This window comes from Bubalus kerabau, chromosome 11 (assembly GCF_029407905.1).
Source record: "Bubalus kerabau isolate K-KA32 ecotype Philippines breed swamp buffalo chromosome 11, PCC_UOA_SB_1v2, whole genome shotgun sequence".
Taxonomy (NCBI): Eukaryota; Metazoa; Chordata; class Mammalia; order Artiodactyla; family Bovidae; genus Bubalus; species Bubalus kerabau.
This window is the reverse complement of record NC_073634.1, coordinates 71470089-71600418: the sequence shown is the minus strand read 5'-3', so window position 1 is coordinate 71600418 and position 130330 is coordinate 71470089. Positions and strand designations below refer to the sequence as shown.

Below are 130330 nucleotides of genomic sequence, written 5' to 3'. Positions count from 1 at the left end.
AGTGTCACCTCTAGGTCTGCCTGGAAATGTTAAAGATGGTTTGTCATTCCAATGCTTTGGTCTTATAGATGACTCAGACAGGAGAAACAAAGCCATGGGAAATAGAACCTCACCAGTATTGCTGAGGAAAAGTGATTCCAATTCTGACAAGACACCAAGCAGGGAATTAAAAAGATTTTTCCACTCACACATTGTCGCTGGTCAGTGGCTCACAGCTCCACATCAGTGGGCTCCAACCATTATAGAAAATCAGGATCACCTGGAAAACTTGTTTTACTAGTCATTTTATTAAAAATACTCTCAAACATATAGGAAGTTAGACTAAGAATCTACTCAACAGCCAGGCACAGAACACACTTACCACCAAGACTCAAATATTAATATTTGACCATATGTGTGTATACACACACAAGCCTGCATCTATAATTGCTAAACCATTAAAAAGTAAATTACAGACATGCTATGTAACACCTAAATAATAACTCAGAAACACTTTGTCACACAGTCCTCCAAATTAATGACATCCTGGCCATAACTACAACATTGTGATCACACCTAACTGATTTAAAATTGTGGCACTGGAGAAGACTCTTGAGAGTCCCTTGGATGTCAAGGACATCAAACTAGTCAGTCCTAAAGGAAATCAACCCTGAATATTCATTGGAAGAACTGATGCTGAAGCTCCAATACTTTGGCCACCTGATGTGAAGGGCAAACTCTTTGGAAAAGATCCTGATGCTGGAAAAGATTGAGGGCAGGAGGAGCAGGGGGCAACAGAGGATGAGATGGTTGGATGGTATCACCAACTCAATGGACATGAGTTTGAGCAAACTCTGGGAGATAGTGCAAGACAGGGAAGCCTGGTGTGCTGCAGTCCATGGGTTCACAAAGAGTCGGACATGACTTAGGGACTGAACAACAACTGAATTAAAAATAATTTCCTAAGGACATACAACACTTAGTTCATAACCATGTTCCTAGGAAACTTAAAAACAAACTGAAAAGCAAACCTTTCTGATCAGATTCCCAAAAAAGTTTATTCAGGTAGGTGATGATTTTTGATTGAATGATGAAGAAGCTTGTCTTGCCAATAACCGAAATGCAGTTCACTTTTTGTACTTGAAAATTGCTTGGTGATTTGCAAGGCACCTAGTCATTATTTCATGACGTTCTTAGCAGTGGTTCTTATCTAAGGTAGATAGGAGTGACGAGGCAACTGGGACCAAGAACTGTCATGACGTGCCCAGGTCCTGCAGGTGGATCTCAGTGACAGCTTGGACTCTGACTCTGAGGCAGTAGACACAGCACTGACCTGAGAGCCTGGAATTGGGAATCCTGGTTCTCCTACTGCTTCTAACCCTGCCTGCGGAACTTGGAGGGTTAGGCCAAACTTCCCCGGCCTTCAGTGTCTTCACCTGTAAAGTGAGGCACTAAGTTAATGGTCTCTAAGATTCTTTCCACTTCAACCTCTCTTTGATTCAGTGCCCTTCTGGCCCCTCCTCCTAAACCTTTGGCTTATCTCCATTTGGTTCTGCAGCAAATGTGAAAAGGGGTAAATTGAGTCACAGGGAAATACTCATTAATAAAACGTTGATGAGAAGAGATGTACTTGATGAAAGTCTTCCTGCTTGCCACGGCCAAGTAAGTCCAGGTCCTTTAAACTAAAGGAGGGTATGAACCAATATCACAAAACTCCTTCAGTAAGTCAGACGGGACAGAGGATGTGTGAGGAAGATTCTTCTTCTTCTGTCTGAGCCGGGAAGGCAGCCCCCTGGAGAGAAGCCATCGGGCCGAGATGCTGAGCAGTGGCCTCTGATGCCAACTGCCTTAAAGCACCATGTGTTAGAGAAGAGAGTGAATCTCTATACAGGAGCAGGGGCCCACACATCCTCTTCCTCACTCCTTGAAAAGAAAACTGCAAAAACCTAAAAGAATATTCCTGGCAGAGTCCACAGCTTCTAAACAGAAAGGGTAGGTTCAACTAGAGACCCCCCCACTTTATTAACCAGTGACCCCAGCTTCCCCACCCTTCCCTGTATAACAAGGGCTCCATGCTGCTTTAACCCCCTTCCTGGTCCTCCCACATCCCCTGGAACTGGTCCACGGCAAACCTGTTGTCTGACAGGTGAGGACCAGAGCTATTTAAAATTCTTCACTTGAAGGAGATGTTAATTTTATATGTATCATGTGAATTTTTTACAACCAGAACATATTCATGCATTGCTTATGTAATTAAAAATAAATAATTAAAATCTTTGATGGCTGATGGGTTTTTCTCTTTGGCCTCTCAAAGACAAAGCAATCCCCAGGGTGCAGCAAATAGCTCTGAGGTTTTCACGGGTGGTGTGTATGTGTGTGAGAGAGAGACAGAGAGAGAGAGATGAAAGGGGAGAAGGTGGTATAGGCTCACATTTACAGGAACTGCATAGAAATGATCCAGTAATGCTCACACAACAACTATAAACATATTTAAGCACTTGCATACAGACCATGGGTACATTAAGCAGCAAGATGAAAACAAGGCTACATCACTACGGTGGAAGCTGGACCAGTGATGGGAGGTGGGAGAGAAAGGTGTAAAGAACCAACTCCTCTAATTCGGTCTGTTTTCCCCCCAACCTCTCTCAGACTATCCTCTCCTTTTTGCCCTCAATGCTCCCAGACCTGTCCAGTTGGAAGGCATGTCCTCATAATGTCACTCACAAAACATCTCCCACCAAGGCTCTGAGCATGCTCTTTCTGCAGGAGTCCTTTTTCCTCATTAGGAAATTAATCACCACCAGCAGCCTGTCCTGGCCACCTCAACCTCTGAAGATGCCCCCTCCACCGTGGGAGTCTGATTTGGTCCCATCCCGCTCGAGCATTCTGGCCACTAGCCCCAAATGTTGAATTGCCATCGGTTTGCGATGACTTCTATACTTAAGCTTTACAATTTGTGTGTATATGTTAATAGTTGGTATGAATACAGCAACTTTTTGTTTTTTAAAGAAAGCAGTCTGTCCCTGTCCTTTATGGAAAGAGCTCACCAGTGGTTAGGGTGACTGCCCTCAGATGACAGCATCCTGCCATCTCACAGAGGGGAGGTAATATCGAGAGCTTCTCTCCTGAAGGAGTCACACAGGCTAGAGTGAGCCCTCCTGATGGAAAGTCAAACGGGAAATGACCTCCATGCTCAGCTGCTCGATGTCCTGCTTCTCACTTAGCCTGTCCTCAGAGGGTCTCTGGTGATCTGGTTTTAATGACACACCGCATCTCCTGAAATCACCTGAGGTGGACAGCATCCCTCAAAAACATGGGACTGGAAAGGACAAGTTCTAAACCTCAAGGCTGAATAAAAGGCCTTCAGAACAACAAATGCAAAGAGGGGGCAGGCAGGCCAGCCTACACCTGGCATGACATGATGTCAAGCCAGTCTGACTTAGCGGCTAAGCACACAGGGACCAGAGTCAGAGCCCTGGGTTCTAATCCCACCTCTGCCATCGGCTGCAGACTTTTGTCAAGCTACTGAATCCTTCTGGCCCCCAGTATCCCCAGGTCAGAGTTGGCCAGACAGAACTCTGCTTGTAGTCTAGGATTTGCTGCTTCTTAATTGTGTAATGTGGGCGTGTTATGGAGCCTTTCTGAGCGCCATGTCATCATCTGAAAAAAAAGGCATTACAAATAGCTCCTTGCAGGGTTGTTGTCAGGATTTAGAGACAACAGATCCAAAGCACCTGGTGCAGAAGGCAATCAATACACTAGTCATCCATCATCACCACTCACCACCATGTGATGACCGCTCGACAAGCTATCACCCTGAGGGCAAGGACCGTGTCTTCTGACCTTGGCTCCCCTCCCCCACCACTTAGCGACATGATGAAAATACTCAATACTCCATTTGTTTGATGAATTTTTAAAAGCCAGCATCTCCTTCCATTGTATTGACAGAAAGGACGACTCTGGAAAGAGATGCCAATTCCCCAGTGGCACCAGACATGATATATTGGCAGCTCTGGAGGGTACATGACTCTGTTTGGCTGCCTACACCTGAACCGCGTTCTATTTAGGGGGAATTCCCTCCCTGATAAGGAACTGAAACAGCCTCTCTCAAAAGAGTTGAGGAATACCAGCACATCCTTTCCTAGCCTCCCTTGCAGCTAAAACCCAGATTTATGCTCTCCTGCTCAGACCGCTTGGCCAAATTTTTACATGGGAGCTGATGAGACAAAAGAGAAAGAACAAAGGGGTGTGGGAGTCACGACAGCTGAAGTGCTGAATCTCTGGCACAGAAGAGGCCTGGTACTCACAGCAGCAGAAGCTGAGTACCTGTACAAAAATGGCAGTGGTGTGAATCTGGTATCTACTTGTCTGCTCATCAGACCAGAGCAACTGGAGGCAAACCTCTCAAAGCTTAGCCCTGGTTCTCTGTGAGCTTCCCAAATTCCTTTTAATATTCTGCTTCCATCCACCAGAGTAATCTTCTGGAGCTCGCAACCCAGAATTTGATCCGGCAACATGCTTAATCTCAGGAGTTGCTTCCCCATCTTTACAATAAGGTTAATTCCTTAGGGATAGAAAAAGATGGCCTATGTTCAGTGCCTGGCATCAGAGAACTCAAGAAATACCGTTTCCCTTAAACACAAGTCCAACAGCAGTCAGAGCCTCAAGCTACACTGTTTTTTATGTTCCTTTTTGACATTGGGGTATCTGTGGGATCTTGGGGATCCACAGAGTTCTAGAGAGATCCCATCTTGTTGGTTGATTCTCTAGCTAGACTGAGATCAAAAGGCCAGGAATGAACTGTACCCCAGGTTTACATGTAGAATCACTCAGAGCCATCCAGAGCGATGGGACCAGACTCCAAGACAGGACCAGCTATTGCCCTCAGTTCAAAGAAATCACAACTAATCTAAGTTCCCTGGAATCCTCCAGATGAAACGGGTGGATCCCAGCATGAATAAATAGCCTTTTAATGCTTTCAAGATTTTAATTCCTTCCATTTTCAAAATTCGCTAAAACTGGGATAAGAAACAATTGCGTTTCTCTTTTGCTCACAGACTGGTTTCTGTCCCTTTGTTAAGGCACCTGCACCTCAAGGGAGCCGGCACCAGGTGGCGATAGAGAGCCATGTGTTCCGACTAAGGCGCCTTGACAGAAATTCTAGGGTGACTTGTAAAAGCTTTAGACTCACCTTGTGGATTTGTAGATGACTTTGAAATCCGATAACTGCAAGAAAATGAAAGCCACTCAAACTGGCTTAAGCAAAAAGGGGTAATTCACTAGATGTACAGCAGGGGATCTCACAAAACCCAAGGAGAGTAAGGACAGCCAGATCTCAAAAGAATCCCTCTCTCCTTTTCTGTGGCCAGAGGAAACCTTGTCCCTAATCCTCCCAGCCACCCCCTTCACTCTTTCCTCCTAGGTCGCTACCTTTATAGTTCCCTTGTTTCGCCTTTCCTGTCCTCTTTATCTAAAATAGCAGCCTCTCAATTCCATCTATCTCTCTGGTCCTAGTGACTTTTCTTTTCTTCATAGTGTTTACTACTGCCAGAGCATGTAGTGTACGTTTATTTGTTTTATGTTTCCCTTTTGCCCCACTAGAACATAGACTCTATGAGGAAGTGGACTGTGTTTTACTTATTGCTGCCTCACCTGTGTCCTGAGGAGGGTATAGTGCATAGAAGTAACCCAGTGAATAGCTCTGAATGAGTGAAGAATGAATGGGTGGGTGAATGAATAAGTGAATAACCCTTGCCCCTTCTGCTGCCCGAGTGCTTTCTCTGTGTCTGGGTGCTCGTGCCGACATGGCTGCCTAGCACAGGTGACCGTGTCCTGCCCTCCCCAAACAGGCTCCTGACTAGCAACTAATTCAGTTTTTTAGTGCAATTCTTGAAGATAGAATCTGATTGGTTGTGCCCAACCTATAAATGAGTTCCTTAGGAGTCCACCCTAATTCCAAAGACCTTTGGTTGCATAATGGGGTTCAGAGCACCAAAAGGCAGCCAGGACTATGGGCAGAAATGATTTGTATCCCTATGTCAAAAACCATTATGGGCATGTGCTAAGTCGTGTCTGACTCTTTGTGACCCCATGGACTGTAGCCTGCCAGGCTCCTCTGTCCAAGGATTCCCCAGGCAAGAATCCTGGAGTGGGCTACCATGCCCTCCTCCCGGGGGATCTTCCTGACCCAGGGATCAAACCCCCATCTCTTATGTCTCCTGCATTGCAGGCAGGTTCTTTACCACAAGCGCCCCCTGGGAAGCCCATTATGGGCACAGTCTTTGTTTAATTGTGTGTGTGTGTGTGTGTGTGTATGTGATCACAAAAACCAAAGAGTGATTGCCCCAGATAATCCATGAGGAACTTGAACAGTCACTCCTTGCTTTCTGTGATGACATACACACACACAAAATTAAACAAAATCCACATGGGCGTGTCTTTCTTCATGAATTCCCAACTGTTTCTACAAAAGGCCTTCTAAGTGATCTTCTCAGGAGCCCTGATTGGAAGGCTAACCTTTGTATGAAACCTGGACCCCAGCTCAACCCCAGAGCAATTAAGCTTTGCCCTTGATAGACCCTTAGTGCTGTGGTTTCCTTCTGTCCTAAGAAACCCTCAACCATTTCTCTGCTGAACATCCACATGATTATGAGCTGAACTCCTTTTGTCTGTAACTCTCTGCAACATCAGTTCTCTCCGTGTCTGGTCCCAGTTGGCCTTAAACTGAGACAAAGCCTCTACTGTGAAACTCCTTGTTTCTCTCCCTCCCACCCCTCACAGAGGATGAAAACATCCCAGCCAGCTTCCTTCTCTAGAAGCTAGAATAGGGTGCGATCACTGCAATGTTAATTAACTAACAGACTCTTGGTCTGGTTGCCCTGGCAATGCTCGCCCAAGTGTCAGAACCCTTCCAAAACAGCACGTCCAGCGGGCAATTAACAGTTTTCTTCACACATATAAGCCAAATGCAAGAGCGCCTGGTACAGAGATGGGCACCCGGGGACTCTCCATAAGCACCTGCTGACCAGGTGACAGTGCCTTGGCCAACGAGGACAGTGCAGGGTCTGCTGGCTTGAACATCTGAAGGCGTTTAGAGCTGGTGGCTGAGACACCATCCAAGGGGACTAGCAGCCAGTGTGATTTTACAAGAGCATCGGCGTGGTGCTAACACCTTAGAAATAACCTAAAGATCAGGGGAAATTCTGTATAAGCCCTTTGCCAGGCCAGGCTGCCCTTGTACTGGAAGAGGGAAGAGCTAGGTCGATTCCTTCTGTGCCTGTCAATTCCACAACCATCTCCCGAGGCAGCAGAAAAGACTTTCCACACTGAACCTCAGTCTCAGCAGTTCCCCCATAGCAGGCTATGAGCCCAAGTTGTGCTGGGTCAGATATCCAGTCAGGAAAGTCTCCCTCACCCAGCTGTGAGTAATAGAGAATGTTGACTTTATACATAAACACAGGAACTGGCTTTCAGCTTAGCTACAGACAAGCATGATATTTCCAGCCTGCTTCTTCTGAAGCTGTGTTTGTGGCTCTCGTCTTTAAGAAAGGTGAGTACACCCAAGTTCATCTCAAATTCAAATGTAAACTGTTTGCTCCATGACATGCCCAATTGCTTCTCACATTTCTTTTTGAAGATAAAGAATGAATGAGACCCACTCAAGCTAGCCTACTTAAAGGAGAGTTTATTGAAAAGATATAGAACTCACAGTCACCCGACTCAGTCAAAGAAGAAGCTAATGTCATAAACACAAGCAAGATGATGGAGCTGGGACTGAGCCAACTGTGGTCCAGATGGGAAAGGGGGGTGGGTCTGGAAACCACTGAGAGCGTGCGGTTTGCTGAGAGAGACAATGAATATACATAACCTGTGTGAGTTAAATTATCTTACATGATATGCAGAAGCTGGTTGGAGAGAAGGGCAATGTTAACTCTAACCAGAGAGGGAGTCATAGAGAACACAGCTTGGAACTGGGGCTTATGGAAAGGTGGATAGCTGTAGACCTGCAGGAATGGAGGGGAATGGGGACTCAAATGTTGCCTAGGATATGTTTCAGGCTTGAGGATGAGTGGTCACACTAGTGTACTTTATACACAGCCTTCTGATTGCCCAGTGAGGAGTAAAACTTGAAAAAATAAATCAGGTAATATGGAAAGTGCATGGAGGTACTCACTGAACTTTGACCAGTGTGCGTCGGGCGTCTCGTCTGTGACGGACACTGTGATTCACCACAAACTGGCAGCACACAGCTCTGCCCTGAGGATGCTCAAGGTGCAAGCTCGCCGTCTTTACAGCCCACGGAACAGCCTCTAAAAGCACAGTCTGAAGAACACCCGAGTCAGTGTCACCTGGGCAGCTTTGGGAATCCAAACACAGATTCCCAGGCTTCTCCTGGGACAAACCAAATCGACTCTCTCAACTAGAACCCCAGAATCCTTCTGTAAAGCAAATCCACCAGAGAGCATGTATGCATCTCAAGCACGAGAATGGAGTGAGGGGGCAGAGGAGACAATAAGTACTTAACAAGTGACTGTACGCCAGGTGTGACGAGCATTTTGCATCGTAATTCATGTACTCCTCCCAGTGACACTACAGTGTTTATATTACCACCTTCATTGATGAAGGAACCAAGATGGAGAGAGGTTAAATGTTTTACCTAATGATAAAACATGTACGTTATAAAATAGAGGTTCCACAGGTAAAATCTCCCCTTTCACAAAAGAAAATTTTTTTAAGTTCAGTATAACAGCTAAAAAATCAAGGCAGACCACCATGTTTTAGCGCACCCACAGAATGCCATCGGTCCTTTAGATGAAAATGCCAGATGAAGATTTACAGATGATTTTCCCAACAGAGACAAGGAGGCATAGTTCTTATGGGCAGCTCCAGGACAAGAGAAATAGTCAGGAAGAAAAGGAGTAGCAGGAAAAGGGAGAATCAGGAAAGAAGAAAATCGACTTGCAAATTGGAAAACTGAGTCAGGTAAATCCAAAGATCACCACGAAAGGGCCACTGGAGGACTTCACGTGCTATCACTTGGTAAAGTCATTCACCAGCAGATAAAACTGCCTCCCTAGCACTGAGACTCTCTGAGAATTCACTGGCCCAGAAGTACAGACCCTGCAGAGTCACTTCTAATAGGGAGAAACAGTGAGCAAAACTATCAACACCCTTTCTTTCCCCTGCACTGCCATTTCAATATAACTTCCTGGGTCAGGCAATCCCTGATCCTTCCTGGATTGCAGGCCATACCCACCAAAGCAGACACAAACCCAGAGAACCAAATCTGCAATGAAGCCACTGAGAGTTATAAGGAGAGAATTGCCAGGTAGAATGAGCAGGCTTGAGACTGCAGTAGACAACAGAGGAGGTTTAATTTCATCATGCAGGGGAAGATTGGCAAGTGCTGGGAGCCGGCACATTGCATATTGAGTGAGGATCTGGAATAGCTCAACTGGAATTCTATCACTTCCGGGAGCCAGCGTGAGGCACTCCGCCCATGACAAAGGTCATGAGGAAGGAGGCTCGGCATACGCAAAGGCGGGATCGAGCCTCAGGAGTCCCCCTGGAAATTCTCGAGCATCTACCCCCAAAACCAGAGTCTGCCTACTTTCTGCTTTGTGCTTTCACCTACACCTCTGACTTTACGGGGGGCTGTCCCCCACTACCTCTCTCTGAAAAAAGAGTTAGCTCACAGCTCCAGTTAATAATTCCTGGGTGTGACAGTGTTTAACCTACAAACTCCTTTGGAAATCCTCTAGCCTGCCTGAATGGGTTTTTCCGGCCACATGTGATTGTTCAGAGCCTCCCAACTGTGAGAGGCAGGAGATGTTCTAAACTGCCTAAACACAGATTCCTTTGAGTAGTTAAAAGATTGATTAGAAAATGTATTGGTGAAGGGTTTTTCACTTGTTGGGCCAATGTTTGCTGCTAAGTCTCCATACTCCTACTGTGTCCTTGGCAGTGTATTGATTGATATAATGGGTGTATAGAAATGTAAAATGCAGCTTTGTTCAATGCTTTTTGGAAGGCTGGCGCCTGACTTTGGAATAATCACCTTTAGAGAAAGATAAGTTTCTTAAAATGTTAACAGGCCTCCGGGCCAGAAGATGATGTCTATCACCTGAACTTTTGCATATGATAAGTTTACAGGAAAAAAGCCTGGCTTGCTGCATGACTCTACCCCTTCCCCCATTATCCTCTATGCATAACTTAAGGTATAAAAACTACTTTGGAAAATAAAGTGCGGGCCTTGTTCACTGAAACTTGGTCTCCCCATGTCATTCTTCCCTTTAACTTCTGGCTGAGCGTCCATCTGGAGCGTGGATGTCCTCTGCGACCATTTATTTGCCTGGGCTTCTAAGACCCACTCGAGAAGGTGTCTAAGGTGGGGCACCTTCCGCTATTCGAGAGGGCGCCTGCGGCCTCCGTGGTCAGAGCTAACCTGGTGTCACGGGTTATATTGATTTTCCGCGTAAACCAAGCCACTCAGCTTCTTTTCTCCACTGAATTTTCTTACTGAGCTATCCTTATTTCAGCCGCTTTTCTCCACTGAATTTCCTCACTGAGCTATCCTTATTCTATTACTCTTTGTATCCTTAATTAAAGTGTAATTAAGCAGTTATTCCCTGACCCTCGCCTAGCCGTCTCTCCTTCGAATACCCTGGATCAGCCGGGGCTGGTCCCCGGCAGGTGGCGCCCGAGACAGGATTTTCGAAGGTAAGCTCCCTGCAATTAGGGTCATCAGCTCTATTTGCTCCCCGTTCTCGGAACAACTGGGTCATCAGCTCTCTTGTTCCCCCACGGAACAGTTTGGGTCATCAGCTCTACTGCTCCCCCCTCGGAACAGTTTGGGTCATCAGCCTTCTGTTTCCCCCCCGGGACAATCTGGGTCACCAGCCCTATTGTCCTTCCAGTGTTCGGGACGGCTAGGACCCCACTCAAGGGTGCCGCGGACCCCCCTGTAGGATAGACAGGGCTGAGGAGTGGAAAGTGTTGAAAGTGTTGAAGACTTAGAGAAAACGGTTTCTGAAGTTAAAAGGCCAAAGAAAGGCCTGATCTTTTGATAGCTAAAAGCAAAATCCTCTATTATACTTAATTTTCTGACATGGGTAACACTGAATCAAATGAAAGACAGCTCTTTATAGGAGTAGTTTTACAGTTATTAAATAAAAGAGGAATCAAAGTTAAAAAATCTACCATTCAATCATTTTTTTCCTTTGTACAAGAACACTGTCCCTGGTTTCCAGACGAAGGCTCTGTTAACTTAGATGTCTGGGAAAAAGTAGGAAAACAGCTAAAAACTTACCATGCCGAACATGGCTCAGAAAAGGTGCCTAATGACGCCTTTTCCTTATGGAATATCATTAGAGATGTCTTAGACCCTGCCCCGGATTCAGAAAAAGTACATCTTAAAAGGGATAGTGAAGAAAATGCTGTAGCTAAACCTGCCCCTGATTCTAAAAGAGTAACCCTTAAAGAGGAAAGTGAGGTCGAAACTGTAGTTAAACCTGAGGAAAATGAGAAAAACGAAGACCCACCTGACTATCGGCAACTAAGAAAAATGTTAGCAGCCATGACTACTCAGGAACAACTTAAAGATAGGGATGAGAAACAAGATCAGCCTTCCCCAAAAGGAAAAGAAAATTTAGACGAGATAACAACTAAATATCACTCCGATGAAGATTGGCATCTCTTAAACAAAGATGCCCCAAAAAGCCTAAGAGAAACTTCCCCTATCAGGCCATCTGCTCCAAGGAACCTAAGGGAAATGTCTCCCATTAGGCCATATACCCCTAGGGATTTCCAAGAGACCTTCCCAGTTACTCCATATGTAACCTCTGGATACCAAACAGTTCAAAGAGCTCCAGAGTACAGAGCAGAAAATATGGAACCCATGCCTTTGCCACCACCTCCCATACCAAGCCGTACAGGTCCTATTAAACCCGCATTATTGCCGCCACCTCCCTATCGAAGTGGGAGAGCTCCAATATCGATCCCACGGAGACGGGCCTTCTCTGTCCCTGGCGAGAAATTCGATCCCCAACTTCAGGCTTGTTTCCCTTTAATTTTTGACAATGATGAAAGAGAACAAAAGGCTATCGACTGGGAGCCTGTTTCCTTTCAATTGGTCAAAGAACTTAAAAATGCATGTATTTCATATGGGCCTAAAGCCCCATATACGATGCAGCTAGTAGAAAATTTAACAGGCCAATGGTTAACACCTCGAGAGTGGAAAACAATTGCTAAGGCCTGCCTGTCCGGAGGACATTTCATACTTTGGAAATCTGAATATGATGATCTCGCTCGTATATATGCTTTTTCTAACCAAAATACTGACCTTAAACATATCACTGAACCTATATTACTTGGACAGACCGACTACCCCTCGTATGACGAACAGATGAAATTAGATAGGACTGCTATACAACAGGTGGCTGATTGTGCCTTTACTGCCTGGCGCTCATTGCCCGATGGTAAGGCATCTGGTACTGCTCTATCTGATATTAAACAAAAGTCAGAAGAGCCATTTGAAGACTTTGTCTCACGACTCTCAGAAGCTGTCCAGAGAATAATTTCCGATTCCGAGGGAGCTAAATTATTAACAAAACACTTGGCCTTTGAAAATGCTAATTCCACCTGCCAGGCTATATTGCGCCCTATTAGAAGAACTGGATCCTTAATTGATTATATGAAACAGTGTGCAGATGTAGGACCGTCAATGCTACAGGGTGTTGCTATAGCTGCAGCAATAAAAGGAAATTCTTATCAGCAGACAGTCCAAACTTTTTTTACTAACAAGAATAAGCCATCACAAGGCGATCCCAATAACCAAGGCAGGAATGCATTCCCTAAAACTTGTTTTTCCTGTGGCCAGGAGGGACACACTTTTCGTGAGTGCCCTCAAAGAACACCCGGTTCTTATCTGCCTAATCCGGCCCAACCGGCTGCGTCTGCTCCGCAAAACCCTGGCCCCCTGCCCATTAATCCTAGGTCTCTTTGCCCTCGCTGCCAGAGAGGATATCATTGGGCAAGGGACTGTAGGTCACGATTCCATAGAAATGGAGTCTTTTTAGGCCCCGACCAGCAGTCGGGAAACGGGTTGAGGGGCCAGCCCCAGGCCCCGACAACGATTGGGGCAGCCTCACTGAACCCATTCATTCCCTTCGTTCCGTCGCAGAGCTCATCAGAGCAACCCCAGGCAGTGCAGGACTGGACCTCAGTTCCACCACCTCAACAATATTAACACCAGATAGCCCCACTATAAAAATCCCTACAGGAGTTAAAGGCCCGTTACCAATAGGCCTGGTAAGAATTATACTAGGCAGAGGTTCCCTAGCTATACAAGGTCTTACAATTATTCCTGGAGTAATTGACTCAGATTATACAGGAGAAATTCAGATAATGATTTCACCCCCGACTAAAACTTTCCAAATATATCAGGGACAGAGAATAGCCCAACTTTTACTTTTGCCTTATCATACTGCAATTGGGCAAACAGCCACCCAAAATGAAAGGCAGGACAAAAGATTTGGATCTAGTGACATGGCTTTTTGGGTAACAGAAATTACTAAGAAGCGTCCTATGAAATCTATTCTCGTTAGTGGCAAGTCTATTGAAGGACTATTAGATACAGGGGCAGACGTTTCTTGTATTTCTGGGAAAGACTGGCCCAGTTCCTGGCCCACACATACGACTGAAAATGATTTGGTGGGCATAGAAAGAGCTCCTGCAGTAGCTAAAAGTGCAAAAATTTTAGATTGGCAATTTGAGAATACCCGTGGAACATTCCAACCGTATGTAATTCCTTCACTCCCCTTTTCCCTGTGGGGGAGAGATGTGCTGTCTCAAATGGGCATGTTACTTTTTAGCCCTGATGATAAAGTAACTTTTCAAATGCTACAAATGGGCTATGACCCCTCAAAAGGGTTAGGTAAACAGCAGACAGGAATAATTGAGCCAATTTGCCCGGCTCCTCGAAAGTTCCGTACTGGATTAGGGTATCCAAATTTTTGATGGAGGCCATTGTTTTTGCTGCCGACCCCATTACGTAGAAATCTCAAGACCCGGTGTGGGTAGAACAATGGCCTCTGACTAAAGAAAAACTACTGGCAGCCAAAGCGTTAATTTCTGAACAACTAGGATTGGGACATATTGAGCCCTCCAATAGCCCCTGGAATACTCCTATTTTTGTTATTAAGAAAAAATCTGGCAAGTGGCGACTTTTACAAGATTTGAGAGCTATTAATGCCACTATGGAAGATATGGGGGCCTTACAACCTGGGCTTCCTTCCCCAGTAGCCATCCCAGAAGGATATAATATTATTGTAATTGATTTGCAAGACTGTTTTTTCACCATCCCCTTAAATGCTGAGGATAAAAAGCGATTTGCCTTTAGTTTACCAGCAGAAAATTTTAAACAGCCTCATTTAAGGTTTCAATGGAAAGTGTTGCCCCAGGGAATGAAAAATAGCCCTACTCTATGTCAAAAATTTGTTAATGCTGCTTTAAAAGATGTTAGAGCTAAATATGAACAGGTCTATATGATTCACTATATGGATGATATTTTAATAGCTCATCCTGATAGAGCTCATTTACAAACTGTCCTCCAGGATCTGACCCAGGCATTAACAGACAGAGGCTTAAAAATTGCCCCAGAGAAAATTCAAGTCAATCCGCCCATAACTTACTTAGGACGGGTTATCAATTCAGAAACTGTGACTCATGCCCCATTAAAATTGAGAAAAGATCATCTTATTACTTTAAATGATTATCAAAAACTTTTAGGCGACATTAATTGGATCAGACCTTATTTAAAATTAACCACTGCTGAATTAAAACCTCTTTTTAACATTTTACGCGGGGATCCTGATCCAACTTCTAAGAGACAATTAACTACTGAGGCTCAGGAGGCCTTAGAAAAGGTGGAAGCAGCTTTATCCGATAGCTATGTAAAAAGAGTTAATTTACAAACAAATTGGCAATTCCTCTGCCTAGCTACTCCAACAGCACCTACAGGAGTTTTATGGCAAAATGGCCCCCTAGAATGGGTCCATCTCCCCGCCCAGGCTAAAAAAGTAGTGGCCTCTTATCCAGGACTGATAGCTACGTTGATATTGAAAGGGAGAAAACGTAGCATTGAATTATTTGGTAAAGAACCAGCAAAAATTGTGATTCCATATAATAAAGAACAACTCGATGCTCTTCTAATGTTTGATGAGAATTGGCAGATTGCTATAGGAAATTATTTTGGCCAAATTCTGCATCATTTACCTTCACATGTTTTGCTAAATTTTATGTCTAAACACCCGGTTATTTTTCCTGTTAGATGTAAATACTCTCCCATCTCAGATGCTCAAATGGTTTTTACTGACGGATCTGCTAATGGCAGAGCTTCTATAGTTACAAAAGATCAGCGTAAAGTTTTACACACGCAGGAGACTTCGGCCCAGAGAGCTGAACTCACAGCTGTTATAGAGGCCTTTGTTACGTTTGCAGAGGAGGAATTTAATCTTTACTCTGATTCTCAGTATGTGGTCAGGCTGTTTCCACATATTGAGACTGCGGTCCTGCCCGAGAACAAAACTGCAATATTTCACTTGTTAACTAAATTGCAGCAGCAAATTTGGAAACGAAGCCGAGCATATTTTATTGGACACATTCGGGCTCATTCCGGATTGCCCGGCCCTTTAAATGCCTTTAATGATTTGGCTGACTTGTTAACTAGAAGTACAGTGGCTACTGTGATTGAGGAGGCCAGAGCCTCTCATTCACTCCACCATCAAAATGCTACTGCACTAAGATATCAATTTCAGATTCCTCGAGAATCTGCTCGGGAGATTGTTCGTTCCTGTTCTCATTGTCCCACTACTGTAAATAGTTTACCTATGGGAGTTAATCCTCGCGGTCTTAAACCTAATGCACTCTGGCAGATGGATGTAACTCATGTCTCTTCATTTGGAAAATTGTCTTTTGTTCATGTAACTGTAGATACTTTTTCTCATGTTATTATTGCAACTGCTCGCACAGGGGAAGCAGTTAAAGATGTAATACAACATCTCTTTACTTGTTTCTCATATATGGGTCTGCCAAAAGCCTTGAAAACTGATAATGCTCCTGCTTACACATCTAAGTCTTTTCAGGAATTTTGTCTAAAGTTTCAAATTAAACATAATACAGGCATTCCTTATAATCCCCAGGGACAAGCCATTGTGGAAAGAGCACACCAAACATTAAAAATCCAAATTCAAAAATTAAAAGAAGGGGAGTTTAAGTATAGCTCTCCCCATCAAATCTTGCAACATGCTCTTTTCGTAATAAATATTTTAAATGCCGATTCGGCCGGAATTACTGCAATGCTTCGCCATTGGTGCCCTGAGCAGCTGAATGCAAAACCATTAGTTAAATGGAAGGACCTCCTTTCCGGACAATGGAAAGGTCCCGACCCATTGTTAACCAGTGGTCGAGGATATGCTTGCATTTTTCCACAGGACGCAGATTCTCCAATTTGGGTTCCAGACAGATTGATTCGCCATGTCTCAGCCCCTCGGATACCGGATTCCCCAGCTGCCGCGACCCCGAAAAAGGAAGGGACCTCCTCTGCCTTCACTCCCCCCGCCAGCACGGGAAACGCCGCCGGCGTCGGGACAACTGACATCGGAGATCCCGGATGAGCAAGGAACGGATCCACCCACCAAGCAGATGTCTCAACTTCATATACAGGATATTGCTCCTCCCGATCCTTTGCCTCACAAAAGGGTGTCAGGCCGCCTGACTCAGGCGACCCGGAATGCCTCCATACCTACTTGGGGACAAATAAAAACACTCTGCCACCAGGCACGGGGAATAGCTTCCTTACAGGGATCTCCAGCTTCTCCTGAGAAACTGTTTATTGCCATGCTTGCTTTGCTTTCCTGTCAGGTAAGCGCCTCCCCTATTCCAACCAAATATTGGGCGTATCTCCCAGATCCTCCAACTTTCCAAGTTGTTACTTGGGATAATGAGCCTATACGGGTCAACACAGACCAACCCCAGCTCTTGGGAGGATCCTATACTTCTTACACTAGAGATAAATATCCTATTAACTTCAACTATACCTTCAGGGGATTAACAGGTGATTTCCCTGTTTGCTTTAACTTCCCCAATGACCTTAGAAGCTTTATTACCCCCACCAAAGAAGGATGTGTTGGGGCCTCTAAAAAAATAATTATAACAGATTCCTGGTCTTTACGTCATCGATCAGCTTGGGTATTATTGGCTCGTATGCCCGGGATTCTTGACCCCTATGTAACCCTGCATTCCAAATCTCCACCAAAATATCCGAATTGTTATAAGGTTGCTCCTTCAGAGAAAGTATGGAACACCATAGACAGTCGTACAGGGTATCCGACTTGGACATCTTGTACTTATGATTCAAGGATTGATTATAGGATACCAGGAGGTGGAGATTATACTATTCAGGACTGGAGCAACCCGAATCCAGGTGAGGATCCATTGGCCAATGATACATTTGAGGGCAGATTCGAGAATTGGGATAGGATTCCTCTTCCTTGGCCAACACATGCCACTAGAAGGCATCGTAATCAATTTGTTCCTCCCATGCTGTCTTATACAACGAAGAAACAGACCTATTGGCAACCTGATATTTGGAGAGCCCTTGCTGCTACTGCTCCTGTCTCCTTGTACCGCCCAGATAGCAATTCTACTTATTCTGTTTTAGCTTGTCTACCCTCCCCTTATGTTTTTCTTTTTACTAATGACTCCAAGAAGCTTAATGTACGCATGAATTATTCAGGTGGACCTAATATAGTAACTTGTGAACAATGTATGCTTTCATCTTGTTTGACCCCTCAATATAATGTTTGCTCTTTTGTGGTGTTACAACGCCCACCCTATCTCATGATACCTGTGACAGTGACTACCCACTGGTATGACAATTACGGCCTTGCCGTGTTACAACAACTACGAGATTTAATGCGACAACGGCGATTTGTGGGCTTACTTATTTTAGGAATATCGGCTTTGATAGCAGCAATTACTTCTGTTACTGCGGCAGCAATATCATTGAGTCAACAAGTGCATACTGCCCAATATGTTGATACCATGTCTAAAAATGTCTCTTTAACTCTAGCAACACAGGAAGTTATAGATAGAAAATTGGAGATGAGAGTAGATGCCTTAGAAGAGGCAATAATGCATATTGGGACTGAGTTACAGGCGTTAAAAGTGAAAATGGCTCTGTCTTGCCACGCTGATTACCGGTGGATATGCGTGACATCTTTGAAGGTAAATGAGACAGATTATGAATGGGAAAAAATCAAAAATCATATCTCAGGTGTTTGGAACAGCTCTGACATTGGCCTGGACTTAGGGAAACTTCATAATCAAATACAGACCCTGGAACACTCTCGACTGGATTTTACTGCCGCTGGGGCAGCTAATGACTTTTTTCACACTTTCTCTAACTTCATTTCAGGAAAAAACATTCTGTCTAATATCCTTGGGTACATCGCTGCTGGTGCTTTAGTTTTGCTTCTCATATTCATTCTTCCTTGTATTGTCAGGATTCTTCGGCAGAACATTCAGAAGCTCGCGACTGAGCTGCATCTGGCTGTTTTAAGAAATAAAAAAGGGGGAGATGCTGGGAGCCGGCACATTGCATATTGAGTGAGGATCTGGAATAGCTCAACTGGAATTCTATCACTTCCGGGAGCCAGCGTGAGGCACTCCGCCCATGACAAAGGTCATGAGGAAGGAGGCTCGGCATACGCAAAGGCGGGATCGAGCCTCAGGAGTCCCCCTGGAAATTCTCGAGCATCTACCCCCAAAACCAGAGTCTGCCTACTTTCTGCTTTGTGCTTTCACCTACACCTCTGACTTTACGGGGGGCTGTCCCCCACTACCTCTCTCTGAAAAAAGAGTTAGCTCACAGCTCCAGTTAATAATTCCTGGGTGTGACAGTGTTTAACCTACAAACTCCTTTGGAAATCCTCTAGCCTGCCTGAATGGGTTTTTCCGGCCACATGTGATTGTTCAGAGCCTCCCAACTGTGAGAGGCAGGAGATGTTCTAAACTGCCTAAACACAGATTCCTTTGAGTAGTTAAAAGATTGATTAGAAAATGTATTGGTGAAGGGTTTTTCACTTGTTGGGCCAATGTTTGCTGCTAAGTCTCCATACTCCTACTGTGTCCTTGGCAGTGTATTGATTGATATAATGGGTGTATAGAAATGTAAAATGCAGCTTTGTTCAATGCTTTTTGGAAGGCTGGCGCCTGACTTTGGAATAATCACCTTTAGAGAAAGATAAGTTTCTTAAAATGTTAACAGGCCTCCGGGCCAGAAGATGATGTCTATCACCTGAACTTTTGCATATGATAAGTTTACAGGAAAAAAGCCTGGCTTGCTGCATGACTCTACCCCTTCCCCCATTATCCTCTATGCATAACTTAAGGTATAAAAACTACTTTGGAAAATAAAGTGCGGGCCTTGTTCACTGAAACTTGGTCTCCCCATGTCATTCTTCCCTTTAACTTCTGGCTGAGCGTCCATCTGGAGCGTGGATGTCCTCTGCGACCATTTATTTGCCTGGGCTTCTAAGACCCACTCGAGAAGGTGTCTAAGGTGGGGCACCTTCCGCTATTCGAGAGGGCGCCTGCGGCCTCCGTGGTCAGAGCTAACCTGGTGTCACGGGTTATATTGATTTTCCGCGTAAACCAAGCCACTCAGCTTCTTTTCTCCACTGAATTTTCTTACTGAGCTATCCTTATTTCAGCCGCTTTTCTCCACTGAATTTCCTCACTGAGCTATCCTTATTCTATTACTCTTTGTATCCTTAATTAAAGTGTAATTAAGCAGTTATTCCCTGACCCTCGCCTAGCCGTCTCTCCTTCGAATACCCTGGATCAGCCGGGGCTGGTCCCCGGCAGGCAAGCATGTCCCAACCGGCACGGATTATTGCAGTGGAGGTGAAATATTTCATAGGATATTTTCAGATGGAGATGCATGCAGAGGAAACTGTTCCAAATATATATATTTTAAAATATCTTTGCAGTAACAAGCTAGGTAGGAGCATGTGGGTAATTGATACATATGCATGAGAGCATAATTAAGAACTATAAGACCTGGAAGATTTTCAAGCTCTATGGCAATTATAAACTATGAAAAAAAATACCCTTCCTTGGGGTGTAAGGCTATTATTCAAGCATCTCGCCTCATTATCGTCGCTGAAACTTACATAGCACTGCACAGAAATGGAATAAACAAGGGGTGCGTTGTCATAAACTAATAATGACTCCTGGCTTTGTGTTTTTCTGAGAGTCTTCCCACACAAGATCTTATTGGATCCCTACATGTATTAGTTTTCTATTGCTGCTGTAACAAATTACTACACATAGAGAGGCTTAAAATAACCTTTTTTTCTCTTAAAGCTCTGAAAGTCAGAAATTCAAAACGAGTTTTGCAGGGCTGCTTCAAAGTGTCAGAGGGGTTAGGGAGGGTTTTCCTTATGAAGGCTCTGGGATAATCTGTTTCTTCCCTCTTCCAACTTGTAGTCCTTGGTCTGGGGCCCCTTCTTGCACCTTCAAGGCCAGTCACACAACATCTCCTGGTCTCTCTTTCCTTTGTGACCACATCACCTTCTGTCCCTCTGATTCTCTGCCTCTTCCTTACAAAGACCCCTGCAATTACACCAGACCCATCTGCATAATCCAAGATAATCTCCCCCTCTCAAGGTTTAATTACATTCAAATTACAAAATTTAATTACATCTGCAAAGTCCCCTTTGCCATATATGGTCACACAGGTACAGGTTCCAAGGATGTGAAAATCTTGGGGGAGAGGGGGGCATTGCTCAGGTAACCACACTCTAAAATCCTATGAAGCAGGCACACCTGAATCCCATTTTTCAGAGGAACAAACTGAGATCCAGAAGGCTTCTTGACTTGCTTTTGTTGGATAAATTCATTCACGTGTCCCAACATTTACTGAGTGTCTTCTGTGTGGCAGACAGTTATATACACAGCAGAGGAAAATCTACCTTGAGGAGCTTACAACTGGTAGGAACAATAAACAGTTAAAGACTCACATAGATACAAATGGGCTTCCTAGGTGGCACCAGTGGTAAAGAAGCTGCCAACGCAGGAGGTGCCGAAGACATGGGTTCGATCCCTGGGTCAGGAAGATCCCCTGGAAGAGGGCATAGCAACCCACCCCAGTATTCTTGCCTGGAGAATCCCATGGACAGAGGAGCCTGGTGGGCTATAGTCCATAGGGTTGCAAAGAGTCAGACACAACTGAAGCAACTTAGCACACACGCAGGCTCATAGATACACATATATTGTGTTGTAAAGGAATGGGAATGTAGGAAAGAAAAGCGCCAGAGAAATCATCATTTAGATTTGTGGGGAGTAAGGCCAGGGGAAGCCTCCCTGAGAAAACAGTGTTTATGCGAAGACCTGAAGATGTACGGGAGGAGATAGCCAAAAAGAGGGGGGAACAGCATTTAATTTTGAGGGAACAGAGAATGAAAATTCCCTGGTGTTTGGAGGAATCTGTAACAGCAGGACAGACCTGCATAGTAAGAAAACGTCACCTCTGCCTGGAAGCATTTCCTGATCCTGGATTATGGATCCCCCCTGGACTTACATGACCCCTTGCACTGACCCCCTTACCAGAACACCATGCTGACTTCTCTTTAACCAGACTGTGAATGATGGAGAACAAGACTGGGTCTGTTCATCTCTAAATACCTAGCCTGGCAAAGCTCTTGGCATGAAGTAGGTGCTCAATAAACACTCCTAGGATAAATGTACAAGTAAGTAATGTATGGCATTTGGATCCTTCTCTGTCTCAGGACCTGCAAACTCAGACCACAGGCCCACAAAGGCAGAGCCCCCCCAGCCCTTCCAGATACACAGGCTCCCATGGCAGCTGGAGGCCTCCCCCAAATGGAGAAGGTGGTAGGAAAGCTGATTTGCCCATAAGTAAATAACTGTTGTAATTATGGAACATTATTCTCAACAGACCAGCAGACGGAAACCAATTTGCATAACAGACACAGTTATTCATGGAAATGTTTGTGATTTATCTACCAAAGCAGATGAAGACCCTAAAATGAACGTGTACATGCCAGCACCAGGAAGCTAAATGCTCACTTCGTCCTCTTCTCAGAAAGGTACCCACACACTGCCAACAGGTCACATTAGGCATCTTCAGATCTCTTTACATTGGGGAGCTCTGGAGAAAGTGCAGATATAAGAGGGATAAGAGGAAGGATACAGAAATGTACACCGCCCAGCATTCTCCTTTATGCCAAGAGGTAAGTGCTACCAGTGCCCAACTTATGGGTACCTTATATGACTCTGGTGTGTTCTGGAAACCTATCTCTGGAGCGCATCTTGGAAAGAAACAGGGAACAAATGAAATCTGGCAAAGCAAAGTCAGTTCTGAATAACATCAGAACCTTGCATACATCAGAATCATTTTAGTGATTTTTTGTGTGTGTGAAAACTTGGACTTTCATATCTTGGCCCCAGATTTCAGATTTAAGTGGTGAATGAAGGTGCCTCCCTGCATTCCCTGAGAATCGACCATTCTGAAGTTCAACCAAGAGAAAATCATCTATAAGCTGGGAGAACATGCCATGCCCTGAAAGTGCCACATGTTAAAATGAAGAGGGGGATCTATGGGCCCCTGAAAGCTGTGCAATTAAAAGCCCCAGGTAATCTGATATAAGGTCACACTGGTCAGACACACTGAAGAGGTAACCAGGTCCTCTGAAAACGAAAGGGAAACTTGCCCAGTAACGTCCAGCTCTTTGGGACCCCAGGGACTAGAGCCTGCCAGGCTCCTCTGTCCATTGAATTTTCCAGGCAAGAATACTGGAGTGGGTTGCCATTTCCTTCTCCACAGCATGTCAGTTACCCAAATCCCAGAGTCCACTTGTCTAAACCAAGCAAACAATCAAGAACCTCAGTTCTGAAGCAAAACTGAGCTCCTTTAAAGACCACTTCCCTTACGAATGGGAGTGAATAGTGAGAGCTCTTACAAACCATTAGGAAACCAAGCTGCAGGTGACAAGTAGGTACTCCCCAAATGGAACTTCAAAAATGTGGGAGTCTGAGGGAGAAACTCACACTTGAAGATAAAGACCTGGGGTTGAACTTTAAGGTCTTTGTTTCTTCTAAAAAATTAATTTCTAAATGCCTATTCACAAGATTGAATTGCTTGCCTTATTAAAAAAAAAAAATTATTTTTGAGGAGTGGAAAAGCTTTCTGTTTCAAAATCCCAAACTCTTAACTCAAAGACTGGCCTTCCTTAAGGCCCCTGCACACTTTCTATTGTTTTTAGCTTAAAGGATATTTATGTAAGCTCCCATGGGCTGCCAGCAACATTAAAGGCAGCAGTTATTAGTGAAATAAACCAACACTCATGGTGCTTTAAGGGTAGGACAGATCACAGAGAATTTCTTTGATCAAAACTAATGGGAATCTACACTCCTGATGGGGATTAACTGTCTAAAAGGAAATCTTTCCTGGAGTAAGTCGGGCTGGGGCAGTGACTGAGAGTTTGCCCTGGTGAATTACAGGCCCTCCCCACAGGCTCAGGGAAGCAGCCACTCAAAAACGCAATCAATGTATAATGATCTGTAAACTTAGCGCGGCCTGCGACAGACGCTCCATGTGTTCAGATGGAGATGATGTCATACAAGCGCCAGCAGATGGATGGAAGTAACTGACAGCTGATGGGGGCGCAGCGGGAAGGCAGAGCCCGCCGGTTGTGGAGCGCTGTCCAGGGAGACGATGGGAGTGCGCATCTGGCAGCACAAATATTTAATCACTCGGAAGGCCTGTGCAGCAGTGGCACAGGCTTGTCTCACTCCCTGGGCTTTAAGTCTGTTTAGCCATTTAATGATCTGTTTGCTTTTCCAGGTTCCCAGAGGTGGTGCTTCTTAGAGGGTGGGCATGAGCATTTGGTCACCCTAAAGGAGCCTCCTCTGGGTGGATGCGTTTCCAGAATGCATTACAAGGACATGAGCAGGCACTGGGGACCCATTGTCCAGAGACTGGTCACTTCCGGGTGACCCGGGGTTTCTGACCTGCTGCATCTTGAGCTGTGAAAGTCCCACTACCGTACAGCCCCTCAGAGGCCCAGACAGGAGCTGATCTCTTCTCTTCCTCAACCTCCCACTGCTTCTTAATACAGGGACTTCCAATCATGGCTCACACAGTAAAGAAACTTCCTGCCATGAAGGAGACACAGGTTTGATCTCTGGGTTAGGAAGATTCCCTTGGAGAAGGAAATGGCAACCCACTCCAGTATTCTTGCCTGGAGAGTCCCATGGACAGAGGAGGCTAGCAGGCTACAGTCCATGGGGTCGCACAGAGATGGACATGACTGAAGCAACTCAGCAACAGCAGCAGCACAGTAAGTAAAATAAAATAAAGAACTACCTGCCTTGTTTGTACTTGGGGTTATTGAATAAACATCACCTGTTGTAAGTGCAAGGTCAGGCATCGTTTTACTAATGAGGAAACTGAGGCCCAGAGTTTAGGTGACTCATGTACATCTCACAGCGAGTACGTGACCGAGGCAGGACACTGACCCAGTTTTCTTTGCTCTCTGACACGTAGTCTCTTCAGGATGACGTTCAGAAGAGTCTGCAGGAAGGCGATGGTAAGGAAGTTGAAACACTGGCCAGGCCAATAAGGAGAGCAGGAAATTCTGTCAGGTAGTTGCTGAAGTCACTTGACTTTCTGTCCTTCTAGGACAAGGGGAGAAGGGTGGCAGGATCCCTGGGGTGCTGTCCACAGTGTATTCTTGGGCATCATTCAGCACTCTGCGTGCGAGCTGACCCACCTGACCGGGGGTGCAGGGGAGTCCTGAGGGACCCCTCCACCCACCACACATGCAGACACAGCACCCGCATCTCAGCAGCTGGGCTAGAGAGTTGGAAGCACGCAGTCCTCCCACCCCCAGCGCCCAGTCCCCGCTTCTGGCCCCAGGTGTCGTGGGGGGATTACCTTGCTGCAAGGATAGCAGCCAACTCCACTGCCAACAGATCACCAAGCCGAAGGGCTCGCAGACCAAAGCAAGAGCCGCAGCTCAAGTGGGTGACTGGATCAATTTAAAACAGCGAACACAAGCTGGGGAGAGATACTCAGGGTATTGTGAAAAGACCACACCACCGAATCCTGGGTGTTCCGTCCTGGCTGCCACATCAGCCCTTCCTGCTGTTGGTGTGATCACAAGCAACAGAGCTGAGGCTTTGAGTAAAAGACAGAAGGTTCTGGGCCCAGCCACACAGGTGCTCTATCAGTGAGCCTCAGGCAGGGACAGCGGGGCACAGCTGCAGATCATCAATTTAGTCAGCTGAAAGCCAAGGTGCTTATCTGTGTTTCTAGGGGTTAGAATGGGACCAGATGGGCGTCACCAATGGGCAGCTGATTGAAGATCGAGTGTCTCATGGGTCTCGTGTACGTTTGGCGTAGCCTGAATATTTGATGCTTCACGTGCCTCATGTATATTTAGTGCGAATCATGAATATTCAGAGCCCACTCTTCTCCATCCCTTCCTATCTGCATTCACGCTGTGGTTCACTCTCTTTATCTACTTCTAATTGGTCTTTCAAGCCATTTGCTTCTATACTAATTTTTATCTATCCTCCTTATTTGTTTGGTTCCCTTATTTTCTAGAGTAGAATCAAATATTCTCAAATAATCCAGCAAACACACATGACTCCAGGTCTATGCATTAGAATAGTAGCTCCCACTTTACAATTTGCAATTCTCTCTTACACTCACAATCTTACGTAATCTTTGCCACCATCCAGGGAGGAAGGAGTCACCATCCCAAATCAGAAGATGACTATACCGATTCTCAGAGAGGTCAGATACTTTCCTAAGGCTACCAACCTCACCTCCAGTTGCTGGCAGAAGGGACGTAAGCTCACATCATCTGGCTTCTGGTCAGGTGTGTTGCGCTTTTACTAGCCCACTCCTGAGTCATTCTTACTCCCTTAAGGACCCAACTTTCACAGCAGAACTTGAAGGATTCAGAATTCCTTTCAGTTCCTGAGCCTCCAGCCCTGCATACCCTGATCTGAAGAAACCATCGATTCTGGGAGCCTGGGCGTTAGACACACATGCACCCGAGCAGCAATGAGCAGCCCTGAGCAACAGTCTCTCAGGCCCCTTTCCAGGTATCACCTACAAACCAAACTGCAAACACACAACCTCCAGAGTCCCCAGGACTGCTCCCTGTAACTCCCTCCTCCAGGCGCCCTGCCCGCACCCAGAGGCAGGGGTCCTTCCAGCATAAAAGTCCTGGCCAAGGCCCTCTAACAATCTCTGACTCCTCTGATTCCTGGCCAACGACCAGGAAAAGAATGTTCTATGTCTGTCAACCACCCAAGCTGTACCCAGAGAACCCTGGACCATGCAAAATGGGAGTCAGCCCTGCTGTGGGGCCTGAACAAGTCCACTTCCCTGGGTGTGTGTGTGAAACCGAGGGTGAGAGAGCAGAGGGGCTGGCCCAGGGCTGCAGGCTGGTCTGCTCTCTCTGCCTGAGCAAGGCTGCTGTGGCCACTGTGTGGCCTTGGCTGGGCTGCCTCTCCTGTTACTGCTCAAGAGCAATTTGGCCATTAATTGAATGAGTGGACAGTCAAGCTCGATGACACTCCCTCTTGGGGGTGATTTGATGTGAAGTCAATAGGAAGTCAAAACAAAAAGATCATTTTGATCCTTTCATTCAGCCAAAAGGAAAATGAATCTGGGGAACATTCTTTGTATCAAAGCTCTGAAAGCCATGTTTTCCAAGCAGAACTGAAGCTTGGGTTTCAGGCATCAGAGCCCTGAGGCCTCTGGTTTGCCCTGGTTCAGAAACCACTTGGCTTCATGCCTGGGGGAATCCTGGGGCCACTGCAGAGTGGAGACGGCCCCTCCTGTGGGTCCACGGTAAACCATAGCAGAGGCCTGGCTTGGTGTTAAGCAGCTCACCATCCTAACCACACATGACACGTGATCCACACCATCCTGCAGACCACAGAAACATTGGCGACTTGCCAAAGGTAACTTACGCCAGTAAATGGTGGAGCCAGACTCAGGCAGGCTTTTGTTGTTGTTGTTCAAGCCCAGCCTGTGCTCTTGGCAAATTTATCTCCAGCCAGAGGCAGATTTAGAAGTTACACAGTCCAGCCTCCTCCAACTGCACACATAACTCTTGTAAATAGTTGAATTGAGAAGTTAGGAAATGCGTCTAAGGCCCCATGGAGAGCTTTCCAGGAGAACAAAAAACACCCAGACTCCCCACTTAGGTGAGCCTTGTTCCTTCCACCTCCTCTCCCTGCCTGTATTGGGCCGCGCGACTGCTGGCCTCATATACTTCTGCCAGCAGGGGGAGCTGTTGAGGCTTCAGATCAGATCAGTCGCTCAATCGTGTCCGACTCTGCGACCCCATGCATGTCTCAACAACCAGGACCCGCTCCCTCCCACTGCCCACAGAGCTGCCACTGCCACCCTGAAAGCAAAAGTCTCTGGAACTTTCCCCAATTGGTTAATACCACTGAATTCTGAATATGTAGGGGAAAATGATGCCTGAGTCCCCGGAATGTCAAGATGTGGAAAATGTTTTCAGATAGAGCTTGATAACGCTTTTCACAGGTGGTCCGAATTGTCCCCTTGGTCGGCAAATTGCGCTCAGCATCAGCATGCAACCAAACCTTATACAACATCTGAGGGACCTTTCAGAGGAAAGTCGTTTGTCCCTAGGCAACCTTTATGTACTAATATTTTCAGCTAGAAACTTGAATAGATGCTGGCTTTTTAAATGACAGGATTCACCTGAATTGTTTCAAAAGTCATCCATTCATTCAATAAAAACCAAACGTGAGTTAGGCACTAAGGCAGGCCCTGAGGTCCAAGGGTGAGAGAACTGGGTGCATCATCAGAGATGCATTTGAAACAAGGGCTTAGAAGCACAGCCTGCTTTTTCCCCCAGAAACGAAGAAGCTGTATAAAATGAAGTGCAGTGCAACAATTAGAACCTAAGCAGAAAAAGGAGACAAGAAAAAGGGAGTGAACCCACGTGGGGCTGAAAGTGGCTTTTTGAGCTGAGTCAGGTGTCAGGACTCTAAATCAGCCAGGGTTTCCCAGGCTAGGGGCTGAAGCTGTTAGCGGCAGTCCAGCTCCCAGGAAGGAGCCCTAGCATGGGAACAGGGCGCCATCTAGTGTCTATACAGCCTCAGTACATGCCACAGATGGCTGAGCCCCCCACCCCCGCCCCCGGCCCCATCTGAGAAATCAGGTTGAGCTCACATCTTTTTTAAAAAACTTTTTATTTTGTATTGAGATACAGACAGTTAACAATGTTGTCATGGCTTCAGGTGAACAGCGAAGGGGCCCAGCCATGCATGTGTGTGTGTGTGCAGTTACTGTCAGGCCTGACTCTTTGTGACCCCAAGGACTGTAGCCCCTGCCAGTCTCCTCGGTCCATAGGATTTTTCCAAGGCAAAAATACTGGAGTGAGTTGCCATTTCCTCCTCCAGGGGATTTTCCTGACCCAGGGATCAAACCTGCATCTCCTGCATGGGCAGGTGAATTCTTTAACCCCGAGCCACCTGGGAAGCCAGCCATACATATACATGTATCCATTCTCCCCCAAACTCCCCTCTCATCTAGGCTGCCACATAGCATTGAGCAGAGTTCCATGTGCTGTACAGTAGGTCCTTGTTGGTTATCCGTTTTGAATATAGCAGTGTGTACATTTCCATTCCAAACTGCCTACCTATCCCTTCCCCCTCATCCTTCCCCTCGGCAACCATAAGTCCATTCCCTAAGTCTGTGAGCTTGTATTTTTCAAGTGCTGGAACAACTGCTGGTCAGCATGGTTTCCAGAAATTGCTTGGTCTGTGGTCCAGAAAACCCCTCGCTGACAACCTGGGGTTCTGATGAGTAAACCTTCTCCTGCTTCTGAAGTTCAAGGGGAGCAGAAGGCAGCACCTGCGTCTGTTTGACTTGAGAGGAGCTCTCATTACAAGAGGGCCCCTTTCTCAGAGGTGCCTGGAGTTGGACCCCTGGCATTGGAGACTGGGCTGGACCTCCTGAGACCACACTTCAAGGAAGGAGTAACACATTCAGGAGACCCGGGTTCGATCTCTGGGTTGAGAAGCTCCCCTGGAGAAGGGAATGGCAACCCACTCCAGTATTCTTGCCTGGAGAATTCCATGAACAGAGGAGCCTGGCAGGCTACAAGCAGTCCATGGGATGGCAAAGAGTCGGACACTACTGGGTGACTAACAGTCAAAATCATAATCACAATCAACACATTCAGAGAGGAGATGTAGAGGAAGAGGAAAGTAAAGATGGAGAGTGAGACCTTGGGCGTTTCAGGAGAGTGGTGGTTATAAGTGACCATGTCTTAAAAACATAAGACATGTTTTTTTTTGTTTTATATATTTTTTATATTTAATAAATACATTATTTATTTTAAAAAATAAATAATAGTTGTAAGAAAAAATCTGCACTGCCTAAGAAAAAAAAAAGGAGTTTCATTTACTGAGTGCGGATAGCATACCGGCATTATTTAGTCTTCATAATCACCCAGTAATGTAGACATTTTGGGCTCCATTTTACAAATGGTAACCTGAGGTCCAAGGTCGTAGAGCTAGACTCTTCCTGCCCAACCCCTCCCCATTTTCATTGCTGTTGAACTTTGTACCCCTCAATCTTCAGAACCCTTGGAGACAGGGTAACTCACGCACTATGGCCAGCAACATGACCCCAAAGGGCCGTCTTACCAGAACTCCCGAAGAGCTGGACACACAGCCTGCTCACCCACAAGCCAGGCAGAGCTGGCCTCCTCTTACCTACCTAGGGCCCACGGAACTCATTTTTGCCTTTTTTTCCTAAATATAAAAACATATATTCCATTGGGAAAACATCAGCTTGGAAATCCTAGAGGCTAAAATCATTTCTCTCATCCAGAGTTCCAACAGTAGGAAAGCAGTACTCTCTACAGTTGGCAACTGACTGCCCTGCTCTGGGCCTTAACTGGAATCTGGAAGGTTCTCTGTGGTGACTGAATTTTTTTTTAATTGGTCATTAGAGGATAATTGCTTTATAATATTATGCTGATTTCTGCCGTGCATCAACATGAATCAGCCACAAGTATATATATATCTCCTCCCTCTTGGACCTCCCTCCCGTCTCCCACCCCATCCCATCCCTCTAGGCTGTCACAGAGCATTGGGTTGAGCTCCCAGTCAGCAACTGAACCTTTATACAAACCATGAGAGAAAGGAGAAAAGAAAAACCAGAATAAAGAAATAAACAGGGCAGGTACTTAGTCCCTTTTCTTTTATCAATAAGAATCCTTTTTTCCCCCTGAGATATGAAAGCTTAGGACAGGCTCCCTTGGCATGCTCTGCCTACTTGGGCTGGTCTTCTGGACAACCCAACCCTTTGGACTCCTGCCCTCACCTAACACCTCAGGACTGGTTCCTTGCTCCCTCGTCGCTGGACTTCTGGATTGCACACTTTCCACCTCATGACAAGCTTAGGCTTTTGACTTCTGGAAATCACTGACGTCCAGCACTCAGATCTTCAGCGTGACTTCATCCTGACCTTCAGTAGTCTATCCTGCCCTGGAGCTTTACTTGCTCCCACGCCCTGGGTAACAGCAGATGGGAGGGGTTATGTGGGTAGGGACATGGCTTTGCCCCTCATTTCCAGTACTCAGCTTTGGGGGGCGCAGAGGGAATCATCAGGGGTGGAGGTCAGCAGGCCCAGGGCATCTGTGAGTCACCACAGCACACAGTGATATGTAAACTCAGGGGAGTGGAGGTTATACATGAGTGACAGGAGGCCCTCTCAGACCACCACCAAGGAGCAGAAAGAGGGACTATCGGAATTCATTTCAGCGTTGATTCCATCCGCACCAGCAAAACCATCACTCTGCAATCCACATGTCATGAAACCTTCCCCCAAAATCTGAAAAATTGCCTTCATGGTGCAAAGCAATAACAATTTAATTAAACAAAATATTTACAATGGCAGAATCCAAAGATAGAGATATTGATAAATAAACAGACATAAAACTCTTTAAAAGAATATAAATACAGGATCACAATTTATAAAATCAGTAATACCTCAAGTAGTAGTATACAGGGCAGTTTATGACAAACCGTTGTATTTTTCATCATTTGGAATAAATAAAGGTTTTTCTAAATAAAATGCTTTTCTACTCCCTGAGCCATGCTTTGAAAGTGCTCCCTCCTTCTCCCATCTACCAGGCTGTCAAATTTCCTTTAGTTCTGCCAAAAGACACCCTTTGATCCCCCGCTTTCAGTCTCCTCCTCTAGTCTGCTATGGGCCCGGAAACCAAGCAGTCACATTGGTTAGAACAGTTTGTAAATGAATAATAAATAGAATTTTAACAAATGGCTGTAGGTTTCTAACTTATAAATAGAATGTATGGCCTTGGAAAATGGCCAATGCTCTGGTTTTCCATCTGGGTTCTGGGTTGGTAGGGATCCCATGAAAATGAGGTATGAACATAGTTTTAAAAAAAAAAAAAAAAACAGATATACTGACCATTTACTGATTAATTCTATGATGTAGCATGGATTTGTTATTTTTCTTTGAAGTAGACCTGATAGCCCATAGGTCAGGTAAACAGACTGACACCCATCATATGCAGGAAGCCCTTTAAGAAGCTGGGTGTTTCAAATCCACTGTTGCTGCTGCTGCTGCTGCTAAGTCGCTTCAGTCATGTCCGACTCTGTGCGACCCGAGACGGCAGCCCACCAAATCTACTGGTACACACCAAATCCAACGATCCGGAGATATTGTTAGCAGAAGATCACTCAGTGACCTCAGAAGCCAGAGCCAGCCCATCCCCCCCAAACCTTGCCAATTGTATTATTTCTGCACTCTTGAAAGTGCAATATGGGTCTACTCCACCCCCAGATAGTTAAAACTTAGCCTATGCTGCTACCAGTTTATAGATGCCAATTTACATATGTCTATAAACATATCATTCCCTCTTCAGATCTTGAAACCTAGACTCTTACCCCAAATATGATGACATAGCATGTCTAAGGTCATTTAAGTTGGACACCCATGGAGGCAGTATCATACAAAGACAAGCACACCAACCCAGAGTCAACTCAGGCCACGTCTCTGCTTGTGGTTGTGGTCACTGTGGAAAAGAGCTGGTCTTGACAACCCCAAGGCAATCTTTACTCCCTCACTTCTCTTTTTGTATGCTGCCCATCCTCCCAGATGAGAAGGTGATAGCTGGAGACACAGTCCTGAAGAATTGTAGGTGGGTTGAACGTGGGTTGGTCTCACCTAAAGGCCACCCTTGGTCCATATGCAGAGTCCTCAGTGAGGATCAGTGAGCTTCCAGCCTTCTCAGCAGTACAGAGCCATCATTAGCCACTGGAATAATAGGGAAGCAAGTTACAGTCCATTCAGACCCATCTCTGACATTCAGTTAAGGATGCTTCATCTCTCAGTCACCTGGTGACTGGACTTGGGGCCTCCTCCCCCTCACTCCTGGGAAGCCATGGAGACAGGACATTAATGGATGACTTAGCCAGAGGGACCACACCATCCGGTGGTAAGTATAAATCAACCTGAAATATAATCAACCTTGACTTCTCCTGGTGCCTGTGAATGATGATAGTCAGAGATGCTGGTTGATTCTACATTCAATTCGCAATGCAATTTTCCCCCATGAATTCAATTTGGCATGCTCTTGATAGCAGTGTGCAGGTGTGTGGACCGACTGGGCAGCAGAGGTCCATTAGAGCATATTCTACATGTTTACATTTATGAGCGCATTGGTCTGACAGCTTTATGTGTGTGTGATGAATGGTCCCTCTAACTCACACAGTGGGGATCTCTGGAGAGGCCACACCCCAGGCCAATTACATAAAAAGGGTGATGCTGACGCTGGTGATGATGAAGGTGATAATGGTCACATTACCAAAGGGATCAGAGAAAACCCCAGAGTGAAATCCTGACAAGTTTGCTGCTCCCTTCAGACCTCCTTGAATGACCTTGAGGATCTCCTTAAGGAACCAGAGATGATCAGGGCTGCAGAGACTCTTAGAGACCACCTCGCTCACCCAGCTCATCTCACATATTGGGACGTTGAGGCCCAGAGGTGTAACATGATTTGCCCACAGATGGTTACAAGGGGTGCTGTGGCTTGTAACATCCATTCTCTTGTGATAGCACATTGCTTTTTAGAAGCCTCCTCAAGCTGTGGGCTATCCTGTGTCGATTGCCACACTGACACTGTCCTGCTCTCTCAGTGCTGAGTCTGTGGCTATGGAGGGACTGCTTGAGTTCAGGAGGTGGTCTTGGGGACCTTTGCTTGGGGATGGGCTCAGGAGTTCTAAAACCATTGCCTCTCTAGCTGCATCCCACCTTCACACTCAAACATGGGAGTGATTGAGGGTAGACACATTGTGGGTCCCTATATCTTAGAAAGTGAAAGTCACTCAATCGTATTCAACTCTTTGCAACCCCATGGACTATACAGTCCATGGAATTCTCCAGGCCAGAACATTGGAGTGGGGAGTAGCCTTTCCCTTCTCCAGGGGATCTTCCCAACCCAGGGATCAAACCTAGGTTTCCCACCTTGCAGGCAGATTCTTTACCATCTGAGCCACCAGGGAAGCCCACCAGGGAACCTTCTATATCTTAGAAGGTTATTCCATAAAATGGACATCTGGGGTCAAGAGAGAAACCCCAGCTTTTATCAGTCCCTTCCTAAGCAGCTCAAACAGAGAATGTGTTTTATTTTTTTGGCCACCCTGCATGTGGTATCATAGTTCTCCGACCAGGGATTGAACCTGCGCCCCCTGTAGTGGAAGCACAGAGTCTTACCCACTGGCCTGCCAGGGAAGTCCCAAAGAATGTTTGAGAAAGAAAGGGCAGATGATTCAACTCCAGACTCCAATGTCTATGCAGCAAACACCATCTAACACCACATCTGGCCCATAGAAGGTGCTCAGTAAATCCATGCAACCTGAGTCATCGGGGAAGATAATCAGTGTCAGACACAGTGTTGTTTTCCCCTCAGCATATCACTTCAATCATTCAACAAACACTTGTACCTTCCCCCGTGCCTGGCACACAGCAGGTGCCCCATCAAAACAATGCCTGAATGAATGAATGAAGTGCTGCCCCCTGAACTCAGCAGAATGCAGGGTCCCCAGCACCCTTCTCCTTCACAAGACCCTGGACCCGCACTGGCCACCACTCCCTAAGATGATGAGACTCAATCCCGTGGAGAAGGTCTTACCTCTGGCTTCTGGAGGTATATCCCTTTGCCGTCTTGGGTCAAGTTTTGGAAGACATCTGTGAAAATGCAGCAGAAAGGAACACAGTTAATATGTGTTTGTGTGTGTGTGTGTGTGTGTTGGAAACATAAGGGACTAGCTCCTCCCATACATCCCCTCACCCGGGAACCCAATTTTGGCCTTGGTGCAACCACACGTGCCACACTTGTTCTAAGCAGGCTGCCCCACACCTCTGCCCTGGAATAGGCAAGGCATCTGTGAGTTTGGGGAGATGCAGCCAGGTTTCACAGAAACAGAGCCAGCGTTCCCCAGAGTTCCCTGCACTGGCAGCGTCCTCTTTTCGCTTGAACTGGGGACAGGCAGGCAATCCACGGGGAGAGCAGAGGAAGCCCTGGTCCACTCTCCTTCCCCAGCTCACCCTCCATGTTCTCCACACGCAGCATCAAGTGGACAAAGCTGACGAAGTCCATCTGGAGGTCGGGGCCACCGTAGCGGATAAGCATCAGCTGGCAGACGTCATCACTGAGCATGATTCCTGCGTGGAACACAGGCTCCTGCCGTGGGCGCTGGGACCTCACACCTAGCTCCCCTCCCACCTGACGCCCCTAAATTGTCCCTCTATCTCCAGGACCTGAATTCTAATAGCCCAGGGTCTTCTTTGACAGGGTTCATTGTGAATTAATTACTTATCTTACTAATCTTATTTTCTCTCCATTCTCCGTCCCTGTCCCCTAGGCAACCAGGAGGATCTCTTGATCAAGTGGGTTACTGGCCTTCCAGGCAGGACGCAGTCTGCTTAGTGGTCAAGACAATCTGTTTTGGAGTCTGGGAGTCCCGGAGATAAGCCCCAGGTGACTTAACTTATCTGAGTTGCTATTTCTTCCTCTGTAAAGTGGGGATTATGACAGGGTGTTGGCAAAGACTAAAGTGTGGGTGTGCCAGCCCTCAGTAAATGTTAGCTGTGAACATACTGATAATAATCCATGTTTCAGTTAATCACAGATTCACATATTTGGGCCTCTGAACTCAGGGAGTAACTCTGCTCTTTAGAACAACTGTAGGCTTCCCTAGTGGTTCAGTTGGCAAAGAATCTACCTTCAATGCAGGTAGACCTGGGTTTGATTCCTGGGTCAGGAAGATCCCCTGGGGAAGGAAACAGCAACCTACTCCAGTACTCTTGTCTGAAAAATCCCATGGACAGAGGAGCCTGGTAGTCTGCAGTCCATGGGGTCACAAGAGTCAGACATGACTTTGTGACTAAACCACCACGAGGACATCACGCACCCCTGCCCCACCCCCAGCCCCACTCCCGGCCTGCTGTGTGCCTACCTGCCTCCCTCATGGCAGCCCGCAGTTGGGCCCAATTCAGGGATCCTGACCGGTTAGTGTCTTGCTTGTGGAAAACCTCCTGGGAAGAACACAAAGCAAAGGCTGAGGAAGCCAGCCATCTCCAAGCACCCCCTGAGAGCCCCTTGCACCCCAGTGTCAAGCCTGCAAGACTGCTAGTGAGCGTAGGCCTAGATGCCCAGACAAGAACAGGCTGCGGTCTCCTGGCCGGGATCCCACCCCCTGTCCCAGTTGTCCTTTAGGCTGTAAGAGCGGGCAGTGTTTCCGTCATGAGGGATGGAGAGTCGGGATACAGATAAACATGCTTAATCTAAGCGAATCATCCAAATTTGGAAGGGCTTCCGACCTGATGACTCAGGAGACAGGAGGACGGTTGTGAGCAACGACTGGAAAAGTAGGCAGGAGCCAATTTATGAAGGACTCTAAATGCCATGCTAAGGGGTGTGAACTTGATCTGAAGGCCACGGGGAGTCTCTTCCTTTTAGTTAGGTAAGGAAGGAGGCAACATGATCGGATGTCACTTTCAAAATCCAGAGGACTATTGCAACAGGCTCTCTGGGTTTGGAAGAGAAAGTAAGAAACACTAGAAGGACACTCGGGAAAACTGGGTGAGTGGTTGGGTAGTGTCCGGCGAGGGTATTCTCCTCGGTTCTGTCTCATCTCAGCAAAAATTGGAAGCGACAGACGTTAGAGCCCTCGGCGTGTCATAGCTCTCGGACAGACCGTGCTATAGCTCTTGGGTCTTGGACAGACCACATTATAGCTCTCAGGTCTTGAACAGACTGTGTTATAGCTCTTAGACAGATCAGTGTTACAGCTCCGTGTTACAGCTCAATTTTATTTAGAAAATAGCAGGAAAATACATCCTTGAGGTGTGAGGGCATGCCAACCCAAAGACGTAAAGAGAGGGGGAGACCCGATCCTTTGGCTCCTCTTTTTATATGTTTTTTCCTCCCCCCGGGCCTGCCCTATGTAAATTGGGCTAGCCAGGAGTGCTGTTTGTCCTACCTGAAGTCCTCACTCCAGTCCTCGGACCTCTCTTTGTTCTATTTTCGCCGGCTTTTCCCTTCATTGTCTTTTAGCCACACCATTCTGGACTCGTGTTTCCTATTCTAACTACCTCACAGTAGAAAGGGCTGAAAGGGAGAGGTCTTTTACAAGTTTTGCAGAATTGCCATTTCTGCGCCGTCCTGCGGGAGGCCGGCTCAACACTTGTTCTCACCTGATAGAACATCAGCTGCTTCCACAGGTCCCTGAATTCCTGGATACTCACAGTGCCGGATGCGTTAAGCTGATAGCAGGGTTAAGGTCAAAGCCACCACGGGAGTTTCACGCTCGCCTCTGGAGGCAGTGATGGGCCCTTCACAGAGTCGCGGGCAATTGGGACACCACAGTCAATGTTGGACGTGCCTAGTTGGCCTCACCTGACTGGTCTCCAGCCCAGGGCTCCCTGGCCCTTGCTAGGAAAGGACAGAATGAGCTGGAATACAGCAACGCTGGGAAGAGAGGTGGGGATGATGGTCGTGACAACAGCTTCCATCTAGTGAAACAGGGTATTCTGATGTGGCCAATTTGATACAGTTTAAATAAGACATGGCAAATATTTTATCACTGTTGTTAAAACTAACTTATGGATGGATTCAGGCACAAGGGTAGATGAGGAGGCCTTTTCTATTTAGTCATTTTGTGACAAGTTAACAGCTGAATGGTTGGCTCTGTAGACCATGTCCAAGTCCCCCCACGTCAGAGAGACTGAGTCAAAAATACCACCACACGCCAGGTCTGTTGGAGCCCTGGCGGTGGGCCTAGTGCTGAGCTACGCACTTGACCTTCATTTTCACCTAGCAGTTGGGGTAGTTACTAACTGCCCCCTGCTCTGGATGATGAAATGAGAGCTCAGCGAGTATGATCTCGTCCAAGTCCATACATCTGGTGACAAGGCTGGGACCTGCCCCAAAGCCTGCACACCTGACCACCATCCCCCATCGCCCCTGGCCTCTGCAAAGTTGCTAACAAGATTCTTTGTATTTGCAACCCTCTTCATACTATCCATTCTATGTGCCTCTCTGCGGTGTGGGTAATTAAACTCCAGTTAACTTGTCCACTTCCCTGATGGCTCAGATGGTAAAGCGTCTGCCTGCAATGCGGGAGACCCGGGTTCAATCCCTGGGTTGGGAAGATCTCCTGGAGAAGGAAACAGCAACCCACCCCAATACTCTTGCCTGGAGAATCCCACGGACGGAGGAGGAACCTGGTAGGCTACAGTCCATGGGGTCGCAAAGAGTTGGACACGACTGAGCAACTTCACTTCACTTCCTACAGAATAGGCTTTAACACCACCCCTAGGCTACACATGAGGACTTTGTCACTCCTCAGAGCCCTAGTTAAGTGCTAGGGCTGGGTCTCAACCCCAGGAAGTCTGGCTCCAGGCCAAAGCTCTCCAACAGCAGAATGCATCCACCCACAAACCTAGAAGGATACATCCAGCAGGGCCAGGATTCCCTGACAGGCCTCAAGGCTGAAGAGAGGCTGTTTGCTTCCTAGACCTGTGAAGGAACAGAAAGAGTCTGCATGGGAGTGGCCCTGGGACTGCAGGGAGAGGCAGTGCTGTCTAGACCCTCCGGAGGTTCCAAGGAGCATCACTTATGTTGGGGGTGGGGAGAGTAAGAGCAGTGGAGACTGAGAGAGAAGGCTTGGCGGGTGGGGGCGCAGGGGGTGATTCCTACCCCCAAGGAAATCAGTAAAACCCTGCAGAGAACATTCTGGGTTACACAGTGGGACAGATGAACATGGCCCTTTGTACCTGGTGGAGTGGCAGAGAGGTGACATTTTGTAACTGGGGGAGTGGCAGAGGCAGGTAGCCAGCTGGTCACAGACTACCCAGCCTGAAAGAGCAACTTGTCCAAGCTCCCACCCAAACTGGGAGACAGCCTCAGACATCTTCACAGTGCTCCTGTCAGCGACAGGACCTCTCTTTTTCACGTGAATCCATAGCTCCAGGTCAGGAGAAATTTCTCATTTAATTCCAAAGGAACCTCTTTTCTCATTCATTCACTAGCCCTAGTTTTACCTCCAGAAAAACATAAATAACTATCTGTCCCCTCCTTGACATCTCCCCTCCATTCTAAATATCTAAACATTTCTCCAACGCTTCCCCAGATGACATGGTTTCTAAATCCACACCTCCCTGTTCCATGAGCCATGCTTTGCCAGCATCTCCCTAAAATGTGATACCAAGACTGGAACACACGCCTGCAGCTGCAATTGGATTAAGCAGAGTACAGTGGGTCTATCACTTCCAAAATTTTCAGTCTCCATTTCCCAAATTAGGTTCCAAGGGAGATGTTTTGCAGAGAAAGGGTTTTGAGTTCAAATACATTCGAAATATTTTGTATTTACAAGCCTTTTCTCCATCATCATGTACCTTAGCACGTGACTGGTATAGAGGAGTCAACATTGGAATTTTGTTTAACGCAGAATTACCTAAGCTCAACTGACCATAGAACCTAACCCTTTTTATTTCATGGAACACTCACTAAAACCTTTTGGTTTCTAACATTTCTTGGAACACGATTTCAAAAACACACATCTAAAGCTTCCATTAAATACTGTCTGAATTTGGATTAGCTTATTTAGCAGCAACTTAAAACTATTAGCACATGTTAAACTCAAGGTCAACTAAATTAACCAGATATCTTTCAAATAAACTGCCACAAAGATGAGGTCTCTTCTGTTATGAACTTGTGCGACCGATTTTTTAAAAATTACAAAATGGCAGTTTTTAATTATCACCCTGACTGCATTTCATCTTTTTGGCTTGGGCACAGCTTGTGGTGAACATTCTGAATTTCAATTCTGCTGTCTATTAATGATTCCTCCCAGGTCTGTGCCATCTGCAGATCTCATAAGCCTTTGTGTCTTGTCTTCTTCCAAGCCATTGATAAAAGCTGAGGACGTGTAGGGGGACCAAGGGCAGAATACAGAGATTCATCTAAGTGTCTAAACATGTAGACTCTGATCGATAACATAGAATTATTCCTCTGGTTTCATTTTTATAAAACTCTTGGGATTGATGCTAAAATTTTGAATCATATTGCTACTTTCCAACCCCCACTTCATCACTTGTTATGAGAGACTTTACCAACTATTTTGCCAAAATCTATAGTAGCTCTTTGATCTGTCCACCAGAAATCCTCTCATAGGAATAAATGAAAGCAATGTGTCCATTCATTCTTTTAAAAATTTAAATGTGCAGAAGCCATCTCTTTTAGATAATTTCCATAGAATTTTTTTTTTTTTTCTGATGAGGGGTAGGGAGGGGGCGCATCTCATATTCTATCATTTCTAGAGCCTCGCCTTCTGGCTCTTTTATGATATTCGAGTGTGGCTTTGAGAAACCATCTGGAAATTATGCAATTTCTGAGTTTGTTTGGGTTTGAAGTCTTGGCTTCATATAAAAGAGAAGCAATCAAATACCCTTCAATTGTTTGGTTTACTTTTTTCATTTTGAGGTTCATTCTCTTGCCTGGAGAAATTATGTTCTTCTCATTCAAAATCTACATATAAAATACTTTTAGATGGGCTTTAAGCTTTCCTGATGATTTATGCCAGGCTTCACACAAAGGCATCCACATCGAAGTTCTCCTATATGATGAGCTCCCTTCTATCCGATTTTTGTAGGTTAATCAATTTAAATATGAGCTCATCAGAGATCTCCCTGGTAAGCTGCTCAATACATAATTATTTATTTGCTGAGTTGAAGAAATGAGTGCTATTCTTCCACAAGGACTTTCTAAGCCAAGAAAGGAATACTCAGCTATTTTTTACAAACTAGCAGAAATCTTTATTTTCTCTACCATGTATCTCTACACACCCAACTAAGCAAAAAAAAAAAAAAGAGCTATTTTCCCAAGCTGCATAAATTCCTCTACCTCTGTCAGACCACATGACCCACCCTGGTGTAGGACACAGCTGCTGGGGAGACCAGTGGTCATTCACATGGCCCATCAGGAGAAAGAGAAGCAGACCCAGAGTTCAGAAAAGTCGTGTCCCCTGAGTCCAACAGGAATGACTGAAATACTCACCTGACCAGGGCATGTGGTTCAGGATATTCTGCAGTTGGATTGCGTTTATTTCTGGATACTGAAGTGGAAGCAGAGGGTCAGGAGAAAATCATCATTCCTGAAGCCTCATTGGATGTAGAACCCACAGATAAACAGGGCTGGGAAAGGTCTCTCCCACATCTGCTTAGCACAGCATATATGCCATTTCTGGGCAGAATAAGTTACACCATTTTCTTATACATAAGGACGTGACTAGACATATAATTAAATCCAAAATTTCATAAGAACTTCAACAACAGTTTAATTGGGTGTCAAATTCAGAGTGCCCCAGCGGGGCAGGACTCTTAAGAGGTAGACTAATAGAGGTGTTTCTCAAACTGGGTTCTATAGAGATGCTGCAAAAGTTTAGCAATTGAGTTTCAATTTTATTCTTATTTAACTATCCTTAGCCAAGAGTCCAGATTTCCATTCTAGACTTCATCAGAAGCCACTCTTTACATGGGCATTTGACTTTAAAACATGTTAATGAAATGTAACTACCATAAATTTGAACTTATAAAATGGATATGATACCTTTATATTTATCTGTTCTATATATCTTTATATATCTGGATTCTCTATGTGATTCCATTTGATAAAAGGACTGCAGCAGAAAATGTTTGGAAACCCCTGGCATGGAGGAAAATTCTTAAAAACAACACACAGAAGATTTTGATGTAGCCTCTCTGACTATACTAAGCAAATGCCAGTGTGAAAATGAGAAAAGATGGGAAGGCAGGCAACTTGTGAGTTAAATCAGGAGTGTTACTAATGCAGGAAGTGCATGTTCTTCCAGTTAATGACATCTCTCGGATGTCAGACGCAGATTTCTTGCCCTGTTCCTAACTGAGTTTACTGTCCTACAAGTTAAGAATGGGGTGGCTTTCTGCTGGTGCTCAGACCTGGGTCAGTCCAAGGAAAGAACCTGAAAGGCTACCAAGTGGGTAGCCTTCCTCTTCCTCAGTGCCTCTTACTGGTCCCATCGTCCACGGGGGGCCACCCATGGGGTCTTTCTCCCTGGGTTTCCCTCCTCCAGACACCCCAGGGTTCGCTCCACCCTCCCCTCCCAACACTGAGTCTCACCCCTGCCATATTCCATTTTTTCAGGGATTAAAAATTGAAGTTGTTTCTCCCACAGCAAATCAAGGTAGCTTCCAAGAGCAGATATGCATTTTATAAGAAGTTTCTGAAAACAACAGCTCTACCCATTTGTCTAAAAACTTGAGGGCTCTCCTGGAAAGTGGCAATCGGGACTAGGAAGCCTTTAATCACAACTTATACCCAGGATCAAGCAGAGACAAACCCATGCTTCATGAAATTAGAGGCTCCACAGTATCTCTTGCTCCTCGTTATCTCCCCTAGTCAACTTACCTTTTCAAAGAGTTTGGTGAAGAATTCATCCTTCCCTTCACTTTGGTCTACAATTTCCTATAGAAACAGACATACGGAAGGACAAGGTCATTCCCTGGACAGATGGACTCTCATGCATACACTAATGGGTCATGGCCCCCAGGCCTCTGAAATCTACAAACTTGACCTTGAGCACCGCTTTAAATTTTCTGCCATAGCCTTCACATACATCCCTTGTTTCTCTAACCCTCAGTGGCTTGGGGGAAGTAGCAAACCATGAAAGGGGCAGAAGAAACACCAGGTAGAGAGAAATAAGAGCATGGATGTGTGACTCGTGCACAAGGGCTCTGGGCCTTCAAGACCAAGGACCTGATCAGAAGGGCAATTCTCCTGGTACAAAAACAGCAGAATCTGAGGACATTTAGGGCATGATAGGTAACACAATATATGCGCCATCGAGGGCTTCCCCAGTGGCTCAGCAGTAAAGAATCTGCCTGCAATGCAGGAGATAAGGAGACTCCAGTTCAATCCCTGGGTTGGGAAGATCCCCTGGAGGAGGAAATGGCAACCCGCTACAGTATTCCTGCCTGGAGAATTCCATGGACAGAGGCTGCAGTCCATAGGGTCTCAAAGAGTCAGACACAACTGAGGAACTGAGCACGCACACATGTGCCATAGAGTAGGGCCTGCAGGACCTGTGGACCTCTTCCCCCTAAACCCTAAAGGTGAGGGGAGAAGCCTACCCCCTGGCTTTGTGAACAGATCCAGTCACGTGCAAATCTACCTGAAAACTCACCTTAGAGAAGATGACTCTGGAATTGCTGCCGATTTCACTGAGAGGGGAGAAAAGACAGATTTACTTCTTGGGGATAGCCTTGAGAGCCTTTTAGCCAATACCCTCCCTCATCTTCCCAGCTCCTTAGCTACTGCACCATGCGGGCCTTGCCTGGCTCCACCTCACGCCCCACCGGCCCTTGAAGTGTGCAGTCTGGCACACAGCTCAGCACTCAGCTGTACTTCTCCACCTGCCCTGCGCTCTCACCCCTTGCATTTGCTCAGGATGAGCCCTCTACCCCGACCCCATGTGCCCTTTCCTCCCCCCACGCCCTCATCTAACTACTTCCACTCACACATTAACACTCAGAAGTCTCACAGGGCGGTGAGACCCAGGACCAAGTTAAACTACCTACGCCCAAAACATGAAGGAGAAAGAACTGGGTCCTAAGTACTGAAGGGCAGTCATGTCAAAACAATCCTTGGCAAAATACAGGCCTACCTCATTTCACTGTGCTTTCCTTTATTGTATTTTTCACAGATTAAAGGTTGGTGGCAACCCTGTGTCGAGCAAGTCTATGGGCGCCATTTTTCCAACTGTATTTGCTCACTGCATTTCTCTGTCACATTTTGGTAATTCTCACAATATTTCAAACTTTTCATTATTGTTTTATTTGTTATGGTGATCTGTGATCAGTGTTGTTATTATTGCAAAAAGATTCTAACTCCTTGAATGCTCAGACAATAGTTGCCATTTTTTAGCAATCAAGTATTTTTTACTTAAGGTATGCACATTGGGGTTTTTTTTGACACAATGCTATTGCACAATGCTACAATACAGTATAAACATAATTTTTATATGCACTGGAAAACCAAAAACCCCTGTGACTCTCTTTAATGAAGTATTTGCTTTATTGCAATGGTCTGGAACTAAACCTAAGATAGGCCTGTTATAAGTTTGGCTGGGGGGTGTGTATATTGAATTGTCTGAGCCTGATAGTTGATGACAGCCTCCCTCATCTGAACAATCCCAGTGCCTCCTGTAGGAATCACCACCTCCATGAAGCCACCCCTGCTTCCCCTAGGACCATGGGAAGTTGGCTCAGATGCTCCTCCTGATGTTCTCCTAACACTCTGGGCAAATAAACACTTGCCCCAGACAAAGTGTAACATAAATAACTGCTCACATACCTATGTCCTTTCCAGACTGAGCTCCTGGAGGGCAGGGCCCAGGCCTGTTCTAGCTTTTTCTCTAGCAGAGTGTTCATATGTTAGGACAGTAGGGAGGAAAAAGTGAAGGTGTCTCCATGCAGAGGCTGTCCTGCTCTCGGGCTCACCCTGTCTCTCTTCTGTGTGGTCACAGAGACCCCACCCTCCACCATTTTCCCCTTACTCTCCCTCCCTTGGCCCAAGTGGACCCCAATGTCCAGGAGAGGCCTGGCCCTTACTAAAAGACGTGCTTCCTGGAGAAGACTCTGAGGACGAACTCAGACTCCTGGCAGGCCTCAGATGTGCAGGGCACGATCACGTACGTCCCTGGCTCCAGCCACAGTTCCCGGCTCACTTCCTTCTCTGTGAGAAACGTCGCACGGCAACTCAGGGAAGCATTTTTCCAGAAGAACTCAGAGGGCAGTTTCTTCTGGGCATCAAAGCTCTATAAATGGAGGACAGAAGGCAACAGATGAGGTGATCACCCATGGCTTGTGGTCAGGCCTGGGCACCTTGCCCAGGAGCCAGGACAAAAGTGGCCTCTGATTTGCCAAATGCAACCTCCCCCAGTGGAGGGGTGAGGAGTGGAGAGAAAACACCAGGACATGTCCTGAGTAGGCACCTCTGCTGGGACCTTACATGAGGCTGAATACATAGGTCGTTTGATTTGACTTTGTGTTAAAACAACATCATGCATAGAATGAGGTGAGGAAGGTCACTATGTCCACACGTCCACGTTACAGTTGAGGGGCTGAGACTCAGATAAGTTAGGTCATCTGCACACAGTTACCCAGCAGGTAAGAGTCTCTGCCAGGACAGGAATCCAGGGCAGCTAAGCCCCAGTGCCCATGTTCTAGATCCTTCCTGATGCTGCCTCTAAGTATGCGCTATAGTTTCAAGGTTGATTATGACATGATTATGGTCACAGGTACACACATACCACCAGCCATCTGCCTCCACACTGATCACCTGGACATTCCACACCACCTCAGGGAATATAGCCTCATAAAAGGGAAAGAAGACTGGCCAAAATCCAGAAGACCCAATCAGAGATCTGGTTTGTGTTTGGTTTTTACAACATATTTTTTTTCTCTCTCCCTCCCTCTTTTATTTCCCTCTCTGGCCCTATTTTTCTCTCTCACTTCCTCTTACCTTGGCTCTCATGCAGGGCTATGGAGGGAGGGGTGGTCCACATGGGGATGCATACATTTGCTGATAAAGACACTACCTACCACATCAAGACATTGCCCAGATTCCACTCAGGGCTGGGGAAACAAAATGTATCTCTTGGTCATGCTTGCTTTCTTATTGAGACAATGAGAACTAGAGAATCAGTCCATTGCTGTCTTTGCCCTGGTTTCCAGGAATCTCAGAACTCACTTTTACAATTAGCTGCAGTAGCTATCCTCTGTGTAGTGTTCCTGGTAGAATCAATTGCTTCCTTCTCCCTTGTCCATTTATAACTTTTTTCTTGCCAGTTGAATTCTATAACTGGTTCATGGTTTTGCTCTGTTTACACTTTTTATTGTAGTGTTGACCTAAATTCTATTTAGGAATAGGCTTGATATAAATAAATTTTTCTTTTTAAATTAATAGGTAACTTTGGGAGCACTCAGTATTCCCTTGGGAGTGAAGAAAAAAACAACAAAAAAAGCCCAAACCGAACTAAGACACCCAATGCAAAATGGTTTCTTTATAAAAACCCTTTTACTCTAATGCGTCTAATCTGAGAAAATTAAGTTTTTCATTCCTGTTTTCTTTGGGAAACAAAATAATAGCTGCCACCCTTCAGAGGCCAGGAGAGCTCAGGCCTTCTTAACTGATCCCTCTAAGCTGCCACTGCAGCTGAAACAGAGCTATCCTTGTCCTCTGCCTGCGTTTTCTGTTTTGTTTTCCCAAGCTTTCATCCCTGATTCCTAGGGTGGAGGGTTGCAGAGACTCCTGTTGTCCCCTCTGTTATAGATCTATTTTATGATGGGCTTCATAACTCAGGCAAGATTGTGATTTATCATTCTTCCTTTGCTGTGACAGTCTGAAATATTTGCCCTAGGTATTTATGTAGAGATTTAATAAATTCTAAAATTTATTGGTTCTGCATCAGGCTCAGACCTCTCTGCACAGGCATAGGGACTTTAGGGGGGACCTTGGATTAAAAAGAGCAGCAGATGTTCTGTGCTTGCACACACAGGCAGTTGGCATTATTGCCAGCGCTTTCCAGAGCTCCTTACGTAAGGCTCCTGCAGTCACAGCGACCCCGGCCACGAGAGACATCGCTCCCAACCAGGGCCAGCGGGCAAGTGTGCGACTCACCTGGTTCACCTGAAAAACAACAAAGAAAGAGGCCTCATGAGGTGCTGAATCCAGATCTTTCACAAGCACAAATTCTAATAGAGGCTGATTTACAGGAAGGCTCTACCCAGAGGCCACCGCCCCTCCCAGCAGACTTGTAGTTCTAGTCAGTGACATTTTAATCCATCATTAGAAATTCTGGAAAAGGGTGAGGCAAGGTAAGCTTGGCCTGGGGATAGGGACAAAGGGAACCAGAATTAACTGTATCAACTGTATGGACATTGTACTGTGCTATGTACAATGCTAAGCTTTATCCACAGGATCTTCTTCTGCTCCATCCTTTGCATAATTATCACTGTCCCCGTTTTACAGATGGAGAAACTGATATTCAAATGCAAGGAGGTGGCTTGTTCTAGATCACGTATTCCCAAGGGACAGAGACAGGATTTGCACCCATGGTGGACAAAGGAGGTGGGCAGACAGAGAGACAGATGGTAAAGAGGACAGGGAACAGGAAGAAAGGATAAGACCCCACGAGAGGCCTACTGACCCTGAAGAGGTAGAAGCCAATGGCGAGGTGAGGCTTCCGGTTCCGGTGCCTGTGTCTGGGCTTCTGGAGCAAGGATACCAGCACACTGCAGAGCAACTGGGACCTCCTGCCCTCCTGGGGCCTCCAGACTGACAGCAGGAACTGTGGGTTCTTCCAAAATGTGTCTGGGGCAAAACACAGCAAGGTGAGACAGGTTTCCCTAGCATCCTGCTTGCCAAACCACAGGGAGGGGCACAGATCCAGGGCGCCTCCCTGGGATTCCCACTCCAGGGCCACTTGAACAGAGCTGGGGCCTCTTCCACCATAGCTCTGTCCCTTTCCCACCCACCTCCTCCACCTCGGGTTCTTTTATGGACACACAGACCAAAGGTTGCTGCTGCTGCTAAGTCACTTCAGTCGTGTCCGACTCTGTGCGACCCCATAGACGGCAGCCCACCAGGCTACCCCATCCCTGGGATTCTCCAGGCAAGAACACTGGAGTGGGTTGCCATTTCCTTCTCCAATGCATGCAAGTGAAGAGTGAAAGTGAAGTCGCTCAGTCCTGTCCAACTCTTAGTGACCCCATGGACTGCAGCCCACCGGGCTCCTCTGTCCATCGGATTTTCCAGGCAAGAGTACTGGAGTGGGTTGCCATTGCCTTCTCTGAGACCAAAGGTTACTCTCCCTGTATTAATAGCTTTGGCCCAGCACACTGCCTGGCACAGACTTTGTGTCCTGTATGTTCACTGCCTGGGTTGGTGACTGTGTTAACTAATTGGAGAGAAGATGCCCATGGTGCCAGGGCAGCTGCATTTTAACGGGGACCAAGCCTTAGCTTATGAGCAGCTTCAGCCTTTGGGGGGACACTGAAGGAGAGAGAAAGTTAGGGCTGAGGGGGAGAGAAAGTCAGAGCTAAGACCACTGTGACCTTGCTGAGATCCTACCCCTCTAATCTTTCCTACCATGGAGATGGCTCAGTACCTCCACTGTGGAGAAAGGGATGCAGTCCCCAAACCACTCCACTTGGAGAATGTATATATGTTCATCTCTTGTACTTGATGACCTGGGAATCCTTGACTTTGTTTCTCTATCAAACTCTAAGTAAGGAGGGCCTGATACATACAATATAAATACTAATTTCAATCCTGCCTGTTACCGGGTTGTTACTTCAGCATATCAAAGGGCTTGTCCAAAAATCACAGAAAGATGTAACTTATCTATTATGCATGTGCACCTATGGCCTCCTGGTGCTGGGGGAAAGAGAACCCACCCTCTAGAAAGCTGCAACCGCAACAGATGGGCAGCTTGACAGAGTTCTATGCCTCTGTGCAAATTAGGACAAAGGTGTCCCATCTTCCCACTGGACACAGCCCAGGGCCAGCACACACAGCTTGGCCAGCAAAGCCCCCTACCTCCTCAGCTAGGTGCCCCGGGGAACGGCTCTGCCCACAGCCCTGCCTTTGCCTGGAGAAACTGCCACTTTAGCTGCAAAAGCCTCTGGCTTCCATATACACACTCACCTCGGGGCGACTTCATCTGGCCACCAGCAGTCCTCCCATTCTCCCATCTCCCCTCCAGCATGGTGTATGACCACTTCTGGCCCACCTCCTGAGTCAGCAGGCCTGGGCTCAGTTTACAGATGACCAGAAGCATGAAATGTGCTTTAAAGTCCTGCAGTGACATCCTGTGCAGACAATAAAAGAAAGAAAAGAAAGTGTAGTCGCTCAGTTGCGTCCGATTCTTTACGACCCTATGGACTGTAGCCCACCAGTCTCCTCTGTCCATGGGATTCTCTAGGCAAGAATACTGGAGTGGGTTGCCATTTCCTTCTCCAGGGGATCTTCCCAACCCAGGGATCAAACCTGGGTCTCCCATATCACAGGCAGATGCGTTACCCTTTGAGCCACCAGGGAAGCCCATGGAGATGACATTCAGTCATCAGGACCAGAGGGAAGCTGCAACTAAGGATCAGGCGCCTAGCCCTCTCCAGACCCAGGGCCCCATCCTCCATGCCCTAATGCAGACCCAGGTGAGTGGGGCTGGCTGGAGCAGCATGAGGGTCCATCACCAGCAAGTGGTGCTACGGAGAAACCCTACTCTATGGCTGAAAGCAGCCTCCAACAACGGCTACCTGAGGGCAATGATCCTGTGCCACTGATGGCGGTGATAAAGCAGAATTGGGGTATTCATAGCTGTGCATTGATTTAGACACGTTCAGTGAGAATCACACAGATCTGTTCCTACTCATCTATTGATTAAAAAAATCTTTGCCCCTACAGGCTAATGTTATGGCCCGAGGCATGCCACCTGAACCAGCAAATACTCAGTTTACTCTGTAACAGGAAAGTAGTAGTATTTCCAGGGCTCTTGAGTTCAATGACCTCTTTAAGAATAAGTCTGAAAAGGATTGGTAAGGGGAGAAGAGGGGCCCGTGGGACAGGTTGGAAAGGGTGAAATGCGAAGGAAACGAGGAACAGGTGGGTCTCATGTCAGACACCCAAAAGCAGCATCAGCTTAGGGCATTGGCCATTCATAAAAAGAGGTTAGAGGCTTTGGGGTGGGTAGGGTAGTACCGCTTTGCTCTGGAGGGCGCAGGTGGAGTAGCTTATAGTTTGGCAAGAAACAGCAATCATAGAGGAGGTGGTGGCCACCCACACTCTCTGCTCTGAGCACCCACTGAGCTCCATGCCACAGGTCTCTGCTCTTAGCACAGAGACTGTGGATGTTGGATTGCCCTGCTAGGCTGTGAGCCCCTAAAGGGTCTTCTTGATCTCCTAAAAGAAATGCCTGGCATATATGAGGCACCCTATAAATGTCTGCTGAATGGATGTCCTAATGTAAGCCAGGACGTCTGTCCTGAGTCCCTGTGTCAAATACCAGAATTCTCCATCATCATCTTTTCTCAGCAGCAGAATCTTCTCCTTGGGGCTCAGTAGGTCCCACATACTCGAGCTGAAAACAGAAAAGAAATGTTTTCATGGGGGAGGAATGGATTACAGAGGACATGCAAGAAACTCTTCAGTAAATGCTCTATAATGGGCTTAGTTGCTCAGTCTAGGCACATCACTTACTCTGAGTCAAGCTCTGGACTAGGCTCTTGACATGTTTTATTTAAGGATAACAACAACTTTACAAACTAGGGATTTTTATTGTCATTTTTGTGTGCATGCGTGCTAAGTCATTTCAGTTGTGAACAATTCTTTTGTGTCTCTATGATCTGTACCCCTCCAGGCTCCTCTGTCCATGGGATTCTCCAGGCAAGAATCCTGGAGTGGGTTGCCATGCCCTCCTCCAGGGGATCTTCCCGACCCAGAATCGAACCCGTGTTTCTTATGCCTCCTGCACTGACCAGTGGGTTCTTTAGCACTAGCGCCACCTGAGAAGCCCCACTGTCGTTTTTAGAGGTAAGGAAATTGAGGTTAAAAGAGATCAGGTCACTTGCTTGAAGCCACAAAGTTATTAAATGTCAGAACTACCACTGGAATCTATATTGCTATTTCTTTTTTTCACAACCTGTCATTTTGGACTTTATTTCTGGCCATAAAAGAGTAAGGCTTTCATGTATCACTTCCCCACTATACACAGCTAAAAATGGGACAAAATACATGAAATAATCATTTTTGGACACAGCAGGCAGCACAGAACCGTGACCTCAAGAGGAGGGAGACAAATGAAGTGAGCCCTAACGCTGACTAGACTCCTGCCTGAAACTAATTCCCCAGACAGTGATGCAGGGACAGGGACCCTGAAAGAGCTGGCGGTCTTGCTAAGTGGAGGAGACAGAGTCTGAAGTTCAGGGAGGACCAGGCAGCTAGAATTTGCTGGAGACAGTGCCCAAGAGAAGAGGGCCACTTAAGGAAGGAGCTCCAGAGAACTTCAGAGGGGGTCCCTTGAGTCTTTGGCTAAACCAGAATCTGTGCATACATGAAATGAAACCCCACAAGACTGGATTATACTGAGAACAATTCCCAGAGTTGACACCAGGTTGGAAATCATTTGAATTCCCACCAGCCAGGGTTAAAAGCCCTTACAGAATACATGGGGTCTTCCGTAAAGAACCCAGAGTCTACACCTGAGTAGTGAGGTCAAATTATCCCCTCAACACAGTTTTTCCTAGATCTGTCCTAAAAGAAAACTTCAAAGTATCATTTTAATCCCTAAGCAACTAAATGTACAATGTCCAGCAGCTAATAAAAAATTACTAGGCGTATGAAGAAGCAGAAAATGTGATCTGTGACCAGGAATAAAAACTGACCTAGAAATAAGAGAAATATGATTGAACTAGTCAATAAGGACATTAAAACACCTATTATAAATATGCTCCATGTTCCCAAAGATGTAAAGGGAACTATGGACATAATAAAAAGCGAAGTGAACGATATTCTCAAATGGTATCTCTAGATTTAAAAAATATTTACTCAAAATGAAAACTACTTTGGATGAGACTAACTGCAGATTAGACACTATGGAATAAAGCCCATCATTTTATTTAATCCTTATCACACTTCTGGCTCAAAGAAGGTTGCTTAAGATCACACAGCTAACAAAGCTAATTTAACTCATCATTTTTTTCTCAAAACAAGCACTTGTTTTCCTAAACAAACTACTAGCAACAACATTATGATGCTATATTTCTGTAACACTTTAAAATTTATTTATATCTTTGGATGCCATTTTTCTACATAGACCCAGTCCCTCTGACAATTCTCTTTATTAAAATATAATAAATAGAGTGCAGTACAAACTATCAGGAGTAAAATTCCACTTATTTTTCTGAGCCTTCAATTTTTCACCCGTAAAAATGATTCAGTGATAATACACATGTGAAAATGTTTCTGTACTCTTAAGTGATATGTGAAAGTGAAAGTCACTCAGTTGTGTCTGACTCTTTGCTACACCATGGATCATACAGTCCATGGAATTCTCCAGGCCAGAATACTGGAATGGGTAGCCTTTCCCTTCTCCAGGGTATCTTCCCAACCCAGGGATCCAACCCAGGTCTCCTGCATTGCAGGCAGATTCTTAAGCAGCTGAGCCACAACAAAAGCCCAAGAATACTGGAATGGGTAGCCTATCCCTTCTCGAGCGGATCTTCTCTACCCAAGAAATGAACCAGGGTCTCCGGCAGGCGGATTCTTTACCAACTGAGCTATCAAGAAAGCCCCCAAGTGATATGTAGAGTTAAGTATTATAAATCTTCATTGCCAGAGGGGGAAGGACTATAACACTTGGTCTGCCTTTCTGCCTGTGCCCTATGCCAGCCTGTAGCCTGTAAAGCCCACAGGGTTGATTTTAGGCAGAAACAATCAAAAAGTAGGCATCTAATCAGAATGCCCAGAGGTCATTAAGTGTAATTAGAGTGTAGGGGCCAAGCCTGATCTGTCTGACGCTGACTCGACAAGTCCTAGTGTACACTGACTAGACAGAGCACTGGACTAGATGCCAAAGACCTTGCTTGAGTCATGCTGTGAGACCTTAAAGAATTCACCTAATCAAACCAGTCAATCCTAAAGGAAATCAGTCCTGAATATTCACTGGAAGGACTGATGCTGAAGCTGTAGGTCCAATACTTTGGCCACCTGATGCGAAGAACTGACTCATTGGAAAAGACCCTGATGCTGGGAAAGACTGAAGGCAAGAGAAGGGGACGACAGAGGATGAGATGGTTGGATGGCATCACCGACTCGATGGACATGAGTTTGATCAAGCTCCAAGAGTTGGTGATGGACAGGGAAGCCTGGTGTGCTGCAGTCCATGGGATCCCAAAGAGTCAGATACGACTGAGTGACTGAAGTGAACTGAAGCATCAGTTTCTTCATAAGTAAATGGAGATGAAGTCACCTACCTTATAATAGTGTTGTTTGGAGGACTCAATGAAATGATCAAAATTCAAAAGCTTTAGCACAATGCTGGCAAGTTCTCAATAAATATTAACTTTAATTATTACAATGAATGAAGTGAAAGTGTTAGTCGTTAAGTTGTGTCTGACTCGTTGCAACCCTATGGACTATAGCCCGCTGACTCCTTTGTCCATGGGATTCTCCAGGCAAGAATACTGGAGCGGGTAGCCATGCCCTTCTTCAGGGGATCTTCTCCACCCAGAGATCAAACCTGGGTCTCCTGCATTACAAGCAGATTGGTCTGTATATTTAAGCATTGTATATGTACGTGTGTGCGTCTGTGTAAATCACTTTGCTATACACCTGAAACTAACACAACATTATAAATCAACTATTATTCAATTTAAAATAATAATAATTATAAACATGAGGGATTGATCCACATAGTCTAAAAGCTTTCCTGATTCAACCTGAGACCAAAAGCATGCACTGGAATTTGTGTCCCAACAACAAACTTCTTTGCAGCCTTCACCTACCCCGTCCTCACCCCTCCCAGCCAGCCTCAGACGTTCACCTGTCACTCCAGTCTCCTTTCCACTCTATCTTCCCCCAGGGGTTCCGGAGCCTGACGAGATACTCAGGTCCATGTCTGGTGGTCACCTGCACGAAATGAGAACCAGTTCGGGTGGCTGGGCTGAGGGCCAACAGCAAATGCTACAGATATCTGGGTGATTTCATGCCTGCAGCTGAGACCTTGACATGAACCTCAAAGGCCCTAGGAGTTGGCAGAGGAGAAAATGGCTCTGCTGTTTTACTCTCTGTGAGACCTAAGGCAAGTTACTTAACCTCTCCGTGTCTGTTTCCTGATCTGTGAAAAGAAGTTAATGATCACGTCTATTGCATGAGTTGAACATTCAAAGATATGTCTACTGAGAATCTGTCAATTTGATCTAATCTGTAAAAAGGGTCTTTTCAGGTATAATTAAGTTAAGGATTTTGAGACGAAATCACCCTGGATTAGTGTGGGTCCTAAATTCAATGACAAATGTCCTTACAGAAGAGAAAGGGAAAGACAGAGGAGACGGGCATGTGAAGATGGAGGCAAAGACTGGAGCTATGCGTGTGAAGCTAGGGAAAGCTGGAGACACCCTGCGTGGGAGGAGGTACAGAAGGATTCTCCCCAAGCCATGAGAGGGAAGATGGTACTAAGGTCCCCTGGATTTCAGACATCTGGCTTTAGAAAACACTGTAAAAAAGACATTTCTCTTGCTTTACATCTCCCAATTTCTTACTAATGTACCTACTCATAGGACTGTCGTGAGCATTGAGTTAACACTGGTAAAGCAGTTAAGACAGTATCACACACTAATTGCTAATTTTGTTAAATAAATATAAAATCATAAAAATAAATATTTTAAAGTATAAATTTTGTTATCTAAATATGAAAAAGTTCTTAACACACCAAATATGATTGATGGAGATCTAGGAGATTAGAAGTCAGGTGTGAATGGAGTTGAAAAAATCTGAACCAGAGTTTAAGGGAATTGGAGGACTTTGGGGAAGTTGCATCCTCTACAGAACAGCAGAAGTTCTCCAAGATTCAACCTGCTGATTCCTTATCTCCATGCTCCGCTCCTGCTGCTCCCTCCATTAGGAAGGCCTTTCTCCCCTGACACAAATCTACCCATCTTTTAGGGCCAACTCAAGGCCGCCTACCCTACAAAGCCTTTTCTGATTTCCCTCCAACCCAACCAGATAAATGTTCTCTCCTACCTCTAAACCCCAGAAGACTTTCATTATTGCTTCCTTCTTTCAGCTTCTACTTTGCTTCCCTATAGATTTCAAATATGATTTGTCTCCATACTTGATGGTAAGCTCTTTGTAGATAGGGTCCCTGTCTGGTTCATCTTCCTCTCAATGTTTAATAAAGCTCAAAAGGTAGAGAGCAATGGAAGGAAACTGGAAGACTGTTGAAAAGGAGCATGTGGGAAAGAAGCAGGAATTTGAAGGGAAACCCCAGATAGAAAAGTTATCATTTAGCAGCCCAGGGCAAAGCAAAGCTCAAGAAATGGTTACGAGACAAAAGAGGGCTGTGTGTATGCTTGGTCACTCACTCGTATCTGACTCTTTGCAGTCCCATGGACAGAGGAGCCTCATGGGCTACAGTCCCTGGGATTTTCCAGACAAGAGTACTGGAGTGGGTTGCCATTTCCTTCTCCAGGGAATCTTCCCAACCCAGGGATCGAACCCACAGCTCCTGTGTCTTCTGCATTGCAGGCAGATTCTTTTACCTGCTGAGCCATCGGGGCTAAATGGCTGATTGGCCAGGGCTGCCCCATGGCAAGAGAGGCTGGGATGATACTTGGAGGCAGCAAAGCCTGAACCCACCATTTCACCCGAGAAAAGTGGCACAGAGGTCTGGGGAGCCCACCACCTGCTTCGGCAGGCCCACCAGAGAACTGACCCCTAAACTGGGCACAGATAGTAACATTCACCAAGATGAGGTAAGGCATTGGGAAGAAGCCCTGGAGAGAAGGGAGAGGTGGAAGAGAGACAGAGGGGCCGGGTTCCACTCACCTTCCTGAGGCCTGTGAGTGTATAGGCATGGCCATCCACTAACCCATTCTCCAGCACCCGCTCCTTCTGCAGAGATAGAGAACTCCTGTCAGTGCTCTGTGGGATAGAGCCAACCTGGAAGTCAGGGGGACCTGCTGGCTGGAGCAAGGGTTTATGGGAAGGGTTGGGAGAGACCTATGTGGTCTTTCCCTACAATTTTCAAAGCTCTTTAGCACCCACAGTCTCATTTGAGCCTTTGAAGAAGTCAGGGTGCCATTCTTCAGTGATTGGCACCCTGCTTTCCAGAGGGCAACTCAACTCAGAGCTGCTAAGTCATGTGAGGTGACACGATGGTCATTAGTGGAGGCAGGGCTAAACTGAGGACTTCCTACTACAGTTTCCGGGTTCTTGTTTGTTATGAAATCAGACAGTGATAGCTAGCAGAGCCGGTAAACTCCCTTGCATGTAGTTGACACTCAAGAAATGTTAGCTCCCTTCTCTGCACACCATCTGTATTCTATGGGGTTCTTGCCTGCCCCAGGGGCTCGGCTCTGATCGTTTAGTTTTTTGTTTTGTTTTTTTTTTTGATCGTTTAGTTTGAACATCAGGACTCTGGGTGAGGGAGTTGGGGGAGTCCGGGGCATTCACTGAGGCAAGAGCAGCAGCTGGTGGGTGAAGGGAAGGGGAGTGGGGAGTTCGCTGTCCTGCCAGGGCACAGCCCAGTCTCACCCCACAGTGGGTCTGGCAGCCAATCAGGGTTCTGCTGTAGGTGGCTCGGGTTAGGACATCCCAGAGGCTGTCAGGGGCTTCTGCCAGCTTGATGGTCATTGTCACCCCTCCAGTGAAGTCCACAAGGGCTTCAGACACCTGGCCACGCTGCAAGTCTTCATAGGAGCCAGAGAGCCTGCCCAGGAAAGGAACAGATGTGAGAGAAGGAAGAGTGTTTCTACTGTACACAGGACAGCCCAAACAAGTCTAAAGAACCCCTCTGCTTGGTTATTTCTAGGCCATGTGTCTGCTATCCCTTCCTCCCATCCCAGGGGCAAAAAAGCAATACATACTCAGTTTCTATCCCTACTGCACAAGTCCATCCATCAGGGAAAGGTAAGACTCCAGAAAGGTTGTTCTGATGGGGTGACCCTCACATAAGAGACCCTGGATGTGTCACTTCTATATTTGCTGAGCTAGGCCTCGTATCTCACTTGATAAATGTCCCCTGCCTCCTCTTGCCCTCCCTCAATGTTCATGAGAGATAGACAGAGACAGAGGAGGAGGGAAGGGCCAGGAAGGAAAGGTGAAAGGTTTGTGCATTTGTCTTACTTAGCATAGGCCTTTTCCAGAAGAGCTCCCCAGAACAAGTTCTTGTAGGTGGAAGAGACAAAGACCAGCTGGCCAGCTTCATTCACAGGTAGTCGGTCATCTACCACAACCGGAACCCACTTTCCAAAGTGCCAGAACTGGAAGGAGAGAAGGCCATGGAGGATGGTTAGCCCAGGGAGCAGAGATATGACTCTTCCAGAACCTTCTTTCCTATGGTCTCCTCCAGGCTAGGGCACCCAGAGGACACTCACCCAGAACTGGAAGATGCCAGCATACTTCTTTGTGAAACTCTGATTTAGGGGAACAACACGACTCAGGATGTCCTGGTGCAAACTCAGAGCTTGCAAAGCCGCCAAGAACCAGCAGTCACCTAAGCCAGAGAGCACATGGAATTCACATGAATCTGCTGGACATACATGCGAAGACCGCAAGTGTCTGCGTGGATGTACTGTACAGGCCTGCGCAAGCTACCAGTGTCCACATGCATCTAGAGGACTAACTGCAGGCAAGAAATGCCTGGTCCCAGTTGCTACCCTCTCTGGACTTGTGGCCTAGTTTAAGAGAAGGGAATTCTGCATCAGAGAGAAAGATGGTGAGTGAGCAGAGCAAGGGGTAGGGAACATTGTCTGGAAATCAGACTTGACACCAAGAACTGAACTATATTCCCAGACTAGTTTTTAGTTTCCCATATGCCCCAACATCAGGAACTGGGACCCACACCCAACCAAACCTTTCTAAATCCTGCTTCTGTAACTGATTTATGCACTTCTGAGAAAAGTTCAACCCTTCTGGACTCCATTTCTCTGTCTGTGAAATGGGTATGACTACACATGTGCCTTCCCTCATGGCCAAGGGTTTTTCCTCTTCCTCTAAAAAGGGAGTTGGGTTGAAGATAGGTCTGCTCAGATCCTAAAGCATCTAGTGACTGGTGTGCCAAGAAGGACTCATTACAGGAACTATGGTAGAGTGAGTCCATTTTCGCAAGATGAAACCCAGACCTGGAGACTGGTTAGGGAGGAGAATCGTTAGGCAAGGTGTGGCGTTCCCATGCATCCTCAGAGGACCGACCAGTTGTGATCGTTCTCCCAGAAAATGACAGCATGTCAAGATGGATCTCAGGGTGGCCATTTCCTCTCTTGGGATCTCTCGAACCCCCTCTTCCCCACCCCACTCGGCCTTGGCTGAGCTGGGCTGGCAGGTACCAGGTGTGTCTCGGGGCTGTGCAGACTTACCTACCAATCCCTGGCACAGATCCAGCCGTTTGGCCTTGGCAGAATAGAAAAGGGGGTTGCTGTGCAGCTCCTGCAGGAACAGACAGAAATGTCCTTCTGATGGAGAACAAAGAAGCCCCTGGAGCTACAGTGACCATAGTTTCCCATGTCCCCAAACTAGACTTCTGGGCACATAGATACAGAACATGTGTGAAATCAGGGCTATTTCAGGATTCTCCCCACTGTATTTCTCATTCCTTCTTTTTTTTTTTTTTTTTTTTTCTCATTCCTTCTTGCTGCTTGTGTTAAGTCAGAGTGCTAGAGAACCCTGGGTAGATAGTGAGAAGTAGCACTTGTACCTAAAAGGACTTTTCTTGGAGTACCTGTGACAAATGGAAGCATCTGTTTTCTGGGGTGTTCTCATTTTTCCTAGAGATCTTCTCATTCCCATTATTCTCCTTGCTACTCTTCCTTCCCACTCCCAACCCCCAGTCTAACCTGTCTCTTTGGCTTCCATGCTGAGATGCAGGCAGGGGTGGGGTCAAGGGGAGAGTGGGGGATGGTCTCTGCTCCACAGCACACCCTAAATCCCTCTGTCTTTTCCTGGGCACCCTTCCACAAGGTCTCCCAGCAAACGGGGGACCTGGGCACCACACCACAAAGTCAGGTGCATAACAGACTCGCTACCTCAGCAGTTCCCTAGATTCTCTAGGAGGAGAGTCTTGGCTATCATCTAGTGTAGGAGGTTTACTGGGGAATTTACACACAGAGGGACTTGGTAAGTCTGGGGTTGTAGGCTCTGATGGGGTTGGCTGATCCGGGACAGAAAAGGGGAGGATTTGTAGCCCAGAGTAACTTCGTTCCGTTCACCAGCCATCTTCAACTTGTTAACCAATTTGGGGGGAGCTGGTTGCCTTTCAACACATTAAGAAGTTGCCTTTTAAAGGAACTGTTGATGCATTTCACAAAGAGAAGACTTTTGTAAAGTGATTAGTAGCTTCTTCACCTAAGTGTTTCATCAGCCAGATTTGGGGAGGGGAGTATTAAACTTCCTCTCTGATAGATGGTATTGGTCAGTCAGATGGACCCAAGCAGTACACTGAGATATATTTCTGGTACACTTCTGGTGAAGTACACGACTGTTCCGTGTACTTCAGAGCAGGGGGTAAGGGAGTGCTTAGACCCCTTTCAGGATCACCCTGGATTTTCTCTGGAAAATGGGAATGTGGGGACTTCCCTGGAGCCCTTCACATGGGGATCAATGACAGTGAGTAAGCCCCGAGCCCTGGGAAGATGGTCTGGGCGCACACTGCGCGCGTGGGGTCCGGAGGCCCCTTACCGGAGGCCGCCTCCACTGCAGGCGGCTCGGCAGCTTCTGCAGCAGGGGCCCGCTGCCGATGGAGCTCAGGGCGGCCGGGAAGCTCTTGTCCTCAAAGAGACAGCCGTCCCTCAGGCACCTTTCCTTCAGGGCCTCGTAGTCCTGTCTGGCGAGCTGCGAAAAATCGCCCATTGAGTCCTTACGCCCCAGCTTCCAGTTTCTGCAGACAGGAAAACACATGGCCATGGCCGGGACCACACAGACCCCAGGGCGCTCTGGACAGTCTCCGCGCCTGAAACAGAGCAGAGGGTGCCCAGTGTCCTCACATTCTGTTGAAGTTTTGCTAGGCCTCCCGGGAGGAAGAGGAAGGTGGAGGGAATGTGCTGGTGGTGCGGGCGAGTTGAGGGTGGCGGTGGGGGGGCGGTGGTGCAGGTTATGAGAACAGGACTGAAGCGCCTGGTTTATCCTCATCCCAGGTAGTGGGGGACCTGGAGCACTGCTTGTTTAAGTGTGGGGGCTCCTGGCGGGAGGTCCAGGCTCCCACAGGAGTCCTGTCGGAAAGGAGGGTCTCCTCAGTCTCAGGGCTGAGTCCTGGGCCCCTGACTGTGCCAGCGTCACAGGGATACTCCCGCTTAGTGGGGACACGGGGAGGAGAGGAGCAGGAGTGAAGGCTCTGTTCATGGACTTGGGGTCCATGTGCTACACCTGGAGGCGGCCGTGGCTGCCCCTTCTCTGCCCCTCCAGGGAGTCAGAGAGCTCTCACTCAGCCCTCCGCCTGCTCCCATGTCCTCCTCCATCTTCCCTGAAAAACCATGTCTCTTGCTTTCCTCTCTTGATACTCTCTTCAAAACGACTTCCTTGAAGATATTTTTGGCAATGTGAAAAAAAAGTCACACATGTGTAGTGGCAAAGGCCAAGAGTTGCCTGAACCTAGCCTTTCACTCTTTTTTCTTATTGGTAGAATTCCAGTTTTGGCTGTCCAGCTGCAAAACTTGATTTCCCTGGGCTTCTTGATGGATAAGATGGCCACCATAGCACCTGGTTCACAAGGTGGCAGGGAATGTCTATTAGGTGGAGCTTCTGGAAAAGCTGTAACTTCACTGATAAAAAAAGATAGTCTCGGGACTTCCCTGGTGGTCCAGTGGTTAAGAGTCTGCCTTCCAACACAGGGTTTGATCCCTGGTCTTGGAACTAGGATCCCATATGCTACAATTGAGCTCACACACTACAACTACTAAGCCCAGGCTCTCTGGAGCCCATGGGTAATGAGGAGCCCATGCACCACAATGAAAGATTCCACATGCTGCAACCAAGACCCAATGCAGCCAAAAATAAATAAATATTTTTTTTAAAGCCTCAATGGGCACTATTTTTTATTTCCTCCCACTCCCTTTCCTGGAAAGTGGATGTGATGCCTAAAGATGCAGCAGCTGTCTTGAAATCATTAGGGAACAGCTGCATGCTAGGAGGAGTCTGGATCTCAGTGACTGCTTTGAACAAAGCACCAGCTTTGGGTGGTTTTCCTGTAGATATCTTCTTACATGAGAAGGATAAAACTTTGGCTTACTTAAGTCATGGTAGTATCCAGACTCTGTAAGGTTCTTTATGTCAGCCACTGTCCAGATGCCTGCTTCATGCATTTGGTTGAATGCTATGCTTCAACCATAGCATTCTCAACTGGTACTCGATGGCATATTAAATTTTACATGTATTTTTTAGGGGGTCAGTGGGTCCCTCCTTTGAAGCTAACCCATGAGTTTCATATTAAAAGCTCTGCAAGCCATAGGCCCTACCAATCTAAATATTCTAGCATATCCTTGGATCTCCTGCATCTATTTTTGTGCAGTTGTGATTGGTTAAGTGAGTGATTTCATGGCCTCTATTATTTGCATTCTTATCCACTTAGAAAAAGAAAATGTCAAAACCAGAATAATATGCCTTGAAAAACATGTTGTCTAGTATTTCCCAAAATTACTTTAGCAGTGGGGTTCTTTCTTCATATGAAAGAAACCCCACAGAAACTCAAGGGTGGAGACTTGAAGTTGCAGCTTGGACTCCAGTGCATATTTGCAAAGTTTCTCATTGTATGGTTTGAAAATCACCAGCCTTTTCTAGTCTGCCTCATTTTTCAGGTGTTAAAACTGAAATCTGTTCACCCATTCACTCATCAAAAATTTTGTTGGAAACTTATCATCTGCCAGTCCTGAGCCAGGCACCATTCTCCAGAGATGGTCCCCATCTTCATGGCTCTGACAGTCTGCCGCTGCTGCTGCTAAGTCGCTTCAGTCGTGTCCGACTCTGTGTGACCCCATAGACGGCAGCCCACCAGGCTACCCCGTCCCTGGGATTCTCCAGGCAAGAACACTGGAGTGGGTTGCCATTTCCTTCTCCAATGCATGAAAGTGAAAAGTGAAAGTGAAGTTGCTCAGTCGTGTCCGACTCTTAGCGACTCCATGGACTGCAGCCTATCAGGCTCCTCCACCCATGGGATTTTCCAGGCAAGAATACTGGAGTGGGGTGCCATTGACTTCTCAGTCTAGTGGGAGGTTAAATGACCTTTCCAGTTGCAAGAGGAAATTGAATCAAAGCCCAACCCAGAATTCAGGACCCAGGACTCTGATTCCCATTACAGTGCTCAGCCCTCGATACCCGAAACTCACATTTGTATGAAGTATAGCCCTTGGGACAGAATGTATTTGCACTAAAAGCCACCTACACACAGTCAAATGAAGTTTGAGCATTCCCCCACAGCTATAGAAGTGACCTGAGGGCCCTCTTCATTTGTCAAGATCTTACCCATCCTCCAAAATCCAACTTGATCCCTCCTCCAGGAAGCCTTCTTTGAATGTCTAACCATCACTGAGCTTCCCTCATCCTGACTACCTTCTGACCCCCTACTGTAGAGGAATCCCTACTGCCCTCTACTTGGTGCTTCTCAAATTATCATTCATGAAAGACCTGTATTCTTTTATTTTCAATTTGTCACTGAAATCTAATCAAAATAAATAAATAGAAACAGAAAATTTTAAAGAATAATACAAAATGCAAGCCCTCCTTTTAAAAAGAAAATTCAGATTCAACAGAAATAATTTTTTTTTGGTCAATTGCTATGAAAGTTTCTAAACACTGACCTTTGTTTTACACTTAGCTCGTCATGCGTTGATAGTGACCTGTTTGCAGAATGGCCTTATCCTTGGACCCCACTGTGGGCTCTGCACTGAGTGATTCATGCATTGAAACCTCTCCTGCCTGATACCAGTCTTTTATCCCCCAAGGGGTTAATGCTGGTGCAATTCTGTTAGCCTCACACCCTCACCTCCCTCTGAGGTTAGGACACTCTGATTCCTGAAAATTCTTATTTGTCACAGTTGCTGGCATACCTCCTGGGGGAAGACTCAATCCTCTCCTGAACCTGGGTTAGAGGGATCCAAAAGCAGTTAGTCTGGTCTTGTGTTTCCCCGCGCTTTTTCCTTCCTGGTATGGACTATCAGGCAAAGCTTCCTCCAGCCCACCTCCTTCCCAACAAGTTTCTTCCACCATTTACATTTGTAAACATCAGGCACCTAAAGGCAAGTTCTTACTTTTTTGTCCTTCGCGGACGAACAGCCATTCTTCACTGATTGTGACATGACAAACGGTAGTGGGTCCCTTGGCTTCAGAACCCAGCCCAGGTTCATGACCTCCTCACCAAGTGCTGACTCACACTCAGTTTCCTCTCTGGGCCTGAAAACACTGCATCTCAACACAAGCCTTGGTGTCTTGTGGGGCTCAGAGAACAACATGCCCTTCACAAGATACCCCTGCTCTAAATTTCAGGATGAGGCAATATACATATATATCTTTAAAGAAGTATTCCTAAGTCACCTTCAGGAGAGTCTAGACCCACATGTGGCTTGTTGGAAATTCTTGCGTGTCTTCCGTGTATAACAAGCTGTTCAAGAAATTGGCTTATTCCCAGATTGCCACAGCTCTCCACAAAGGGCTAAATGGGTCTCGGTCATATTTGGAAATGCACTTCGAACACTGTGAGTGAGCAGTGTTGGAGCAGGCCAGTAAAACAAGATCATGAAAATGAACAGAGCCTTGCTAACCAGGGCACAGATATTAGCCAGCAAAGCCTAAAGACATGCTGTCTGGCCTGAGCGCTTCCTTGGCTCCCCAGAGGGAGTTGGACCTCTCTGTCACATTCTTCAGGTCAGGATCCATTTGAACTCAGCAAATCAATAGTCAGAACCTCAGTCTTCACCTTGCCTTATTGGCTATACCTGCCTTCTCTGTAGATGTTGGGGGTAAGAGAGAGCTTTATGATGGGGAGGAGGATCCCTGGTGCCTGTGATCCCAAAGAGGCCTTAGAACAGTAACTGGAGCAGCAGCACCAGGTGAGGCTCTGGTCTCTTCCATGCCTCAGGTCCCTACCCTGATGTTCATTCAGATGTTTACTGAGGACGTACTGTGTGCAGGCACAGCACCAGGTCACATACATACATGTGGGTGTTGACCCACCAGTAAGGGTAGAGTTAGGGCTCTGAAAAGGAAATGAAGTAAGTACATCCCTGCTCACAGGTACTGTGGACCTGTAGAATCCTCCTACAGGATGACTGATTCCCGGAGAGCTCTGGCATTTCGCTACAGCCCACTGAGTTATCTGAGTAAAACTGGAATAGAAACCTAAGCTCCTTGCACAATGGCTCTGTCTACATGATAAAAAGCATCGGATTGAAAAAATGATCAATTCCATTCTCTTGACAGTTGGAACAAAAGAACAAGACTAAGAATCAGCCCTGGCTGATTTATCGTGGGCAAAGCTATCTTTCTTTTCTGTAACGGTCATTGTACAGTGTTCATGGTGTGCCAGATTTGGAATTAGAAAACCCAGAGGTGGCTGGCTTTGCTACCTCTTACCGTGTGGCCATGGGCAGACACTTTACCATCTCCCAGCTGTCTGGCTTACCTGTAAAATGGAGATGACATATCCTGTGCCCACTCTCAGGACTCAAAGAGACAACAATGTAAAGTGACTTGAAAAAACTCTAAAGCAGGGAATGGCATTCTGTGATCCATGGGTCAAATGTGGCCCACCATTGGCTTTTGTAAACAAAGTTTTATTGAAACACAGCCATGCTTACCCATTTATGTATTCATGGCTGCTTTTGCAACATACAACAGCACAGTTGAATAGTTGGAACAGAGATCATATGACCAGCAAGTAAAAATATTTAAGGCCTAGCCCTTTCCCTCGTAGCTCAGTGGGTAAATAATCTGCCTGCAAAGCAGGAGACCCGGGTTTGATTCCTGGGTCAGGAAGATCCCCTGGAGAAGGAAATGACAACCCACTCCAGTATTCTTGCCTGGAGAATTCCATGGACAGAGGAGCCTGCCGGGCTACAGTCCATGGGGTCACAAGAGTCGGACACGACTTAGCGACTAAACCACCACAGCCTGTTACAGGGAAGTCTGCTTTAAAGCACTATCTAACCCAGATGGATTGTTGCTACACAGTGCTAGACACAGGGGTAAGCTCCAAGGAGGAATTCACAGAATAAAATGTGGTTAATTGAATTCATCACTGAGAAATTATCTTAATGCAACAGAATTTTATCTCTAATTGATTCATTGTTGGGCTGTTTTTTTTTTAACACTCTTTAACATTTTGAGTTACATTTGTGCCTCAAAAAGACTTAAAGATATGGCTTGCCATTTCTCTCTGCTAAAGTCTGGTCTCTAATACATTTTTTACAGGTGATGACATCAGGCATTCCTGAGCAGATTTCAGGTGGCTTTGTGGGTACTGATGACGAATAGGAAAACCCATATCTCTATGAACAGATCATGACCGGTTCATGAAAGGGGAAATGATTTTACAAAATTAATGGTTGGAAAGGATCTTGAAAGTTTTTACCATTTAGACACTTGTCTGCATTTAGATTGCATTTTTAATAGAAAATCCCAAGACTTTGTCTTTCAGGAAACAATAAAGAACACAGTCCAACTATGAACTATTTTGAAGACAAGAATAAGATTTGTTTCCTGGATTCGCAGAGCCCAGTCATGAATAAAGAAATGGTTGATATGTGTTTGCTGACCAGCTGACTGAATGAATGAATTGATGTTTCATTTGTAAAATGTAAGGAATCATAAAACCTGCCCTCCCCACCCCTCCTAGTATAAAGCTGAAGGAGAAAAGGACGGAAAAACTTTTTGTGAGATATCAACCATGTGACTGCTCTTCTGCTTTTCTGATCACATCCCTGGGACTGGTTTAGGCTGAGACTTGGTTTCAGTGGCCTCCCTAACAACACCTCTTCTCATCCAGGTTGGCTGTAGGGGGTGGTATGCGGGATCTAAAGCAAAATGCCCTAAGGCACAAAGTAAAATCCAGGGCAGCTTCAAAAAGCAAAGGAGTCTCCATAGCAACCAGGCACCTGGAGAGGATTCTGGGTTTGGGGTTGGTGGGGAGCAAAGGCCGAAAGCTCCCTGCCTTCACTGGTAATGCTGGGGTGATTACATGCCTATGTGAAGATGTAAGAACTTGGCTGATGGAGTTCCCTGCCCACTCTCAGCTGCCTCATCTTCCATCTGACTCCATGAGACACTACACTGCCACAGATCTTTGTAGAAGTGCAGACACCCCCAGAACGGGAGTGTACACCCTAAGTTGCCGTGTAACTTTCCATGGGCTTAAGAACCTTCACTTGGCCCCTGCAGAAGGCAGACCCTGATATTAGTCACTCTTTGCAGCTGAACTGAACATCAGGCTAGAAGGAACTTGGTGTCCTGAGCAGCAGTTCCAACGGCTCTAGCTGCCCAGACTCACTAGGGTGAGCCCTGGGGCATCTTTTTCACACATCTTCTTTTTTCACTTTCTTACAGGCTCTTAGACTGGAACCTCAGTGGAGTCACGCTCTTGCCCTCTCGCCTGCTTCTGCTCTTAGAGTTCCCACCCCAGGAAACAGCAGCACCCTGGTCTTAGAGCCATTCCCTACTCTGATTTCTCCACCATCTCCCACACTTTTGAAGAACCAACCTTTTTGATCTTTCTTCCTCTGGACATTTCAAAACACATCTCAATAGGAAGGAGTTTTAAAACAGATGTAAATGAGTTCTTTTTTATTTTCAGAAGTATTTGCATCTGAAGAGAGTCACAGGCTTTGAACTGCATTATTTGATTAAATAAAAATAGATTTCCTTCCCCTCCTCCATACAGAGGGTGGCCTCAAACCCACATGGTCAGGCTTTCAGGGTTTGGACCTCTTTCTGGGTAAACAACCCACAGCGCACACCCTCTGCTCTATCCCAACACACCTTTCAGTCGCACACAAACACAAGATGTGTCTTGCCCTCTTTGGTTCAAATTGCATCCATTCTTCAAAGCTCAGCTCATTTCCCCTCATCCACAAAAGCCTTCTCTGGCCCTCGGCACATTTTTGCTTCTCCTCACAGCTGAGTTACCTGACAGAAGCACAGATTTTTTACACCTCAAGAAAGGTATTCTCAGGACCTCTGAGCTTGTGTGGCTGTATGAGAAGGAGACTGTTGTAAAAGGAGCAACCATGACAGAACAACCCTGGATCTGTTATGACCTGGGAGGGGGGATGATGCTGGGTAACAGCACTTCCTGCCCCAAAAAACCTTGGTCCTGGACTCGAGAAATGGATGGCCTCCCATCTCAGGCTGTGATAAGCACTACTCCAGAAAACCGAGCTATGCAGTTAGACACCCAGGCAACACTTTGGAAAAAGGAAGCCAATCGAAAACATCTCTGGGGGGACTCCCCTGGCTGTCCAGTGGCTAAGAATCTGCACTGCCATTGCAGGGGACACGGGTTTAATCCCTGGTTAGGGAACTAAGATCCCACATGCTGCACGGTGCAGCCAAAAATAAACAAATAAAAATAAATTTAAAATAACAATCCTTTGGAAAAAAATCTTTTTGGGAAAACTATCTAGCAGTCAGTACTAAAAGTAAACACATATACATCCTCTGACACAGCAATCCCTGGGTATTACCTAATAGAAACACTTGGACTTGTATACCACGAAACACGTACAAGGAAATTCATAACAGCATTATTCAAAATAGTCCTGAACTGAGAACTCCCCACAAGGCCATGAACCTGGATAAATAATACTGCGGAACATTCACACAATAGAATGCTACGGAGCGTGAGAGTGAACAGCCATGAACTACACCCAACCCTACAGATGAAAGTTACAAACTCAGTACAGAGCGAAAACATCCAGACACGGAAACTCTATGATTCCATTTACATAACTTCCCAAAAAAGGCAAAACCAGTCTATGTGTTGGAAATCAGCTTAGCGGTTACCCTCGAGGTGGAGAGATTTGTCCCCAAAACAGTTGTGCAGCTAATAGTTATATCAATTCTATTCCTTCCTACTGATTGTTTCGACGGTCAGTAGAGAGATTTACAATGGAAATTAAAAAGCAATAGATTCAACTTGTTAACCAAGTCTTTATATTAGACTCCTCTCCATGGGCCCTCAATGGCAGGGGTGCAGGATGAATCAGAATTTCCGCTCTCAACTACATCACAGGCCCAGAGAGAGGGCTGTCTTCTCTTCCCCGTGAAGCTCACTCTGTGTAATGGTCAGTACCCAGCCCACCCAAGAATCCTCACTCTCCAAAGTTAGAGATATCATCCCACCCTGCCAGGTCCAGGAGATCACCCCAGACTGAGACACTTAGGTCCACTTCACTAGCTCAAAGTTAGAATCACAGTTCTAGCCCCGAGCTCCTATAGATTGGACCTGGCATGTCTGGAACAAAAATGTTTAACCAGTATTCAGTCTGTGTCTCGAAGTATCTCCCTCTGCCTTCACGGGACAGACTTACACGCTGAGCTGAGGGCTAACCACCTCCTGCCACAGCCACTGCCAGCCTCCGATGCCTAGAGGCCAGCAAAATGCTTCAGCATTGTGATTTCTAGATTTCTCATCTAAGCCAAGGACACCCCTTAGCACCACACTGACACCTATCACGTGAGGGACCATTTCACTCTCGCAGAAGGTGAGCATCATCATCAGTGTTTCTTCACATCTGATTTCACAGAGGATATCAAGCCAACCTCGCTTCCTATTAGCACCCAGAGAGCAGCTAGCCTCCCAGAACATCAGACCCACAAGGCCCAGGCCCCTTCCAGCGCCCTCCTCAAATCGAGCAGGCTCAGAAGATCCCTGGAAGGGCCTGAGCCCTGGGAAATGACAGCAACTTGCAGCATTGCTAACTCTACCAAATCACCATGGATGGAAATCAGAGCTGGAGAGACCCCAGGAATCACCCAGGTCCAAAGACCCCCTGATCTGAATGAGGAGACAGAGCCCAAAGGGCTGAAGTCTACTGTTCTTGGTTACACATGTGAGCAGATGCAAAGCTGAGAACACAATTCAGATCTCCAGATGCCAGGGCTCTGCCTATATAGACACTCTGACCTGCAAAGTTCATATCAGCAAAAACCACTACCTCTCCTTTTCTGAATCCAGACCTCACAGAGGACCTGGGGGGCTCTAGGCTAAATTAGACCCACCTTTGAAGCCACAGAAATTTACCTGCACAGGAGATCTTGTTTCTTTAAGCAACTGGACAGGCTCTAATCCCAATGCAGATAGAACCCAGCTGCCAGAGATAGCTCCTTATATAACCGGTTCTTTCTAGGCACAGGTGTTGGGCTGAGTCTGAGTTCCCGCCTCCCAGAGCCTTGGCTCCTCCCCACCCTGCTCCTTCCCCCTCCTCCCCAACTTCTCTGAAAGGGCGGGGAATGCCCCGGGCTTTGTGATGTTATCATACAAATCCAATCATTTTCTTGAACTAACGTAGGAACAGAACATGTTCCAGTAATGCCTTGAGAAGGGTTAGTCATCTTCTCACTTCCAGTCTCGGGAGGGTATGTGACGATATGGCTTAGAGCATTATTTCATTGCAGGAAATAACACAATTCTTATTTTCTTTTTCGGTCTTCAGAGTTTGATGCCGCAACCAGGGATATTTCCCGCTGAGGAGGAACTTTGTGACTCCTTTTTGCTATTGAAAGAGCCCCCTTCCCTTCCCAAATCTACTCCCAAGTCCCACTAGTCTGCCAATTTGGTCTTCATGGTTTTGACTACTCAAAGCTAGAAATGGTGACCCCTAGTGACTGTTCCCTTCCATTTCATACGGGCTATTCCTCCAAACAATTCCTGTCACTCATGTGGCTGCTCTTTTATGAAGACATCTCCTGGGTTCCCACCATGACTTGCACAGATTTTCATCATAGTGTTTAAGTCAGTTCTAGCTCGTCTGACTCCATGCTTGCACATCTTGGATCGCTAGGCCCCAGAGCAATGGCTGGCACCCAGTGGGTGCTCAATACATGTCAATGGTAAAGAGCCCCTTACCTCTAGAACTCCTCCCTCCTCTCCCTTCCTACCTGCTTCTCTGCAATGGCCTTTTGCCCTGACTCTAATCTCTCACACCCTGCTCCTTCTGTACAACTACCACCACACTCACTTTAGTAATGTTTGTTGTTGTTGTTAGCCACTCAGTTGTGTCCAACTCTTTCATAACCCCATGGACTGGAGCCTGCCAGGTTCCTTCTGTCCATGGGATTTCCCAGGCATGAATACTGGAGTGGGTTGCAATCTTCCTGATTCAGGGATTGAACTCATATCTTCTGCACTGGCAAGTGGGTTCTTTACCACTGAGCCACCAGGGAGGCCCCATTTCAGTAATACTGATAAAGAAAAGAATACTGGTAATATTAGTTGTTATGGGCTTGATATTTGTATCTTCCTCAAAATTCATATATGGAAACCTTATAACCCCACATGCATGCATGTGAAGTCACTTCAGTCATGTCTGACTCTGCAATCCTATTGACTGTAGCCCTACAGGCTCCTCTGTCCATGGGATTCTCCAGGCCAGAATACTGGAGTATTTGGAATAAGGAAAGAAATGAGTCTGTTGTGATGTGGCCCTAATTTGATAGGATTAGTGTCCCTATGCACTCTCTCTCTTTGTGCCCTGAGGAAAGGCCATCTGAGGATGCACTGAGAAAGCAGCCATCTATGAGCCAAGAAGAGCATTCTCATCAGAAGTTGACCCTGCCAGACTTCATCTGGGTTCTCTATCTTCCAGAACCACAAGAAAACATATTTCTGTTGTCTAAGTTATCAAGTCTACAGTATATTAGTATGGCAGCCTGAGCACATTAAAACAATAGCCAACATTTACTGGCACATCTGACATCCCAGATACAATGCTAGGCACACTGCATGCAGAATCTCTGAATCTTCACAACTTCTTATCATACTCCTTTTACAAAGGGGCAACTGAGGCCCAGAGCAGAAACTTGATCAAGATAACTATAACTAGTACACAACAGAGAAGTGACAAAGTTCCAGGGATGTCATGTTCCACTAACTTTCCATCATGTTGATCAAGAAAGTGTGTCTCCATTTCTCCTGAGTCAAATCCAAAGCTTCGAACCTTTGGCCAGACCTCATGTTTACAGAGCCATCCCATCCTCGTGATATTTGGTCTGAAAGTGGTGTGGGGTTCACAGGAGCAATGGTTTGGGGGAGTCAAAAGACTAGGGAGTAAAATTCTGCTGGTTTAGTTAAGGAAAATTCAATTTTCTTTTCTGAAAAATCAGTTCATCACCAATTTAAGGCTCCCATCAAGGCATGAATTCAAACATGTTTTATAAAATATACAGAGTTCATTATTAGAGAAAAGCAAATTCAAATTACAATGAGGTACCACCTCACACTGGTCAAAATGGCCCCTGTCAAAAAATCTACAAACAATAAATTCTGGAGAGGGTGTGGAGAAAAGGGAACCCTCTTGCACTATTGGTAGGAATATAAATTGCACAGTCACTATGGAGAACGGTATGGAGATAGATTCCTTAAAAAACTAAGACTAAAACTACCATATGATCCAATAGTTCCATTCCTGGGCAGGTACCCTGAGAAAACCATAATTCTAAAAAACACATGTGCTCCAATGTTCAAGGCATCACTATTTACAATAGCCAGGACATGGGAGCAACCTAGATGACAATTGACAGATAAACGGATTAAGAAGTTGTGGTAAGTATTTACAATGGAATATTACTCAGTCATAAAAAGAAATGAATCTGAGTTAGTGCTAGTGAGGTAGCTGAACCTAGAGCCTGTTATACAGAGTGAAGTAAGTCAGAAAGAAAAAAACAATTATCATTTATTAATGCATATATATGGACTCAAGAAAAATGCTACTGATGAACCTATTCACAGCAATCTAACCATTCTCTGCGTTGATTCCTTTTTTGTGGTTGTAAGAGTAAAACAAGAAAATCAGGAACTGTTATATCAAGTGTTACTTCTGGCAGCACTATAGATAGGGATTTAAAGTCCTGGTGTTTATGGCAACACCAAAGCTTCATAAAATAAATTGACAAGTTCTCCATTGTTTCTTCCTGCTTGATCACTATTCAGTTGGTTGCAGGTCTTTAAAACTAGGATCCAACAAAGAAAAGAGAAGGGATTTGATTTGTGAGTGGAAGAAAGGAAAAGGAAAAATTGGTGGTTCCATGTATAACTTTTAAGCATTAGAAATTTTTCCAAAAACCAAGATAATAAAAAGAGGCTTTGTGGGCTAGCTCATAAATTAAAAGTCATCTCCAAGTTTCCAAAGTAAATTCTAAGACCTAAGTTATTAATTTCTTCACACTGAAAATATATTCAGAATGTCATAGGAAAATATTCTTTAAGAAACTCACTGGGAAGTTTGGAAATAAAAACAGACAAGGTACTTTTTCAGCAGGAGGGTGTTTCCCTAAGTTGTCAGAGACTTAATTAGAGTCTGAAGGACATTAATTTCTAACCTGAGTGAACTTGAATTGTTAAGGTGTGCTGTATCTGGGAAGGGCTTGGGGAAGCCCCAGGAGTCATTCAGATGGGGGAGGCAGGGCAGGCATCAGGGCAGAATGGTCTGGAATGGATGAGGGTAAAAGACGCAGAAATATACTGAGATCCAGCTCTAGGCAGGCAGCATCAGAGAGGGTCAAAAACAGCATGGCAACCTAACCACAGGGCACAGCTGGATTCCTAGAAAAGTAACGGATGTGTGGCTGACCTCTGTCTCAGGGCAGAGGGTTTAGTGTGTGAGTTAGTCGCTCAGTCATGTCCGACTCTTTGCGACCCCAAGGACTGTAGCTGCCAGGCTTCTCTGTCCATGGGATTCTCCAGGCAAGTTTACTGGAGTGGATTGCCATTCCCTTCTCCAGAGGATCTTCCGGACCCAGGGATCCAATCCTGGTCTCCTGCACTGCAGGCAGATTCTTTAGCATTTGAGCTATAGGCAAGTCATGGTTTAGGATGTAAGGCAATTGCTTATCAGAAAACCAAATAAGAAAAGAGCAGAATTATTGACCAGATGTCAAGAGCCCATAAAATACCCAGATTAGGCCCTGGTTATTTCCCCAGCCTTGGGGCAGAATTGGTCACTAAATGATGGATGGATGGAGGTGAAACGGGAGCAGAACCAAGAGAACCCTCCATCACCCTCCATTCAGGTTACTGTCTTCCCTACCTTACCTTCTCTGACCTAATATTGGTCCAGGGGAGCAGGTCTGTGTAGCACGTGGGATCATACTGGGCAATGCCTGGGACACATGTATTTATGACATATGTATCATATATGGTACATAACATTTCAGTTAGACAGGAAGTACATTTTGGCATTTCTCTAGCAAGTTCACAAAACATCCATTAATCTAGCATGCTGACCTCTTTTTTTTTTTTTTTTAACATGCTTTCCCCCATGACCTTTGGAAAGAATTTGATAACCTTACTTATGAAAAGATAGGCATGATTGATGACAGTTAAATTGTCAAATGCCAATGATTCAATGACAAAACATAAGCCTTGAAACCTAGAACTTCTATTAACAATAAGCCTGGGGGAGAACGTCTTCACATGATGGGCCCTCCTGGTATCCCCCTCAGATCATAAAATTATGAAGTTATGAATTATTCTTCCAAACAAAGACTGATCAAAGAGAGAAAACAAGCAAACAAAAAAGTCTACTTTATGATTTGTTTTTTCATTTCTTTTTTAGCTTCTAGTCTGGTTCCTGGACAAATAAAAATGTTGTCTAGGCTTTTTTCTTTCAGTGCCTCACAGGGTACATTTCTTGTTTTCTGCTTCTATTCTTAATTGTGTTAGGAATTATTAAACTTGTCCAAATTGATACACAACTACAGAACATATTACCATTCTTCTTCTCTACCTTGATTTAGTTCCTGACATCACTTTCCTGTGACTGTCTCACAATTTTACCTCTACTTATCTATCGGTGTGGGTTTGTTTATTTTCCATTTGACTTGTAACCTCGACTATAGCTACTGGCAGTACATTTGTCTGCCATTATGATGCTCGTTGCAGGGAAAATTAATTGCTAAGGAGAACAGTGTTGTTTTTATATTTCCTTCCAAGAGGTAGTGGCAAGGTTTCTGTCAAGACAGAAGCTCTGATGGTAAATAAACCATGACTAATCTCAGGGGTACAAAATGAGTAAGACATAGTGCCTAATGCCCAGAAAATTCAAGAAAGAAAGGGGAAAAAGCCCCAAGGCCAGTAGCATCCCACCCAGGGTGATGACTCCATAGAACTGCTGATACAGCAGCTCTAATTCTTGAGAGTTCTGCCATACAAGACCCTCTAAAAGTGGTGTCTCTAGCTTGAAGGCTTCCAGGTCGCCAGTCAAAGGAAACCCTCACCTTAACAATTGTGTCTACTAGCTATCCTCAATCTTGCATTTTCTTAAAATAAGGGTTTTTCTCTACATCAAAAAAACAGCAGGCTTTTATGGAATATGTGGACTCAGGTTTTCAACAGGACATTGGCAGAGGTTTATATTGAAATATATTTTTCTCCTATGGGCTTCTTAGGGCTTCCCTGTTGGCTCAGACGGTAAAGAATCCACCTACAATGAGGGAGACCTGGGATTGATCCTTGGGTTGGGAAGATCCTCTGGCAGAGGACATGACAACCTACTCCAGTATTCTTGCCTGGAGAATCTCCCTGAACAGAGGAGCCTCAGGGCTACAGTCTATGAGGTTGCAAAGAGTCGGACGTGACTAAGCACTCACACACCTGGCACCACAGTTCCATGGAAGGGTTTGTACATGCGTTTCAAAATATAGAAAATCAAATCTCCTTTTAATCCAAGAACCTGATCTCTGAAGACTGAGTGTCTGGACTTTCAGAGACGAGGCAGCAGCTCAGAAAACATTAGTCACTTAGCCACCCTCAGGTCTGAGCCTTCTGAGTACCTGGCGTGTTTTACCTTGATCTGCCCTTTCTAGGATTTTGGAGTCTGTGTCCTAGAGAGAGCTTGTGCTTACAGTCAGAGAAACCTGGGGTTTGAACCCAGCTCCAACCACTTACTGGCTCAGCTTTAACATCTCAGTTTTATCTACAAAATAGGGATAATATATACCTTGTAACATAAGTGGGAAAATTCAACTCTATTCATTTCATAATAAATACAAAACATTTAGTCCAGTGGCCAGTCCATAATAATAAGTAAATTGTGTTAAAATAATAATTATGATTGTTCTTTAATGATTGGATTTAATGGTTACAGAGAGCTTTAGGAAACTCTTAACCCCTGGGCCTGAGTGTGAGCTGCCTACAGCATATCCAGGGAAAGCTCAGACAGGAGACAGGAATGTTTAAGATTACTGGCATACAGACGGTACCCAAATCTTGCAAGTGGTAATATCACAGTAGTAGATTAATTCTTTCTGGCTCGTCCTATATTCATATTTTTTGCCCTCACAGGGAATAGTCCTCCAAATACAACTTTTAAAATCTCAGTTCCTAAAATTATTCATAATGCTATTATTCATAATGCTACATAGTGATTGGTTCCCTTAATATTAACCATACCACATCAGACCACATCTGGGTATATCAATTGGTTTACCTACACTTATAAAAACCGTAGCACATGCCCTGCTCTGCGTCATTCTAGGTACTAAGTTTCTGCTCACTCTCTGGGAGAATCATGAGGTTGAATTGTCATGAAAATGAAGTAAGCCATCTGTCTAAGAACAACTAGCATAGTGCCCACCATTATAGCAGGCTTTCAGGCAGCATTGATAGTTCTCATCTCCTGTGTTTGTGTTCATGCAGCTCAATCTTATAATTATTTTTGGCAGCTACATTTTAGTGTTGACTCACACTGAGTTTGCTGTCAATGTAATCTCATGTCACATGTTAAGACATGTGAGTTCTGTCTCATCCTACAAAAGGAAAACCCACTGAGAAGATCCTAGCCTGAGCTTCCGTATCCTTATGGCTATCGTAGATTTCACTCCCCAAACCTACTGCTTCTCCTGTGCTCTCAGTTTCTATTCACAGCATCACCATATACCCAGGCTTCTAAGAAAGAACACTCAGAGCACATAACACAAATATGTAATTATGTATATAAAGCCCTCTATATACAAAACACATGTATCTGTCAAATCTAAGAGGATGCTACGTGCCTGATGCCAAGAATATTTTTTATCTGACCAAGAAAAAAAAGCATAAGTGTTGAAAGAGTTCACAATTCCAAAGCTAAGGAGATGAAAGAAAGAAGAATCCAGATAGTTATAAGAATAGCACTGACATCAGGAACAAAACAAGAAGTCTCTTTTTAAAATTCCCAACATTGTTTTAAAATTTCTGGCAAAATATGAAATATAATTATAAGCCTAAATAGTATTAATAATGAAGAAAAACACTAGTTGATCCTCACTTAACTTGAAAACAGAATAAACTAAAAAGTACTGTATAAATGAGCATTTAGTAAAAAAAAAAAAAGTACATAAGATATTTTGGCATTCCTATATATAGCAGTAAGTGTGTGTGTAAGTTGGTCAATCATGTCTGACTCTTTGCAACCCCATTAGATTCCTTTGTCCACGAAATTCCCCAGGCAAGAATACTGGAATGGGTTGCCATTCCCTTCTCCAGGGGATCTTCCTGATCCAGAGATTGAACCCAGGTCTCCTACATTGCAAGTGGACTCTTAACCATCTAAGCCACCAAGGAAGTCCATATAGCAATAAGCATTTTGAAATTATCATAATAGAGATAACTTTCATAGTAACAATAAAAATATAAAATAACTGAGAATAATCTTAAGGGAAACTTGTTTACTTATTTGAGGGCAACTACAAAAAATTTACACAGATGTAAAACAGTAAGTGGAAACTTGTATCATATTCTTGGATTGAAAATTCAAATATTAAGATGTTACTTCTCCAAAATTTAATTTATAGTTTTATTGAGACTCTGATTAAAAAAAAAAATACCCCAATGATCTTGTTTTGTCGGGGAGGGCAGAGACGAGGAGAAGGTAATTGACAAAACATCTTTAAATTTAGTCTGGAGGGATAAACACAGAGACAGAAGATGAATGTCCTTATTGTGAAAACAAGGAACAATTTTCAAAACAACGAGAAAAACACTAAATATTTTTAGAAAAATGAAGGACAAACAAAAATAGACAATCACATAAGAAATAGAAATGGCTTATGCTGCTAAGTCACTTCAGTCGTGTCCAACTCTGTGCAACCCCATAGATGGCAGCCCACCAGGCTCCTCCGTCCCTGGGATTCTCCAGGCTAAACAAATAAAAATTTCAAACTTTTTTGCAATAATATATACACTCCTTTTTTAAAATGAGCTATGTTCCACTTTGAGATTGGTGAATTCATTTAAATGATAACATACAGTGTTAGAGGGCGGAAAAAACCATAGGAACTCTAACATCATTGCAATAGAGACACAAACTGTTGTACCTCTTTTGAAAAGCAATTTGATCTAAGTATCTAAAGAATTAACAATGTCCCCAATGGTTCCATTTATAAAATATATTTTAAGTAAATAAAACTATAGATGAAGAACTATGTACAAAGGTGTGCATCTTTCAGTGAAACACAATAGATAACTCTGAAATAGAGCTTTCATTAATGCTGGCAATTATTTCTGCCAATGACTTACATGCTCACAATTGAAGTATGGTTAATTAAATTATGGAATCTCCATACTGTTGATTATAAGCCTTCATCCCAATTTAATTATTCGAGTAGTTTCCCAGGATATGTGAAACACGCATGGTATAATGTTGACTGGGGAAAAAGTAGAGGATAAATAATTATCTATCAACATAAATGAGATGGAAACTAAGTTCCCCCAAATTTCATAATTACTTTTCAATTAGAAGGAACAAAAGAATGAGAGGAAGAGGAGGGGGAAGACAGCAAAGACAAGAAGAAAGTGAAACTCAGAAATTGTTAAAATGATTTAGCAAGGAAGAGTGCATAGTCATACCAGATATTAAGATGTATCATATGATCACAGTAATTTAGGTGGCATGCTACTAAAAATAGACACATAGCTCACTGAAACAGGATAACTCTGAAATAAGGCTTTAATTATCCAATAATTTATAATGATGTATCTTTAGGAAGACTTGGTAAACCAAAAGAGAACAGAAGACTATTTAACAGAGAACTGTAAAGAATCTGGAAATAATTTTGAATATATCACCATCCCACAACTTTATACCAAAACAAAAAATCTGATAATGAATTTTAAAGTTACATATAAAAATTTCAAACTACGGAATAATTTCGAGAAAAATTCAAATTCCTGAGCAGGAGAACTCTAAGTTTAATGTAGTAATAGAAGAAATCATAAAGAATAAAACCAATAGCTTTTCCTAGAAAACAATTTTCAACTTCAATAAGTAAAAAAAATAATTTTATAAGCAAAACACAAACTAACTAAAATAAAAATAGATACAATTTTTAAATAGAGAAAAATTGAGACAGCAGTTGCTGAGTAGCAGATTTTTAAAGACTGGAGCAGGCTCTAACGTCCACTACTGTCTGTTTTTGTATTTTTAAATAATGCCCACTCCTATCTACTGCCTTTACCAGGTTCCTTCTGCTGGTTCTTTTTGTGACGGTCATAGCCTTACTGTTTTACATTCATGGGCCAACTGCAGGCAATTCCCATTTCCAGCCTCTCTGTTCATCAAGAGCCACTTCCACAATGAGTCAAGTTTGGAGCCCCTGATTTAGAGTTTAAGAGAGATGAGAACTCAGCCTTCCTCAAGGAGCTTCCTCTTCCTCCCCTCATAGGGAGACAGGCAAAATTCACCACCTAGGAAAGCTGCTCAGGACTTGTACTGGTTCCGGGGTCCCTCTGGATTCCTGTACTTTTGTCATTTCACTGCTTTGTCACTTTTATGACCCAAGAGGGGTTGTTTGGTGGGATGGTGCAATCAACATACTACCTGCAGGGACAGATTAATGTCTCTGGGCTTGGAACCGAGAGCTGGCTTCTGGTTTTGCTTTCATCAAGAAGCTCAGAGCTGCACATGCTGCTCGCCTCTAAGGAGCACTGGATGAGTTCACCTCCACCCAACATGTTCCCTGCACCCTCTACTTGCCCCTTTCCCCTTCCATCTAATGCCTCAAATGTTGGATTACTTTTCAGAATTTAGGAGACTTGGGTAGGCTGCCCCACATCTTTTGTGGGTCAAGGAGAAAGGAAGTAGGATGTTAGATAGCTCCACAGAGGATGCCTGCATGGGCAACGCTTTCAACCTCTCTGGGCATGAGCGTGCCTCTCTAGGAAACATTCCTATCTTCACTTTCAGCATTGCTGTGAGGGCCAGATGCTACGAGGGCAATGCCTACCCTCTAGAAACACAAGTGTTATGAAAACAGAGACTGATGATGAAGGTGATGAGGTTTTCTAATTACAGCTCATACCTTGTAAGTTACAAGTGTCTTGCCTTTGGGAGATGAGGTTCTCAGAGAGAAAACTGAGCTGTAGGGGATCATCAAGCAGACATTTTAATAAAGCCAGACATCCGCTGCCACAGTGTGGGCTTTCCTCCTTGTGATGTTGGACTTTTCAGGTGAGCTCCTGCCTGGTACACCTAAGGATGAAACTATCTTTCCCCCATGAGAGCTGCTGTATATGACAGTCTCAGCAATTAACCACATGTGGCAATAAAGGTACGAATGGGGCAAGCTGCTGAGGGACAACTGAACAACTGGACTCAGCCTGTTACTTCGTCTCCTTTTCTGTTTATAAATTTCTTGAGTACAATTCCTCATCTCCTTATTTTTATTCTAGACTTCCCTTTCTTTGTATGTAGCTGGTTTTCATTCATTCAGGGTGAAAGTGAACTACTGTTCACTGAGCATAAACCACTGTTTATACATATTTATATATGTATTTATATATAATTGTGCCATATATGTCTATAGATAGATATTTATACAGAGATTATAAAACTGTATTAGGTCCGTAACCTACATTGTGTCAATTTTTCCCCACAACAGCATTGTGCAGTCATTCTTAGACCTGGTTTCACACATGAGGATACTGTCATAAAAAGAAGTTAAACAGCTTAGCCTAATTCCCAATAAGAGGAATTGGCTGAGCTGATGCACTTTCCTCTTCAACAGAGCGCAACAAAATGAGTAAACTAAGGTGTACACCCCTGGGAGGGGCCAGGTTGGTAGAGGCTCAGGTTCTAGGGTTGTGGACACTGGTCCCCACTTGGACTATCACTCTGATTTCTCTAACATCCCCAAGTTAGAGCCAGGGCACATTTTTTTTTTTTTTTTTTAATTCCAGGTTCCCAGTGTAGTTTCCATACTCTCATCCCTCTACTTCTAACGCGACTTTGGTGGTCTTGGTGAGGAAGGAAAGAAAAAGGGAAAAAAAGGCAAAAGCCCAGTTTAATAGTGCCACCCTCAGGGGCCTATAGCAAATGCCACAGATTCCACTATTAGCAATTGTATTTCTTGGACCCCATGAGTCACCCTCGGTTACAATACAAATGAACCAATACAAGTGACTCACTGATGATGAAATTAAACTGGCTTATTAAATAGGTCTAGAACACAAGGCAGTACCCACAAAATGAACAAAAATAACAGACTATTATATTAAGAGCCAACAATATACCCTGAGCACTGTCAATGGATCAGGCAGTCACTGAGCAATAGACATGCGTTGTCTCCATTCACCCTAAAAATACACTCTTACTCATAGTGGAGCTGAAACTGGAAGAGTGAAGCCACTTTCCTGAGGTCAGTGAGGATGTGGGGGGACAGGCACTGCGGGCTGACTGCCTGGGAACCTCGGGGTAACAGAATATAGGAGCCAGGTGGTGTGTTTAGGAGCAGCACGTGGTAGGAGGGAGGCCGCTAGGAGCCAGATGGGGCTGAAAGCAAATGCTGACAAAATGTTGAGTAGGAAAATAATAAAGTTTCAGGACTATGTGCTGCAGGATATGCTTTTTACAAAGTTCTAAAGCATGAAACCTCAACAATATGCCATTATTAATGATAATATTAATTTAAAAACCAAGGGAATAAATTCCATAGTGTCTAGCTCTGGGGGTAGCTAGGAGACAGGGACAGAATAATGGAGGAACACATAGATACATCCAAATTACTGCTAATTTTTCCAGTTCTTAGACTGGATGATGGGTACACCAGGGGTTTATTATGTTATTTAAAAGTGTGTTTAACAAAAAGAGAAAAAATATAACCAAAAAGCCAGGTATAAGGAGTTTGTCTTCAATCAAAATTATGAAAAAAAAATCTAATTTTGTGTACCCAAGGAATTTTTTTTTAAAGAATAGGGGGAATGATAAATAAAGAGCCAAATACTCGTTTTCAAATTTAAGAAATAAAACACTGCAAATAGAGTAGAAAACACCTGTGTACCCATCCCCAATTTCTCTTCCATTCTTGGTACATAGATTCTTTACCACTTGTACCACCTGGAAAGCCACACACATATTCCCTTACATTTTAAAAAACTTCTGAGCATCATGAACAACAAGAAATGCTTTTTGCATGATTTAAAATTTAAGAATCATGGTATTTCATATGCTTCGCATCATAGACTACCTCAGGTTTTCTTTACTCAGTGCTATGTTTTGGCATCAGACCCTGTCTCCGCATTTTCTCATTTGTATACTATTTATTTTATTATGGGCTTCCCTGGTGACTCAGATGGTAAAGAATCTGTATGAAATTAATTTTATCATATAAACATGGCACAATTTGTCCACTTTCTTGGTGAAGAAAATTGCATTGCTTATAATATTTTGCTGTTAAAAACAATGCTGCCCTCAGCATAATTCTCTCCCCATGCACCTGCACATGGACAAGAGTCTCTCTAGATAAAGCGTAGGTGCGGGATTGCAGAGCGAACGGAGGACACATACACCCTGAGCTTCGCCAGGCAATGCCAAATCATTTCCCAAGGCATTTATGCCAGTCTACACATCCATCAGTGATGAGCGAGAGTTCCCATCGCTCCACATCCTCACCACCACTCAGTATCATCCAGTGTGTGTTTTTTGTCCATTTTGGTGTGTGAAGTGCTGTCCAATTGTGTTTTGGCATTTTTCTAACTACTAATAAGGTTCAACATCTTTTCTTACTTTTATAGGGTAGGAGTCACATAGTCTTTTTTGTAAAAGAAATCTTTGTGTCTTTTGTTAATATATTTTTTTCTGTTGGAATGTTTGTCTTTTTCTTATAGATGCACAAGCATTAATTGTATATTTTGAATGTCCTTTGGTTGACTTCATGTATTGCAAATATCTTCACATTCTGTTTTGTATCATCAGTTGAATAATAGTGACTTAAGTTTACTACTACCAAATGTATTAATCTCATTTGCAATATGCACTTTGGTGTCTTCAGTTCAGTTCAGTCGCTCAGTCATGTCTGACTCTTTGCAACCCCATGGACTGCAGCATGCCAGGCCTCTCTGTCCATCACCAACTCCTGGAGCTTGCTCAAACTCATGTCCATCAAGTCGATGATGCCATCCAACCATCTCATCCTCTGTCATCCCCTTCTCCTCCTGCCCTCAATCTTTCCCAGCATCAGGGTCTTTCAAATGAGTCAGTTCTTCACATCAGGTAGCCAAAGTATTGGAGGTCTAGTTATAGCATCAGTCCCTTCAATGAATATTGAGGACTGATTTCCTTTAGGATTGACTGGTTGGATCTCCTTGCAGTCCAAGGGACTCTCAAGAGTCTTCTCCAACACCACAAATCAAAAGCATCAATTCTTCTGAGCTCAGCTTTCTTTATGGTCCAACTCTCACATCCATACATGACTACTGGAAAAACCATAGCTTTGACTAGACGGACCTTTGTTGGCAAAGTAATGTCTCTGCTTTTTAATGCTGTCTAGGTTGGTCATAGCTTTTCTTCCAAGGAGCAAGTGTCTTTTAATTTCATGGCTGCAATCACCATGTGCGGTGATTTTGGTGTCTTATTGAAGGAATTCTTCTTAACTTTATAAATGCATTCTCTACTGCAACTTCTGTATATATCAGGTTTCCATTTGCCGGCTATTTTACTGGGTCAGTCTTCTCTTGGTCTATCTCTATGCTAAACCTCAGCACCTTAGCCACTGCAACTTGATAATGACACCTACTAGGGCAAGTTCCCTCCTCTAACTGTTGCTATTGCCGTTGTTGCTGTGTTCATCCTTTTTCTCCCCTCCTCCTCCTTCTACCCTTATACTTGCCTCTCTTCTTCATTCTTCTTCTGGAATACTTTAGTTATTCTTGGACTATTTACTGTCTTATATACATTTTAGAATCACCTTGTTAATTTCCATGAAAAACCCTGTTGAGATTTTAATTTAAATTCTATCAATTATTGAATCTAGCAATTATGCTGTAAGGAATTCACATCTTTCTTACACGAAATCTTTTCATAATTGAACATAGTACATCTCTCCCATTTATTTAGAACTTCTTTCATGTCTTCCCATTGATTTTTATCATTTTTCATTTAACAGTCTTGCACATCTTTTGTCAGATTTATCCCTAGGATATTTTTTTTTTGTAGCTTTTTAAAAAGCTCTCCTTTGTAACTCTTTATTGCTAGTATATAGACATGCTGCATTATTACTTGGTTGTTTTTTTAAAAGATATATTTCCCAACTCTTAGGGCTTCCCAGGTAGTGCTAGTGGTAAAGAGCCCACCAATGCAAGAGACATAAGAGATGCAGGTTCAATCCCTGGGTCAGGAAGATCACTTGGAGGTGGGCACAGCAATCCACTCCAATATTCTTGCCTGGAGAATGCTATGGACATAGGACCCTGGCGGGCTAAAGTCCGTAGTGTCCCAAAGACCTTCACCAACTGTTTACCACCAAGAGCTAGAGTAACATGTATCAATGTGTACTGAGTAAATTAGGTATTCAGGCTGATGTTGAGTTGTACACAATATCATGGTTGTACTAGTTACTAAAATATTGAAATATTTCCAATAAAGGAACCCCCTGACTTCCCTGCTGGCACCCTGGCCATCCTGGCCTCTCTCCATGGACAGACCCAGACCTCCCCATCGCCCAAACACTACTAATGTGGTTTAACATATTTATAGGACAGTCTTGTAGTCTCTTTTTATAAAAGGAATTTTTGAGTCTTCTGCTAATTCTTTCTATTGGAATTTTTTCTTATTAAGACAGGCATTAATTGTATATTTTGAATGCTCTTTGTGGGTCTTATTATTGTAATATGCTTTCACTCTTTTTTGTATCTCTACCCAAAAGGGGCAGGGGGCCTTAGGCCCTGCTTCACTGGTAAGATAGACGAGTGTTCTGATTGCTCCATTCCTATGCCATGTGCGTTGTTAAAAATTTTGAAAGTTGCCTTGTACGCTCACATGCCAGTGCTAAAGTAACACCAAGGGTGAAATATTCATTTGAGCGGTTTCTCAATCAAGGTGCAGAAAGCTCAGAAAGAGGAGATCAGCTCTGGCGATCAAGAAGAGGGTCAAGAGATCTGAATTGTAACCAAGGAGACGCAAGCCAGCACCCACCTCTGAGGATCCCCACCCGAATCTCTGTACCTTGCCTCGCTCCTCCCCTTGGAGTTCCCACAGGCACCATGAGCACATTTCAGACTTTAAATGCCAAGTCTGCTCTCTTCCTGACTCCAAACTGGTGGAATAGTGTCTCCAACCACCTTGCCCCCACCACCGCCGCCACCGCCACCAAGTCGCTTCAGTCGTGTCCGTCTCTGTGCGACCCCATAGACAGCAGCCCACCAGACTTCCCCGCCCCTGGGATTCTCCAAGCAAGAACACTGGAGTGGGTTGCCATAACCTTGCCCACAACAGTAGGAAATTCAGAATTATCCTAGACTCGGCCTTACCCATAGTACTGCTTACCAAGATCTGTCAATTCTATGCCATTAAAAAAAAAATCTCCTAAATATAATCTTTTCTCTATCCCAATTACTCCAACTCCTGAATTTCTGAATAGTTTCCGAGTTAGTCTTTTGGCCTCCAGCCTCTCTTGTTTCTCCAGTCCTTCCCCTGCACCGCTACCCGTATTAACAGTCCCACCTGGCCCATGAGCCTACTCTGTTTCCTCATCTGTGGAGAGGAGTATGTGGAAGCCATCTGCCCTGGCAGCAGGGAGTGTTTTGTCACTGGTGCAAATATAAAGCAGATCGACTTTGAGTTGGTTTTATTATTGTGTTTAAATTCCCTGCAGACAATGCACCCCTTTTTGCCTACACCTGCCTGGCCAGCTGTTCTCATCCGCTTCTCCTTGGCATGAAAATGGGGACGTGATCTGCCCTATAGAGCTGCTGTGTGCTATGCTTAGACATTCAGTCATGTCTGCTCCTTTGTCCATGGGGATTCTCCAGGCAAGAATACTGGAGTGGGTTGCCATGCCCTCCTCCAGGGGATCTTCCCAACCCAGGGATCAAACCCAGGTCTCCTGCATTGCAGGCAGATTCTTTACCATCTGAGCCACCAGGGAGGCTACGAAGGTTAAATGAAACAATACTTGCTGGGAACTTAGCCCAGGCCCCTGCACATGGTGAGCATTTGGTCCATGTTAACCATGATTAATAATAACATTATTATTGATTCCTTATTCCCTCTATGATTCCTGTTTCTGTAAAACCTTTTCTGCCTGGCCTCAGTCACTCCCTCCCATCCTCCTGAATTCCATACTCTTGGCAGCAAACTGTTGACTCTGCCTTCACCCCACCAAGTTCTTCCATGTTCCCCTACCTTTGCAAGTGCCCTTTACTCAGCCTGGAATGTCCCCCTTCTTCTCTGTGGGTTCATCATTTAAGACCCAGCTCACAGTCAGGCTTTCTGTGACGCCTTCCTCAAATTATCCAGACAAAAAGGATGCCTCCTCCTGCTATGCACCCAGGCCTTCTGTTCCTATCTCCTCTTAAAACCTGGCCTGGCTGGAGTTCCTGGAAGAGAGAGACTCTATGTGTTTATTTTGGTGATCAAATTTGTAACCACAGTCACCAAAATCTTGCCGTAATACTGGCTTAATGCTTGTGGACGTTTTGCTTATTTTGTTCGACTTTATTGGAAGGAATGAACAAATGAATGAATGAGAGTAGTTTAACTTCACCTAGATCTAGCGAAAAGTTTGTGTAGTGATAGGGTTGGTCATTTGGGGCAAGCTAATATTGGACTCTTCTTTCCATGCGCTAAGAAAAATACTACCTAACAATAGAGAACCTGTCATCCTAAGGAACTGAACTCAGTAACTAAAAGAAAGCCTATATTTAAAGAGCAGGGAGAGTGTGAAGCAGGTCAACTCTGTCTTCGCAGCTGTCCCTGAGAGGGCGCTGTTCCCAAATCAAACCTCCAGAGGCCGGGAATGAAATACTAGAGCGTTCCCACAGAGCTCAGCATCCCTTCCTTCCCATGCAGCGAGCGGTCGCGGGTCCCCAGTGGGGCCACTGCCCACAAACATGGCGGCGCCCTGCTCAGCTTCTCCCCGCCGGGGCCGCAGGGCAGAGCCAGTCTTGCCAGTACTCGGGGACTTCCTCCGCGAGCCGGCTTCCTGCACGGCTGGCATTTAAACCCGAGCCTGGGGCTGCGGGCTGCGGCTGCAGATGCTGAGCTGTCCGCGGGCTGGGCAGCGCCGCCGCCTCCTCTGAGCCTCCGGGGCGGGCGGGAGCAGATTCGAAGCATCCCTTAACTGCACCCGAGCCAAAGTGGGAGAGAGCTGGGGGAGACCGGGGGACCGGGCATCTGACATTTTAATTGCAGGTTTGACTTTTTTCCCCAAATCGCAGCTCTCCCGCCCAACCCAGATATTTTTCCTCTCTCCGGCCTTGGTTGCTGGATGAAGCCGGGGCTGAGCTTGGTCCTGGGAGCAGGGGAAGAGCGCGTTCGCGGTCCCACGCCGTCGACCCGGGGACCCCCGAGCCCTGAGTCCTGGCCATGGTGCGGCTGAGCCCGGCGCTCCGGTGAGGCGGCGGCGCGGTTGGGAACCCGGCGGGCCCTCCCTGCGGGACACCTTCCCCAAGGACCCGGGGTCGCCGACTCCACGCCCTCCTGCTGGGACTGCGCACCGGGGGCGAGCAGGCGAGCGGTGGCCGCGATGTTCAGCTGGCTGCGCTCCGACGACCGCCGGAGGAAGGACCCCGAGGTCTTCCAGACCGTGAGCGATGGGCTCAAGAAACTCTACAGGACCAAGCTGCTGCCGCTGGAAGAGCACTATCGCTTCCACGAGTTTCACTCTCCTGCCCTGGAGGATGCCGATTTCGACAACAAGCCCATGGTGCTGCTGGTGGGCCAGTACTCCACCGGGAAGACCACCTTCATCAGGTGAGCCAGCCAGGGTCCCCCAGCAGCCCACCCAGCTGCCCAGCGTTAGACCCTCTGCTCACTCCCGATGTCCCTCCTGGGGACAAGAGATAAGTCTTCACTTGAAATCTCTGAAGAAATCCTTGTGTAGGGGTTGTCCAAAGCTTACCCTATAATTTCATTGGATGGTCCCTTGCTCCATCCTACCTAGCACCTCTCCACTGCACTCAGCCCATGAAGTGTAAAGTTCAGAGCCATCCCTATGCTACCCATTTTATGGATGGTGAAACTGAAACCCAGGAGGCACAAGTGAGACATATCCTGGTCACAAGAATACCTTAGGCTGGTGGGGGGGTCTGACACCCTCTCCTTGTAGCAACATGCGCTTGATGGTCAGGACCACTTCCCTTGCCTTATAAAAGCTTCAGTCACTCACACGGGGGCTTTACAGTTACAGCCAAGGAGGTGGGCTAGGGAGCCCGCTTGTCCTTCTTTCATCAGTTTCCTTTTCCAATCAGAGCTCTTTACAAATATCTCTTGACGACTGAAGACAAGCAGTGTCTAGAGGCAGAATGCTGTTTTGTTTCCTGTTGATCTTCGTGGCTTCATAATCATATTAAAGTCTTTTGGAGGTGGACAGAATATTGGCCACGGTCTCATCCAGCTCCTTGACTTGGCAGGCAAGATAACTGAGGCATAGAGAGGTTAAATGAATTGTCCAAAGCCATATAACAGGATGGGAGGCTGACCTGGGAATGCGGTCCTAGATGCATGGGAGGAGATGGTTGGCTCAATGCCTATAACTTTGAGGGTGAGTCATCCATCCCCTTGAATTACAGAATCCTCAGGCTGTAGGGATCCTCAGGAAGTCAGCTGTCCTCCTGGCCTTCAAGAGAAGTCTACTTATTGTCCACCAGAGCGATAAGGACCTTTCGTATCTTTAGAAGACAGGCTTCTCTCCAGCCCTCAGGCCACATAGCCTTCAAGGCCAGGCCATCTTCCTTGGCCTCATTCACACATTCACAGGCCTGAAAGCTGTTGAGGGTGCTCTGTGTTGAGTGGCCCTCTGTGTTGAGAGTCATGCTCGTAGAAAGTGGTGATGGATTCAGTTCCCCTCTGCCCCCGCAGAGTCAATGGTGCTCATCTCCTATGGAAGGTTTCAAAGCAGGGATGCTCTTGTTTCCATTCATTGACCTGCAACATGCAAAGCACTGTGCTTTGTTTGGTGAGGAGAGCAGAAAAGTTCACAGTCTAGTTCCTGATTTTCTAGATTCAAATTTTAGTGCTAAGCTTTTAACACAAGCCAGGAGCAGGGCACACACCATATTAACATGACATGTCTGAACAGGACATCAGCTGAGTTTTTCCTTGTGGGGTGGACAGCCTTGGAGTCACTCAGCTTGAGAGGCTGAGTGATTTCTGAAGTTGGGTACCCAGGGGGATTGTTGGCTTTTGGAGGTCTTATATTGTTAGAACTGCAAGGACCCTTGCAAATAATCTAATTCATTGCTTCTTAACTTTTCATAAAGTCTGTGAACCCATCTTTACAAAAAAGTACCTACATCCCAAATTTACATATAATTTTGGGAGTCCAAGCCTTGGACCTTAGGGCAAGAGCCCCTGATCTAATCCATCTCCCTTTTTTTGTTAAACACCCATTGCAGCAAAGACACTTCAGAGCCTCCTGGTTCTGTGCAAGGTTTCCTTTGTAACATGCATTTCCACCTGGCCCCATGGGAAGCACAGGCCATTTACATATGGCTCCTGCCCATCACGTGGCCTTCCCCAGCCCTCTGGCCACACCTTGGTTATAATTCTTAGTAGGTTGTTTAGAACTTCTCCTTCCTGGGTCACCAGCACTTACTGCCTAGCTCCCTGGGGCCTAGTGCGGGGGGTCTCTGCTACAGGAGCTCCCAGTAGACATTGCAGAATAGGAGGGGAGGTGGGGGGAAGCCAACATCCCCGAGGGCAAGATCCCAGAACAGCAGACGTGTTTAAGCGCCTCTTGTCTGAGACACTCTCCTGGCTTTGCCTGAGTCATGCTGGCTGTTAACTGGGTCTAAGAAGGTGGCAGAGCCGAATTGCTATAGATTACTCCTTATCTGAGGGAGACAGGAAGGCCGGGAGAGGCAGAGCCCTCCTCTTTCTTATCCGCTGAGTACAAGCATTCACCCTCCCCACTCATGTCAGTAACCGAATTTAGCTCGTGCATCAAAAGCTGTCTCTCTTTTAGAGAGAAGATCCCAGCAGGGGAGGAGGGGTGGCAGCACAGGGAAGGCCTCCAAAACCAAATTACATATTTTCCTTTCTTCTCATTAAATCCACTGAACAGTAATTTTTTTTAAAAAATTGGAAAATGCAGATAAGAGTAAATTTGAGGAAGATGAAAAAATGCCCCATCATCATCCTACAACTCAGGGGAAACCATTTTAAATATTTTATATGTAGTTCAGTTCAGTTCAGTCGCTCAGTCATGTCCAACTCTTTGCGACCCCATGGACTGCAGCACGCCTGGCTTCCCTGTCCATCACCAACTCCTGGAGCTTACTCAAACTCATGTCCATTGCCCTGCCAATGCAGGAGACATAAGAGACTCGGGTTCGATCCCTGGGTGGGGAAGATCCCCTGGAGTAGGACATAGCAACCCATTCCACTATTCTTGACTGGGAAATTCCCATGGACAGAGAAGCCTGGTGGGCTACAGTCTGTGGGGTGGCAAAGAGTCGGATACAATTGAAGTGACTTAGCACATATATATGATGTATGTATATAATATATGTATATGTGTATATATACATATTATATAATACATATAATACATATTTCCAGTATTTTTAGCTATTTTATAACACAGTTGAGATCATACCATAATGTAATTTTGTATGTGGATTTATTTCACTTATAGCATGAACATTTCTTGAGTAAATTTTTAAATCTCTGTAAGCATTATTTTTAAGAGCTACATGATATTTCACTGTATGTATATGCAGTTATTCATTTAACCAATCTACTTCTTCTGAATATTTGAAGTTGTTTCTAGTTTTATTTTGCGCTATTATTGTAGGATCAATCTGACTATCTCTATGTATAATACTTTTCCACGTATTAGGCTGTTTTCTCAGAGATTCCCGGAAGTGAAATCACTAGGCCAAAGGTTGTACAGAGTTTTGGCTTGTTTGTTTGTTTAATTTTTTCTGATTTTTTAATCTTGGTAGTAAGAGTCACATTTTTAAGTTGCTTTTCAAAAGAGTCAGTTGATACCACACGCCTTCCCCAAAGCAGAGAAGGTTCCACTTGGGGTGGCTAGGAGCGCCTGGGTGCAGAATCCAGCCTCCTTCACAGCTGCAGCCTCTCCCCTCCCCTCTTCTTGCCTTGAGTGCGGCCATTCACATCTTGTATTCCAGCCTGAACCTGAGAGGGACCCTTCCCTTGGAAATAAAGACTTGCCTCTTCATCCCCTGGCCCTTAGCCTTCCGTCTCCTAGCGTCCATCTCCTTTCAGTTACATTTCCTTGCCTCAGGGTCTATTTCTTGTCTCAGGAAGAACATGCAGAAAAGGACATTCTTCTAATAACTAATTAATGTGCTATGATCTCTGCCTGAAACAACTTCACTGGCCTAAGGCCCAGCAACCCAGGGTAATAAAATAAACAATAAATTGGCCGGGTGGCTGCTTCCTCCAACACAGGCTGCCTCTTCCTAGTACAGTAGCTCTGTGTCCTTCTGGCCTGACAGCCTCCCCTCCCGCCTCTGCTGTTTTTCTCTCTTCATTCTTCCTCACTCTGGCCTGCAATCTCAAGTCCCTCCTCCTTTGCACCGTTTGGCCCCCTGGTCACAGAGATGAATGGCTGGCTGCCCCAGGGGCTATAAGGCCCGGGATCCCAAGGCCTCAAAGAGGGCCTCACTGGCCTGTGGCCATGCTGTAGTAGAGGGCCTGGGGCTTTGGGTGTGGGGCTTGGGGCTGCTGGAGCTGAGTGGGCTGTGTCTCCATAGGGAGAGCTCAGCTGGTCTTGAGCATCTCCCAGCCCTTCTGTAGCATGACTGAGCCTCTACAGTATGAACGGGCACATGGTGGGGAGGGGGCTGGGTGGCTACTCAGCTGGTCCTTTCGCTCTCCCTTTTTCAGGGGGCTCTTTGCATCCTCCTGTAAAGGTGACTCAGCATTTACCTGTGGTTGTACCCTGTCTCGTCACCTCTCTGGCATCTCTGCTGCCCAGGGCTCAGAGCAGCATCACCCCAAGAAAGGATGATTCTCTAATAAGCTGAAGGGCTAGTAAAGGGGCCCCTTTCCATTCCAGTAGACCCACTGTCCTCTGCCAGGCTCCTGCTAGCCACAGCCCCGGCAGCTCCTCGCTCCTGTCACCCCTCCGAGGTCCATGGACATCCTTTTCCTGTCAGGGATCTGATCTGCTAGTCCATAAGTGTGACTAGGTGGACATCTGCCTGCCTCTTACGAAGGCCTGAGTGTTACTCAAGGGAAAGAGGACAGAGCATTGGTCTACCTCCTGATGTCTGGCTTAAGATCTGTCTTGAGAGTCAGGCACAAGCTGGAACCAAGATTGCCAGGAGAAATATCAATAACCTCAGATATGCAGATGACACCACCCTTATGGCAGAAAGTGAAGAGGAACTAAAGAGCCTCTTGATGAAAGTCATAGAGGAGAGTGAAAAAGTTGGCTTAAAACTCAACATTCAAAAAATGAAGATCATGGCATCCGGTCCTGTCACTTAATGGCAAATAGATAGGGAAACAATGGAAATAGTGACAGGCTTTTTTTTCTTGGGCTCCAAAATCACTGCAGGTGGTGACTGCAGGCATGAAATTAGCAGATGCTTGCTCCTTGGAAGAAAAGCTATGACCAACCTAGACAGCATATTAAAAAGCAGAGACATCACTTTGCCAACAAAGATCCATCTAGTCAAAGCTATGTTTTTTCCAGTAGTCATGTATGGATGCTAGAGTTGGACTATAAAGAAAGCTGAGCACTGAAGAACTGATGCTTTTGAACTATGGTGTTGGAGAAGACTCTTGAGAGTCCATTGGACTGCAAGGAGGTCAAACCAGTCCATCCTAAAGGAAATCAGTCCTGAATATTCATTGGAAGGACTGATGCTGAAGCTGAAGCTCCAATACTTTGGCCACCTGATGTGAAGAACAGACTCATTGGAAAAGACCCTGATACTGGGAAAGATTGAAGGCGGGAGAAGGGGACGACAGAGGATGAGATGGTTGGATGGCATCACCAACTCGATGGACGTGAGTTCGAGTGAGCTCCAGGAGTTGGTGATGGACAGGGAAGCCTGGCATGCTGCAGTCCATGGGGTTACAAAGAGTCAGACATGACTGAGTGACTGAATGGGACTGAACTGAGAGTCAGGTGTAGAGGTCATCAGGAGAAACGGGACTGGGAGAAGGACCTCTGGGGAAAGGCTCATCCCACTCCCACTGACAGGAGACTGTAGCCACAGGAAGAACCTGGGAAGCTCAGCAGAACCCAGGCTCCACCCATTCCAGCCAGAAGACCTTGTTAAGAAGGATCTAAGCTTTCTGAACCTCAGTGTCCTTATCACTATGCAAATAATGTCAGATACCTCATAGGGTTATTTAGGCCAGCCTGTGTCAGGGGTGGTTAGGCAAGGCAAGGCTAGTAGGAGGTCTGGCTACTGGTCTGGCTACTGGTCTCCTTTGCGCTTGGGTCACTTTGTCCCCTGGTAGACGTTTCTGTACACCAGGGACAGTGGTGACCACTCCATAAAGCAAAGAGCTGACTCAGACCTCAACTCGGCCATTGAGTCACCCATTTCTTACCTCGCTTTGTGTCTTTGGAGTGATTTACAGTCTCCCCGAAACCCTGTGAGGCCAACCGGACAAGTAGTATTGTCTTGACCCCATTTTAAAGCTGAAGTACACAACGTTTAGAGAGACCAAAGATACAGATGTATAATGCAAATAGGGTTCCCTGATGGCTCAGACAATAAAGAATCTGCCTGTAATGCAGGAGACCTGGGTTTGATCCCTGGGTCAGGAAGATCCCCTGGAGAAGAGAATGGCAACCCACTCCGATATTCTTGCCTGGAGAATTCCATAGAAAGAGGAGCCTGGTGGACTACAGTCCATGGGGTCAAAAAGAGTTGGACACAACTGAGCAACTAACACTAACTAACCTAACACAAGTACCCGTAACACAAGGCAGAAAGTGCTGTGTGCCTTTAGTGTCCACCTCAAGATATGCAAATTAAGAGCTATGTGGATCTTCACGGAGGTGCGAGGACCCTGGGTTTGGAGTCCGTCCAGGTAGAAATGCACTGGGTACTTACAGACATGTGTTTTCTCTAATTATTATCTGTGCCAATGTGAGCCCATATCTGGTGTAGCCATTGCTGTTCCAAAACTCATGTGTGTCTTTGCAAAACCTTCACTCTGCCCCCCTGAGCTAGTAAGAAACCCAGGATTAGCCCCACTTTATAAAAACTGGGGAAACTGAGGCAGTGGGCTCTGGAGGGACTTGTCCAAGGTCACATCTGCAGGGAAGCAGCCACCCATCAAGGCGCATTCCCTAACTGAGCTGAGGCATCAGGTCCAGTCCAGCCACGGCCTCGGGCAGCGTTGCTGGCGGCCCGGTCCCTCTGTGCCCCGCCCTGGGTGCTGTCCCAACAGCAGGGAGGGTTGGCCCCACCGTGGCAGAGGCAGGGGCCCCAGAAGCAGACTAGGTTGATTCTTGGCTACGCCTCACCCTGAGTGCTCAGGTGCCAGTAAAACAAGCCACATGCTTAGATTGCCAGCCAAGAAGGACACTGGAAAATGAGGGAGATGATGTTAGGAAACAATTTGCTTAGGAAAAATAGTCCTCATGGGAAAAACCTGAATTGCATTTGTCTTCCTTATATCCATTTTATTTCTTTTACATTGGATGGCAGGTCGGGGAGACACCCAAACCTTCTCTGCTCTTTGGGCCTCTAAATATTTGTATTTGGCCCTGAATGGGGGCAGTCTCCATCTCCATTTGCTCACCTGCAAAACTGAAATAACTCAGCCATCCTGCAGCACTTCTAGGACCGACTGAGTGGAATAATTCAGGGAAGGGGCACAGAAGAGCACCTGGCTCACAGTGGGTGCTCTGCCCGCCAGACCCTCCTTGTTCTCATGCTTCCCCATCTCTGCTGCTGCCACCCGGGCCTGAATTAACTTTTCTTTTTTTACCCTGCCGTGGGAATGTCTTTGCCTGACAACAGAGGCGATCTGTATCTCTCCCCACAGAGAAAGCAGCCACGAGAGCCCTCAATAGATTTTCCTTTCTGGACACAGTGCTGGCTTTGTTAAGGGGGCCCTCGGGGCTGCAGGTCATACCCAGATGTCCCTGAGAATTTACCCAGCCCCGGGTTCTCTGCTTGGCTTGACTGCGTCCCTGGATTTGCTTTGGGACTCACTGAACTCTGTGTTTCTCCAGACCCATGTGTGGTCAGCAAATCCAGGGTCATGTGGTTTTAGCCGAAGGGCTCTTGCTGGGCCGCTTGAGGCTCTGGAAACATCCCAGGAAGTGGCCCTGGCTATGCTGGGGAGCATCACCCTTTGTTCCTCACCATGGAGCTTACCAGGCTCCTCTGTCCATGGGATTCTCTAGACAAGAATACTGGAGTGGGTTCCCATTCCCTTCTCCAGGGGATCTTCCTGACCCAGGAATCAAACCTGGGTTCTCCTGCATTGCAGACAGATTGTTTACCGTCTGATCCTGCAACAAATACTTTGATCTTTGGGATGGTGATCTAGGTGCTAGGTACTGGTTTATGCGCTTATGGTCTATAACTAATTTAACCCTCAGAACACCCAGTGAGATGGATTTACCTATGAGGCCCATTTGATGGTAAGGGTTATAGTGCTCACATCAGAGGAAACGTGAGATGAAACGAGATAATTCATGGACAGTCTGGAACACTGTCTGGCACAAGTGCTTAATAAATCAGGACAATGACCTCCCATTTTATAGAGGAAAGTGCCGAGGTTCGCAGAGGTCGAGAACCTTCTGAAGGTTAGAGAAACCAGGTCTGCTGGCCCCAGGCCCTGAGGCTCCCTGCCTCTCCCCTGAGGCTCTGAAGGAGGTGTGCTTGAGAAAGAGGAAGCCCTGCCCATGGGCCGCTGGGGTGATACATTCTCATCACAACCCAGCTTTCAGAATGGGCCTCTGATGGGAGGGAATCCTGTCTTCACACCCAGATGTTGGAGGGAGATGAGGGGGCTTCACCAACCTAAAACTGCCAGTATAGGTGGGTGGCCCCCAGCAGCATATCCTCCATGGCAGCTCACCTGCTAACTCCTTGGGGAGCGAGCCCTGTGGTAACTGAACTGCTCTGGAAGCACGGAGTAACCTAACAGCTCAGAACACAATGAGATGCCCATGAGCTGGAAGAAACCCCGGCCAGTTTCCCTGGCTGCCGCCTGCTGGGCAGAGGGTGGGCACGGGGCTGGGGGCGGGTGGTGGTGGCAAAGAGCATTTCCTTAGGGTAGAGACAGTTGAAGAGCGAAGGATTTGGTGTTAGACTGATAAGGGTTTGGGTTCCTGCTCCATTATTAGCTCTTTAACGTGGAGGAAGCCCCATAACCCTTCAAAGCCTTGGGCTCCTCCATACAGCTGTCCCTCGTTCCTTGGTGTCCACGGAGCGCTGTTTCCAGGACCCCACCTGCCTTGCAGATGCTCAAGCCCCTGCAAGTATAAAATGGCACAGCACAGCAGACCCTCCGGATCCATAGGGCCCACATTCAACAGTTGGTTGTGTTCTCAGATGTGGAGGGCTCAGATACAGAGACCCCAGCTGCACCTGCTGGGGCTGCCAGAAGGAGCTACGTTCCTGAAGCGATGAGGGTGATATCAGTGGAGCTGTCGGCATACTGACAGTGTCCAGAGCAGGTTGTCAACCCCGGCTGCAATTTGAATCAACCAGGGAGTTCCTGAAAAAGACCAGTGGTCAGGACCCCATCCTGGACCAGCGGGTCAGAACCCCTGGGCTGGACCCAGCACTGTTAGCTGGAGCTCCACGGGCTCCACGTGCAGTGGCTGAGGCCCACTGGCCCAGGAGTTCCCAGGCTCCCTTCCTGGCCAGCAGTCTCTGATTTGCCATCTCTTCTCCTAAGGGCTCCTTGACCTTTCCCTCCGGGCATGAACATGGCCCCTTAAGGTTTAGGGGGAGGGTCTTGGCACACGCTGAGGGCTCACCCAAGGGTCTCTGTTTGTTGGGCAACCCACCCCTTAGCTTCTTGTCCGTCGTGGCCCCTGGGACTCTCCTCTGGCCAGTCCCAGCCCAGGGCAGCACTGGACTCTTCAGCCTGCAGTCCAGCCTTAAGCAATTTGGGCTCAAAGCTGTTCTGCTGCTGCTGCTGCCAAGACGCTTCAGCCGTGTCCGACTCTGTGCGACCCCAGAGACGGCAGCCCACCAGGCTTCCCCGTCCCTGGGATTCTTCAGGCAAGAACACTGGAGTGGGTTGCCATTTCCTTCTCCAATGCATGAAAGTGAAAAGTGAAAGTGAAGTTGCTCAGTCGTGTCCGACTCTTAGCGACCCCATGGACTGCAGCCTACCAGGCTCCTCCGCCCATGGGATTTTCCAGGCCAGGAGTACTGGAGTGGGGTGCCATTGCCTTCCCCGAAGCTGTTCTGAGCTCCTGCCAAAGAGTCCAGTTTTCCTTCCAGTTTGTTCTCTTCATTCTCTGGCTCACCGTGGGCTCCAAAGGGGGCTGTGGAGAGGGGCGGTGGCCTCAGGCTCTCTATGCTCAGGCCTGGAGGAGAGCAAAGAAAAACACATATGCCCTGGGGCCACAGCCTGGGGGCTGTGCTAGAGGGTGGGACTGAAAGTCTAGGGTGGGATGGGGATCCTCTTCCTAGTGAACCCCTCACACGCTTTCTATCATGTATGAGCTCTCTTTACATTAAATGACTGGCTAAACAGATCAATAACCACCTATGGCCAGCCAGCAGAGCCTCGGGGTGGTCTAATTCTAACCACATCTGTGTACAGGTACTTTGGCAGACTCCCATTAGCTGTAAAGTCCACAGTATTCTGTGTAGGAATCAGTTTCAAGCCATGCTTTATTTCTGAGCCCAAACCTTGCTTGTCCCACCCACCCCTCCACATCATGGAGGTGAAAAGAAAAGGACCAAGGACAGATTTGATATTTTAAGTTCAACTGAAATCCCACTTCCTCCCAAACGTCTTTGGATTCTGCATCCGTGAAAATCTCCCTTCCATGAAATTTCCCTGATTGCCCCTCCACCGTGACTCACCCCAGCATCTGCCTTGTTGTGGGCAGGCGGTGTTGATCTGCCCACAGCATCCGTCCATTATGACTGTGCTCCCTTCCACCAGGTATCTCCTGGAACAGGATTTCCCAGGCATGAGGATTGGGCCCGAGCCGACCACTGATTCCTTCATTGCGGTGATGCAAGGCGAGATGGAGGGCATCATCCCCGGGAATGCTCTGGTGGTGGATCCTAAGAAACCTTTCAGGAAACTGAACGCCTTTGGCAATGCCTTCTTGAACAGGTGGGTACAGAGGGAATGCACGCATCCTGGGTGCTCTCTTTTCTCCTTGGAGTATGAAAGGGCAGGGCAGGGTCTTGGGAGACCCTGTATCTTTTCCAGACCTGGAATCTCTCTTGATTGTCCCTTTCTTAGTGGGAATGAAACCACCATTGATTAGGGATATGGAAGCTGCTAACACTGGCCTGATTTCTCCTGATCAAGTTGGGGGAAGGATCCAACTAGTTAAATCCCATCTCTAATCCACACGTCCCTCCAGGAAAAGCAGAGAGGGCTGCCCTCTGTAGTTCCCAGCTTTTGCCTATCCTATGGAAGGGCTCTTCAGCCAGCTAGAAGGAGGCAGAGGAAGGTTTCTCCTGTTTTGGACATTGTTTTTACTTGGTGGCAGGGACCCTGGACTTAAGGTAGAAGCCCTGGCTTTGATCACTCTCCCTCCTACTAAACCCACTATGTGACCTTGGACAAGTCCCCTCCCCTGAGACAAGTCAGCCTGTAAACACCAGGGTTGCTGGGTCAGTTTGAGTGGAAGAAGCTCTAGCGGCTGCTCCGCAAGCTGACCCAGGCCTTCCCATTACTCTGCTTACCTAGAGTGCGCGCTGATCCCCTGATCAGGCTTATAATGTAGGTCCACACCACAATTTTGCATGCATATTGCATTAAAAAAAATTTAAGCTACTTTCTATAATTGAAGGCATTTAGAGTAAAAGTAAAGACTATGGGCTTTGGGTTAAGAGCCCATCCAACAGCACCATGCTCTTAGATAGATTACCTAACTGGTCTGTGTCTCACTTTTCCCATCTGTAAAATAGGATGAGAGTAAACGTCCTCCTCCAAGGCAAGAGGACTTTGTGAGAAAGTTGGCATTTGACACAGATATTCAATCATGAATGAAGTCACATGCAAAGGGTTAAAAAAATGACATTTCAGGAAGAGAAAACTGAAAAAAAAAAATGTGTATATATATATGTGTGTGTGTATATGTATAAGCAGAGAGGATTCAAGAATGTGGCTTAATGCGGGAACACTGTGACTTCTCTGCTACAGCCGCCACAGCTGAGTGACAGATGTATACATGAACTGTTCGCTGACCGGCCAGGCACGTCCCCTGGGAGGAAAAACAAGGAGCGTGGCAGGGCAGGGAGTCGGGGAGGCCCTTCCATGTACCACCGGCTTCACTGCAGCCATGTACAGGATGGCGGCACCCCGGGTGCCTGCTTCCCGTCCTTGTACTGCCCAGGGACCCTATTCCCCCTGACATCTCCCTTCCCCTTCTCTGAGGGGTGTCCCAAGCCTTTTCCTCAGCCTCCTCTTGCAGTGGATGACCTTGCTTCCCATTCTAGAGAAGATGGAATCATGTATCCCTGGGTTCCCTGCAGTTGGTTTGGTTCCAATCTGTCCATAAGTGGAGCCTGTTTGCGTCGGTCCTCCCCCGCCATGCAGCCCAGAGAGCTACAACCTCTTTTACCCTCGGGTCTGCCGCTTCCCCACCCCCCACCAAGAACCCCCTACAGCCAGCCATCTTCCCAGGGACGGCTCTGTCGGTTACTCCTCTTCCTGACAGCTCCACCCTCCCTTGCAGGGAACTATCTTCTTGAGAACCCTGCAGCAGGCCCTACTAGCTCTTACCCCCTCGCTTTCCGTCCACAGCCAAGCTTCACCTCCTCACTCCTTCCTGCCCCCGACCCTGTGGAACACGGCTTCCCTGTCACAGCTGCCCATGTGAACATTGTCTGTGACCTCTCTGTGATAAGCCGTGAGCACTTTCGGTCCCCACCCCACCCCATCTCTCAACCACCATCCCCTCTCAGCTCCTTGGCCTCCTCCTGTCTCCCTGGCAGACCCTCTCCAGTCTTCCCCGGCCCCCTCTTGCTCTGGCCCCTGTGACCTGGTGTTCCCCTCGGCTTCCTGCCCTTCTCACTCCATGCACCTGGCCTGGGTGATGCTCAACCAGAGCCCTGGCCCCAAACACCAGCCCCATGTACATGTCCTCCTGGTCACCAAGTGACAGCAACCCTGCTCAAACTGGTTTCAGCAAAATGTGGAATTTATTGAGGAATGCTGGGGTGTGCCTTAGAACCTATGGACAAGAATCTGGCTGGGCCCAAGGCGTAGAGGAAACCATGGGCTTTAATAGGACAGGGGCTGCGCCATGGACTATCGAGCACAGTGCCAGAAACACAGCACGTGCTTCGTAAGTATTTACCAGACTGATCTGGAGAAGCTGACAACCACCATATCAGATTGTATCACTCTTTTGCTTAGAACGTTCCAATGGATTTTTATCACCCTCAGTATAAAATCCGCATTTCTTAATGTGGCTTTCAAGGCCCTCATAATCTGGCCCCTACCTCCCTGTCTGGCCACGTGTCTAGCTGCTCCAGCCTTCTGGTTCTCATCTCAGTGAGAGTGTCCCCTGGCCTGGTGCCTACACACACACACACACACGCGCGCACACACACACACACACACACATGCTCCCCTCCCCCCTCTCATTTCCGTGTGGCATCTCCACCTGCTTCTGTTAGTTTCCTAGGACTGCCAGAACAAATTACCATGAACTAGGTGGCTTGAAAGTAAATATTGACTCATAGTTCTGGAGGCTAGAAGTTCAAAATCAAGGTGTTGGCAGGGTCATGCCCCCTTTGAAGCCCATAGGGGAAATCTTTCCTTGCTTCTTCCAGCTTCTGGTTACTCCAGGCATTTTGTTTGTATCAGAATAATTCCAGTCTCTGACTCCATCTTTACATGGCCATCTCCACTCTGTGCGTTTCTGTATCTTCACCTAGCTACACACATACACACACACACACACACACACCCTGGCTTCCTGCCTGCACCCCTGTCCTCCCAGCAAAGCTGGTCACCTTTTGAGGTCTTACTTCAGGTTCTGTCTCCCCTGTGCGGCTTCCTGGACTCTCTTTCCCATGCATCCCTGGCCTCCTCACCTGACCTGCATTTCTGCAGCCACCTCACTGGAGAGAAGAGGCTCCCTTCCCTGTCTGTTCCCAAGACAGTGGGACCATGAACTGTGATGGTCAGACACCTTGTTGGCTTCCACCAAAAATGGCATTTAAGAGAGAAGGCTTGAAGTAAGAAGGATCCAGCTGAGGTTTACCAGTTTGTATTTGGAGACTTTGGTATGTAACACTGGAAATGTTTCCTTGATTAAGGCTTGAGAAGGAAATGGCAACCTACCCCAGTATTCTTGCCTGGAAAATCCCATGGAGAGAGAAACCTAGCCGACTACAGTCCATAGGGCCACCCAGAGTCGGACATGACTGAAGCGACTTAGCGTGCATGCACGCTATCCTAATAGCAATGTTTGGTATTTGGACAGGCTCTTAAAAGCCCACATAAGCACTCCTGCGTGGTGTGGCCTATTCTTCAACTCCAGTTGTAGTGTCTCCTCCTCCCGGAAGCCTTCCTTCCACCTTGGATCTCCTGAGTCCTTCACTTGACCTCGTGGGGGTGCTGGTCCCATGGTACCCATATCCTTGTGCACACCTCCACTATTCTACCAGACTGTGCTCCTAGGGAGGCAGGGATTGAGCGCTGGACATCCTGGTGGCCCTGCCAGCAGGAGCTCACAGACATAGTCCCACAGCTGCCTTAGGATGCCCCCGAGGGCTTCCTCCAAGTACAGATCTTGGGTCCATTATGGGGGTTGGTCTAACTTGGGCTGGGAGTCTGCATTGGAACCTCTGCCCAGGGCAGGAGAGGTTGGTATGGGGCCAAAAGGAGGGTGCCTGAGAGGCAAGGGCAGAATGGCGGCTCACCATGCGTCTCTTCCCACCCGTGCAGGTTTGTGTGTGCCCAGCTGCCCAACCCCGTGCTGGAGAGCATCAGCGTCATCGACACACCAGGCATCCTGTCTGGAGAAAAGCAGAGGATCAGCAGAGGTAAGCGAGGGCCCTGGTAGGCTTGGCCCTGGCTCTGTGTTGTGTTCTTTCCAGAATGTTCTCCGGCTTCTATACCAGGATAGAGGTTCCTGGGGCCTTGCTGCCTCCTAATGAGTCAGTGCTGCCTCGTGTGCTATGTGGGGTGGTCCTAGGCAGGGGCTAGCACCAGAGTTTAGGTCCATTGTCACTCAGGAGCAGCTGGCCTCAGGCTTCTCATCTGTGAAATGGACATATCAGCGTCTGCCTTACTCACCTCATTGGGTTTCTTCCTGGGCCAGACCCTGGCTTGTTCTGAAGGTCCTGCTGTCCCTGCCCCAGGAGCTGGCAGCTCTGCAGGGGAGGCAAGTGCTGGTAGAGGACTTCAGCCAACAGCGTGAGGATGACAGTGTGCTTTGGGGTGTGAGAGCAGGGAGCTGGATCCTTGAAAATGCTCATTCCAGCAGATGTGGGTGGCTCATTGAGGAAGGTCCCTGGCCTGGGGGGTCAGGAGCCTGAACTTGGGAACCAGACCACCAGCGTTCTGAGCCTGCCTCCAACACCTGGCAGAGTGACCTGGAGGGTTTCTTTCCTTCAGCCGCCTCACCTGTACAGTAGGGGACATAAGTCTATCTACCTTCTAGGGTTGTTTGAGGATTAAAAGAAATAACACAAGTGAAAAATCTCCTGTCTGGCACATAGCAAGTGCCCAGTAAAAATGAGTTCTTACCAGTCATCACCACCACCAGCATCACTGGGTTTTTCCTAGCTCTAAAATACTAGATGGATACTGCAAAAGTCTTAAAGCTACAGCTCATGACTATGCTCCCCCAGCCTCTCCAGCCACACCAGGCTGTGTGCCCCAGGCAGCCCCCTACCCTTTCTGTGCTGATGCTGTATTTCTGGTAAGAAAAGCTGATGAAGCCATGCCCACCCCAGTCCTGGAGCTGGGAGCTGGGCAGGAGCCAAACTAGCACTCAGACAGCAGCTTCTGGCAAGGGAAGACTTTGCACAGGCAAGAGTTCTCTGGGCGACCTTTGGTGATGACCCACCTTCCTCCCACACATGCCTGGGGTGAGGTGCATGTATGGTGGTGCAGGGGTGAGGCGGGCATAGAACCGATGGCCTGGGTGGGGAGGGGCATCTCACCCCCTCCCTCTGGTCTACCTGCCCTTTGGAAGCACTCTGTTCAGGGCCCCATAGTGGGGTGCAGGGGGCAGCTTGGACAGCTGTATGCTTCTATTTGTTTCCCTAATTATTCCCTTCCTCCTGACCAGTCCCTACCATCACCCCTTAAGTCTTTCTCTAGGTCCTCCTGAGTTTAGGCCTAAAGGGGATTTACACAGACAGCCTGTGTTTCCTCATGGAAGAGAGAAGACAAAGTTCTCCCCTTGAACTCCCCAAGCATTGGGTGGCTACGTTCCTACAAGTACAGCCTGATCGGGGGTCCAGAGAAGATTCCAGCCTTTGGGTTTCCAAGGGCACTGGACTGGGAGTTTAGAGCATTGGGTTTTAGAACCTGTGGGTCTCAGTAGGTCACATTTTCCCCTGCGTCTTAATGTCCCTGTGAGTAACAAAGGGTAATCACTTGACCTCGTGTTGTCCACAGACAGTAATGCAAACTTGGACATCAGCTCTGGAACTGGATCACAGTGAGCTCCCTTCTTTTGTTTTTATGACACCCAGGGCCTCCCTATTAAACAGCGCCAGGGCAATCTATCAATACAATGGCCTTCCTTGCAGTTGTGCAGTGCACTCCCTGTGCAACTGTACATGGCAACCCTGCTTCTAGAGATGCCTGCCTTCCTCAGCTTCTGTTCCATTCTGTTCTTTTCCTATTCCTCTTTCTCCTGACTTTATCTTTGGACCTCAGTGGCTTCTCTACAGTAAACTGGGGGCTCAGTTTTCCTGCCTGCCCTTCCTATCTCCTTCCCACCCCATGCCAACTGCCACCAGGTCTCGCCCCACTTCTGGGAGAAGTGATAGCCCCGTGTGTGTCTCTGCAGAGCTGTTTGATCTCTGCCCTCCTGAGCCTAGACTATAAATGCAGCTGCTGGCAAAGTAGCCTGGGATAAAAACAAGAGCTGAGAGCTGAGCTGCCAGTCCTGCATTATTAGCCTGGGGCAGCAGGGCTGACCTCAGCACTCCACAGAGACCAGGAAAATAGAGGATGGGGATTGGATACCCTCAGATATCAGGGACACCCTAGATAAGGAAAGTTTCTAGTATGAAGACCACCCCCCACCCTTCACAATCAGCCATAGAATTCGGTAGTTCAGTGTTTACCTATATACATATAATCCTCTATCTATATACATCACGCCTCCCTCCACACATCCCCCCATGCACGCACACAGGCTATGTGCACGGAACCAAACACTCTTCCTGTGGCCTTTAGCCTAGGCTCTCAGAACTCTGGGTTTGGCCACAGCACAGATTTGGTGCTTCTTGCATTCCTGCAGCCCAGGGCCAGGATAGTCCTTGGATAGCCCAGCAGGCACACACCAGACCGAGGCGGTGAGTCAAGCCTGAAATCCAGCCATGTTCCACTCACTGAGCCTCATGCCAGGGTCAAGGCTGTGTCTCACCAGGGAAACAAGGCATCATTATCACATTTACACTGAGCTTCTTCTGGGCCAAGGCCTGGTGTGCCACTTCTCCCAGAGGCCCCTCCCAGGCCTCAGACTTCACAGGTGGAGCACTCAGGCGCCAGGCCAGAGCTGGGCCAAGTGTGGTCCTTGGTCAGGATGTGGCCCCTCTGCCCAGATCTGGGGGTGTCTTGTGTGTCTTGTGGGAGAGTGGAAACAGGGACATCCGGGAACCTGAACCTGGGAAGTCCCGGCCCACACTTGTCTCTGGATGCAGATGCTTTGGGTTGGTGGGAGAGGGGCAGGGAGGCAGTTGCTGGAAGTGACAGGATGTGTCCAGCCCGGGACTCATTACTGGGAAGAAGCAAGGATGCAGCGGAAGAGGAAGGCTCCGGAAGCCTGAGTGTCCTCACACTTGGGAACCACATTTCCTGTCCGCCTCCCAGCTAGAAACCCCCACAGGCCCCACCTTAGAAAAGCAACCCCACGGTACACTGCACACATCACTCCAGTGGACCCCGCCCTGTGCAGGTGAGCTCAGCAGGGCTAGAGCAGGAAAACACTTGCCCAGGTCACACAGCCGGGATGGGAACTCTGGTCTCCTGCTTCCCTGTCCAGTAGCTTTTCAGCACATTAGCATGGCCTGCCTGCCCACGAGGAGCTCAGAGAAGAGGAATGGGGGCACGCTGTCATCTGCAGACCAGGGGGCACTCTCTCCTCTGCAGCTTTCCCCTGGAGACCCCGGAGGGTCAGGGCCGATCCTCAGTCTCCCGTCCCTGGCCTGTTCCTGGCGCCCTCACTTAGGGGCCTCCAGGCCCCCAGACCACATGCTATACATACACATGTAGGGTTGTCACATGCCAGGGCGGAGTAGCAGAGTCCCGAGTCCCTTCAAAAGGGTGCACGGACACCTTGTGGCCGCCTGGGAGGCCTGGGACAAGGCTGTTGGGCCGCTTTTCAAGGTGACTTCTGGGAGGCATGTAGTGTGGCCTCTGTCATCTTAACTGGTCCCACACTTTGCAAGCTGATACCTTCTAATTTCTCTTTCTCTAAGATGTCTTTAAATCTTGACAGATTCTGGAACAGGACCTTTTATGTACCCACCTCAAATAAGCTCAGCACCCAGAGCTCCAGCCTTGCGGGGCTCTGAGCCGAAAAGGGAACACAGAGGGGAGTCAGGATCTGGGTCCTAGCCCCAAGTTTACCACCACCTGGCTGTGTGAGCTGGGGCGAGCCCCTTCACCTCTCTGTTCCCTCTCCCTTCCCTGTTAGATGTGTCTGCCTGTTTACCTTCTGGCACATGGAGAGTTATGAGAGTCAGATGAGACTGTGTGGCTGAAAATACCAAGAAATGTGCTGCCTTGTCAGCACCCTTGCACTGCCTCTCGGGCTGTGAAGGAAGCTGGTTGATGACTAAGGAGTTGCTGCACTTATTGTTGTTTGTCTCATTGATTTCCTCCTGCCTGGAATTACTTAGAAATGCTTTCTTCCTTCCAGTGCCCTGGAGCCTGCCTGGGGTGGGGGGCAGGCCTGTAGGCTGCCCAGGTTCTGCTCCAGGGGCCTGCTCACCTGCTCTCCCAGAGGAGGCAAACTTGCTACCTGGAATTCCAGGACTGCCAGCTTCACCACCAGTCTTCCAGGGCTTGAATCTCCCACCACCCACTAGTCCACATTTCATAAGCCTTTGGGTTACTGCAGGGACTTGAGAGCTCTGTTGTGGGGCTCTGAGCCGTTCCCAGGACCAGCGAGGGAAAGGGGGCTCACCACCCCAGATGTCCCGACAGAGCCTCCAGACTGAGTCTGGGCCCTCCCCATGGCTCTCTTGTAACCATGGTTCTACCATTGATCCCTCACCAGTCAGTCATTTTTATTCCCATTTTACAGCTGAAAAACTGAGGTTCAGACTTGCCTAAATCCACACAGAAACTAAATGGGAGAGCAACCCATTCCCCTTTCCTGAATAGGTCTACTCCGTGCTTTCCTGGATCTGCATAATCTCAGTCTACAAAACCAATTAGATACCCAGCCTGGAGCCCGCGAGACTCTATAGCCAGGAGCAGGGAGGCTGAGCTTCAGAGACAGCTGGCAGAGTCATTGCTTGACTCTCATTTCCTCGCAGCCACACCGGGGGAGGAAGCTTTCTCAGCATCCCCCCGCTGGTAATTTGATAGCCAGCCCTGCCAGAGCAAGCAGAATTTGCAAAAGTGGAAGGATGAAGAGGAGGCCTTGGTGCTTCTGAAATCCTAGAAAGGGTTCCCAGAAGCCATCTGCCTGCCCTCAAGCAGGAGCAGCCTTCATATGGGCAGCCAGGACATCTAAGACAGCAGCCCCCAGCCTTCCTTCCCTGGGATTAACAAGCAAAGAGACCAAGGACCAGAGAAGGAAGGCTTCTTGCCCCAAGACACACAGCAAGTTGATAGCTGAGCAGAAACTAGAGGTGGGCGTGTCCAGACCAGTGCTCCTCAGATGACCCCTTCAGAGCACACCCAAGTCATGGAAACTCGGGCTTGAAAGAAGCCTCATAGAGGGGCAGAGCCATAGGAGCAGCCAGGGTCACAGGCAGTCTCACCTGCATCCTCGTTGTTGATTGGATCCTCACAACCAGCCTCTGGCAGGGTGTGGTGGGTTCTGTAAGGTATAGGAACTAGAGAAGGCAAAGTTCAGAAAAAGAAGGAGACCGGCACTTGATAGGAACAGATCACCTTTAATGAGGCGAGAAGGGGCAGCAGTCAGATTAGTGAGCTGCTGCGCTAAGTCAAGAAGAGAGTAGGTATATATAGAAAACATAGATGCAGAGATACATCGTTTTGAGGGGGTCTGTTTTTCCTCGTGATTATTTTTGATTAGTTAGCTTTCAGCAACTGGCGCAAGGAATTCCTGAGACCGGCCGGAGACTGGGATTAGCTGGGAACTGAACATAATCAATCTTAATATCCATTCCTTTCTTCGGGGGAGAAAGTTCTTTTTTCTGTATAGAATGGTGGGGAGGATCTGGAGGGGAGTTTTAACTCCAGGCTATTTTGAGCCGTGTAGCTTTCCTTCAGGTTCCAATTTAGAGACCAGGAAACTGAGGCCCAGGGATGGCTTATTCACTGTCCCTGGGATGTAAAAGGCAGACCAGGTCTCACATTTCAGTTCTGAGCAGCACATGCTGATAGAGCACCTACTGTGTGCAGGGGACCATGCTGAGAGCGGGGAAGCAGAGGAGGATGCGCAGGCCCTGCCCCGCCAGCTCCCCATGCAGCGGGGGGACGATGCATCCTGATGGTTCCCTGGGTCAGCCGAGAGGCCGGCGCCTGCCTGAGGGGCACCTGACCCAGCCGTAGGGATAGGCACGGCCCTGTTCTGGCAGCACTGACCCGGTGTCTTCCCTCTCTTGCCCCTCCCCACGCGGGGTCCAGTCAGGCTTCTGGGATTTGCCCCACTCCCTCCAGGTCTTTGCAGCGGAGCCTCCTTGTACAAGGCTACCGTCATTGTGGACTGGCGAGGGCTCAGAGGCCGAGAGCCTCTTCTCTGTAGCTTCGCTGGCCCCTTCGATCTCCCTAGCCCGTGGAGGGGTGGCTGGAGAGCTGGGCTTAGAGCCAGAAGACCTGCGTTCTGGTCCTGAGCCCTGGGCAGTCTCAGCGGCTTGCTTTGAGCCGTGTCAAGTGTCCAGGACTAGCTGCTCTGACTGCCCAGCTGACGGTGAGCAGTTACCACCAGTGGCCACATGAGGTGTGCTGAGCAGTGAGGGCTGAAATCTACCACACAGGAGGGAGGGACATAGGGAAGGGGCAGTCTGCTCTTCGCAGCTGCCCTCCCCATAGCCGGCACCACCACAGCCAAAACCTTGTCCAGCTAGATTTGGGAGCAGGCCTCAGCAGAAGGGCAGAGGCCACTGAGCCCCACTGCCCTCCCCAGCCACGGCAGAGGGCAAGCTTGCTGGTTCCAGGCACCGCAGCACCAAGGTCGCGACCTGTTTTCCAGGTTGTTGGGGCACTGGGGCCCGGAGTCAGTTTGCCTTGATTTTCTGAGCCCTCTGCCTACTTTCCTGCCTATGGCTCTGAGGGACTGCCTTCTGGAGTTGAGGTGAGAGCCGCCCTCCACCTGGCTGTGCTGAGGAAGATTAAATATAGCCAGAGCCAGCCCTTGGAAGGGATGGGGGAGGGAGTGGGTGCAGGCTGCAGGCCCCCCTGGAGCAGGCGGGCAGGGACCTTGGGACTCAGTGGAGCTGTGAGTCCGGCCTGGGCACAAGGAGGGGAGCAGGAGGCAGGGGGCTCACAGGTGCAGGACCACTGCCCGCAGGACTGTGTAGGGTGCCCAGGGCCCTGTAGCCAGGTCTAGTCCTGAACACCCTCTCCCCAACACACACACACATACACACACACCAGCAATTGACTCTCCTCTCATCTCTGAGTCTCTCCTCTGGAAAGTGGGACTGTGCCTGCCTCAGAGGGTGGTGTGGGGGTGAATTGAGGTCGTGATGTGAACTGAATCGAAGTCTGAGGCTCTAACAGTCTCTCCAGGGGATTCTGCTGTACTCACGCTGAGGACCTTGTTACAGACAAGCAGGGCTGCTTGCCTCTCTCTCGATGGCAAGGCAGTTGCCGGATGACCCTCCCTGGTCTCTAATCTTCCTCTGTGAGACAGGGCGGGAACTTCTGGCTTTTTCCTTTTGGCTCAGTCTCCCACTCAATGGTGCCAGAGAGCTGTGGGACCCCAAGGTCTCTGCCTATAAAACCCTGTGATGTTGGAAGCCAGGGTCTTTGAGCCCACCCAGAACCTAAGGAAGGGCTCCTACTGCCCTGCCAGCGGTGTGGCAGTGGGGAGCGACAGAAGGCCCAACACTTCCATCCTTATCCCTGCGCTGCTGCTCCTGGGCTGTGTGCCCTCGAGCAAAGCCTCACATTCCCATCTATTGCCCTTTATATGGAAGAGGAGACTGAGAGGTGAAGCTGCTTCCTCTCTAGCTGCTAGGTGAGCTGAGCATCTCTGGTCCTTAAAAATCTATTAACTAGATACTTTTCGTATGCCCATTTATAGATGGAGAAACTGACTCAGAGACAGTCGGTAACTGGCTCAAGGCCAAATAGTGAAAAGATGGAGGAGCCAGAGTTGAACCCAGATCTGACTCCTGAGACCATGTTATTTCCACTGCACCGCTGCCCCACCCCAAATCCCTACCCTTCACCCCAAAGGCCCCTCCCCCTGACTCTGCTCTGCCACAGGGTACGACTTCGCTGCCATCCTCGAGTGGTTCGCCGAGCGGGTGGACCGCATCATCCTGCTCTTTGACGCCCACAAGCTGGACATCTCCGATGAGTTCTCGGAAGTCATCAAAGCCCTCAAGAACCACGAGGACAAGATGCGAGTGGTGCTGAACAAGGCCGACCAGATCGAGACGCAGCAGCTGATGCGGGTGTACGGGGCCCTCATGTGGTCCCTGGGGAAGATCGTCAACACGCCCGAGGTGATCCGGGTCTACATCGGCTCCTTCTGGTCCCACCCGCTTCTCATCCCAGACAACCGGAAGCTCTTTGAGGCCGAGGAGCAGGACCTGTTCAGAGACATCCAGAGCCTGCCCCGAAACGCTGCCCTGCGCAAGCTGAATGACCTCATCAAGAGAGCCAGGCTGGCCAAGGTGAGGCTGCCTCCAGGAGAGGGCCAGCATGGGCGGGGCCGGTGGTTTGGGGATGCGGTCAGCTGCAAGGGGAGAGGGCCACTGCCTGCAGCCCTGAGCTACTGTCTGCCCGTGTGAGGATGTCCGGTAGTCACTGCCTGTGAGCATCAGCCATGCGCACTCGGAGGGGGTGGGGCAGGGTAGTGTGGTGGTTAGGATGACATGCCCTGGCGTCAGATGGCCAGGTCGGAGTCAACTCCATAGTTTACAGTGTGATCCCAACCTCAGCAAGGCCCTTAGCTGCTCTGTGCCTGCTTCCACATCTGTGAAATGAAAGGGTTAGAAGACAACATAGAATAAAGATGGGAAAGCCCTGATCACAGTGCCCGGCATCCTCACAAGTGCTCTGTTCGTGTCAGCTGTTGTTACCGTCTTCCTCATCAACATCATCACCAGAATTACCATCCCTGTTACTGCCTTGACCTCAACCTCCTCACAAGCTCCCCTTTCCCCAAGATCTAGCGAAACAGCTCAGCGCTGTAAGCAATGGAAGAGAAAGAGGATGGAGACAACTTATTTCAGAAGTAGGAGCAGGAGGAGGGATTTGTGGGAAAAGATGGGGTGAGAGGTGCCCTGGAGGGAAGGAAAGAACTTGATCTTGATGGTAAAGGAAAGAACTAGAGGTCTTGATCTGAAGGCTTCTCCCTGCCCCTGTTATTCAGGTTCACGCCTACATCATCAGCTCTCTGAAGAAGGAGATGCCCTCCATGTTCGGAAAGGACAACAAGAAGAAGGAGCTGGTGAACAATCTGGCTGAGATTTATGGCCAGATTGAGCGGGAGCACCAGATCTCACCTGGGGACTTCCCCAACCTGAAGAGGATGCAGGTAACCAGTGTATGGGGGCTCCAGGAAAGGGATGAGCTGGCTGAGCAGCTCAAGCTTGGAGTAGACCACCCTTGGATGTCCTGGAGAAACTCAGCCCAGAATCAACAGGCAGGCAGGTAGCCCTGGGTCTGCCCTTCCTGCTGGGCTGACACTGGCCCAACAGGTGCCAGACCTGGGCCCTGGGAGAAACATGGAGCCCTGATGCTCCCAGTGGGTAGCGGTGTTAGAGGGGGCTCTGATACCTCCAGCTTATAACCTTCCCCTGTCCTGGTCACCACCGGTTTGGGATCCCCACCACATCATGTGAGACAGGACGAGTCACCTGACAAACAGTCTCTTGGCCCTTCATCGCCTAAGCTTACTGCTGAGATCTGCCTTGGCAGTGATTTGAACATACGCCACCGAGAAGCAGAAGTCTGCACAGGAGTTTGTCATCTTTGGAGTGCACCATGGGCGCCTCTCTTGGGCCAGGGTCGGTCACACATAGTTTCTTATGTCCCCCAAAACAACCCTCTGGGGGAGGCATTTCATCCCCCTTTCACAGGTGAGCAAACTGAGGTTTACAAATGTAATTAACCTGCCTGTGGTTTTAGTAATGTTTACATAGGCTCATGCGTTGGAGAAGGAAATGGCAACCCAGTCCAGTGTTCTTGCCTGGAGAATCCCAGAGACGGGGGAGCCTGGTGGGCTGCCGTCTATGGGGTTGCACAGAGTCGGACACGACTGAAGCGACTTAGCAGTAGCAGCACATAGGCTGCAAATAAAAACCCCAGGAGCTGTCCAAGGTCTAAGCAAAAACCTACCACACCCTGCTAACTGGATCCTCTCTGACCTTCTGTCTCTTGTCTACATGTTGAGGCTACAAAAGCACCACCTTATATGGATATTGTGAGCAGAAATCAGATTAATGTTTGTAAGGCAGTTAGCATGGCCTGGCACAGACTATACTGTTTAAATGCAATAGCAAGTTAGGTGAGATTTCACCAGTAGAGGAGGCAGGGAGATGACCACAAGGAACCTACCTCTGCACAATTTTTGCAACTTTCCATGATTCTGTAATTATTTAAAAAGGAAAAGTTTTCAAGAATTAGGGGATTAGGAAAAATAGCAGATGTAGCAGTAATATTGTTTTTGCCCTTGTTGCTTAGAGGGTTTCAGAACATCAGTGTAGTCCCAAATGTATGCATTTTTACTTTCCTATCTAGTAAAAGAAAAAGAAAGAAAAACATAGACGTCCAGAGTATGCATTTGTTCGTGTATCCATTCGTTCCTGTAACTATCCACATCGAGCCAGTCACTTGTTTCAGAATTGTTTTCACATAATTTGGGCTTCAACTTTCACTTTCTCTTTCTGTTAAGAATTTAATGATCTGTAAGCAAACTTTGGGGAAGATGACATTTGAAAGGGATCATATGACTTTTTAATGTGAGGAATTCTTTTGCAACACAGATGGTTTCACCTTCTCGCTTGTTTGCCCACCTGATGTCAGGTTCTGTTAGGGATGCTGGTTCAGTACATAAATAACTGTACTGTGGGGACATATGTGTGGGCTGATGGGAGTACTCATTGTGGAAGACACTGGGACCCCTAGTTGGGAGCCCACAAAACACACCTCGACATGGACAGGCTGGGAGGGGCAGGGGCCAGGGAGGTTGTGCCCAAGGGCAGGAGAAAGGGCTTGTCTGCTCCACCCTCCACATCACTCCCAGCCCCACCCTGGAATGGAGGTGAGGATGCCCAGGCTCACACTTGGTCTTGAAATATAGCCATGGGTGTTTTCTAAATTTTTCTGTAGTGTGCTTGTCCTGAGACTGTCCCCTGTAAACTGGCCTCCTCCCAGTGTCCCGAGATTGCTGTGGCCAGAGCCAGGGTGGGAGCCGGAAGCTCTCATCTTGTCATTATAGCGGCCAAGGAGAATCTGGGGATATTTGAGACCTGGGACCTTTAAAAATGGCAAAGACATGCAAAGCAGAACACATTTCTTTTACCATGTAGTGTGGTGGTCATGGGAAGGCAAGAAGGGGAGCTTTTATAAAACCTGCCTACCTGCTCCTGCCTCCTGAGACAGAACCCTCAGGGAGAAGCTGATCATTGAAAAATCTCTCCAGATAGTCCCTCAAGCATCCTGATTAAGAACCACTGGCTTGAGAATGACCTTTGGCTTCTACTGTGATTTATTTCTCATTGCCTGTACCTCCCTTTTTCCTTCCTAAATGGTGATAGAATGTGATTTCCCACTCTCAGAAGGTCATGAGGAAGAGAATGAGCTCATGTAGTGGAGTGTGTTTTCAAGTGTAACCCTTATTGAAGTAGAGACCCACATGACTCAGTCTCAGAGGGGTGGTGCATTCAAGAGCCACTCACTGTTCAATCAATAGCCAAAAGGAACTGAGAAATTTAATGACTGTTGCCCCTTGGTATGCACATGGGATTGGTTCCAGGACCCTCCACAGATACCAAAATCCATGGATGCTCAAGTTCATTATAATATAAAATGATGTAGTATCCACAAAAGCAGAGCCCTCAGATATGGAGGCCTGACTGTAATTTGCTCCCTAGAACACTAAAGGAATCCAAACAGATCAAAATGAAGTGAAAGTGAAAGTCGCTCAGTCGTGTCCGACTCTTTGCAACCCCATGGACTATACAGTCCATGGAATTCTCCAGGCCAGAATACTGGAGTGGGTAGCCTTTCCCTTCTTCAGGGGATCTTCCCAACCCAGGGATCGAACCAGGTCTTCAATTGCAGGCAGATTCTTTACCAACTGAGCCACCAGGGAAGCCCAGGAATACTGGAGTGGGTAGCCTATTCCTTCTCCAGCGGATCCTCCCAACCCAGGAATCAAACTGGGGTCTCCTGCATTGCAGGCAGATTCTTTACCAATTGAACTATCAGGAAAGCCCCAAATAGATCAAACCAGTTGTTAAATCTTTCTTCTCCAACCCCTGCAATAGCCTCTCTCCTGAAAAATCCACCAAGAGTCAATATATCTTTTGTCTCTTTCTCTCATATCTTTTCTGGGCCCACTGTCTTCTGTCCTCACCTTTTTTCTCTCTCTCTTCCCAGGACCAGCTACAAGCCCAGGACTTTAGCAAATTCCAGCCCCTGAAAAGCAAGCTGCTGGAGGTGGTGGATGACATGCTGGCTCATGACATTGCCCAGCTCATGGTGCTGGTGCGCCAGGAGGAGACCCAGCGGCCTGCCCAGATAGTGAAGGGTGGAGCATTCGAGGGCACCCTCCATGGCCCCTTCGGGCATGGCTATGGGGAGGGGGCCGGGGAGGGCATTGATGATGCCGAGTGGGTGGTAGCCAGGGACAAGCCCATGTACGATGAGATCTTCTACACCCTGTCACCGGTGGATGGCAAGATCACGGGCGCCAACGCCAAGAAGGAGATGGTGCGCTCCAAGCTGCCCAATAGCGTGCTGGGCAAGATCTGGAAGCTGGCCGACATCGACAAGGATGGCATGCTGGATGATGAGGAGTTCGCACTGGCCAACCACCTCATCAAGGTCAAGCTGGAGGGGCATGAGCTGCCCAACGAGCTGCCCGCCCACCTTGTACCCCCCTCCAAAAGGAAGGCCACCGAGTGATGGAAGGGGGGGAGGTCCAGAGCAGGCAGGTGTTAGAGGAGATGGGAGAGGCGATCACACACACACACACACACACACATACACACACACACAGATGTTGAGACTGGCACTGCAGATAAGGGAACAAGGATCCCCAGGTTTCCAGGATACATCTCCAAGTATCTGTGGCTGAAACACAGAAGCACCTCGAGTCCCAGGAGTCATGCCTCAGTCTCCATCCCTCTTTCCCTCCCTGGTCCCACTGCCCAGAGACCCACCTTCTCCTGTGGAGGCCTTTCACTCGGCCACAGATGGCCCACCCACCTCCAGATTCCCCGAACCCAGAGCAGATGGAAAAGGCTTTTCACTTAATAGACAATCCACTTTTTTCTATGCTTTATCCCCACCTCTTTGACTTGCTAACATGAAATCTGCTCTGGGGCCAAGAGATGGGAGGGGAGGGGGCTTCCGCAGGGAGGGGAGTGAAGGGGGAAGTGTCCTCAGGGAACCAGGCCGCAGACTTGAAGAGACGTAGCCACAGCCGTGAGCCCTCTTCTTTCCCATGCTGAGGCTCTGACTGCCTCAGCAGACCTGGCTTTAAACTTGCTTGCATTTCCTTTCAAAGAATCCCAGAACCAGAGAGAGAAAGGAAAAACTTGGCAGGAAAGAAAGCAAAGAAATTGTCCTGTCATCCGTTGCTCTCGTAGCCAGTCAGTGGTGGTTTTATTCCACAGATTTTGTGAGATTCCTGTTTTTCCCACCTGGCCTCTGTGTGGATGCTTGTACTTGACACATTTATCCACCCCTTCTGAGTGCCAGGAGCTGCATCAGGCGCTTCATATACCTTATTCCAAGTTGTCCTTAATCATGCTCCAAGGAAGTCTGTGTTAGCCCCTCCCATTTGAGCCTGAGACTCAGGAGAGTTCAGGTGACCCTCCCAGGTCACACAGCTCACATGTGATGGAGCTAGGGCCACAGACTGGCCTCTGCTGTGATGATGGACAGGATCCCTGTGTTTCCGGCTAATGACAAACTGTGAGGAGTTAGCTGAGCACGCAGTCCCCGCGCGGGCTCCCAGAGAAGGCTGGCAAGGGAGAGCGGCCAGCCAGCGCTTGGTGGGCCATCAGTCTGGCCATCTGTCACAGCACAGAAGCAAACCGTGCCTTCTGGAGATTCGCCCCATGTTCCCAACCTCACAGAAGCCCAACAGCAGCAGCAGGAATGTGAGCTGGCCTGTTGGGTGCTGTTTGCCTCTGACTCTGCTCCGCCTCCCACCCCGCAGCCTGAATCATCCTGGCTCAAATGCAGCCTCCAACTCTTCTCAAGTGGGACCTCCTGCTGACTGTCGAGAAGGCCAGTTCAAGAGGTCTGAGGCCGTGGTCTCTGCAGGACCCACGACTCTGCAGTGTCTGGCAAATCCCCACCATTCCTGATGCCCTACAGCCGCCCTTACAGTCTCTCCCTTGGCTTGCTTTGTGGCCACTGAACCAATCACTTTGTACGCTATGCTCCTACTGTGATGGAAAACGAAAACAAGTATAAGTTATTTTGTATCTATGTTCAGACTATATAGAAAATATTCTATGTATCTACTATGTGCTTACTACTGCAGTGCATTTGTCATTAGTATTCATGTTAATATAGCACATTTATCCTTTGGTATCTGCTCGGCCATGGAGCATGATTCCATGGGAGGCTGACGGAGAGGAGTTGGGTTAACTCGGGCATCTCTGGCAGAGGACCGGGGCCACCCATAGCCAGCATCCACAGGTAGCGTCCCGTTGGCCTGGTGCTTCTCCAGGCCCACTGACTACCCAGGCTGCCCGGTGGAACAACCCTGCCACTCTGGAGGGAAGATGATCCCCAACTCCTGGGCTTCCTTCTGCATCCACACATTTCTCTTTCTCATGAAATGAAGGCCAAAGGGAAACCAAGGCACAGAGGTCCAGCCTCCTCTAATTCAGCTGCCAAGCCCAACAGAGGACCATTTCTCAGCTCTATGCCTTTATTTCAACTGAAGAGGAATGGGAAGGACAGAAGAGTGAGGGGAGGTTTCTGTCTTTATTTTAGATGGAGAGGGCTGTCTGTTGGTCCCCTCACCCCACCTTTGGACACACACATGTGCCACTTTCCTGCCCTTCCTTTCCCTGTGTCTCTGCCCTCCCTTCTTCAAGGCTCCACCCCGGAGAGATCTGGGAGGCATGGGAATTCTGTGTTGACACTTCTCCCATCTCCTGAGAAAGAGGAAATGGTGTTTGAGCCTTCTCCCCACAGATGAGGGGACAGATGGGGATCACTTTCTCTGGGGCTGTCCCTCTGCCCCTGTTGCCTGGACCTACTGACCTCTTGTAGTCTCTGGGGGCTTGGGGAACTCTCCTGCCTCAGCCTGGAGGACATTTAAAGTGGAGGGCAGAGCCTTGTCATGGCAGTCTTGCTGGCAGGAAGCCCTAGAGGCCCCACTGGCCTGGCTTGCCGTTCCCCACACTCAGTCTGGACCACAGAAATGCTCAGACAGGAAGAGCCACACCCTATGCCCCGCCCCCAGAAAACCTGCCCCTGGCACCTGAGCGCTCAGTCTTGTACGGGGAACACTACTGCCATAGCAGGGCCTGGCCTCAGTTTGCAGAATGGTGAGAGGTTGCCCTGCATCACCCCATTCCCACTGGTCTCCTCTGTTCCAGGAGCAGACGTTTGTTTACGTGTTAGCTGATTAGCAGAGCCACGTTGGGGGAACAGACTTATTTTCCCTGTGAGATGCTAACCAGCCTCTGTACAGATTCAGTCTTATTCTCTAATTTGCCCATCCATCCATGCCTCTATCCATCCATTTTTCCATTCAGAAGACACTGAAAATCTCCTGCAGAAAAGACCCTAAGATGAGACTCAGACATCCATTGAGCCGTTCAAAAATACTGAATACATGCCATCTGTGCAGGGGGGGACAGTTCTAGGTGGATCAAATCAAGTTCCAGTTCTCAAAGAGCTCACAGCCTAGATGGGGAAGTGAGACATCTATACAAACATCGATAATACAATGAGGAACTATGACAGGTGCTGGATGAGGGTGGGCAGGCAAAGTGGGGGCTCATGAGAGTCAAAAATGGCCTCCAATAGTGCGGGAGGGTGGGAGGCGGTCAGAGAAAGCTGGGGGTGAGGGTGGGGCTTGAGCTGAACCCCAAACCTCCTGGGGTCTGCCTCTCGGGCCCATCATCTCCCTTCTCTAATCCAAGGAAGACGGGGTTTTTCTACAAAAATAAACACATAGCATTCCCAGCCCACAAAATCATGACAGACTCAGAAAAACTGATGTATCTGAGGAAAAGCATGATGAGAATTTTGCCCCTGGGGACTGTGCTGGTTTCCCACAGGCCATTTCAAGTAAAAATTTTATCAGTATCTTTAAAGTTGAAATTTTCAGTGCTTGGAGGGACAAAAAAATGGTAATAGGAAATGTCAGTAATCCTATTTGGAGCCATGAGGGAAACGGGAGGAAGTAAGGACGCTGCTCTCCCCACCTCCCTGTGGAGGTAATTAGTGTTCCCCACACTGTGGTTCTTGGGTCCTCTAGGCACAGGAAGGACCGAACTTTCCATCCCTTTAAAGTTAGGCTTTGGCTGCCAACTTATGGTGGTTAGCAACATGACCCTTCTGGGCAGAAACAAGCATGCAGTTTGCCACATTCTGCTTCTCTTGCCTGGCCAGGATTGCATGTGGGAGCCTTGGTGAGCCCAGGTCCCTGGGTCTCTCTAAAATCCCTTACCAATCTGTACTGGACAGGTGGCATGAGCAAGATACAAACTCTAGTCATTTTAATTTTTTTAAATTTTTTTTTATTTAACTTTACAATATTGTATTGGTTTTGTAATATATCAAAATGAATCTGCCACAGGTATACATGTGTTCCCCATCCTGAACCCTCCTCCCTCCTCCCTCCCCATACCATCCCTCTGGGTCATCCCAGTGCACCAGCCCCATCCAGTATCATGCATCAAATCTGGACTGGCGACTCGGTTCATATATGATATTATACATATTTCAATGCCATTCTCCCAAATCTTCCCACCCTCTCCCTCTCCCACAGAGTCCAAAAGACTGCTCTATACATCAGTGTCTCTTTTGCTGTCTCGTATACAGGGTTATCGTTACCATCTTTCTAAATTCCATATATATGCGTTAATATACAGTATTGGTGTTTTTCTTTCTGGCTTACTTCACTCTATATAATAGGCTCCAGTTTCATCCACCTCATTAGAACTGATTCAAATGTATTCTTTTTAACAGCTGAGTAATACTCCATTGTGTATATGTACCACAGCTTTCTTATCCATTCATCTGCTGATGGACATCTAGGTTGCTTCTGATGGCTAACAAACACATGAAAAGATGCTCAACATCACTCATTATCAGAAAAATGCAAATCAAAACCACTATGAGGTACCATTTCATGCCAGTCAGAATGGCTGCAATCCAAAAGTCTACAAGCAATAAATGCTGGAGAGGGTGTGGAGAAAAGGGAACCCTCTTACACTGTTGGTGGGAATGCAAACTAGTACAGCCACTATGGAGAACAGTGTGGAGATTCCTTAAAAAACTGGAAATAGAACTGCCTTATGATCCAGCAATCCCACTGCTGGGCATACACACTGAGGAAACCAGAATTGAAAGAGACACATGTACCCCAATGTTCATTGCAGCACTGTTTATAATAGTCATTTTAATTTTAAGCCACTGACAGTCATGGGCTATTTCTCCTCCAGCATTACCTAAACTATCACAGCCAAAATACCTGCTAAGTTCTTTCCATAGTTCAATCCATTGAGTAAGTGTACAGGCAAGTCTTCTAGGAGACTGAGCTTCTGCTTTCTCAAGAACCAAGGTCACCTGAAGCTGAGGGCATAGGTGATTGGCACAAAGTCCTTTAGTGTCTGAGGCATCTGCTGTAATGTTCCAGACCCAGTCCTTCAATGTCACTTTTTAAGCTGAAGAACTTTGCACTAATGGAGGCAAATACTCATAGGACCTGTCTTCTTTCTGTGATTATATAGACACTGAGGATTGACTGGGTATTTGTCTGCCTTGAGGTAGACAGAGAATGCACAGGTTGGAAAGAGAAGAACTACAATTCCCAGACTCCCTTGCAACCAGGTTCACATCCTTCAAGTCACATCCTTGTGATTTTAAGTCCTGCCCACCAGATATACTCAAGGGAGAGTTTGCTGAAGTGGATCATGCCAGAGGTGGACCCAGAAGCTCACACAGAAGCTTCCTGACTTTACAGCTTCCTTTTTGTGCTCAAGAAGCTAGAAGACTTGCTTGTCATGTCAGATGAAACAGGGGCCTGCAAGTGACAGGAATGTAAATGACCATACGCCACCTAACTAGGGCGCCTGAGCACCGCTAAGATGTGCAGAGAGGACCAGGTTGCAGCAGGGGAGGCTTCCTGGAGGGGGTGCTGTGTGTCACCCAACTTAAAAGGGTTAGAAATTTCGGTCCTTCCATACCTAGCATACCCAAGAACCACAGTGTGTGTGTGTGTGTGTGTGTGTGTGTGTGTGTTGGGAGGATACCCTGAAGTGGTTCTTGCTGGATAAATGAGCAAGAGAAGGGATGATAGGGCTTTCTAGAAAGAATAATGACTGGGGAATTTTCAAAGTAATAATCCCTTTCTAAGAATCTAGGGGGTATGGATGTATGCACTCAGAACACTTAAGACCATAAAATGAGGAAATGTTTTTTTTTAAAAAATAGCAGTTCTAGCTCCTCCCGTAGAATTTCATGGGTAGTGTTTCCCCTCCCCAGGGAAGTGTACATGCACGTCAGCATGTACGCACATCACTACCCAAAGATGACACAGGAAGTGCAGGGCCTTGGGCCACCTGAAGTCCAGCATCAAAATTAACCATGTGGCCTCTCTGTGCCCCCATTCATTTTCCCCCTAAGTAGGGGTCATTTTAATTATTCAGAGCTATCATGAGAACACAAAGAAAGCTCAGCAGTAACATGCACACTGTATATGTAAGCTTTGTTGTTATGTGCTGGAAGACGCACAGTTAATGTCTCACAGAAGAGGCGAGATTCCTATGCACAAGGAGGAAGGAAAGCAACCAAGCCTGAAAAGGCACAGAGAGAAAGGAGAATGGACAAGGAGGTGTGTAGGAGCTGGGAAGCGCAAGGCTTGCAGTGCTTGAATACCTGAAAGGTGCCCTGGGCCCGGAGACAACCTGTAGGGACCCATAGGCCCTAGACCACTGGGGCCCCTGCCACTGGCATAAATGCAGAGCCCTGCACCCCTGCCTGGACTCCTGGCCACCACAGTCTGGTGCTGAGGGCTGTGAACAGTCACGGTGCACTCACTGGTGGGCTGCAGGGGCAGCATGACAGCCTGGCTCCAACACAGACCACCTATGGATGTCATAGGTCAGAGAGGTCAGAGCAGATCCTCCAGGGTATTGAACACACCACCCAAATGTCAAATGTTTCTCCTCATTCACAAAGTCCCAGAATCACAGCATTGGGTAAGGTGAAGTCTCCTTTCCTGCCAGCCAGTGTTTTTTTAAATAGCATCTCTTGATGTTGGTTTGAGACAAGGAGCTGAGAGGGTAGGAAACACCAGGTTAGAGTAAAGAGATGACCCTCATTGTTTCCCAACCCCATTGTGGGATGGGCCCAGGATTTGGTTCACCTTCGAGAGAATCTCAGATATACTGGTGTAATGGTTCTGCTGGTGAAATCTGACTTTAGTCCAGGGCTCCTTTTTCACAGCCCACTTCCAATCTTCTTTTTCTCCTGCTCTCCTTCCCACTCCATCCAGGTTGCCAGAGGACCACTGCTTCCCAGCTGGACATTCTGCCCTCTCCAGCACATACACACACACCCTTACTCCCAACAGCCATGTCTGTTCCCTCTCTCAGGGCTGGGTCCATGGGGACCACTGGCTGATTGGAGGAACCAACAGTCTGCAACTGTGACCATGGGGCCAGATGCTGTGGCTGTGACTCTGTCCGCAGGCATGAATCTAGCAGCATGGCCCAGTGGGAGAGGGTCCGTCAATCCAGCAAAGAAGGCAGGAGATTCAGGGTTGGGTGGGTATTGGGACACATCACCATGCAGGCACCTGCTCCTATGGAGGCTTCCCCTCTGGATCTTATCTGCTTCCTAAAGGCCTCTACAGCTTTCCCTACAGCACACAGTAATTCCCCTCATTCCAGAAAGTTCCCTCAGCAAGTCCCCTCAGGAACAGACCATGGCATGAAAATAGAGAACTGCAAAGAAGTCAGAGGGTGCTTCTTGCCCCAAGAAGAGTAACTGTCCAGGCCCCAGAGCAGATGTAGCTTGTCCTCTTGATCTCCTGGCACATCCAGGGGCCACGGGAAGTGAGGCCTGAGATAATAGCAGCCCTGACCTCTGCAGTGACATTTCCTGGAACTTCTTGAGATGAAGAGAAAACAAGCAAACTGACTCCAAGCTGCTGCACTTGGTCAGACGTCACTCCCCAGCCCTGGGGATTGACCGAACATCTGGCTTGGAATCCAGGTCTCATGGTCTGTGTACAAGCAAGCCCGCTTCATGCACCAAGGATTTCAATCAAGCTGTCTCGACTGGATAAGAACAAAAATCTGCAAGCCAGGCTTTTCTCAGACCCAGTTCAAACACTCCCCCCAAGCAAGTGGCCCTTCCACCTCCACCAGCAGCCCCTGGTGGGGCTTTGGTACCTCTGTCTGCAGCTGCCCCCTCATGAGATTGTCATTTGGTACCAGGGCTTTGGCACCTCTGTCTGCAGCTGCCCCCTCATGAGAGTGTCATTTGCATCCTTGTTGGTTCTCACCATCCAGGTAATGAACTCCTCCCCAGGGCCTGGAAGGCTTAAGCTAAGCACAGGGCAGGGGTTGCCTTGCTGTGTCACCTGGATTGTCTCAAGTGCTTATGTCCCCAGCTGCAGGGCTGCCAGCTGCCAGCCCTTAACTTCAAGACATCTCCAGAAATTGTCCTTGGTGGCAGTGATCTGCCTCCCACGATGCCACCCCCTCTTCCCATGGACAGCTGCACCAGTGAAGGTCAGTGAGGGGCTATAAGAGCCTGGCCCCACCTGGAACAGTTCTGAAGAGCCCTCTCACTTTAGAGCTCCACACGGGCTCAGCCTACCCCTCATGACTACATTGCAGCCCAACACCTCCCTCAGCCTCCTCCTGTATTTTTCCCTTCCCCTTTCCAAGAGCATCCTCCAATAAACCTGCTGCATACTAAACTTGAGCTTCCCTGGTGGCTCAGTGGTAAAGAATCCGCCTGCCAATGCAGGAGATGGGGGTTTGATCCCTGCATCGGAAAGATCCCCTGGAGAAAGAAATGGCAACCCACTCCAGTATTCTTGCCTGGGAAACCTCATGAACAGAGAAGCCTGACGAGCTACAGTCCATGGGGTTGCAGAGTCAGACACAACTTAGCAACTAACCAATAACAACAATGCTAAACTCCATCCCAGGGATGGATGCTTCCCAGGGAAGCCAACCTGCAATAAAAGAAAGGGTCTGGCAGAGAGAAGTTGCCCGATAAATACTGGTTGGCACAATTGAACAGTCAATGGTTCAGTGATAAATCCAACCAGAGATTGGTCTCATGGGGACTAGTGAGTTGACCATGCAAATAGAAGAGTCAGCCTTCCCAGAAAATAAGTGCATGTGGCACCAAACCTACTTGGCACACCGCAGTGAATTACTGGGAGAAGCTGGCACCATGGAATGCAGGGGAAAAGGTGAAATGGTTCCAGAGTTACATCTCAGGCAGCTCCAGCCAAAGGGTTGTTTATTAGTGATGAGGAGAAGGGCCATAGGGCTCTCCTTTGTATAATGAAATCATTTTTTTCCAAATCACTCTCAATCTGTAATTTTGTCTTTTCTTACTAAAAGTATGTCTCTCCTGTTCTTGGATGTGCTTCAGCTCAGAGAGAGATGGGGGTCCATAGATGATGGAGAGAGCATACTTTTCAAAAGGAAGCATTAGAGGGAAGGACACTTCCTTAGGACCTGAATTGGTGAAGATGCTGTCCTTAAGCAAAAGTCTAGAACCACTGCATACACACTTTTCCCCACATTAGCTGTGAAAGCCCTAGTGATAAGGATGAGATTGCAATTTTTAATTGCAGACTTGTATGGTATAATAGAAGATCAGTGGATGAAAAAGAACTGGGGCAACAAAAGAATATCTGATGGGGATCAGCCTCTGCAGAGCTGGTTTCCACATCCCAGTGGCCATGGACAAGTAGCAGCTGCCTGGAACACTGATGGGAGGACCCAAGGTACCTTCCGTGACCAGTCTACTATGGCTTTGTGGTCACAGAAAGGGGAACAGTAGGACATCCCTCCTAAACTAAAATGTCACCAGTGCTTCAGTGAAGAGGCATCAAATTTAGCACCAGAGCCACACTATATATTATGTGTAGTTTTTTAAATAAATAACATTCCCAGGTGGCTCTAGCGGTAAAGAACCTGCCTGCCAATGCAGGAGATGTGAGAGATGTAACTTCAATCCCTGGGTCAGGAAGATTCCCCTGGAGGAGGGCATGGCAACCCACTCCAGTATTCTTGCCTGGAGAATCCCATGGACAGAGGAGCCTGGCAGGCCACAGTCCATAGGGCCACACAGAGTCAGACACGACCAAAGCAACTTAGCACACACGCATAAGCTAGACATAGTTAATAGTTTAATGAATTATGTTGATCTTATTCCATAGTCTCAATCATTTTATAATCTTGGAAAAGTCTTGAGAAAAAAGGAAATTTTCAGGTACTTTCAAGCAACAGGGTGACCTCCAGTGAATTGCTGTGTGAAGACCATGTTGGTCAGAGAGGACAGCACCCCTTGTAGGACATGCCTTCATAAAGCCAGTTCCTGACTGTGTCTGGCCTAGGCCACAGAAGCACGGGTCCTGGAGCTGAACGGGACCTTGGAAATCATCGTGTCCAACCAGCCTCAGACAGGCACCTATGGAGCTCTGGATCTCTACAACTATCCATCAACACCCGCATGTCTGGACCAATCCTTTCTGGATATGGTATCTTTCACAGTCACGATATCATTTTCATAACACTTGCATCTGTGGGATAATGTGGGAGCAAAATATGGTTGTGGGATATATGGGAGCAAAATATGCTTGTCAGAACCCATAGAAGGTTCAACACCGAGAGTGAGCCCTAAGGTTAACTGTGGGCTTTGAGTGATATGATGCGCCAGTGTATGTTCATTCATTGTCACAAGCATGCCACTCTGGTGGGGGTGTTGAGAGTTGGGGAGGCTGTGTGTATGTGGGGCCAGGTGGTGTATGGAAACTCTCTATATCTTCTGCTCAGTTTTGCCATGAACCTAAAACTGCTCTAAAAATAAAGCCAATTAATGGAAAAGAAAGAAAGAAATCAGATCCCTCTCTGCCCACATGGCACTCAGTAGCTGTATGTCACAGTGAGGGAAGTGCTGCCTGGCATGAACTCTGGGGTCTGGGTCACCTGGCTCCCTTCCCATCTCACTGAGACAATGCAGTCAACGATTGCTAGGTGTTAAGAGGGGTTGAGTTTTGAGTTGAGGGATCCGGGGTCTAGAGAAGAAAGATTTAAATAGATGCTTATTTTATGTACATACTGCTACATTTTAAATGGATAACCATCAAAGAACTACTGTAAAGCACTTGGAACTCTGCTTAATGTTATGTGGAGTCCTGGACAGGAGGGAAGTTTAGGGGAAAATGAATACATGTATATGTATGGCTGAGTCCCTTTGCTGTACACCTAAACTATTATAACATTGTTAATCTGCTATACTCCAATGCAAAATAAGAAGTTTTTAAAAAAGAAAATAGGTGCTCATTTAATTAGCTGTCTGCAAAGCTGCAGCTTATCTTGGGAGCACTTGTCCCCTGGTTCTCACACCTCCTTCTCAGCCCCTCCCATTTTAGTTCTACCATTCAGGGCCTGCCTTTCCAGCATGACCAAGTTTCGAAACCATCATGTCCCATCATTTCTCTCCATGTTGGTCTCATTTGATCCAGGCATGGAAAAAAAAGACCCAAGATGACTTATTGTTGAGAGAAAAGGAGATAAGTCACGAGAAGGGAAAGAATTTGTTTTTTTCCTTACAGCTCAGGAAATACAACTCTCTAGATAAGTTTCTAAAAATGCACTCTTTCATTTTCTTCTAATACAAAAGCAAAATTTCCCTTGAAAACTAAATGTATCATTCATGTATCTCAAACCAGAGTCATTTTTTTAAATAAAAAAGGCAGATTGAGGGGTGGGGTGTGGGGAATATGATCGATTTCAACCCACACCCTCTCTCTGTGAGCATTAATCAAACAAGGATGAAGAGTAAGGCAATCCTTCCAATGCTCTTCCCCTTACTTCTTCCCTCTGCCCGAAAAGATATCATACAAAGTTATTTCAGTTATTGTAGGTTTTGGCCCTAATTCAACAATTTTTCCAAATGTTAGGAGTATCACTGTGTCTACAGGGCTTCAGCATTTGTGTGTGTGTGTGTGTATGTGTGTGTGTGTGTGTGTGTGTGTGTGTGTAAGAGAGAGCAGCTGAGAATCTTTGTGTGTGTGTATGTATGTGTGTTGATGTTTGTGTTTGTCCTGTTTCCTCAGTGATACAACAGTTTTGAAGGGTACCTGAGAACAACTTTGCAAAACAGAATCTTCCTATCCTGTCTCTTTTAAGAAATTCCAGTTTTGGAAAGGCACCACTGAAAAGTGCTTCCAACTGAGCCATTTGCAGATGCAGGACAATGTGAACCTATTACGAACCAGTCAGCTCACCCAGCCACCAATGCCATTACCAGCAACTCTGCAGCCCATCACCTGGACAGGCTATTCTTTGAGCCACATCCGTCAGATGTAAGGCTCTGCACCCTTTCCTTCCCGTGCCGCCTGCCAACACCCTCCCATAGAAGGCAACTCTGCAATATATCCACCCTGCTTTGTTACTGCCTTCCTCTCTTCTCAGCCCTGGTCACAAGTCCTCGACCATCTCTCCCTTTCCTGCACTTGATGCACCCACAAATTCAGCACCTAATAACATAAGTCAGAGCTATTGGTTAAGGGTCTGAAGTGTCTTTATTTTGTCTGTCGAGCAGCTCTAAGCTACTGTGAGCAGGTTTGCATTTCCTATTCTTGTTGCTTTCTCCCAAACTGCCTGGACTAGTCAGGGACAACAAGCTGGTATTTGGAGCTGGACAGAGTGGCAGAGGCCCAGTGAGTGGATCCCTTGAGGGCTGCCATCCGAGAAACCTCCAGCCTTGCATGGACTCGGATGAGACTTGACTGTTACTTGGCCCAGGTTGATATCCATGAAGTGTCAGGGCTGGGATTAGCCATGGGAAGGGTGGCTGTTCTTAGGTATATTCTTGTTTTCTTCCCGTCTTTAACTGGAGAATTTTCAAGAAGAGAGATACAACTGTGTCTACTTTTTATATCCCAAAAAAATGCTTTCTAAAGAAATGAAGGAATATTTTTCATGAAAGGAGCCAAGGGCTCAAACTCCTTAGGGAAACATTTAGAATATAGAAAATTTGAGGTTATCCTCATACAGCTCCACTAGGGACCAGAAGAATAGACAAATTATTCTCCAAAGTACTTTCAGGACTTGTGACACTGGTCACTAAAACAGCTTAGTTGGGCTGCTGACCTTGTTCATGTCTGAAATGTCTCGTGACCCATCTGATCCATAGTTGCTGACATTGTACTGTCATGGTATTGCTCCATTCTACACCTTAATTGCAGTGGAAAGAATAATAAGTCTCTGATGAGTGAAAAGCCTTTCATCATATAGCAGCATTTTTCTCCACATTAATAATGCTCTTAGGACTTGACAAGCTAGTCCTTGTCTGTCCCCATCAAGGTTCTGACTGGTGACTAGGAACTTGATTCCCTGCTTGAGAGGAAGAAGGGCACAAGGTCAGGTGAGGAGAGAGCCTTCTCACCCCAGTGTAAGGACAAGAATTCTTCTCCCAAGACAAGGATGGGATGTTTCCCTCAAATGCCTGAATTCTTGCCTAAGGCACATCCAGATATACTTCCGTGCCTTTGGGTAGAAATATCCCATTCCCACGTTGGACTTCAGATAACAGCTGTCTCCAAAAACACACAAACCAAGGGTAGCCAGCTCTTATGAAAATCTACTAAAGAGAATACCTCTCTATCTGGAGCACAGACTCTCTGGTCCATGCCATCCCTACTCAGTTGGCCGAATAGATCATGTCAACTGCCTAACTCTTTCAGGCATCTTGCAGATCAGTGAGAGCACAGGACCAAGACCTGAGCCTGGAAGGGCATCCCAGCAGGCAGAGGGAGCAGAGGGTACACTTGTTCCCTAGACCTGAGACAGGGCAGCAGCAGCTTCAGAACTGGGAGGAGAAGACAGGATCTCAGAAACCAACAGCACTAAATGCAACAGAAAAGCTACCAAAAACAAAGACTGGTGAAGTTTGATGGGGGAAGTTCAGGAGTCACGCAGAAGGGGCTGGGGACATAGGGAGATGAAGGACTACGTGTTGGGGAGGTTTAGCAACCTATAAACAAAGAAGAATGGAATAGGAGCTCAGAAGGAAGCAGAAGACTTCCCTGGTTGTACAATGGATAGGAATCTGCCTGCCAAAGCAGGGGACAGGGGTTCAAGCCACACGCACAGGTCAACTAAGCCCATGTACCACAACTACTGAAGCCCGTGTGCCCTAGAGCCTGTGCTCCGCAACAAGAGAAGCCGCTGCAACGAGAAGCCTGCACACTGCAACGAAGAATAGCCCCCGCTTGCAGCAGCTGGAGAAAACCCTCGCACAGCGAAGAAGACCCAGTGCAACCAAAAATTAAAAAATAAAAGTTTAAATATATATATATAAAGGAAGTTGAATTGTTTCGCAAAGAGGATGCATGTGCACAGGTTAGGAAGGAGTCAATGGTCGGGGGGAAATCTTTGGTGACCTACCATCCTGATTTGCCCTTAACTTGACAATTTCCTGGGATATGAGACTTTGAGCATTAAAACTAGCGAAGTTCCAAGCAAACCAGAAAGAGATGGTTATCCTACAAAATTCAAATGGGTCAGTATGGGGATGTAGAGAGAATTACAGGATCCTGGGAGAGGTAGAAAGACTGACCTGGAAAGGAAGGCTTTCTCTACATCAATGTTTATTCCACTGGGAGTATCTTGGTACACAAAGAACACTTGGGTACATTCTCAGTTTCTCAGTTAGCCTGGCTCAGGGCTGAAGGCTTAGTGTCTTCTGCCATTCCCCATTGAAGCTCTCGGTTAACTTGTTCCAGCTATCTTGAACCTTCTGGTCACTGACCTTTTAGCTTTCTGCCCTTCAACTAAGGTCAAGCTTTCACTGTTAGTCTTCGGCCCCTGACATATAAAGCTCCTTACAGCCGAGGTCCCAGGCCCGGCCTCTGCTTTGGATCACATTTTTACAAAGTGCTGCCTGGGCAGCAAGATCTCAGACCTATACCATGTGGTAGGGGTGGACTTGCTAGAACTTCCACCGACATTCTCTCACTCCCATCTGGCCACATCCCTGCAGAGCCACATTCTCACCTCCCCCGGGCTCCCCCAGCCTGCGTCCAATTCTTTTAACAGTGGTTTCACAGGAGCAGGATTTAGGCACACAATTCCTTATTAGTGCATCTTTTCTTAGAATTTAGGAAATTCTCCAAGGCTGACAAATCTCTCCCCTTTATATTTGTCAGGAGTTAGACACAAACAAGGTATCCTGGAAAAAACCAGAACTAGAATAACTTCTGGCTCTGCTATTACCCAAGGGACTCTGGGTAAGGAATTTCAGCTCTCCACACCTCTATTTCTTCATCTGTAAAATGGGTCTATAATGCCTATAACTTAGAAGCCTAATTCACTTCAGTTCAGTTGCTCAATCGTATCTGACTCTTTGTGACCCCATGGACTGCAGCACGCCAGGCTTCCCTGTCCATCACCAACTCCCCGAGCTTACTCAAACTCATGTCCATTGATTCAGTGCTGCCACCCAGCCATCTCATCCTCTGTCGTCCCCTTCTCCTCCTGCCTTCAATCTTTCCTAGCATCAGGGTCTTTTCCAGTGAGCCAGTCCTTTGCATCAGGTGGCCATAGTATTGGAGTTTCAGCTTCAGCATCAGACCTTCCAATGAACATCGAGGATTGATTTCCTTCAGGACTGACTGGTTTGCTCTCCTTGCAATCCAAGGGACTCTCAATTCACTTAGAAGGGATACACAAAAACAGTTTGCCAATTCTTGTTCCAGCTACTTACACTGTAAATAAGCTAGCAGCTCCAGAGGTAACAATGAGCTGGAAAGACATTTGGAAAGTAATAAATAACTGTTGAGTGAATAAATAAATGAATGGGTGAGTATGGGATTTTGATGTGGTCAGACCTGGGGAGAACCTAAAAATTGGTCAGTGCTAACCAAGTATGAAACTGGAGGGGGTAGTCCCAAGTTCACGGAGGTGGAATTTGAAGAGACATGAAGACAGACAAGCTGGCTGGACAGCAGACACAAACACAAGCCACAGAGAAGGCCTCACAGCAGAGGGAACTGCCTTTGCTGTGAGAAGCCTCCTTAATTTGGGGCCCAGCCCCAGCTCAGCTGCATGATCCATTATCCCAGCATCACATACACAGAGGCTGCAGGAAACAGAAGAGGTTTTATCTCAAATGTACGCCAGTAAAGCATACAGGTGCACGACGACAGAGTGCCGGTCGATGGTGAACTGGTAAACATGCCACTTTCAACAGAGGCCGTTTAAAAATTGGTTAAAAACAAAACCTTCACCAGCCTGACAAATACAGATAAAGAAACCGGCTCAGAGAGAGGAAAAGCCTGCCTATTTGTGACAGCCCAACAACCGGGACCTAGATCTTCCAGATGCAAGCATTACATCGTCTAGACCACAGCGGGAGAAGAGAGTCTGTGGGCAAGGCCAGTTCAAGCACAAATCTTCTGCCTGTGACCCTCAGCTTGAGCTGAGCTTCAGACCACTTCCAGCACTGGCCTTGTCCTGATGCAGATTCCCAGATCAAAGTGCAATCAGGAACATGCAAGGAGACAACATGAGGCTGTATTGTCCACCGAAAATGACACACAGAGAGACTAGCTGTCTTAGTCCGCTTGGGCTGCCAGAAAAGAGAGCTACAGACTATGTGATCTAACCAACAGAAATGTATCTGCTCACAGTCCTGGAGGCTGCAAGCCTAAGGTCAAGGGCATGTTCATTTCCTCTGAGGCTCCTCTCCTTCGCTTGTCTTCTCCATGTGTCTTCACATGGTCTTTCCTCAGTGTGTGCCTATGTCCTGATTGTCTCTTTTTATAGGGACATTGGTCATATTGGATTAGGGCCCATCCTAATGATGTCATTTAATGGTAATTACCTCCTTGAACCATATCTCCAAGTACAGCACACTATGAGGTCCTGGACGTTAGGACTTCCT

The 130330-nt window shown here is 47.1% G+C and overlaps 3 protein-coding genes and 2 long non-coding RNA genes across 10 annotated transcripts; 2 read left to right on the top strand and 3 right to left on the bottom strand.

Annotated features, from left to right (window-relative positions):
• The first annotated feature begins 9389 nt into the window (after positions 1-9389).
• On the top strand, positions 9390-19478 carry LOC129623297 (periphilin-1-like). Of its 3 annotated transcripts, none has more exons than XR_008700466.1 (3): positions 9390-10698; positions 16470-16899; positions 18543-19478. XR_008700466.1 is itself a non-coding variant. In XM_055540585.1 (2 exons), the coding sequence occupies exons 1-2, from the start codon at positions 16513-16515 to the stop codon at positions 18576-18578; spliced, it is 423 nt and encodes a 140-aa protein (XP_055396560.1). In that variant the 5' UTR covers positions 16319-16512; the 3' UTR covers positions 18579-19478. The 3 variants fall into 3 exon arrangements, 1 of the variants encoding a protein (XP_055396560.1); XR_008700467.1 differs by lacking the exon at positions 9390-10698 and adding an exon at positions 15422-15851; XM_055540585.1 differs by lacking the exon at positions 9390-10698 and having other exon boundaries at positions 16319-16899.
• Positions 19479-19992: 514 nt separating this feature from the next.
• Positions 19993-28137, bottom strand: LOC129623299 (uncharacterized). The gene is made up of 2 exons (XR_008700472.1): positions 27055-28137; positions 19993-20655 (listed from the first exon to the last, which is right to left on the bottom strand). It is a non-coding gene; the product is annotated as an uncharacterized LOC129623299 (long non-coding RNA).
• Positions 22020-26175, bottom strand: LOC129623298 (uncharacterized). 4 transcript variants are annotated; one of them, XR_008700471.1, is made up of 3 exons: positions 25001-26175; positions 24583-24741; positions 22020-22213 (listed from the first exon to the last, which is right to left on the bottom strand). It is a non-coding gene; the product is annotated as an uncharacterized LOC129623298 (long non-coding RNA). The 4 variants fall into 4 exon arrangements; XR_008700468.1 differs by having other exon boundaries at positions 24583-24738; positions 25001-25624; XR_008700470.1 differs by having other exon boundaries at positions 24583-24670; positions 25001-25361.
• Positions 28138-30984: 2847 nt separating the features above from the next.
• Positions 30985-68757, bottom strand: CAPN14 (calpain 14). The gene is made up of 22 exons (XM_055540584.1): positions 68701-68757; positions 59157-59427; positions 57839-57908; positions 56858-56976; positions 56607-56743; positions 56016-56190; positions 55308-55370; positions 53305-53390; positions 49768-49842; positions 48411-48574; positions 46912-47075; positions 46383-46391; positions 44312-44517; positions 42886-42922; positions 42111-42167; positions 40722-40779; positions 38119-38183; positions 36860-36928; positions 35620-35698; positions 34709-34825; positions 34293-34348; positions 30985-32416 (listed from the first exon to the last, which is right to left on the bottom strand). The coding sequence occupies exons 2-22, from the start codon at positions 59379-59381 to the stop codon at positions 32390-32392; spliced, it is 2058 nt and encodes a 685-aa protein (XP_055396559.1). The 5' UTR covers positions 59382-59427; positions 68701-68757; the 3' UTR covers positions 30985-32389.
• A 17267-nt stretch (positions 68758-86024) lies between these two features.
• EHD3 (EH domain containing 3) lies at positions 86025-115493 on the top strand. Its single transcript, XM_055539135.1, has 6 exons — positions 86025-86839; positions 97172-97348; positions 101147-101244; positions 109016-109428; positions 110130-110294; positions 113363-115493. Exons 1-6 carry the CDS (start codon positions 86613-86615, stop codon positions 113888-113890), a joined length of 1608 nt encoding a protein of 535 aa, XP_055395110.1. The 5' UTR covers positions 86025-86612; the 3' UTR covers positions 113891-115493.
• The last annotated feature ends 14837 nt before the right edge of the window (positions 115494-130330 follow it).

Coding starts and splice junctions, on each gene's coding strand:
- LOC129623297 (XM_055540585.1), top strand. CDS start 16,513: ATGTCTCAGCCCCTCGGATACCGGATTCCCCAGCTGCCGCGACCCCGA. Junction 16,900..18,542: donor TTGCTTTGCTTTCCTGTCAG/GTAAGCGCCTCC, acceptor TTGTATTGTCAG/GATTCTTCGGCAGAACATTC.
- CAPN14 (XM_055540584.1), bottom strand. CDS start 59,381: ATGGCCATGTGTTTTCCTGTCTGCAGAAACTGGAAGCTGGGGCGTAAG. Junction 42,168..42,885: donor CCAGAGTCATCTTCTCTAAG/GTGAGTTTTCAG, acceptor CTGTTTCTATAG/GAAATTGTAGACCAAAGTGA. Junction 38,184..40,721: donor GAACCACATGCCCTGGTCAG/GTGAGTATTTCA, acceptor GTTCCTTCACAG/GTCTAGGAAGCAAACAGCCT.
- EHD3 (XM_055539135.1), top strand. CDS start 86,613: ATGTTCAGCTGGCTGCGCTCCGACGACCGCCGGAGGAAGGACCCCGAG. Junction 86,840..97,171: donor GGGAAGACCACCTTCATCAG/GTGAGCCAGCCA, acceptor CCCTTCCACCAG/GTATCTCCTGGAACAGGATT. Junction 101,245..109,015: donor AAAGCAGAGGATCAGCAGAG/GTAAGCGAGGGC, acceptor GCTCTGCCACAG/GGTACGACTTCGCTGCCATC.